We start from the raw sequence: 144,179 nt of genomic DNA on the forward strand, positions 1-144,179 counted from the left end.
TTTGCATGGGTACATTTTTCAAACAGCTTTGCTGATATATGATTCATTTAATAGATGACTGAATCACTAAGTGTACAAGATCACACAATGTTAATATATTCTCACGGCAATGCGTCAGTCAGCAGTCAAGTTTATTCTTTTCATTACCCCCCAAAGGGAATCTCTGTCTCTTTCTCTCCTGCCTGCTCCACTTCCTTTGTCCTAGCAATCCACTAATCTTTTTTGACTATAGATTTGCTTATTCTGCATATTTCATAGACATATAGTCATATGATTTGACTATTTGATCCTTTGGTTTCTTCCAGTTCGAAACTCTTCCGGGCTCAACCATCTCACAGTATATATTTGTGTTTCTTCCTTACTGCCATGCAGTACTCTGTTTCATCTCACTGTATTTGCCAATTGATGGACTTTTGTGATGTTCTCATCTTATTAGTAATAATAATGCCACTGTGAATTTTTGCATATAAGTTTTATCTGGGCATCTGTTTAATTTCTCTAAAACAAACACCTAGGAGTGAATCTGCCAGATAATATTGTAAACACATGTTTAACAATTTGAAAAACTGCCAAACTGTTTTCCAAGCGAGTTGTACCATTTTAAAATGACACTAGCAATATATGATCTTTCTGATTTTTCCTTTTCATCCACTTGCTGTTTTCTGTCTGATTATAGCAGTCCTCCTAGAGGTGAGGAGACACCTTGTCTCTGTTTACGTTCCATTTCTCTGGAGGCTGACAATGTGGATCATCTTTATGTGTGCTCATTAGCCATTTGCAAATTTCTTTGTAGTGGTGTCTATAGTTTATATATTCTGTGTCCAATTCTAGGTACTGTGTGGTCCTTTTAGTATTAGTCATTGTTCTGTTTTCCACATATGTCCTTTACAAGACATGTGTTCTCTCCCATTCTACTGTTTGCCTTTTCACCTCGCAACTAAGAGGGATTCTGGTGCCAGGTGGTGTCGGTGCCGGTGCACGACTTTAATCCCAGCTCTCAGGAGGCAGAGGCCAGCCTGGTCTACAGAGCAAGTTCCAGGACAGGCTCCAAAGCTACACAGAGAAACTCTGTCTTGAAAAAACAAACAAACAAACAAACAAAAATTAAAAAACAAACAAACGCCGGGCGTTGGTGGCGCACGCCTTTAATCCCAGCACTCGGGAGGCAGAGCCAGGCGGATCTCTGTGAGTTCGAGGCCAGCCTGGGCTACCAAGTGAGCTCCAGGAAAGACGCAAAGCTACACAGAGAAACCCTGTCTCGAAAAACCAAAAAAAAAAAAAAAAGAATAATTCTGAAGTGAAGAAAAGGTTCAGACAGTGTGTCACAACTTGTGAAGACAACAGTGTCAGATGTGACTCTTAAAGGCCTGGTCTGCCTTTAACTGTCTTGGCATTGGTAACTCCTTTTTGGTTTGTTTGGTCAACTGTCCCCTATCCAGTTTCACTTTATGTCATCTAGGGGGAACTGATTGTTTTATCCAAGATCCAAAGAGTGAGAAGCAGGATTGGCCTACTAGAACCTCTGCATTAGGTCAAGAAGGAAAAAAAAAAATCACAACACATGAGACAGAGGGAATAAAGAAATGATGGTTAGATATAAAGTTGGTGACTGTTAATTAGAATGTTAATGTCCTCCCTGTGACAAATACATGAGAGAAATCATGTAAAGGAGGGAAGGTTTATCCCTGCAGTTTTGTTGGTTGTTTTAACCATTGGATTATTTGTTCTTTTGCATCTGTTTGTGTTAAGGATTCTTAGCTCTCCTTTGTCCATCTATTCCTCTCATGAAATCAGCACATCTGTCTTACTCAGGCATGCAACAATGGCGGTGATTTCTGCTACTCTGCCAATGAGGGCCTAGTTTTTTTTATTTACTCTCCTAATGGAAGGAGAAATCCCAACAGCTTCCACTTGACTTTTCCTACCCCAGTGACCCTTAATCTACACATGAGAGACAATATGACTGATGACACATGCACTTTCTAAGTGTGCCTAACAATTATAAATTCTGGTGCTTGCTTCGGCAGCACATATACTAAAATTGGAACGATACAGAGAAGATTAGCATGGCCCCTGCGCAAGGATGACACGCAAATTCGTGAAGCGTTCCATATTTAAAAAAAAATAAATAAATTCTGGAACTTCTTGGGTGGGTCCAGGGCAGGTAACAAGTTTTGAGTTAATGATTGTGGTGATTGTATCCAGTCTAGAAAATTCTGCAGCCTCACCCCATCTTCTGGTTCTTAATACATTTCCTGACCCCTCTTCTGTAATGTTCCCCGAGACCTGTGGAGGTGGTGGTGGGGATAATAATGTCTTGTTTAGAGCTGGGCTCACAATTGTCATGGCTGCATCTTAGGCAGGCGTGAGTCTCTGTGTTCATCATCACTCATCGCAGAGAGAGGCTGCTGTGATTATAGCTGGGAACCTTATTGTTTATGGGTGTGAGCACAGACACGTGAAAGTGTCTGGTATTGCATAATTGCTGGTATGGCAATTTAGAGAACCATCAATAAGCTCTCCTTGTGGGACTACTGCCCAGGTCTAGGAAGTTAGGAGCTTACAGTACCTCAACATCCTCCCTCATCTCTGTGGAGGAGGGCTAGGGCTTTCTGATGGTTTTGGATGGGTGTAACCAATCCTTCTTCCCTCCATTTATGTCTAAATTAAAAATTCTTAGTATAAGTTAGTATAATAAAATGACTATTTTAAAACATTTTGAAGATTTTAAGCTTTTCATTCTACCTACTTATGAAAAACTATTATTAATCCTGTCAAATCATAACATCTATGTAAAATTGTTTTACATAGATCCAGACATATAATATTCCTAATTGAATTGAATAATCTGGATACTTCAACAGGATACCCAGTCTTAGAACATTACTTAGGAATTCTTGCCATTGAGGGGCAGTATTCAGATCAGCTATTAAAAACAAAAATCGGCCGGGCGGTGGTGGCGCACGCCTTTAATCCCAGCACTCGGGAGGCAGAGCCAGGCGGATCTCTGTGAGTTCGAGGCCAGCCTGGGCTACCAAGTGAGTTCCAGGAAAGGCACAAAGCTACACAAGAGAAACCCTGTCTCGAAAAAAACAAAACAAAACAAAACAAAACAAAACAAAAAAACAAAAAAAAACAAAAAAAAAAATCAACATCTTAATGAGCACATGGGCTGAAAAATGGCAGGTTTCCCTCAGGACAATAAATAAACAAGATTTAAGAAATGACTTCCAGCTAAGAATCATGTAGTTTGTAATACAGGCAATAGATCCAGATTCTCAAAATATGGATTCCTTCCATGCTCTATGCTTTATCAATATCAATATTAAAAAAGCCTGGGAAATCAACATGACAGTTTTCTGGAGAAGACAGTACATAATGACAGCTGAGCAGCATGTCCCCAGAAAACCTAAGTACACTGGAGGGCATCAGTAGAACCCAGCCAAATACTTTGTGGGAAAAATGACTTGGCACTACCGGGTGAGTGTAACTATATGGAAAATCAGGTTGTAAGGGTCTTTGCTGTGTTACTGGGCAATGTAGAAGACCATTAGGGTGCCTGTAGTTTCAGGAACAGCAATGTAACAATGTAACAAATTCAGCCACCCTACATGCCACTTTATTTAGCCATGAAAAGTGCTGAAAATGAGTTAGTGACATATAAATAACACAAGACATATATTAGAAAAATGGAAGGTGTATAAGCATGATTTCCAATCCATTGAGAGCATTCTATTGTGTAATTTAGAGATAGAAATTCAAACAATGAATGTGGAAGGTTTCTCAAAGTGTCCAAGGAACTACTTTTGTCTTAAGCCTTTTAGAACTTGTTTTAAACTTTTATTGCCATATATTTACTGTACAAAATAATGGGGTTAAGTTTATCCCCTTTTTCCCTTGACTTTTACAAAGCACATTACTCTGTTCTTTTTGCAGGTATGGAGGTTAGAAGACAACTTTTGGGAGTCAGTTCTCTCCTTCCCCATGTGGTCACAGGGATCTGATTTAATCATTAAACTAGGCAGTAAGCATCTTTACCAGGTGAGCCATTAGGACTGATTTTTAAACTATACACACATGGTACTGGGGAAATGGCTCAGCAACATACCTGCCACACTAGCATGAGGAGCTGCGTTCAGATCCCAGGACTCATTCAAAAGCCCCAGTTCAGCAGTGCATGCTGGCAATCCCGGCACCAGAGAGATAGAATCCCTGGGGCTTAATGGCCAACCAGTATCACTTAACTGGCAAGTTCAGTGAGAGACCCTGGCACCAAAAATAAAGGTAGAGTGTGATAGAGGATGACACCTCATGTTGACCTCTGGTCTCTTCACATACCTACATATAGTCACACACACACACACACTCAGACATGCACATAAGCAAACACACACTAATGCACACACTACGCACATACATACCACTTGGGAGGTGGGAAACAGGAGACAATAGTTTTATAATAAAAAAGCACCTCTCAAAGCAACTGAAGATGAATGCTGATAAAGAAACCAAACCATCTTTAATTTTAGGCAAAAGTATATGTGACAGTATTAATTTACAAAACTAAGTTTAGTCCTTTGCTGTAAACACTTTGACAGTTTTAGAAGTCCATCAGTTTTCCCATTGCCTTCCAGAATATCCACAGCACGCATCATCCTTCCACACCCTGCTGCTCGGATAGGACTTTTGGGGTCGATCTGTTCCGGATTCTTTTCCTTCTCCTCTTCTTTTCTGAAGCGGGCGACTTTGTGTCCTGTGCTTTCTTCTTCTTCTTCAAGCAGCTGAGAGGATTGGGTCCGCCCACCTTCTTTCTCCTCCTCCTCCGCTCAGGGTTCCTCACCAGGCCTTGCTCCTCCTTTAGCTGCTTGATACTCTGTTTCTCATGCACCGAGACCAGCTGGCCTGACTCCACCGCCTTCACGAAGGCCACTGTTCTGGGAGAAGGCTTGTCCAAGACTATAGTGTTCTGAATAATGAACATCAGGGGAATTCCGGGACTCTTCTTTACTTTCACAGATAAATTCTGATCCTATTAAAAAGAAAATGGATTTAGTTTCCCAATCCAGTTTACAAGAGTTTAAATAAAGCTATATGGAAAAAAAGAGACTGGATTTTTTTCTCTCAGATCAATATGTTTTATTAATCAAAGCTTATCTTATAATAGAAGACAAGAAACATAAAAACTATGTTAAAGAAAGGTAGGTAACAGCAGTCTGGGCTAGACTGGTCAATACTCAGGGGCCATGAACTATGAACTAATGTAAAAGTAAATGTATTAGGGAGTTTCTCGTTTCTATGCTAAAATATTCCCTCGAAACATCAACATGGGAAGAGGGTGAAGTGGAGCAGTGCACTGACTCAGAAATCGTTCTGAAAGTATAGTTGAGCAGATCGGCATGTGAGTGTTTTAATGTCAACCCCGACAGTCTCGCCTTTTGCCTCCCAGCCTTTAAATGCCTTCAACATTCCACGTGTTGCTGGTCTTTTTCTTTTAAGGTTTATTTCTTTTTATGTTTTTATGTTTAGCTGCGTGTACATCTGTGCACCTCATGCACGGCCTTGGCGGCCAAAAGAGGGTGCTGGGAATTGAACCCCAGGCCTCTAAAAGAGCAGCCAGTGCTCTTGACTACTGAGCCACCTCTCCAGCCCCCTGAAGCTGGTCTTAAAGGATATGACCATGACTTTTTGAGAAATAGTATGAATTCTAAACATGAACAACAGTTAGGAACACAGACTGCGGAGACTGTGCCCCACTCCTTCCCCACCTGAAGAAGCCTGCGGCCATCAGCACACTACTATAACAATTCCTTATCCTCCACAAGGAAACTTCTGGAAGAAGAAACTGCATGTACTTAAGCTTTTCTCCTTATATGTTCAAGTAACTGCTTTTATTGGTTCCATTTAGAAGTCTGCATTTTTAAAATCCAAACATGAAACGTGGATTATAGCTAAGTGATAGAATCCTTGTCTAACACATCACAATAAGCAAGTAAATAAAATTCCAACACTACATTATCTCTTCCACTTATTTTTTTTTTCTGATTATAAATATACACATGAAGCATACATAGAAATGGTTAGAACTACAGTTTTAAAAGTCACATTACCTGTGTTGCCACAAAATAATGATGAGGATTTCCCTCCTCCACCATGGACAGGAGACATTCTGATCCACTCACTGCACTCTTGAAATGACGACAATTTCGAACCTGGCATTTCTGTGCGATCAGTTTTGCTCCATATAATTCCTTCCCCAGTGTTTCTAACTCCTTTAACACACATCTGGTGGGGAAAAAAAGTCATGAGAAGCTCACCATCACAATGCATTCCTTTCGTTTATACAAAGCAAGCAGGAACACAATACTCAAGTTTTAAAAATGTAAAACTATACCACCAAAATTTGAATTTATAGTATGGTTGCCGTTTTCTTCTCAAATGAAGAATTGAAAAATACATACTCCAAGCGGAAAGAGTATCAATGCCAGAATATACTGAGCACTTGCGTGTACAGGAAGCAAGGAGAGTGCTCTTCACATATGTTATTGCTTAACGTCAAATGACTCCTGAAGCTAGGTGATAAATTGAATTAATTTCCAGCTTATCCTCAAATCTATACCTCTTACAGAGGTGCCAGAGAGTGAACCTTCCAGGTGCTTGCAGAGGACTCCAGGTTGCTGTCACAACTTCAAAATATGCTAACACAGAATCCAAAGCAACTTGTGTATCTTGTTTGAATCCTGATTTTTAAAAAGGTTCTTCATAATCGTAAGAGCCTGAGGAGTTGAGGACACCGGGAGAACACAGCCCACAGCATCAACAAATCAGGGCTCATAGGGGCTCACAGAGACTAAACAGCAGTCACAGAGCCTGCAAGGGTCTGCGCTAGGTCTGCACAGACATTACGGCTGTTAGCTTGGTGTTTTTGTGACATTCTAACAGTGGGAGTGGAGGTATCTCTAACTCATGGTATGCCTTTCCTCCTACTGGCTTGCCTCACCCAGCCCTGATATGAGGGTTTGTGCCTAGACTTAACTGTATCTTGTTATGCCGTGTTTGGTTCATAGACCTTGGAGGCCTGCTCTTTTCTGAAGGGAAACAGAGGAGGAGCAGATCTGGGGGACAGGGGTAGTTTAGGGAGAACTGGGAGGGAGGGGAAACTGCAGTTAGGATTATTATATGAGAGAAGAATAAAATGAAAACAGCTGACAAACAGCAAAGAATGAGAGGAGATGCTCTAACTCTAGAGTAAGAAGGTAGGGAAAAGATGGGGTCAACAAGAATGAGCATTCTGGTACGGGCACATGCTGGGTATTAATTTTTTTTTTTTAAAGATTTATTTATTATGTATAGTGTTGGGCCTGCAGGCCAGAAGAGGGCACCAGATCTCATTACAGATGGTTGTGAGCCACCATGTGGGTGCTGGGGATTGAACTCAGGACCTCTGGAAGAGCAGTCGGTGCTCTTAACCTCTGAGCCATCTCTCCAGCCCGGGTATTAATGTTTTGCTGCATCATTCTACTTTTGTGTTGTTTTAAAAATGTATAATAGCTAGCTGGTGGTGGCACAACCTTTCATCCCAGCACTTGGAAGGCAGAGGCAGATGGATCTCTAAGTTGGAGGCCAGCCTGGTCTACAGAGTAAGTTCTGGGATGGTCAGGGATACATAGAAAAACCCCATTCAGGAAAGAAAGAAAGGAATGAAAGAAAAGAAAAGAGAAAGAAAAAGATAGATAAAATGATTCCCAAAGTTAAGTTCTTCCTCTCCAGACAGGGTTTCTATGAGTGCTGGGATTAAAGGTGTGCACCACCACTGCCTGGCAATGTTTTTTTTTTTTTGAAACAGGCTCTTGCTCTGTATATAACCCAGGCTGGCTTCGAACTTATGGTAATCTTCCTGACTCAGCTTCCTGGAGTGTTCATATTACAAGTGTAACCTACCTTGACTGACTCAGAAGTTAAATTCTTTTTTTTTTTTTTTGAGAGGGTTTTTCTCTGAAACAGCCCTGGGTGTCCTAGAACTCACTCTGTAGACCAAGCTGGTGTCAGAACTCACAGAGATCCATCTAGCTCTGCCTTCTGAGTGCTGGGATTAAAGTTGTGTGCCGCTACCACCGCTGGGCACCACTAAATTTTTTTTTTTTTTTTTTTTTTTTTTTGGTTTTTCGAGACAGGGTTTCTCTGTGTAGCTTTGCGCCTGTCCTGGATCTCGCTCTGTAGGCCAGGCTGGCCTCGAACTCACAAAGATCTGCCTGGCTCTGCCTCCCGAGTGCTGGGATTAAAGGCGTGCGCCACCTTTTTATAAGAGTTGTTCATGGTCTAGTTTCAGTTCCCCTTTTCCTTACTTTCATGTCCCACAATATTAGATACAACCTCTTCTTCAGGCGTCAACCAACTGCATTTGTTCAAAAGTTCTCTCAAACGGCAGCGTCACCATTTCTATATATTCAGAACAGACTTTCCCTCCTCAGGTCAGAAGAAGCTTCAGGACTCAAACATCGACTCTACCAAACCTTTTTAAATGACACCCCCACCCTCCCGCTGGTTCCTGCTCCCACAGTGTTCTACCCTAAGTGTGTGCTCACTTACATGGAGTGAGGATGCACAGATGTGGGATGAAAACAACCATTGAGAGTTGACTTTATACACTTTACAGCCCATGAAGGCTGGGCCTTTGTCCTGCCCACTACGTGTCCTCAGAGTCTGGAACAGTGCTTGACATTTGGTTGGGACTTATAAATGGCTTTGGGCAAAGGTTTCAATCTCCAAACTTCTTTTCCTAGGAACTCACTGGCAGTAGGAAGGCTTGAAAACCTTCGGGTTAAACTTAAAGGTACCAACCACCATAGAAAGGGGGCGGGGGTGGGGTGGGGTGGGGAGGGTAGCTTTTGTATGCTGAAAAAGTCCTGAAAATGTCCTATGTACACTATACCTCATCTGACTTTACATCAACTTTTAAAAAGTTATTCCGCCGGGCGGCGGTGACGCACGCCTTTAATCCCAGCACTCGGGAGGCAGAGCCAGGCGGATCTTTGTGAGTTCGAGGCCAGCCTGGTCTACAGGTATGAGATCCAGGACAGGCTCCAAAACTACACGGAGAAACCCTGTCTCGAAACAAACAAACAACAAACAAAAAACAAAACAGCCGTTCTGATTTCCCCGGGAATAATGGGGAATATTCGCGGGGCACAGTACCACGCGCCTGACCTATCCGCCAGCGACCGTGGGCGGGAACAGACTTCTCCTGGGCACGCCCGCGACCCCGCCCCGCAAGCCCACCTCGTGGTGCACAGCTGGGTCTCCCCCATGAGGTAGCGGGGCAGCTGTTCCCGCAGCTGGATGCGACCCCGCAGCGCCGCCTGGCAGAAAGTGCCATCCAGAAGGATCTGGTAGGGCTCGCGGACTCCGAAGTTGTTACGGAAGAAGCCCAGGTGCTTCTTGGCGTGTTTCTGCCTGGTGATCTTCATGCCTGCTTAAGCCACCGGACCCGGGACCCGGCGGCGCCCAGCCTCGCTTCCGCACTCCTAGAAGCCCGTTTCCCCCCGGAAGCGAAGCGCCTTCGGCCCGGAAGCACACGCCCCGCCTCTCTGGCTTATGTCTCTCAGAGGAGCGCCCCCTCCCACCTCCCTGCGCCAGCCCTAAGGGGCGGGGCTTCCGCTGTGCCCCAAGCCCTTAAGAGAGAGCTCGCAAGTTTGCACAAGTTGGCTCGTTCGCGACCGTGAGCTGGAATGAAAGTGTTCTTGCTTTGTGTAGATTGTTGCCTGGCACTTAGGAAGTCTCTAAAACACTAGTAATAGGAAAATAACCAGTGATGACACCACTGACCCAGGCACCCTGTAATCTGCCCTTTATCGTGTATCACCCCCATACATGATTTTTTAATTTTCAAGTGAGGGAAGGGAGCCAGTGGTGGGCAGCCTTAACTTGGGAAGTTTTGCTGGCTGCTAGTCTTTAAGGAAGCAAAGCACTTTTGCTAAGGGCACGTGGTTCTTCAGCGTCTGGAAGTCACACTGCCTGACGTTCCCAGGCATTTTACCACATCCCTCTCGGAATCGACCCCTTCAAGGAGCCACGGGTCATGGAAAAATCTTACCCAACTGGAGGTCACAGTCTTGGTCCCCATAAACCTGTTCTGGAGAACCCAGTTAAAACAGCCAAATTAACAGTGGAAAGATTTGCTTAATGTGGCCAATTGGAGAACAGGGCCAAAGAGGGCCAGTGAGCACCACAATGCAGTCAATCTCTGAGATCCTGAAATGAAATTCAAGTTTACATAGGTAGCCATGGAGATGAATATCTACAGTGATTCTCAACCTTCCTAATGCTGTGACCCTTCAATACAGTTCCTCATGTTGTGACCCCCAACCATAAAATTATTTTCATTGCTACTTCATAACTATAATTTTACAACTTTTATGAATCTGATATGCAGGATATCTGATATGTGACCCCTGTGAAGGGTCATTAGACCCTCAGGAGTCAGCCAACAGGTTGAGAACCACCAAATTTTCACCAATCTCAGTTAACAGTAGGTTATTGCCCACTATTGACCCCTCATTTTCTGGGCTTTAGGCCAGTCTTGCAAGGTGTTCTAACAAGGTGTTAGGACTACAAAATCTCTTTCCCAGAAGACAAAGGTTCTGAGCTTTTTTCTTCTCCCAGCATGAGATTCCCCAGGGAAATTCCCATTTCTTGGGGTCAGTTGTTTCAATCCAGGGACACAAAAGAATATCTTATTTCTGTCAGGTCAGTTACAGAACCACTATTTGTATCTCCACATCGTAAAGTCCATCCTAAATGACTCAGTGTTTTAGAAAAATTCCCAGGTTTCGTTTCCCTGATGTCTGTTGAGTTGGAGGCCTAATCCTACCACTAACCTGGATCATTTGAGCTGGGGACTCTCCAGGACAGCTGTGCCTAGCTTCCTCTTCAAATCAATTGGAAGGTTGATTCAATTTTATAGATGTTTTTCTGTCCACAGTTTCTGACATATGAAAAATACATACTGGGTTAAAAATAGGAAGACACACACCTAATTTAAATAATTTCGAAGTTACTTAGTCAATTTGGTTAAATGAAGAAAATGAACCAGAAGTTTTCAAGTTTGATTAACCACATAAGGGTATCTATTTTAAGGTAAAATCATCAAAGAATGGAGAGTATGGATTTTGCATTTTTGTCTCTGCCTGGAATCTGTCCCAGATCTAGTTTTGGACAAAGTTTGAAAGAACTCTTTTTTAAATGACTTATAATGTGATTGAAATGTATTGCTTGCATTTGGCATTTTATTTCAGTTTATAGGTTTATGGAATTGGATCTAAGGTATTCTGAAAAGTTAGCCTTGACCTGAATCCCAACACTCCCTGAGAAGGCTGCTTTCACTTAACTGAAAATACAATTAGGAATTTGAAATCATGAGAAACTGTAGTAGGGTTGGATTTGTGGTTCGTAAGCATAATTGCTCACTATTTTCTACTTTAATCTTTCCTTTGTCCCTGAATGCACACTTCTTGTCCTGAATGTACTCTCATCACAAAGAAATATCACCCCAGACTCGTCATACAATAAAAGCTTTAAAAAGTAGGCTCACATCTTCAATCTACATCTAACTTCTAGACACCTTTTAGTTCTAAAAAGATGTGCAACACCAGAAAGGACTTGAATCATATTCTAGGGATGTTGTTGTTTTTAATTTACTGAACTACAGCATAGTCTTTTTCAAGTTCTGTGTTTGACTGCCAATTTGCACTATCCTTCTTACAAAGTACAAAAGCACTGTATAACAGTGAATATCAAGTTTGAGATCATTTTCTATTAATTTTTTTAAACATGATTCCTAGGTATGCAGAAAATGCCTTAGTGTGCTTGCTTAAGATAGCCATTTCTGGTTCAGACCTAGTTTTGCTAGAGAGAGATTCTACAGTAGCTTTAAGTTCTTAGACTCTTCCAGGGGGCACCTGAAATGTGGATAGTAGTGAATTTTATATAGACTGTCTTTTCCAATAGATACAGGCCTACGATAAACTTTAACTCATAAATCAGTCACAGTAGGGAACTATCAACAATAATAAGATTGAGCAGTTTAAAAAAAAACTTACGTGAAATTCTCTTGTCTACGTCTCTTTCAAAGATCTGACTTCTGGTTTCAACTTCTACCCACCTACTAAGTAACTAACAGGCTGGTAGTATAGATAGTATTCAGATAGAAAGGCACATTTGTTAGAAAAATTTCTCCGAGTCATTGCTATGCTCATTAGTGTTCCTGACTGACCTTTTGCAGTAAAACAGTACTGTTTATCCAATATGATATTTCCACTAGGCGGTCTACCTAAAACATTTTTGCCCAAATGCCAAATGGCCTAGTTTTAATGGCAAGTCAATATTTGGTTACAGCCAAGGCAGAAGCTAAATATTGCCATTATTCAATAAACTATTAGGGTATAAGTCTAAATTTTAAAAAAATGAATTAATTCTTTTAAAAAAATATTGTGATACCATTTTAAAAGCTACAGTAGTCTCTGAAAATATGATCTTACGGTGGAAAGCACAATAATACCCTAACATTGCTACCTGTTAGCTTTGTCTTGGGTTGCTGCACTGTGTACTTCCTGTGCCAGACATTTACATTCAGCTAAGGTGGGTGGAAAACCACTTTTCTTTACTTTTAAAATACTCTTTATATTCATTATTGTGTCTGGATCAAATATAATTTGTAAAGTGACGTTATCGTACGTGGTCTTGGAGGGTTTTTTTTCTTCATGAAAGTTTGATGAAGCCAAGGTGACAGGAGAATGATTTATTCTTGGAAGGTGTGACTAATACCCAAATAGGACTATTTCATGAAAGATTCATGGTCTAAATGGAATTAAATAGGTAAACATTAAGTTCAGTTCAGAAAGGTTATTCTGTTTCACTCATGAATGCTAGTGCGAGTATAATTTTATTTAATTTCATGGACATCAAGGGATGCATGTAACATATCTATTGTGATGTTATCTTCCTTGTATCCATATTTAAATATTTATAAACATTTGTTAACATGGCATTAACTCAACAAGAATATTACTTTCCTCCGAAATTATGCAGCTAACATTCTAAGTAAATATTTTAGGTAAATAAATTGCATTTTAGGACAAAGTTAGGTAAACTGCTACATAGTGAGGTCCTGTTAGGCTCTTCACTGGATAGAGAGATAGAGTTATACAGATATATTTTGTTCTGTAGGACAGAACCATGTGAACTCCCTGACTGTGAAATCTCCTACCTGTCTGAAGGTGTTATTAAGATTAAATATAAAGGTAACACATTAAAAATACTTTGAAGTTTCAAATTACAAAATCCCCCATGTCAATTATATAACAAATGGAACAATGAATACAAGATGTTAACACTTGTTGTGTGGCAGAATGTTTCCTGGGGAGACACAATGCACCTGTCTACTCACCCCAGATAGGGAACCCACAAGAGACCAAAGGACAGATACCACCAAACTTGGTGACCCAATGAGGTGTTTTTTTTCCTTTTGTTTTCGTTTTTTTGCAGTTACTTACAGGAATACAGGTGAGAGGTCACTTCCAGGGGCAGAAATGACTCAGAGACAGCTGTGTCACCGAAGCCCACTCCAGCGTGTGTGACAAGGCATGAAAGCTGGGGACCTGGAGCACGTCACACAGCCTGCAGGCATCTTAAACAGGTTGGAAAGTGTCCTTTCCTGGTGCCTCATTTGGTCTAAATTTCTTATCTGAGAGTCTTTTTTATAGCTGGACTCTGTTTGCTCTGGCAGGGAAGAATGGTGAATCTGGTCAGTTTCAGGGAGTTCTAGAAGCTACCACCACTACTGCTTGGTTGTTTAACCTCCCTGCCTAAGGAGCTCCCCTGCAGTGTAGACTGTTTTCATTCTTACTTCCAAACCGAGACTTCCAAGGATTAGTCATCAGATGACTCTTGTCTGATGACTATAAAATTAGACTAGAAAGTTTATTTGAACAAGATCATCCACGGTTGCTGCCCACTTGACTAAACTGAACAAAGTTCAGTTTTCCACTATGGTTTGGACTGTGCTTGCCATTGGAGTGTCCACAGAACTTTAATTGTACTCTATAAAGGTGTATGTATGGGGGAACTAGTAGAGAGGACCGAAAGGCTCAGCAGTAGCAACCATTTTCAGTTTTTTTCCTGGTAAAAATGAAGCAGCTGCAATAAGAAAAATGTTTTGCTTTGATGGAAACACGTTGCCATTTGAAGTTTAATTACATCATAACTGAACTGGGTTGCAAAGTTCACACTGTAAGGGAGCTATCATTTTAACCCACCAAAGTATTTTAGGGATTAATGAGCCCTTATGAAATTACTCTAGGTAAGCAAATATTAGTGCTGTTCCTTAAATGAGCTTAAAGATTCAAAGTTATCTCAGATTACAGCTTTAAAAGGGTTTTCTAACACCACTATTTATTTACGTAGAGCAAGATGTTGAAGACAACCTTTCACTTACAGTTCCATGTATATTTTTAAGCAGCAGGAGGACTTTGGGGTAGAAACTGAACTCCTGGAGGCAAGAAAATAAATGTGCTTTATTAGTCCAGTAGAATATTATTACAAAGTCTGGTAATTATAATTGAATTACACCACTATGAGGTATTAATTACATGATATTATACAAAATAAATTCACTCTTAGAATCTTTGAAATTTTCTCAGTGCTAGCTCAATTTGTTTTAATACTAGTCAGTAAGTAATAAATCAACACACTGGGAAAGAAAGGTCAAATGTCATTTTCGAAATTATTATTTTAGCACACTTATAGAAAATGGCCACATGCTGAGTCTCAGGGAAGTGAATATTGTTTTCTTTTTAATGGTTCTTGCTTAACCCCCCTATTGCTCTTTCTATAGCATTGAAAAACATCACTTAACTTTTCCAAGCTTACGCTCCTGTTACACATAGGACCAAAAAAAAAAAAAAAAAAAAAAAAAAAAAAAAAAAAAAAAGGTGTGTGGGTTCGACTGATACGCAGCAGAGTGAAGGGGAAACGTTTCCTGTGGTTTGAATATGAAGTGTTCCCATGGGCTGCGGTGACTACTTAGTCTGTGCAGGTGGTGTGGTTTTTGGAAGGCTCTGGAACCTCTAGATGATGCAGCTGAAGGAAATGGGTCATCAGTGGTGGGCTGTGAGGCTTTTTAGTCTGGCCTTGTCAACTTCTGTCCCACCGAGGTGTAAGGAGCTGAAGAATCCCAGACCATACTGCCACCGTCATGGAACTGTCTGTCACCCTGCCTTCTATGACAGGGTGAGCTGTGTTCTCTCAGACTATGAGTCAAAATCAGTTCTTCCTCCCTTCAGTTGCCTCATATTTTTAAAAAGCCAGAAACCTTTTGGAGGGACATTTATGCTTTTACGTTTCTAAAGATACTTTAAGGGGCTAGGATTGTGTGTTTTGTTGCTTCTCTCTCTCTCTCTCTCTCTCTCTCTCTCTCTCTCTCTCTCTCTCTCTCTCTTTCTTTCTTTCTTTTTTTTTTGAGCTAGAGTCTCACTGTGTAGCTTTGGCTGACCTGTAACTTGCTATGTAGATCAAGCTAGCCTTGAACTCACTGAGATCTTCCTGCCTCTGCCTCTTGAGCGATGGGACCAAAGGTGTGCACCATGGCACCCAGCTTCTTTCTTCCTCTGAAATTGACTATTTGAGGTATTTTGGAAAACTGACTGGTTTCTGGCCAACACAGTACCTTCTGACTTTGTTACTTTGTTCTCCCTGTCCTAGACTTAGCTCATGAATTATGATGGCCTTGTATTATTTTCTTGCGGAGGAGGGGTTAGCAGTTCTTAACCTTTCCTCCCATTTCCAAGAAGAGAGAGTTTCTGATAGTTCTTATGAGTAGTGTTGCAAGGCTGAGAAGCTACATCCTCCTGTACTCTTGTTACTTGTGACTCCCTGAGGGAATGGCTTAGCTAATGTTTCAGTAGATGAATAATCATTGCATAAAAAACGGGCCCTTTTCTAGGGAATAAATGAAGATTATAAACTTTTGCTTTTCCCCCTTTCACCTCAAAGAATAAACATTTAAAAAGCCAGAGAGCCAGACAGTGGTGACACTCGCCTTTAATTCCCTACTCGGGAGGCAGAGCCAGGTGGATCTCTGTGAGTTCGAGGCCAGCCTGGTCTACAGAGGGAGTACCAGGATAGGCTCCAAAGCTACATAGAGAAATCCTGTCTCGAAGAAAAAAAAAGCCAGACAAAAGATATTTGTGCCTTTCCCCTCCTACGGCACAATCTGCACAGTCAAGAAAATAATATAAACCCCAACATAAATCCTGTTAAACCCCCAACATAAATCCTGTTAAACATTTCATTGTTAGAAACATTGCTCCTTCACCTTAGGTTGTAATTGGTGGTACAGAACACACTCCGCCTGAGGACTGACATTCATGTCTCCTGGAGGGGTAAGAGATGGAGTGTGCGATCACAGTGTGCCCAGTTCCACCACACCAAGGTGGCCAGTTCCATCACACCAAGGTGGCCAGCTCCATCAAACCAAGGTGCCCAGCTCCATCACACCAAGGTGCCCAGTTCCATCACACCAAGGTGGCCAGCTCCATCACACCAAGGTGCCCAGCTCCATCACACCAAGGTGCCCAGCTCCATCACACCAAGGTGCCCAGCTCCATCACACCAAGGTGCCCAGCTCCATCACACCAAGGTGCCCAGTTCCATCACACCAAGGCAGGAGCACAGCTAAACAGGTGCTACAGAGGTTGGCCTGGAGCCCCAAGCAGAAACGTTCCCTATCTTTCTCGTTCTGCCCCATCACCAAAGGCTTTGCTTAGACGCAAGCCTGAGGGATGTTCCGAGTGACCTCACCCCTCTGAAAAGCAGTCACAACCAAATAGGAATAAAAACTTAGGTGAAAAGAAACTCCCTGAAGAGGCCTAACTTAACATTGGTGCAGCCATGACAGGCTGCAGACTCAAAACACTGGGACTAGGCCTCACCATTACAATAACCAGCAAGAGCCACAAACTGTACCCTGCAGGGGACCAATCAGAATTGAGACAAACAAGAAATAGATGGTCCAAAACATTAAGGACAGCTTATATCACTCGTGTATAAGTTGCCAATTTCCTTACAGCAGCGCCAACACCAATCCCTGTTTGAGGAGACTTCCGTTGCCCCACTCCTGCCCAATCAGGAGGTCAACCTCCATCAGAATCCGGAATTCCCCTAACCCCCATCCTTTACCCCTTAAAAACCCTGCCGTCACAGAGCTCAAGGCTCTCCTTGATCCAAGCGCTGTGTCGGAACAGACGGGAAGCCCAAGCTTGAAACCGCAATAAATGTTCTTTGCTTTTGCGTACGAACTCGGACTCCTGATGGTCTCTGGGGGACTCGTGACACTCCCCAGGGTTAAGTAGCGTGCTGTGATGTTGAAAGCGAAGTTTGGTCTGTCTTCAGTGTGTCTAGTCTCTGATTTTATTGGTTTGGAAGGGGTTTCAGTTAAGTCTTAGACAAAGAGGAGAAAGCAAGTAGCTCTTTATGGCTGGTGCAGACTGAATTCTGCAGCCTGGCGCTAACCAGGTTGTGCTTCCCTACTGGTTAGAGCGCTTCTGCAAAACCACTGGGACTATTTTTTTTGTCGTCGTTGTTGTTTTGATGGTGTTTGGTGTGGCTGTTCTGTTTTGTGTTTCGCTCTTTCACTCAGGTGAAAAGTCAGGCTGTCCCAGCTTCCTGTCCCCAGGCAGGAATCATACATCTACAGGAGTCCTGAACTGGGTTTGGAGGCTCTCAATCCTGTCCCCACTTCCTGCCTTCCCTTCTTACTTCCCCTCCCCCCATGCGTGTAATTAACTTTGAAATATTTCCAGCAAATAGAGAACTTAAAAAAACAAAAAAAAAACAACAACAACAAAAAAAAACATTGTTCTATGACGGAGAAAATGAAGAATGTAGAGGAGATATGGGTTGCATTTATGTTAACCAGTAATTGAGTACTGGCGAAGAAATCAGTGCCCGCTGCCTTCTAGGGGCATGGAAAATATAATGGAGCATGGTGCTCAACCATCTTTGGAGGATACTCAGTACTCCTGTGTAATTTATTATTTCCCTTCATCAGCATGTTTTAGGTGTATTTCTCCTTTCCCCTCTCCTTCCCTCCCTCCCTCCTTCCCTCCTTCCCTCCTTCCCTCTCTCCCTCCCCACCCCTTGGTTTTTGTTTTGTTGTTGTTTTGAGACAGGGTTTCTCTGTATAGTTTTGGTGCCTGTCCTGGATCTCACTCTGTAGACCAGGCTGGCCTCGAACTCACAGAGATCCTCCTGGCTCTGCCTCCGGAGTGCTGGGATTAAAGGCGTGCACCACCACCACCCGGCTACCCCTTGGTTTTGAAAGGGGTTTTTAGATTACTGATTTTAGATGTCTAATTTTTTAACCCAAACATTTAGCTGTAACTTCCCTCTCAGCAGTAATATAGCTATATTCTACAAATGTCAGTATCTTATATATCCTGTATTTACCAAGCACAGTGTTTGTGTGTGTGTGTGTGTGTGTTTAGGTCAGAGAGAAACCTCAGGTATTGTTCATCAGATGCTATTTGCCTTTTAAAAATAACTTTAAAGGATGTTCACTTATTTATTGTGTGAGTGTGTATGTCGGTGAGGAGAATGTAAATGCCATGATGCACATATGGAGGTCAGAGGACAACATGGACTTAGTTTTTTGATTGCATCATGTGGATTTGGGGCATTGAACCCAGGTGGTCAGGCTAGGGAGGCGCCTATGGATCGATCTCACAAGCCTCACCTTTTTTTTTTTTTTTTTCCTGAGACAGCATGTTTTACTGGCCTGGAACTGGGCATGTAGTCTAGTTTAGTCTGGCTTGTCCAGTAGGCCTCAATGAGCCTTCTGTCTGCCTCCCTAGTGTTAGGTTTACAAATACGCTCCACCGCACCCCACTTTTTATGTGAGTTTGGAGGATCAAGCACATGCCTTCACGCTTGCATAGCAAGTACTTCATGTGCTGAGCTGTCTTTGCAGCCCACCCCCATCCCCCACCCCTAAATACAGTGACAACGACTATTTCTTCTAATGTTTCCCTAGATACAGTGACTCTGCTAGATTCCTGCAACATTGAGGGTTATTTAAATATTTTGAAGCTTTTTTTTTTAGGTATTGTCTCATTGTGTAGGTCATCCTGACCTGCCTGGAGCTCCCCATCTTGCCTTAGAGTGCTGTATTTCAGGCTTGCACAAGTATACCCGATTCTGTTAGCATTTCATATTAATTACCTATGGCACTTTTTAACATATTTCGTTGTAAAGCTTATTTGTCCCTTCTCTATATTTTTGCTTTGTTTTTTTTTTTTTTTTTGAGACAGGGCTTCTCTGTGTAGCTTTTGGAGCCTATCCTGGAACTCGCTCAGTAGATCAGGCTGGCCTTGAACTCACAGAGATCCACCTGGCTCTGCCTCCCGAGTGCTGGGATTAAAGGCGTGCGCCACCACCGCCCGGCCCATTCTTGTGTCTTTTATTGGTTAAATTATTAAGGCCACTTCACGTAGTTAAAAGGGTGGTTTATTTTGTGGGGTAATTTACAAGTGAAGGGCTAGTTTACAGGGTCTGGAAAAGGCGTGGCGCAGTCTGGCAGTGTTCTCTGGAGAACTCTGCTTGGTCTACCTCGGAGCATTCCGGGTCTTCAGGGCCCTCTCTTGGCCCCGCCTTGTAGGCGTGACAGTTACCTCAATGGGGGTTGGAACTTCCAGATCAAAGCTGGAATGGCTACCCACTACAGTCTTTGGTACACGAAGGTACTCAGCAGGCTACCAAAAGAGAAATGAAAACACCAACCCAGCCACAAAACCTTTGATCCTTAATATTGTTCTGCCTGCAAATATGCCCAGGTAATTGTGGCACAAGGCTCATGGGAGTAGTCAACCAATGTCTGCTTTGATTTAAGGCCCACTCCATGAGATGAGACTCATACCCGACACTGCTTGGGTGACTAAGAACAGAGACTAGATAGCCCCGAGACCTAGGAGAAAACCAAATACTACCGGTCTTAAAAAAAAAAAAAATAGATGCCGGGTGGTGGTGCATGCCTTTAATCCCAGAACTTGGGAGGCAGAGGCAGGTGGATCTCTGTGAACTCGAGGCCAAGCTTTGTCTACAGAGTGAGTTCCAAGACAGCCAGGGCTGTTACACAGAGAAACTCTGTCTTGAAGAACCAAAACAAAGTAGAGATAAAATGACTCCTAATGATAGTCTACTATATCTCTATATCCATAGATCAGTGTCTTATTCAGTCATCACCAGAGAAGATTCCTCCTACAGCAGATGGGAACAAATACAGAGACCCACAACCACACACACACACACACACACACACACACACACACACACACACACACACACACACACAAACACACTGAGAGAGAGAGACAGAGAGACAGAGAGAGACAGAAACAGACAGAGACAGAGACAGACCTTGGAACACACAGCTCTAAATGGGATGTCTCTATCAAATCCCTCCCCCCAGAGCTCAGGGAACGCCACAGAAGAGGAGGCAGAAAGTAGATAAGAGTCACAGGTGCCGGGCGGTGGTGGCGCACGCCTTTAATCCCAGCACTCGGGAGGCAGAGCCAGGCGGATCTCTGTGAGTTTGAGGCCAGCCTGGGCTACCAAGTGAGTTCCAGGAAAGGCGCAAAGCTACACAGAGAAACCCTGTCTTGGAAAAAACAAACAAACAAACAAACAAAAAAAAAAACGAGTCACAGGGAATGGAGCCCACCGGGAGAATAAGTCTCTCTAAATCAACTGAGCCAAGCTCACAGAGCCTGAAGCAGCAGTCACAGGGCCTGTATGGGTCTGCATCAAGTCTACCATATATTACAGCTTTCAGTTTAGTATTTTCACAGGACTCCTTGTTGTATTTTAAAAATGGTGGGAAGGAGTCACACCATACAACATGTAGGAGGTTCATTGAGGGGAGGGGAGAGAAGGGGGCAGAGACCGATTCCTGGGGATGAGAATGAAGGAAGAGAAAGAGAGAGGAGAGAGAGACAGGAGGTCTCTACAAAGCCTGCCTTTTGTAAGGAAACATAGCAAATGCGCACAGGGGGTGCTCTTAGTGGCTGCAGCTGAGGATGAATCCTGTCAGGACCCTAGGACAGGCCAGTACAGATGCCTAAGTGCTGACACTCCTGAATGTGTGAAAGAGTCGGTCTCTGATTCCTATGCCTTCTCTTGGGCTCTTTTCCTTCTGTTGGTTTACTTTGTCCCACTTCAGTGTGATGGTTTTTGTTTTGTCTTTTTATATTATAGTTTATTTGGTTGTTATTTCATAGAAGCTTGCTCTTTTCTAATGAGAAACAGAAAAGGAGTGGATCAAGATGGGAGTGGATCAAGAAGTGAAAAGGAACTTGGAGGAGTTCGGGGAGGGGAAACTGTAATCAGGATATATTGTATGAGAAAGCAATCTGTTTTCAGTATAGAAGAGAAATAAAATTGAGTATATGATAGCAAACTGTGTCAATGTTCTTTCTTTAGGAATGTCTTGATGTCCTTTATGTTGCAAGGAATTTTTTTTTCTTCTAGTTGTAGGTTCCTGGGTTGCCAGTTTGTTTGTTTGTTTATTTTGGCTTTTTTGTTTTTGTTTTTCGAGACAGGGTTTCTCTGTGTAGTTTTGCCTGTCCTGGATCTCGCTCTGTAGCCCAGGCTGGCCTTGAACTCACAGAGATCTGCCTGCCTCTGCCTCCCGTAGTGCTGGAATCAAAGGTGTGCTCCACCACCGCCCAGCTTGAGATCCTTCTGTTTTTTAATGACAAGATGACTGATTTTGAACATTGATATTTGGGTACTTTGGTGCTGAACTCTGGGCCTCTACTTTGGCTGGCTTCTTCTAATACAGGTCTGGTAATGGAAGGGGAGATAGTTTGGGGGCTTCTCTACGACTTTGCTGAGAGGATACAGTCACACCATGTGTGAATACTGGGACGCCTTTCACCTTCTTGAGGATGGGAAGTTCCTTGTTACAGCTGGGGTGGTGGGAATTTCAGTGCTCCTTAAGTACTCAGCTATGTGGCCTGTATGAGTGAGAAAGGGTATCATGACTTCTGTTCATGGAGTCACATAAGGTGTGTTACCTTATCTCCTCTTGGCTATTTTCTTTCTTTCTTTCTTTCTTTCTTTCTTTCTTTCTTTCTTTCTTTCTTTCTTTCTTTCTTTCTTTCTTTCTTTCTTTCTTTCTGCTTTAAGATAATGTTTTATTCATTTATTTATTTATTTTATTAAGAAATTTTCTACTCACCCTATATACCACCCACAGATCCCACCTCCTCCCTCCTCCCACCCCTCAGCACTCCCTCCCAAGGCACCCCCAATCCCCACATCCTCCAAATCAACGTCTCCTATGGGAAATCAGCAGAGCTCAGTGTGCCAGACTGAGTGGGAAGTACATATTGGACATTGACATGGCAGCAAATAGGCAAATGGACACTCTGATGTGGATACTGGAGAGTTATATAAGGAATATAAATTTGGGATCCATCAGCATATATGTGATGTTTAAGATCACTGAGAATGGATGATATCAGTATGATAAGGAATAAATGTAAGGGAAAGTAAATTTTGAATGCTTGAACTGAGATTTTTTTTTAATGATTAGAGATTGAAGCAAGGTAGAGAAACCAACACTGACAAGCAAGGAGAGAAAGCTGAGCTATGGAATGAATGAATGAAGGAAGGGCCTTTGCCTCTAGGCTCTTTCTCTGTAGTCAGGGTGAGCCTACTGAATTACTGATTTTTTTTCTTTTCTTTCTTTCTTTTTTTTCTTTTGTTTTTTTTGAGACAGGGTTTCTCTTTGTAGCTTTGGTTCCTGTCCTGGATCTCACTCTGTAGACTAGGCTGGCCTCGAACTCACAGAGATCCACCTGCCTCTGCCTCCCGAGTGCTGGGTTGAAAGGCGTTGCGCCACCACCTCCCGGCTCTGAATTTTCTCATTTTTTTTTAAAATTATTTTTTCATTTCATTACTTTTGAATACTGCGTGAAGGAATACTTACTGCAAAAATAAGGAATAGGGAAAAAAATCACTTGAATGTAGAGAATTACTTAAAATGGCTTGTTTCAACTGATGCGGTAGTCTGCAGACTTCTTATGTATTTCAGAATTCATGTCGTAGGTCAGCATGATTTGTAGGGAGAGTTCTCTGACACACGACGCGCGTGCGCAGTTATTGGAGCTCCGCGGGAGGAGGAGAAACCCCGGGGGAGGCGTGGCTCTACCCGGGCGACTCTTCCAGACCCCGCCCCTTAGACCTGCCGACGACGTCACGAAGTTCGTCATTCCGCTTCCGGGGCCCCACGCTTCTCTTTCTTCCTGTCTGGCTGGGAACATGGCGTCGCGCAAGGAAGGCACCGGCTCCAGCGCCCCCTCCTCCGGCTCCGCGGGCGGCGCGGTGGGGAAGGGCAAAGGCAAAGGCGGCTCTGGAGACTCAGCCGTGAAGCAGGTGCAGATCGACGGCCTGGTGAGTGCGGCTCCTGGCCACAGGCCCACGCGGGCTCCAGGTCCCCGCCGGGCGCGCTTCCTGCCGCTTTCCCCGCGAGGAGGCTGACCGCGCTCTCCCCTCAGCATCCTTCTCCTTCATCTTCAGTTTCGCTCGAAGGACACCACGGCCGTCCCTGTTTTCTAACGAGAGAGCTGGGTGCTGAGCAGAGGGACGGGAACAGGGCTATGGGACAGATGTGCCTGGTCTTGGTTTGAGATGCTCAGGAGAGGGAGGAAGGGCTGGTTACAACCAGTTGACAGTTGTGCTGAGAAGGATTTAGGACCCTGTTCAGGGATCTAGGAAGGGGAGAGAGAGCGAAGGAAACGCCTTGGCTTCCCGGAGAGGCTTTTGACAAGGGCGTTCTCGGGACATTTGCTAGTTACCGTGCTTTTGAGCTGTAGTTCAGCACTTTCCCAGGCATTGCGGAGCTGGGGTAGATTCTCAGGCAGTGTTCAGTCTGAATAACAAAAAGCCGTAGAAAATAGTATGTTTCTGATTAAGGCTCATGAACTAGGGCATCGTTGGAAGCTTGGGATAAGGAAACGGACGGAACAGAAAAGACGAGAACCTAATTGATGTGGGTTTCTAAGCTTTAGGAGCGTTCCTCCTGCAGGGTGTGGCGGCACATGTCCTTACTCCCAGCACTGGTGAAGCACAGACAGACAAATCTCCACGAGTTTGAGGCCACCTGGGGCTAGGATCCACACCCCCTCAGAAAAAGAAAAACAAAAGAAAAAGGCATTCTCATTGCCTTTTTTCAAAAGCACACTTACCTCTCAAAGCACTTTTTTAGGTATTTTCTATTAGCTAAGACACTTGTTTTAAAATGCATGTGAAAATTGGGATTGCAGCTGGCAGTGTACTGTGTAAGTGGAAGTCATTAGTAATTTCACTTTGTTTAATATAGCACGATGTTTAAAGGCTTGGTCTTCTCAGTTCTGCCATCTGCCAACTCTATGGCCCTGAGAAAGTTAGCGTTTTTCAGCCTCACCTCATGTATTAAGATGGGAGTGAGAAGTAGTTATGTATTGGTGTATCGTTTAGATTATGTGAAAACGCTCTGTGTGGTGACCTGTTGTGAGCATGTGAAACTGTTAGTCGTGGTTATTGTTGACTTCAATATCTGAGTTTGAAAGATGCAGGGAAGAGCTTTGGAAAGCTTTATCCCTGCTCCGTTTAAATGTCGCTTGTGTGATACTTTGAAAAAGCAATGCTGTCTCTTTTGTTTAGCTGACAGTTTCAGCTTTCCATGGCTTTTTTGAAGCAGATACCTTCAGGAATAAATAATACATTTTCAAAGATTGCAGATTAGTTGGTAGGTGGACTTGAATTGTGGAAGTACCAGTTAATCACTTGGAAAATGTTTTAAACACTTGGAAAATGCTTTAAGTCTTCAGAACTTAATGTTTTACTGACTTTTCGTGTGTTTTGAAACCACTCTTTGAATCACTTGGTTTCTAGAGTTGTAAAAAGGCAACAGGTAGGTGTTATATAAATCTGTTTGGTGGATGTAACTACAAATAAATATTTTGGGACTTGGGCAGGGCATGGCGGTACACACTTGTAACCCCAGCACTTGGGAGGGTGCAGTGGGATGCTGGGGAGTTGTTTGTCAATCTGGGCTACATAGTGAGACTGTCAAAAAGAGAGAGTAAGACATACTTTTAGGGCAGTCTTGAAACTGTTGAGCTGTCTACCGTGGAACAGTGAGTGATACAGGCTCAGGCAACAGTGCCAGGGTGCCTTAAGAAATTTGAAGCAATAAGATTGCTGCAGGTGGAAACAGATGGGGCCATTTGAGTTCAACAAGCAGGCAGTGGGCCTAGGAAGATCAAGGAACTTGTTTGGGATTTCTGTATTCACGTACCACTGTTTTTTAATCTGGAAACTGACTAATGCCCTTCAGGAGATTGGATTAAAAATTTATAATTTACTATGAAGATATACTTTTCAGTGACAGATACTCATGTCTTCAATCAACAGGGCCTCTTTTAATTATCAGGTTTCCTGGCAAATCATACTGAGAATTAGAAGCTTATGAGTGACCCCAAATGAGTCATAAAAAGGAACACTCAGGTGGTTAAGGGTCTTTACTTGCTGAGCCATCGTGCTGGCCCTTAGTTCAAATCTTGATATCCCCTTTAGTGATATCTTAATTTTTTTCTCATTCACTTAATTTAAAAGTTCATGTTGTAGCTCCGTTCATTAGGTGATTTCAGTGAATTCAAGGCCCACCAAGGTGTAGTTTTGCTGCTTGTATTCTTGGTTTGTGTTCAGGTTTGTCTCCTGTTCTTCCCACACTTTGTCCAGAAGGGATGTTTCAGTTACCTGTGGCCAGTAAGCCATTTCCTGACTCGGTCCTGCAGTTTGTCTTCTGCCGGGAGCCATCCCCGGCGGCGGTGGACAGGTCTGCAGAGGATGTAAGGAGTCAGCCGGGAAAGGAAGTCAGCAAGGCCGTGGTGATCAGGAGAATCTTGCAACCTGGCTGATTAGCAGCCAGAGTGCTTCTTTATTTATACAGAATTTAGTAAGCAGAGATACATCTATTATGTTCTAAAACATAGATCATATCATTTTTGGTTTTGAACATGTGTTTCACTTCCTTTTGCTCATCTTTTAGTTATCATTAATAAATTATGACAGAACAGTTATCATTTCCAATCATTTCCCCTTAAGTTTTGACATCATTAATAAACAGAGTTATCATTCTTACTCATTAACCCCATAACCCAATTTTTTGAGAATCTAGAGGCATATGACAGCCTGTTCTCAGGCTGGTAGCTTTGGTTGCTTCAAGGACACTAGACTAAAACAAAATCTTCAAGCCACCCTGGGCATTTTGCCATGTCCCAAGCAGTGTATTATTAACTCTTTTTTTTTTTTTTTTTTTTGGTTTTTCGAGACAGGGTTTCTCTGTGTAGCTTTGCGCCTTTCCTGGAACTCACTTGGTAGCCCAGGCTGGCCTCGAACTCACAGAGATCCGCCTGCCTCTGCCTCCCGAGTGCTGGGATTAAAGGCGTGCGCCACCAACGCCCGGCATAAGACTTATTTTATCTTTTTTTTTTTTTTTTGGTTTTTCGAGACAGGGTTTCTCTGTGTAGCTTTGCGCCTTTCCTGGAGCTCACTTGGTAGCCCAGGCTGGCCTCGAACTCACAAAGATCCGCCTGCCTCTGCCTCCCAAGTGCTGGGATTAAAGGCGTGCGCCACCACCGCCCGGCGTATTATTAACTCTTAATGGTCAGAATGCCCAGGAAAAATCCTGAGGCCAAAGCTACTGCAGTTATTATTAAAATTCTGGCATAATACAATGTTCATATTTATATCTTTATAGAATTTGTCTATATGTCTAATCCTGGCATTCTGTTGTTCCTTGGTCATATGACATCATAGTGGCTCTGCATGAGCTAACTTTTCTAAGAGAGGGAGGACCTGATGACATCTCATTCTTTTTGGTTTTTCAAGACAGGGTTTCTCTATGTAGTTTTGGTGCCTATCCTGGATCTCACTCTACAGATCAGGCTGGCCTCGAACTCACAGAGATCCGCCTGGCTTTACCTCCCAAGTGCTGGGATTAAAGGCGTGCACCACCACTACCACCACCACCACCACCACCACCACCACCACCACCACCACCACCACCACCACCACCACCACCACCCGCTGACATCTCATTCTTTTATCATCTTTCCACTCCATACTTTGCTCATCAATATGTCTCTGTGTAGGGCAGAATTGTGTGCCATGTAGTTGTCTGAGTGTACAATGGGAAGAGGCTTGTAATCTGAACTGTGGCCAACTCCTCTAGCCCACTGAATCTTGTTGACCTTTTTGAGATTACTTTGTTTTAATTATCTTGTTCCTGTGTAAGTACAGGGACAGATGTTTCAAGAATGTCTCATAGCCTCATGAGGAGACCTCTGGCTTCTTTATGTGTCACAACCTCCAAGGCATAAGGAAGACTTTCAAGTAGATAAAGGATATTTCCCTAAGGTGGGGGTAGTATGTTCAGGACTTTCCTGGGGAAGCTTAGAAGCAGCATTCCTGGGAGAAGGCATAAATGATTCATAAGAAATTTCCCCTCAATCCAACATGAACAAATTGTACAAATATTAAAAGTGTCAAGTATGCAACAGGTGGAGATGAAAACCAAAGGTAGCATGGCAGCCATCATGAGGCTCAGTTTTGCTGATCTTTGTCAAGCAGCTGTGCTGGCTTTATGATTTCTGCCATTCCATCCAGATGTGGCTGCGCCAGTCTCCCTTTGTGTATGGTGTACCTCTTTACTTCCTTGTCATGTACAGTGTTGCCAAATGTGACTTAATAGAGTTATGCTTTTAATCTCTAGTTTAATTTGAATCTGTATACTTTAGTTGTGTTCTGTTCTAGATTCATTTAGTAAAATCTTGGGTTACCTATATTTTTGTTTGTTTCTTTGTTTTTTGAAAAAGGGTCTTTCTGTGTAGTTTTGACTATCCTAGAACTAACTATATAGACCAGGATGGCCTTGAACTCAGATCACTTGCCTTTGCCTCCCCACCACACCCAGCTATGGATTACCAATCCTTAGTGACATCTAGTTCTGCCGGATGCTGTTTGTGTTGATGAGCAAGGTAGACACTCTAATCCCACTACCATGACTATACCACACTATACCATGACTACCATAGGCATGGATGAACTCAGATATTTTCTTACTGATTATGTTTGCTTCTGGCACATTACTGGTGGCTACAGCCAGTTAATATTACCCTTAGGAATATAAGCTCTTGATCATATTGAAGGATAATTCATAAGAATGACATGGTATATTTCAAATATATTTCTATAATAAATATATTCTCATGGAATTTAGGTGCCTTGAGTAGTTTACCTCTCTGGTTGGCTTTTGCTGTTGAGTTTATCTGCCTCTTACCTCTTGGATTTCTAACTTCATTTTTGTGAATGAAAGACTATTTAAGGAATGAATCATTAGAATTATTTCTAACCTTCTAGGGTAAGTATATCTGAGTGAAGATTAAGAATGCAGTCTGGAGCTGGAGAGATGGCTCAGCAGTTAACAGTCGTGGCTGATCTTCAGAGGACCTGGGTTCAGTTCCTAGCACCCACATGGCAGCTCACCACTGTCTGTAATTGCAACTCCAGAAGTTCTAACACTGTCACACAGACACACATGCAAGCAGAAATACCAATGCACATTAAAAAAAAAATGCAGTCTGATATCTTGACTGCTTATATTTTTTTCTTTAGCAAAAAAAGATGCTAATTCCAGGAGCTGATAGGAATAATATCTGGAATATATGTGTGTGTGTACATATATACACACACATCCTTCTCCCATGATATGCATATGAAGCTGGTAGCTTTTCAAAGACATAACAGTAAATTATCCTAGAGCTTGAACTCAAATCGTATTTTGCCACCTTTCATTCTGTCTTCCATTACTATAGCTGCTTCATATGTTTTAAAGATTTCATTAGTGTCCCTTTTTATGAGCCAAGTGCTGTTAAAAGATTTGTGTGTAGGTGGTGTGGGTAAACTAGAGATCACCATTGGACGTCTTTCTCAATCATTCTCCACCTTAATATTTTTCTTTATTTTTAAAAATCTCATATGCATACAATGAGTGTGATCCTATCTACCTTCCTTTTCCCTTTTCAACTATCCTCTACTACTTCCAGCATGCCCTCCTTCCAACGTCTAAGTTAATGTTCGTTTGTTCTCTTCTGCTTTTTCTTCTTTCTTTCCCTCTTCCTCCTTTTATTTTTTTGGGTAATCCACTAAGTTCAGTTAATACTGCTATATGGGCATGGGTTTGGGGTCATTACTGGAGCTTTGGAATCCTACTAGTGGCCACCCTCAAAAAGGACTGACTTTCCCTTCCCCAGTGACTGTCCACTGCCAAGAGCTCCTTAGTGTGGGGTGGGAATGCCTATCCCATCTATGCCAGGCTTTTGGCTGGCTTGATCTTGTGCAGGTAACCTCAGCTTCTGTGTGTTCATGATTGTGATAGACACAAAATGTCCAGAAGAAATGTCTTGCAATATTCCATCCCATCCTTTGTCCCTTACTTTCTTTCCCCTTCCTCCTCTCTGATGACCCCAGAATCTCACTGGTAGTGGGGTTAGTATAGCTGTCCCATTTTAGAGCTGAACATTTATTCAGCCTTGAAGTCTCACACTTTGACCAGTTATGCATCTCTCTGTTGACCACTGTCTACTACAGAAAAGCACCAGTTACCAAGGTTGAGAGCAGCTCAGGTCTATGGGTATAAGCATAATTTTAATTGTTTTTTTGAGACAGGGTCTTATATCGCCCTTGGTTAGCCTGGAACTTGCTGTGTAGATCAGGCTGGCCTCTAACTCCTAGTAGTCCACCTGTCTCTGTCTCCTAATTGTTGGGATTAAAGGTGTATACCACCATTTCTGGCTGAGCATACATTTTTAGGGGGCAAGTTGACCATATCCGTTCAGCAAAGTGGCAAAAACAGGTTCTGCTTTAGGGTTTTGACCAGTATTACAGTATCAGGCATTAAATTTGTGCCTGTGGAGCAGGACTCTAATACACTCAGAAAGCAGTTAGCTACCCCATAAAAGTTATGCTACTGTCTTACTAGTAGGCATGCCTTGTCTGTCAGGTTGGTGCAGCATGTGGGGTGCAGTGCTGGATAAGACTGTTGGTGTCTTTTCCTCCCCCCAGCAGCTTGTCCACTTCATATTTCAAAATTAGGCCTCTGAAGTGGCCCTGGGACTTGCTGAAAGTTATGCTGACTGGCCTGGACTAGGATGTTAGACACCAACACCAAGCCTGGCTTTTTAGGTGAGGTCTGCGGAATTTAGGTTCTCCTCACTCAAAGGTTGTGTGGCAAAGCACTTTTCCAGGTGAGCTTTCTTCCCCAGCTCCTATGCTAAGTGTAGTCTACACATACTCCTTAACAGCGGTGTTTCCTCCCCATAAACCTATGGTAAATTGAGGATATTGGAAATAGAGTTGTGTTTCAGCCGAGAATGGTGGCACTCATCTAAAATCCCAGCATTTGGGGTGGAGGTAGAAGGGTCAGGAGTTCAAAGTCATTTCCAGGTACATAGCAATTTGTGACCAGGCGAGCTACATGAGATTCCACTGTCATCACTTACTCACTCTCTACTCCTCACACGTGGGAGTTGGGGCACCTGCTGCTAGCTAGTATTAGAAGTACTGTATTGCATGCCATTAATCCACAAGAAGACCAAAATTCACAATTACAGGTTCATTTTGACTGCTTTCACACCATGGTAAGGTCAACAGTTTTAAGGAGGACATTATAAAGGCCAGCTTTATGTGTTTATTGTATTAAGTAGATTTAGTACTCTCAGATAGAAATGACAGCTATCTTCATATAAACGAGGGAACTAAAACACAGATTATGGGCCTTGATATAAAGTGGGGAAATAATTCCTATTTAGAACAGTGGTTCTCAACATGTGGGTCACGACCCCTTTGGAGGTCAAATGATCCTTTCACAGAGGTCACCTAAGACCATTGGAAAACATAGATATTTATATTATGAGTTGTAACAGTAGCAAAATTATAGTTATGAAGTAGTAATAAATAATTTATGGTTGAGGGTCACCACAACTGTATTAAAGGGTCGCAGCATTAGGAAGATTGAGAACCACTGATTTAGAAATTATGTACAGAATAATGTGTTCCTTGTTCAGTTGTTAGAGAACAGTTTTCCAAAAATTTGGTCTCTTCTGTGTGAGATTGTTTTTGACTCTTCATGTGCCTTAGATAGTTCCGTAGAAGAATGCCTCTGATTTTAGCAGTTATATGAGATCTGAATATGTTTGCTTTTTCTGATGATGAAAGAGCAGAGTGCAGTGTAGCTCACATACCTATCTTACAGGTTTGATTTCTTTCACTAAAACTAAAAGGTCTGAAACAGATACTAACATATGCCAGAGTATTACAGTGGTAATTCAGCTTACATAGTCAGAATATGAAGCTTTTACCACTTGTGTTGGAATATCAGCTGCATACTTATTTAAAATTTCATTTTCTTCCCAGGTAAAGTATCATTAGTACTCACTGGATCCTGAGATTGTGTGAGGTTTGGTTTTGGACTTGCTGGGCCTTCTCTTATCTCCATCTACAACCTCTTTCATTATGTAATAGGCAGCTACTTACCTGTGACAGAACCCGTAAAATACAGTTTTTATGAAGAGAAGCTCTGTACATTCATTGTAAGAGAGTTGTGGAGAAATCACAAAGAAGAGAATTAATTTGGGTTAGCTCACACTCTTTAAATTTGGGTTATTGTTGTAGCATTTTTCGTATTTTTAAATAAATATGTAGAGTTGAAGTTAGTTAGCGGTGATTCATGTTTCTGATCTTGCTGAGCACGCTGCTCCATTGCTTTCCTCAGTGCTCACACAGTGCAGTTGAGTCTCCCACCTGCAGAGTGTTCCAGGCTATTTATTGGCTCCAGTGCCAAATGACTGTTACAGTTCTTAAAAAAAATCTTACTCTACTTTTAAAATTAAGTGTTCACATTAGTACACTTGCTGCATTAATGCAATTGATTTCTGTTTTTAGGATTCCACTCTGCCTAAATCACTCAAGTATGTAGCTGAAGTTTTTATGGTCCTGCCTGGGCCCTGCTTATAAAACAACCACAAAGAGGCTTAATATTAATTAAAACTGTTTGGCCATTAGCTAAGGCCTACTACTGACTAGCTCCTACACTCAAACTCAGCCCATTTCTGTTAATCTATAAGTCGCCACATGTTCCTTGGCTTTGCCTGTGTGCCATTACATGCTGCTCCCTGGACAGTGGGCTGGCGTCTCCTGGCTTAGCCTTCCTCTTCCCAGAATTCTCCTTGTCCTCTTATCCTGCCTACAATTCCTGACTGGCTACTGGCCAGTCAGCTTTTTATTAAACCAGTGTACAAAAGCATTATTCCACAGCACAAGCATGTGGACATCTTTGATGATTCCTAGAGGGTTTCCTTAGAATCTCTGAAGATCACTTCTTAGCTCTCTGAGTTATAACTGTACTGCCCATGTTTTCCTTTCTAGATCTCCTTTCCCATCTATTGCAAAAACCTTACACAAGTTGTCTTACAGGCTATTTTGTATAATTGGCTGTCACAGACAGTGCTGTTGAGTAAACTTTCTTATGTGATGACTGTAGCCCTAAAACTAAAAACCCTGTGGAAAAATCACCATTACATCCAGAGCAGACTCGCTTCACTGTGTGCAATTTAAATTTCTCTTTCCTTTTTGGAGAGAAGAAGACCCTCACTTCACATTCTATTCTACATGGGCATTACATACTCATCAGCTCATTCAGAAGTACTCCTTGAATAAGAAGATGAGCTTACTATAGTATATTCCCCCCTTCTTGAGACAGGGTCTCTCCTTGTAGCCTTGGCTATTCTGGAACTCTCTTTGTAGACTAGGCTGGGCCCAAACTCAGATCCCCCTTCCTCTGTCTCTTGAGTGCTGAGATTAAAGGCATGTTCCTCCATGCCTGGTTTATAGTATATTTTTATATGTTGGAAACAGAAGGTTTGTTAATCTGCATCCTCTTTGCACAGAGTAATTAATATGTGCACATAGAACACAGACCATGAGAAAAGTGTTCAGGTTAAGATACTGAACCACCTGTTTCCATCCATCCTTCCCAGGAAGCCATAATTAATTACTCTTTAATGTTCTCTACCTTTTCCCTGGGCCTACTTTAGTGAGTACTGAAGCATTTGATAATCTTAGTGCCCCCGAATTCCAGAACAGCCTTTTAAGTAAGTAGTGGTCATTGCACCTGAATGCACTGTAGTATTTTAAGGAATAGACATTTTTTTTTTTTTTTTTTTTTTCGAGACAGGGTTTCTCTGTGTAGCTTTGCGCCTTTCCTGGAACTCACTTGGTAGCCCAGGCTGGCCTCGAACTCACAGAGAACCGCCTGGCTCTGCCTCCCGAGTGCTGGGATTAAAGGCGTGCGCCACCACCGCCTGGCCAGGAATAGACATTTTATAACAGTTCTGGAATGTTATTTATTAATTTATTGCTTTGTATGAGAGAAGAAATAAATTTTGTTCTAGATAAGCTTTTCTGTCACTAATTTTACTTGAGAATAATTACCCTCCAGCTACACCTGGGAAAAATTACAGTTGTTACATGTGATACTGTAAAAACTTGTGAATTAAGCATTCATGTTCGTTAACGTAATTGTCTTGTATGCTTGAACATTTGGTTGTACCATTCATTGTGTTCTGTGTGACTAATTGTAGGACCAGAGAACTGTTGGTTAGTCTAGAATTTCTGGAAGTTGCCTTTCCATTCTTTTTCACAGTAATTAGGTGATTTAACTTTAAAAATGTGAACCATCAGTGAGCATTAGATCCCAGAGAATAATCCTGAAACATGTTCTTTCAAGATGAACTATTATAGAGGTGATATTGATGAGCTATAGTGGAGCATTGTAACCAATCCATATGTGTCGGGCACAATAACCACCCCCACCATTGGAGTGACTTAGGTTTCATTCACATCAAAACTTAACAGCAATGATTTAAATCCCATTTATTCTTTGACTCAGCCAGTTGTGAAATGGAACTCCTCTCCCACTTGAGCTGTAAAATGTGTTAAATTTAAGACTAATGCAGCTTTCTGCTTTTTGAATTTACATTTTGGCAATAACTACCTTATTTGTTCAGTGTTAGAAAAAATGGTCTAGGCTTAACTAAATAACAAAACGGCCAAGTTCACAGATCTGACAGTGAAAGAAGCCAGAATTAAATGAAAGTCTAGATACCGACTTTATAGAATATGCTAAAGGGAGATTTTGTGATATTACAGTTTCTTTGAGAATAAAATTCTTCTACAGTAATAGCTGTTCTTTGACAGAGATGTGAGAAGTTCAGGCAATAGGCTTTACCTCCCAGAAGCTGCAGAACCAGAGGAAAGCCAGCTAGGAATTATGCATCTTGCCTGAGCTCTTCAGCCTGCCAGTGCCCCATGCAGCATGGGCTCTCCTGCTTTGCTTTGAACTTTTAAGGAACATCTACCCCTCCTCTGTTTCTGTTCAGAAAGGGGAGGCCTCCCATGGGTATCAACAAAGCATGGCGTATCAAGGTACAGTAAGACTAAGCACCTCCCCTTGTCTTAAGGCTGGATGAGGTGATCCAGTATGAGGAATAGGGTCCCAAGAGCCAGCCAAAGTGTTAGGGACAGCCCCTGCTCCCATTGTTTGGAGTCCCACAAGTAGACCAAGCTACACAACTGACACAACTGTCATGTATATGAAGAGGGCCTACGTCGGTGTCATGCAGGCTCCATGGATGTTAGTTCAGACTCTGAATTCCTATGAGCAAGGTTAGTTGTTTCTTTGGGGTTTCTTGTGATATCCTTGACCCCTCTGGCTCACTTCAGCAGGATTCCCTGAGCTCTGGCCTAATGTTTGGCTCTGGGTCTCTGCATCTGCTTCCATCAGTTACTGACTGAATGAAGGCTCTCTGATGACAATTGGGATAGTCACCAGGTTCAGGTGATGCATCCACTATTGCTAAGGAGTCTTAGCTGGGGTCATCCTTATAGACTTGTAGGAGTTTTCCTTGTATCAGGTTTCTACCTGACTCTGAAATGCCTGCCCCCTTCCAATCATCTCTTTCAGTACTCTCCTCCTGCATTCACCCTTTCCCTCAAATTTCCATTGCCACCTGCCCCCAGTCCACCCAGGAGATCTCTTTTTATTTCTTCTTCCCAGGGAGATCCATGCATTTTTCCTTGTGGCCTTCTTATTACCTAGCCTCTGGGTCTGTGGATTGTAGCATAGTTATCCTTTGCAGCTAATATCCACTTTGGAGTGAGTACATACCACATTTATCTTTCTGGATCTGGGTTACCTCACTCTGGATGATTTTTTTTCCTAGTTCCACCCATTTGTCTTCAGATTTCCTGTTATTGTTTTAAACAGCTGAGCAATATACTCCATTGTGTATTAAGGAACTCTTAGAGTAGACATCATCATGATTTTTAAATAGGATAGTGTTCGTTCAAATGAGGATTGTATGTATATAACCAATACAGAATATTTTGAGTTAAGTAGCTTAACTCTCTTATTTTTTGAGATGATGTAATGAAGACCAGGCTAATTCCAACCAAGTTTGCTGTGTAGCAGAGGCTAGCCTTGCGCCCTCATCTCCCTGCCCCCACTTTTTAAGTGTTGGAATTATTGACCTGTGCCCATATTCCTGGCCTAGTTGTACTCTTAATTTTTTTTTTTTTTTTTTGAGACAGGGTTTCTCTGTGTAGCTTTGGTGCTTGTCCTGGATCTCGCTCTGTAGACCAGGCTGGCCTCGAACTCAAAGAGATCCCCTGTCTCTGCCTCCCGAGTGCTGGCATTAAAGGCGTACACCACCACCGCCCGGCTGCACTCCTAATTTTTAAATACAGATTTAAAAAAGAACCTTTGTTATAAGAACTTTCATAGACCACCTCCTCACCTGAGTAGTACTGCTTATATTGGGTGTCAGGTAGATGATATTTTTATTTTTTTGAGACAGGGTTTCTATGTGTAACAGAGCTCCACGTCTTGGAACTTACTTGCTTGTGTACCAGGCTGTCCTTAAACTCAGAGATCCGTCTGCCTTTGCCTCCTGAACACTAGCATTAAAGATGTGTGCCACCACACCCAGCAGGTAGATGGTTTTTAATTTACATTTTGTAATGGTTGAAAAGAAGCTCTGAGGAATGGAAACATTCTAGAGGGATAGTGTCAGTACGATCCAGATCCTCACATACTTTACTCAGCTACTATATGTTTGTTGGCTATATGGATGAGTAAGAATGGATGGGGATGGTGGGAGCTCTCACCCCCCCTTTTTTTCTTCCCGAGACAGGGTTTCTCTGTGTAGCTTTGCGCCTTTCCTAGAGCTCACTTGGTAGCCCAGGCTGGCCTTGAACTCACAGAGATCCACCTGGCTCTGCCTCCCGAGTGCTGGGATTAAAGGCGTGCGCCACCACCGCCCAGCTGGAGCTCTCACCTTCAAAGGAAAATCTCTGAGTTCAAGGTCAGCCTAGTCTACTCACCTGGAATGAGTTCCAGGACAGCCAGGGCTACACATAGAAACCCTGTCTTGAAAACGAAACAGAACAAAACACAAAAATAAACAAAAAATAGGTGGGCTGTGTATTGTGGGACAGCTATTTTAACATTGTAACATGTTTATTGAGTACCTAGTGGTGTGTGTGTGTGTGTGTGTGTGTGTGTGTGTGTGTGTGTGTGTGTGTGTGTGTGATAGGTAGTTAGGGTGGACTCTTTTTAATCCTTCAGCAGAACTCTCAAGTCACCATTACGAGGCAGTTGATGGAAGAGGGCACTTCAGATTCTGGAATGCTGAGCTTTCAGCTGGGTTTATTTATTGGAGGAATATGACAGTGTCTTATCTCTGTTTTAGAGAGCTTGGGATTTAAAGAAGGACCTTGCTGTGGAAGTAGATTTATTTTCACTCCTCCTAAGAGTACACTGTGCAGAATAGAATTAAGCTAAGGGAACAGTGGGAGTGACCTCAGTGGAAGGGAGTATATCTGTTAGGAGCAGTGGGGCTGGTGGAGAAGACCAAGGAGCTTGGTAACCACACACTTTGAAGTTGACACCTGTTGAGTTGAGCTTGCATTATTAATCTTGTGGAAGACTGTAGTTAAGTTCCCAGCACACGCGCGCGCGCGCACACACACACACACACACACACACACACACACACACACACACACACACACACACACATATTGGGTAGCTGTATGTAACTCCAGCTCGAGGGGACAAGGATGGATGTAGCTGGAGTTGTTTATGGAGAAGACTTTTATCTCAGAATCCTCCAACCAAAGTCAAGTGGAAAGTGGATAAAGTGTCATCTACTTATAGTGATTATCACAGGGACTACTGGTAAAGTAGCAGTACTCAGTGTGAGTGGTCTGTGAAGGCTGGTGTGTTGTGCGTGAGGTGAGCACTGGTAAAGTAACAGTACTCAGGTGTGGGTGCTCTGGGAAGACTGGTTTGTGAGGTGAGTACTAGGTTGAAGCTGAATGTTCAGGAACTTTTGTAGCAGTTTGATGCTGTGTAGTTGAAGTGTGCCATCCTTGGGCTTGTGCTTGTTCTGAAAATTTCACTCTTCTAGAGTAATATATCTCCCCCCTCCTTTTCCTAAGGTGTTGATATTAAACAGGGGGGATGTGTTCTTCAGAGGTAGCTAGAGATGAACTGTAATCAACTATTTTCATAGCCAGTTTAGTATGTAGCTTCTCTTCCTAATCAGTGTAATAATATTTAACACAACCACAACAAACAAGATACTGTGATCACTTTTTTGTTTGTTTGTTTTACTGTTAGCTATCTAAAAAGGTGAGTGAGTGACTCAGTGTTTGCTTACTCTAGGTGCACAGTACAGGTTGAGGCCTCAGCGCTCCCTATGAGCTCTACTCTATGAAGGCTACATACGATGGATGCTATAGTCTAAAAACTCCAAGCTACTCAGGCTTCAGTAGGTTCTTGTCAGGGACAGCCAGAAACCTGTTTTTCCTGGGGAATGTTCACTTTTTAGTAATTTTAGCTTATTTGCTAATCAGTTCTTTGCTGGTAACAGATTGACCCTTGGGCCATGTATGTGATAGGCAGGTGCTGCACTGCTATCTAGTACCCTGCCTGCTTTTGAATATTTATTATAGCACAGAGTTGAATCACTTGTCTGTGGACTTATAATTGGCACAAGTCAGACTTCCCTTAAACAGGCCATTCTGCTATTGAAAGCCAGTCTCTGTATTCCAGTTATATCTTTAGTAGTGGTGGTGTGTCCATGTGCATGTATCTGATAATATATGGGTGTTTGTGCATGTCTGGGAATAGATAGAATTGTAGAATAACCATATCAAAAAGTGATGCCCCGCACAAAAAACTATAGACAGCTAAGGAATGCTAAGAGTGGGAGAAATAGTCCTCCCCAGGGAAGACTTCCAACTTCCAAATGGTCCACCCTGAAAACATATATACAAGTAACATGCACACTCAACAGGTTGTATTTTTACGTATTTAGGAATCTGTCATCTATGGGGCGGGGTGTAGGGAGAGGTATATGGGAGAGTTTGAAGGGAGGGGAGGGAAGGGGGAAATGATTTAATTATCTAAAAAAAAAAGAAAATTTAAAAATAAGTTGGAATTTAGTCAACAGTTACTCTGCCTTCTAGTATTATGAGATTTTTCTTTTCTTTCTTTCTCCGCCCCCCCCCCCCGCCCCCCCCAGACAGGGTTTCTCTGTGTAACAGCTCAGGAACTCGATTTGTAGGCCAGCTGGCCTTGAACTCATAGAGATTCTCCCGCCTCTGCCTCTCAAGTGCTGGAATTAAAGGCATGCACCACCATGCCCAGCAGTTTTTTGTTTTTTCATTTTTTTAGGACTATATGGTGGTTTGAAAGAAAATAACCCCCATAGGCTCATAGGCAGTGTCACTATTAGGAAGTATGGCCTTCTTGGTGTAGGTGTTGGAGGAAGTGGGGATGGGCTTTGAGGTCTCAGATGCTCAAACCAGGTCCAGTGTGGCATTTCCTTCCTGCTGCCTGCAGATCTGGATGTAGAACTCTCAGCTCCTTCTCCAGCACCATGTCTGCCTCACACAGCCATGCTTCCTGCTATGACAGTAATGGACTAACTCTGACACTGTAAGCCAGCCCCAATTAAATGTTTTCCCTTATAAGAGTTGCTGTGGTCATGGTGTCTCTTCATAGCAATAGAAACCCTAACTAAGACAAATTACTTAATTATACTTTTATCTAGTTGATGTTTTATTAACAAACTTTTATTTACCGATATTATACTAACAAACAGAACTGGCTAGTTTGATGTCAATTTAACCCAAGCCAGAAGGAACCTCATTTGAGAAAATGTCTTTCCAGATTGGCCTATAGACATATCTGTAGGGCTTTTTGGGGAAAAAGGAAAAAAAAAAAAAAAAAAAAAAAGGTTTCTCTGTGTAGCTTTGGAGCCTTTCTTGGAACTCGTAGACCAGGCTGGCCTCGAATTCACAGAGATCTGTCTGCCTCTGCCTCCTGAGTGCTGGGATTAAAGGCATGCGCTACCACTGCCCAGAGGGCATTTTCTTGATTGATGATTGTGGAAGGACCCAGCTCAGTGTGGATATTGTATCTCCTGGGCAGGTGGTTGTGGATGGTATAATAAAACAGGCAGAGGAAGCTAATAACCATCACTCTCCCTGGCCTCTGCACCAGCCCCTGCCTCCAGGTTTCTGTCTTGACTTCCTGCGCTGACTTCCCCGGATGATGGGCTACAAGCTGTAAGGCAAAATAAATAAACCCTTTCTTTCCCAAGTGCCTTTGGTCATGGTCTTCATTACAGCAATAAAAATCTAGCAAAGACTCCCCAAAAGTGCTAAAGATATGCCATGTCCATCTTAGTCTGTGCAGTCTGCACTGTCTAGAAAGGAAATGATTCTGTTTTGTGAAGCTCCAAGCAACAAGTCTCAGTAATTGCTGTATTTTAAAAGCTTTCTCTTCACTTTTCATAGTTGATAGCTTTTGAATGGAAAAACAAACACATGCTTATTATAACTAATGAGACAAATTAATAAAGGGAAAAATATCTTAAGAGGGTTCTTTTCTTTTTTTTTTTTTTTTTTTTGGTTTTTCGAGACAGGGTTTCTCTGTGTAGCTTTGCGCCTTTCCTGGAGCTCATTTGGTAGCCCAGGCTGGCCTCGAACTCACAGAGATCCGCCTGGCTCTGCCTCCCGAGTGCTGGGATTAAAGGCGTGCGCCACCACCGCCCGGCTCTTAAGAGGGTTCTTATTCATCAAAAGACATAACTATATAACACATCACATAGTAGGTTTTTATATTTTAAACTTTCTGTTTTAGATGTCATGAGCATTCTCTTTTAGATGTCATGAGCATTCTCTTTTGGGTACTCAAAAGGATGTCTAATACCTTTTGGTGGTAAATTTTTTGTTTTGTAGTGGGCACAGTGTTTCTGGCAAGCTTACTCACCCTGGGTTCACACCCTCATCCCTTTTTACTTATTTATTGGTGCTATGAAATGAATTTGACACCCTTATCCTTTTTTATTGTGTCTCTGTCTGTCTGTGCTTGCTGGAAATTGAACTTGAGTCCTTACACGTGCTAGGTAAGCACTCTGCCACTAGGGTTTATTTCCAGACCTTTGCTTAATTTGACAGTTTCACTAAGTTGCTTAGGTTGGCCTCCAAATTGTGATCTTTCTGCTTCAGGTTCCTGAGGATTGTAGGCATTGAACTCCATCATCTCTAGATGTTTTTGTTGTCTTTAAATTAAATTTTCTGGGCCTGGAGAGATGGTTCAATGGTTAGGAGCACTAGCTGCTCCTGCAAAGGACCCAAATTTGGTTCCTAGCACCCACATGGCAGTTTACAAGTATCTGTAACTCCATTTCCAGGGGATTCAACAATCCTCTTCTGCCCTACACAGGCACCACACACACATGTTGTATACAGACATAGATACAGCAAATACTCACTACACGTACATTAAAAACCAAACAAACATGTATTTTATGAAAAGTGATGTTGACGTTTTATTTCAAGTGTCGCAAAGGTGTAGTTTCAGTGTCTTTTCACCCAGGTCTTCACTAGGCGATCACTTCATCAGCTCTCACTTGATAGTCTTTGCTGCATCCTCCTAGTGAAGTTTGCCTTCTTGTCCTTCATTACACCCTCCTCCTTTTCTTTATCATTTCACAAACTGTAATCACGGTCAGTTGTCTTTATTGTCATTAACATCTTAGCTATTGTTTTCAAAGTTTCCAGGGTCAAAGTTTTCATAATATATAAACTCATTTTGCCAGTTTTTTCTGTATTCTTTGATGAGTGTTCAGTAGGGGTTCAAGATGCTCAGTGATAAGTGATAGAGTAAAAGATTGAGTACAAAGGCAGACATGATAATCCACCTGCTTTTTACAAAGTAAGATGTTACAAAGACTTGAAAATGTAAAACAGTTTGATTCTTCTGTTCTGAATACAATATTTTTGAAAATTAACCTTTTTTCCAAAAATCTGAAATTGTCATTTTTGAATACCAAGTAAATATTTTTGTTTTGGAAAATAGTTATTTTTCATAAGAATGTAGCTTGTGTTGGTGCATAGTACATTCATTATTGTTAAGAGAAATAGTATCAGGATTTCTCAATTTTAGTTTCTGACTGAAATTATCAATACTGTAGTTTTGGGGGCCTTCAGTGAATTTTAAGAACTTCAAAATTTTAGAAGAGTAGTGGGTGTTTTAGGTCCTGAGTGTGTTCACTTCTTGTTCCCAGTTTCTGTTCCAGAGCTTCTACAACTTAGGACTTTGAATGCCAGGAATGGCTTTTGTTCATACTCAGCCCTTTGATTCCATAGGAGTTTATGTTAATGAGGATGAGGTTGGGCTCCATAAAGAGATTGGAGTGGTTGGGCTTAGTTCCACTGGCTTCTGGGAAGGAATTGAGTAAGCTGGAGATGAGTGTAGTCTACTAAAGATCACTAAAAATAGGATTAAAAAAATCTACTAAAGATGCAAGCCTTGCAGAGTGATAGGAATCTCAATAGTTAGAGACCCTGGGGGAGTGGTAGGCTTAGAGCATTGTCCATTTCTTTGTCTGAATATATTATTCTATGAAACCAGTAAATACTAAGTAATGTGTTTCCCTGAGTTCTGTAAGCGTGAAAGCAGGTGGTCAAACCTGAGAAGGGTATCGTGGGAATCCCTGATTTATAGTCTATTGGTCAGAAGGACCTGAAACCTGAAGTGCGGGTGGTGGTGTGGGACAGAGCTCTTAACTGTTGGGGTCTGGTACTAACTTCAGGTAGTGTCGAATTGCCTTAAAATCTGAGACACTCAGGTGGTGTCAGGAGAACTGAAAGATTTGTTTGGTATGGAAAATTCTTACATACTTGAGTAAGAGACTTGCTGTTCTAAAACTTGGAACCTCATGAAAGCATTAGACTTTATGCATTTGACTTCATTTTGTATTCCCAGTGTATGGGGGAGTGACAGGCTATAGAATTAAGTCAGTAAATATCTGAGCAAATGAATTATTGAAGGAACGAGACAAGTAGAAGGTAGCAGAAGCCTGGTAAATCTGTGCAGAAGATGCAAGCCTTCCTTAGGTAATGTTCTTAAAAGACGTTGATTTGCTAGAAAGCAGTTGATTGCCAAAACGCATTATCTCTATTTTGGTAAGATTTAAAGTTTTTCCTGTTTAAAAGGCCCTTCCCAATCCCTGTTTTTTTTTTTTTTTTTCCTTTTTCTTTCTTTTTTTGGTGAGACAAAGTCTTATGTAGCCCAGGCTGGACTCTGACTCTTTACGTAGGTGACCTGGAATTTCCAGTCTTCCACACCCTGCTGTAAAGCTTCTAATGTATTTACAGGGAAATCTTAGGGAATCAGAAAATTTTACCCATCTTATTAATGCTTTAAATTTAGACATTACTGATTGTTAGTGTAATAAATTACTTGACCATTATGGATTAGTATTTATTGAGACAGGGCCCTTCTGTGTAGTTCTGGCTGTCTTAGAACTCTATGTAGACCAGACTGGCCTTGAACTTATAAAAATCCATCTACCCTTGCCTTCCAAGTGTTGGAACTAAAGGCATGCACTGTAGCGGTAACGCCAGCATTACCGATACCCGTTTACCATGTCTGAGCGAAGGGCTGCGGATTAAAAAATAGAGACAAGAGACAGCGGGTCATTCGTACGATTGGATGTCGAATGCCGTTTATTGAAAGAGGGAAGAAACCTTAAATACGTACAGGCTTACAGCACAAATGGAGGAACCCCCGGAGGGCAGAAGTTCGCTGTCAATGGTCTACATTCCAGACCCAATGTTCTATATTCTTGCATCTAAGTAGTTAACGCCCAAAATGCAGGATACACAACAAGGAACTTCCCTTAAGCATTCAGAAGGGTGGATACCGGCAGGGAATCTGAATAGGGAGGACATCTGATCAAGGTCAAGCAAGCAAGGCCAGAGCCACTCCCAGTCGGGGGCCGGGGCCCATGGTGCCCACAGGTCCCCCCTTTTTATTAAATGAGCTTCTGACTTAGGTTGCGTGGGACCAGCAGACCACCTTACCCGTCATAGAGACACCTGCCCAGGCCACACAAGTGCTCTGTCTTAGGTTGATGGCAGCCCCCCAAGCATTACCCGTCTCTGAATACTCATTATCATACAGACCACGTGAGCTGTAGAGTGACTGCTGCCAAAGATCTCAAAGTGGCACTGGGCTTGCAATCTGCGACACAGAAAAGACCAACAGAAGTCCGAACCCACCCATAGCCAGGAGGCTAAAGGCAATTGAACCATTCCCTTCTTAAACGAGCCTTACTGTAAATAGGAGTCCTTGTAAGGTGGTATCCCATAAGCAAATGGAACTTGAGTTTTAATAATTTTTTACAACTTACAAAGCCAATTATAATGTATAAAAGTGGAATTAAATTTATCATGCCCAATAAGAAGAAAGATTAACTAACTGTGGTAGCTACTTTTGCTGCCAGGGTCTCCATTGTGCTAGCTGTAGTAACCAATTATGAAATAGCAATCCCAGAAACAATAGCAGCAGTGACCACCACTGCTATAACAGCAACAACGGCAACAGCGATGTCAGAGTCTCTTCTGGAGCGTGTGAGCATCATCTGTGTCTAGCTGCCATGGTCTACTGGCATGGACACGGCTCCAGGAACACGAACCACCAAGGCCCATTTTTCTTGATCCCAGCACTACTTAGGCTGGCAGGTCTGCAAGAGAACAACTAAGAAACAAAGAAAACAGAAAACAAAAACAGCAACAAGGAGTAGAACCAATGGCTTCAATAATGGCTACATTCAGGCTCACAAATTTTGAGGTATCTTCAAAAAGGCTAGATGAATTTCAGGAGGCAAATAAAGGTTGCACAGAGCCATTCCTGAAAAGTAGGTACTACACCAGCTTGAGGGGGTTTGCAAAATGAGAAAAAGGCTTAGCTGTCATGCTACTGTTAGCAAATGAAGTTTATTGACCTTCAGAGTTATCCTTAATCTCCAAGGTGTGATACATTCTCAACGTTTTTGAAAAAGTTACCATACATTACCTTCTGAAGAATCCAACCACATGGCTACAGTTCCTAGGCTTACAATAATGTTTGCCAAGGCTGGCTGTATTGGGCTCTCAATCCCCATTGGCATCAGAAGGGGAGAGTTTTTTACGAAGGCCCAATAGGTCTCTGCCATGTTGGGATTCAGCAGCAGCCACAGGGCGCACACAGCGTTCAGGAACCCAAAGAGGAATTTCATTGTCCTGAGGAAAGACACAAACAGATCCCCGGGCCCACACCAACACCGGATCGGGTCCCCTCCAAGTGCCAGTAGAAAGATCTTTCCATTGCACCAAAGGATGATTTGTAACAGGACCCCTCCAGTGCTTATCTGTAGCAGACACTCCAGCAGAATCCACCAATAAAAAATTTAAAATATATAAAACAAGGGAAAGAATAGAATGTGGAGAGGAAAGATGAGCCCCTAGCTCCCCCCTTTTTACTTTAGCAATATAAGTTTTTAAGGTACGATGGCAGCGTTCTACTATAGCCTGTCCTCAAGGATGCAAAGGAATGGTGAAGAAACAATCCCTCAAGTCAACCACAATTAAGTGCCAATGTTTAGGAATTGCCACAGGGGCAGGCAAGCCAGGCTGTGTTGCTCCCATGAGAAGCATGGTTTTATTTACAGCTCTAAGATCCTTGTAACAGCCTCATTTTCTTGATTTTTTTTTTAATAACAAATATAGGTGAGTTTCAAGGTGAAGTGGAAGGAATGATATGTCCAGCATCTAACTGCTCCTTAACCAATGTATACGCAGCCTCCAATTTTTCCTTAGCAAGGGGCCATTGCTCCACCCATACAGGGTCATCACTTTTTTAAGTGATTTTTATCGGTTGCATAATCGAAGGCTGCTGTGCAGTGACCTCTATAGAAAAGACCCTAATCCTCTAGTATCGCCAGGACCTCTAGTGACACAGTTTTTGTCTGCCACAGGTTGTGGGCCTCCTTGCAACATTTTCCCTAAGCCTTTGCCCGGGCAGTAGCCCTGACTCTTTAGCATGTTGTACAGGCTGTGTGTAGTAAGCACTGTTTTCATACCATTAAACACATCCCGTCCCCACAAGTTCACTGGAATGTCAGGTAGCACAAAGGGTTGAAAAGTTCCTGCATGACCTTCCTCATCCTTCCAATTTAAAAGTAGCCTGCTCTGTAATGGCATCTGAGCTGTGCCAATACCTTTTGGTTAGAGGTAGAATCTTTAAGGGGCCAATTGGGATCTCAGGATTCTTGTGAAATTATAGATATATCTAGCACCAGAATCCAATAATCTTCCAATCTCAATCCCATATAAATTTTTAATTTAGGCTGTTTATCATTGATAACTGTTTGTCAAAACACCTTTTTCCCTGTACTTTTAAAGCCTCTAGTTCTATATATCGGCGCCATTTTGAATTTAAAATATGAAAGCAATAATAATTGAGCAATTCTATCACCAGCTTTTGTTTCCATAGTCCTTTTTACATATGTCAATTATAAAAGCATTAAATACAATCTCTATAGGATTTGAAAAGGTAAACTTTAGGTAATACTCTTTAGTAGTATTTTTATAAAATCTTTAAAAGAGGATCCTTTCTTATAAATTTCAAGTAACACATTAGCACAAATAGCCAATTATTAACAATGTGGACCAAACAATTTACCTGTATTTTATTTACTGGAAAAATAATTTTGTAACCTCTTTATCAGTAAGAGATTATTATTTATGGGTTTATCTTAGCAACGTTATTTAATAAGCTAACAACCCAATCCATTTCAGGTGTTATATTTTTATAGAATTAAACCAAGAATTTCTAGAAAGCAACTTAAATTTTAGAGCCAAATTTTCAGTAATGATCAACAGACAAGAGCACACCAAATATATAGTTTAAAATTATGAATTCTGTTCCTTTAGTTTATCAACCATGAGGATCAAACATTCATCCAAACATTAAGACAATCAAAAGAACAGAACATCCTTTATTCACACAGCATTGACTTAGCATTCAATGTCCTGACCGAAACCATTTTTCACCAGAAGTTAGGCCCGGTTTAAACTTTTATTGTTAGTCCCTTCCCGGCCTCTGCTCGCTTGGCGAGAGCTGAGGCTGTATCTTAGCTTTGTTTTGCCCACTGCTCGGGCTCTATTGCCAGCACCTGCCTGGGCCGCATTCCATCACGGCTCTGCCTCCCACCGGCGCGTACCTGTCCGCCCGCTGCTTCGGGCTATCTCCTGTACGCCTTTGTCCGCCACAGCCGCTGGGTTCGCCCCGCACACACAAATTCACGTTTAAACTTCCTACTCCCATGAAGGGACTACCTAACAATGAGTTATTCCCACCATAAGGGAAAACAGAAAAACATTTCCCACGAAGGGATCCTAAATATTGAATTATTCCCATTCTGAGGGAAAATAAAAACATTTGAAACAAAATTAGCAAACAGACAGCAAAACTTCTAACCCCTGGGCTCGCTTGCTATTTAGCCAGCAACAATGAGGCCTACCTGCCGATTCTTTGTAATTCAGACGCTGCCGCTCTGCACTGGCAGGAAGAAAAAACTCAAGAGTTTTCAGCTATCCTGAAAACTCTACAACTGGAAAAAGTCTTTACATCCTCCATTACCACTGGGAAAAGGCTTCTCTCTTTCCTTCATCCTTTCTCTACAGGGCCCCAATCTTTAGGCCTAGTTTCAAAAATTTTTCCCCTTTTTACCGGGAAAATTCTTTTCTTTCTTAATTAAAACTTTTTCTCCCTTTTTTAACGGGAAATTTCATTTCCTTCCCTCCTCTCTATTGGGAAGATTTCCTTCTTTTTATTTAAAATCTTTAGCTGTCTTGCCCTTTCTTAATTTTGGTGCCTTCCTGCTTCAACAGTCCATTTAACTGACTGTGAGCTACCTGCACCCATTTCAATCCACTCTCACCTGTAAAATGCCGGCCGGCCTTCCAAGAGTGTCCGTCAGCTGGTCCTTCTTTCCCAGATCTCGGTAGGAACCTCCATTTGTAGCGGTAACGCCAGCATTACCGATACCCGTTTACCATGTCTGAGCGAAGGGCTGCGGATTAAAAAATAGAGACAAGAGACAGCGGGTCATTCGTACGATTGGATGTCGAATGCCGTTTATTGAAAGAGGGAAGAAACCTTAAATACGTACAGGCTTACAGCACAAATGGAGGAACCCCCGGAGGGCAGAAGTTCGCTGTCAATGGTCTACATTCCAGACCCAATGTTCTATATTCTTGCATCTAAGTAGTTAACGCCCAAAATGCAGGATACACAACAAGGAACTTCCCTTAAGCATTCAGAAGGTGGATACCGGCAGGGAATCTGAATAGGGAGGACATCTGATCAAGGTCAAGCAAGCAAGGCCAGAGCCACTCCCAGTCGGGGGCCGGGGCCCATGGTGCCCACAATGCACCACCACTGCCCGGCTTGTTTTAAACCTATTGAAAAATATTTTTTATACAATTTATTTGACTATGTTTTCCTGTTTCCCAGTCCCCAGATTTTTGCTGCCTTCCTACCCACCCCCATTTGTTCTCTTTTTGAAAGAAAACAAAAACAACAAAACCAATAAAAAAAAAGACAAACTCCAAAACATAAAAATAGAAAAATAAACAAGCAAAAGACCAATAAGACAGAAAAAGCCCAAACAAAGTAAAATGAGAACAAAGCTACCAGAGTACCATTGTGTTGCTTTTGTGTTGGCCAGCCACACCTGAAAACTAGTCTTGCACTGAAGTGTGGCAGGAGACTAAGTTGAGAAAACTGACGTTTTTCCCTTTGCCAGCGGATGTCTATTGCAGATTGCTTCTTGGTTAGGGAGTGAGAGTCCATGTCCATTTCCCCCTTTTAGTGCTGGGACCCATCTGGCTGGAACCGGTACAGACTTTGTGTGCTGCCCCAGTCTCTGAGTTCATATGTATATCATCCTGTTGTGCGGAAGACACTGCTTCCTTGGAGTCAACCATCACTGCTGGCTCTTAAAATGTTTCTACTTCCTCTTCTGCATAGATCCCTGAACTTTGAGGGCTCCCTCTACCTTTTGAGAATACTACTATCTTAAGTTAAATCATTTATTGCTTTTAGACTTTGAACCAAAGTTAGGTTGTATTTGTTTTGTTTTCCTTTTTAAAGCTAGACATGTTAAACAATCCTCTTATGTTCCTTAGAAATTAGATAATAGCCTGTTTTGCTATTTCACAGTGTGCATTAATGATCTAGAAAAATGTTCATTGTAGGGTTGCCCGAGCATACATGGCATCTTTTAATATTTTGCTGGTAGGATTCCTTGCCCTACTTTATGTCATGCAAACCTCAGAAATCTCCAAGATGGTTCTGGAGACAACTCATTATTCAGAGAACAACACTGAGACATAGCGTGCAGGGCAAATTCAGTAGGTTAAGCACTCAGACAGACCCAGAATGTGATGATGTTTCAAAGTAGAGAAGACTGTTTTATATTATTTCTCTAGTTTTCTTCTATCCTGAGGAGATAGAGTTTATAGGGACAGAATTTATAGCAGAATGTCCACTACCCTGATTTATAAGATCCTAATCAGCACTGGTTCTGGAGTCTTGGGTTAGGTCAGAGCCCTGAGACTTACTGGACTACAGGAAAATGTTTGTGGTTCTCTTCCCTCTTGCTTCTGTACTGTAATGCTTTTCCAGGTTGAGCTGGTCTTCCTTATTAGAGGTGGTATTTGCTTTTACAAATAAAATATTCACATGAATGAAATATTCAAAAATAAAAAGATTTCTAAGGTTTGCATGACATAAAGTAAGGCAAGGAATTCTGTCTTCACTTTTTTAGAAACTATGAGAAGTCTTAGAAGAAAGAAAGCTTATGGCATTGCAATCTTTTGAGCAGTTAAACCAGCAAGATAAATACAAAGGAAAGCCAGGTTATATTCATTACAAATTAGAATAGGACTAGAGAGGTGACTTAGTTGCTAAGAGCACTTACTTCTCTTGCAGAAGACTGAGTTTGGTTCCCAGCACCCAGGCCAGGTGGCTCACAACGACTTGTAACTTCCACTTTAGGAGATTCAGTGACTTCTGGCTTTCACAGGCTCTTCATATTCTCGAGCACATACCTACACATAGACACGTTCACTAACACATAATTTAAATAATAATTAAGAATAAATTAAGTTTTAAGATACTAGAGTCAAGTAGGGTGATATAATCCCCTGGAGAATCTAAAATGCAAAACACCCCAAACAGTATACACATTTTGCTCAGACCAATTAACTGAATTCAGAGAGTAGGACTGGGCATAAGTTTATCTTAGGGCTCCTCCCTAGATGCCTCTTGGGGGCATTTATTTATGCTGCAAACCTCTGTCAGGTCATTTGTTAAGCTGAGAACAAGTGATGTAAGGCTCTAGAGTATATGGAGACATTTGTTTCTGTGGATATTGCTCTGTGTGCTGTGAATGTGTTACTTGGATTGGTTAATAAAGTGCTGATTGGCCAGTATCCAGGCAGGGAGTATAGGCGGGATAAGCAGAGAAGAGAATTCTGGGAAGAGGAAGGCTGAGTCAGGAGTTGCCAGCCATACACAGAGGAAGTAAGATGTGAAGGCAGAACTGAGAAAAGGTACCAAGCCACATGGCTAAACATAAATAAGAATTATAGGTTAATTTAAGATGTAAGATGTAGCTAGCAAGAAGCCTGAGCCATTAGGCCATACAGCTCTAATTAATATAAGCCTCTGTGTGTTTATTTGGGCCTGGGAGGGACTGGAGAAAACTTCAGCTACAATTTGTGACACATTAAAGCCAAAATATATTATGGGAATATGTTTTTGTTTTGGAGAAGTAGTAAACCTTCATCTGCTTTTGAAAGTAAGAACAGGGAGCCTGACATCACTAAACAGGATTAATGAACTATGTCATCACTGGTCTGTGGAAACAAACATGGTGGTTGGTGGGAAAGAAAGTAAGTAAACAGGTGAGCATGGACAGGTGAGGATTGTTGTGGGTGGACATGCCCAATTTTTCACTTGTAAGACTGGTGAGTAAAGACTAAAAGTTGCCTTGCATTCTTGGAGCAGCTGGGCACCTTTTGGCTTTCAGTGACCAGGGCACAATTTGATCATCACCATTCTTTCACAGACTTTTGCTGCCTGACCTTGTAGTTGTCTTTCATGCATGAACCTCTTAGTGTGTAGCCATAGTTACAGGAACACCACCTAGAGATGCTGACACTGCATCATAACTGTCTAGCCTCTGTTAGAAACATGTTTAGCACACCTAACTTTCTCAGTTACTGTAAAGTAACTTAATTTGCCAAAGTTTACCAGAATATAATCACTTCATGTCAGCTTACCCATTTCATTAGAGAAGACAAGAAAATAGTATAATTGGCTTTATAAAAAAGATGGCTGTAAGGATTGAATTAAGTCATTCATTGCATGTTAGACATTGAACAGAGGGTAGAGTGTATCATGAATGATTGATAATGTTTTTAATGTATTCCTTGAGCAAACTACATTTGGAGTATCTTTCATATGCCAGTGTCTGTGTTAGTTAGCTGTTGAAGATGTGCTGCTGAGTAAAACAGCCCTTCATTTGATGAGAGGCCTTAAGAGGGAATAATACAATAAGCAGAATGTTGATACTTCCAGATGCTACACACCTATACAAGTTTTAAACACATGTATATGACAGATTCGTTATGTAGAATTACAAAAATATTCTCCAGTTTGTTCTAGTCAGGAATTTTTTTTTCTTTTGTTCAAATAAATAATTAGGGGGTTTAGAGAGGGTCAGTGGTTAAAAGGGCTTATTTATCTTGCAACAGACCCAGGTTTGGTTCCCAACACCTACAGAGTGGCTCACAGCTACTTCCTAAGTCCAGTTGTGGGGACCTGATGCCCTCTACGGTCTTTGTGGGTTCATACACACATGTGGTACACTTAAAGTCAGTCTCTCTCTCTCTCTCTCTCTCTCTCTCTCTCTCTCTCTCTCTCTCTCTCTCTCTCTCTCACACACACACACACACACACACAAATGAATAAATATTAAAATATAATTTACAGAGAGAACAAAGTATGGAATTGGGATGAAATATTACAGGACAGAAGTACACATTCCAGAGATGAGTGTAGGTTTCTCAAGAAAAAACAACAACAACACTTTTTCTCTTTTCATTGCGTTTTCTCTATTGGTTTGCTGTCCTAATTTTAAGTTTGTGAAGAATTTCCACAGTAATACTTGAATAAAAGATTTGTTAGTTTAATATTCTTTTTTGGTTTTTCGAGACAGGGTTTCTCTGTGTAGCTTTGCGCCTTTCCTGGGACTCACTTGGTAGTCCAGGCTGGCCTCGAACTCACAGAGATCCACCTGGCTCTGCCTCCCGAGTGCTGGGATTAAAGGCGTGCGCCACCACTGCCCGGCTTAGTTTAATATTCTTATGGTTTAGGTACAAAGTATTTTTCCTATGCCTCTGTGTTGAAAGTTGAATTGTCCCCTAATGGGCTTTGGGAGTGATTGGGTCATGATGGTTCTAAACTTAGTTCTCTTTTGGAGTCCTGCTTTGATGGTGGTGTTGGGAAGAAATGGAGACTTCTGTGGTGGGGTTTGGCTGGAGGAATTGGTATTTGGGGGCCTGTTTGGAGGGGTTGTAGTTGTCCTTGAGCCTTTCTTATCTCTGTTTACTGCTATGAAGACATTAGCTCAGGCAACTCCAATATGCTCTCTTCCATGATGCTGTGCCTCATTCTCTGAAACATGGGCTGAACCCCTGAAACTGTGAGCCAAAGTAATCTTTCTTTCTTTGAAGTCGTTTGTCAGGCAGCTTGCCACAGCAACACAAAACGAACATTGTATACAGGTGTATTACTTCACATTGCTGTGACAAACACCAAACACCAGAGAAAACTAACTTAGAGGAGGAAGTTTTGCTTTAGTTCGTGGTTTCATGCGCCGTGTGTTTGAGTAGAGCACCATTGTGTTGGCAGAAGTGGATGAAATGGGAGCCTGTTCTCGTGAAGGTGGGGAAACACTCAAAGGAAGGGGCTTGGGACCAGGTATAAATTTCAAAACCATGCCTCTAGGGACATATATCCTCCAGTTAGGTCCAACCTCCTCGAGTTTCCAGAACCTCCAGAACTATTATCACCAAACACAGGAGTCTGGGGGCCATTCATGTTCATACCATAGCAGTAGGAAAGCAGGAAGATCGTACAATTTCAAATGATGAGTGAAAGTGCTTGGGTTTGGTAAGGATGTGGTTTTGATTTATTTTTGAATGCTTTATTTCATCAGATTGAAATGGCAAGATCATCCATGTATTACTTTGGTGATAGTTTTTCTTGATGATTTTTTATTTTGGCTATATATATATATATACATATATATATATATATAATGCTATAGATAATTTATTCTTAAATTTGAAATTTTGTTTATTGAAATGAACACTAGTGATTCCCAGGCTTATCTTTCCATGTAAGTCTAATGCTTTAGTACCTGGTAATCCTTTGCTGTTTGACAGGTACTCCTTCTGAGTGCTTTTCCAGAGATATGAATGTATTGAACTCAGTCCTCAGCTGAGGTTTTAAGCTCTCTCTGTAATTACTTATTTATTTATCTGCTGAATTTATTTAATCATAATAATAATCATACCTCTATTTATTTCCCATCTCTTTTGGGTTGAATGGTTAAGTGTCCTTGATCTCTATAAGAAACCAAGTGCAGTGGTTCTGGAACACTGGAAAGAATATGAGGTATTCTTTTCTATGTTTCAACTGCAACTGCTTGTTTATGTACTTTAATAGACTTCTTTTGCCTTCTTTATGAGAGGAAATAAGGTCATTCTGACCTGGCTTCTTTGTGAAAATATACTGGATTCTAATTATTAACATTCACCTTTTGCATATGTAGATACTAACTTTTAAGGAATCGGTTGTAACTTTCTTCTAAAACTCTACATTAAGCTCACAGGTCTTCTGATATCTACTTTCTTTGTTTTAACAAAGGCTTAGTGATCTCATTAATAGGGTTAAGTATCCAGAAACCTCATGTGAGCCTTAATATTTATGTAAGGTTAAAGGAAATGGTTTGCAAGACAAAATTTGTTGCGTTCTAATATGTAGTTTTGTGGTTATGGAAACTTGCTGGTGATTTTTTTTTTCTTAGAAATAAGTAAATCATAAACTAGTATGGATGGCTTTGAAGTTATCTTTCTTATTTTCTTTTAGGTAGTATTAAAGATAATCAAACATTATCAAGAAGAAGGACAAGGAACTGAGGTTGTTCAGGGAGTGCTCCTGGGTCTGGTTGTGGAAGATCGACTAGAGATTACCAACTGTTTCCCCTTCCCCCAGCACACAGAAGATGATGCTGACTTTGATGAAGGTAAGTGTATGGTCTGCCGTCAGTTATGTCTTTACAGAATATACAAGTAATGTTAATGAATTTTCCAATGTAACTGTTGATTACATGCTATTGGGAGTTTTTTTGGTTGACCTCAATCTCACTTGGTTTTTGAGTTTCTAGGACAAATTGCATGTCCTGTGCAGTCAGAATTTGAGTAATGAAATTCATTACTTTGCCCTGTTTGGCATCCTATGTCTTCTGTTTTGAAGTGTTTAAGAAGAGATAAGTATTACTAGCTGCTTTAGGAAGATCATCAGACACAAACTCTAACATCCTTAAAGATTTCTCTTTTCAAATCTAATTTTCACTCTTAGGACACAGCTTATATATGATTCTTTAAAATTAAAAATGGTTGCATATAGCATATGGCCGATTTTATTATCATAACTTTTTTTTTAATGTACCACAGGCATGTGAAATATATCAATGTTGTTAGTAGATCTCTAGAAGTTTCTCATACAAGTGACTCTATTGATGGGTGGTGGTGGCTCATGCCTTTAATTCCAGCATTCAGGAGGCAGAGGATCTCTGCGAGTTAGAGGCCAGCCTGGTTTATAGAGCAAATTCCAGGATAGCCAAAGCTACACAGAGAAACCCTGTGTCCCCCCCCCCCCCCCCGAAATCCACATATCTATTCCATGTCTCTCACCTCTGACAACCACTGTTCTGTATTGCTTTCTCTTTGACTGCCTTTTAGATAATCTGTTGGGGAATATTATTTTAAGATGTGTTACTTTTGTTTGCATTTGTTTAACTCTGTGAAGCTCTGATACTTTGCTTGTCTAAAACACCCGATGGTCTAATAAAGAACTGAATGGCCAATAGCAGGGCAGGAGAAAGGATAGGTGGGGCTGGCAAGCAGAGAGAATAAATAGGAAAAATCTGGGAGGAAGGATTAGTAGCCAGAAAAGTAGGAGACTATCAGGGGCCAGCTACACAGCAAGCCATGGAGTAAGAACTAATGAAAGGTATACAGAAATAGAGAAAGGTAAAAGCCCAAAGACAAAAGCTAGACGGAATAATTTAAGGAAAGCTGGCAAGAAACAAGCCAAGCTAAGGCCATACATTTATAAGTAAGAATAAGCCTCTGTGAATGATTTATTTGGGAGCAAGGTGGCGGATGCCCCCAAAGAGAAAAGAAAAGAAAAAAACAACCAACAACTATAATTGACAAATTGAATCATGCAGACTTTGAGGCAGTGTCTTTAAGTTTCATCCATGTTGTAACATATAACAGACTTTCTTAAGACTTTATTTAAAAGATCTTCTATATGTCTATCTGTCTGTCTCTATGTATGTCTGTATATGAGTGCGGCTGTGTTGGATCCTCTGGAGCTGGGGTGATAGATGGTTGAGTCACCTGATGTGGGTTTTGGAAACCAAACTCCAGTTCTGAGTCATTTCTCCAACCAAGAATATCTTTTATTTATTCCTTAACAACTTGATGTATGTATTCAGTGTATCTTGATCATACCTATTTCCAAATCCCATTCCACCTCTCTTCCAGTGCCCCAAAACATCACTACCCCATCTTTACCTTCATTGATACTTATTATTTTGTTTACTTTTTTTTTTTTTGGATGACCCGCTGAGTCCAGTTAATGCTCCCAGCTGGAAAGTTGAGGATCTTGTCTTGATCTTGTTCAGGTAACCATAACTGCAGTGAGTTCATGAGTGCAATGCCAATATCACGTCAAGAAGACGGCATTTCACAGACTCCAGCTCCTAGGTTCTTTCTGCCTCCTCCTACATGACATTTTCTCTACCTTGTGTATGTGTATGGGGTTTGCTTTAGATGTCCCATTTAGGGCTGAACACTGTTAGCACTTTCTGTTAGCACTTCACCAGTTATGAGCATCTGCATCGCTGCCCACTGCAGAAAGGCTTTTCTGGCCAAGGTTGAGAGTAACACTAATCTGTGGGTATAGACAAATATTTAGAGGACAGTCTGACGGCATGTCCAGTTAGCAACAGTAGTAGGCTCCCACCTGTAGCCTCGAGCTTTTGACCAGCTTTGTAGAACTAGCCATGAATTCCCTTCTTTGGAGCAGGCCTCAGATCCAGTCATGAAGTTGTTTCTCCCATAGCTTTCATGCCACCGTTGCACCTGCAGGCACACCTTGCCCATCAGGTTGGTATTGTAGAATCTGGGGTCCAGCCCTGGGTAATGATGTGTTTCCTCTCCGTGGCCTGCATGGTACCTTCTTGATGAACATTGATGCTGCACCACGTCTCATATCTATCCACCCCTGTTTTCTATTAGGGATTGGTTCTAGAACCCTTCCTTAAATATAAAATTCTTTGTATGTTTAATTCCTTTTCTGCCAAACAGTATAGTATTTACATGCAACCTATGAACATCCTTCTAAGAACTTGAAATCATTGCTTTACTCATTTGCCTAATATGTGAGTAATTGTTAATAGTTTATTACTGAGTGAATAATGAAGAGAAAAATGTCTGTAAATGTTGAATACAGACACAAATTCTTTCCCACATACTTTTGATCTGAAATTGGTTGAATCCCTACTCGTGGATTCTGTAGATACGGAAGGCATATTCTTCTTGATGGTTTGAATAGCTTTTGGAGAAATTTTAAGGTTGGATTTTCTTTTTCTTTCTAATTTGCAAAATTCTTTGTAGTTATTAATCCCTCACTGGATAATCATCTGAAAAATATATTCTGTTCTGTGGGCTGCCTTTCCATTCTGTTGATTTCTCCCCTTTACTCTGTCATTGGAAAATTTGATGTAATCTTGTGTAACTTTTGTTGCCTGTGCATTTAGTTGCATTGAAGAAATTTGACGAACTTAATGTGAAACTTTTTTCCTGTTTCTTCTAGGAGTTTTATCGTTTTAAATAATAAACAGGTATTTATATAATTTAGTTAACTTTTGTGTGTATGTAAAGTAAGGGTCCAGATATCCTAGCCTTGGAGAAGAGATTCTTCCTTTTCCATTGAGTGGTCCTGACATCACTGTTGATAAGTTGACCATATATAATGCTTGACTTACAGACTATCTTTTCTGTTATTCTGGTTCAAATGTCTGTCCTTGTACTTTAATCCCACTGAACGAGAATGAAGATCATTACCAAATTCTTTGGTCAAATTATACAAGCTTTATTTTCTGTCAGTAGGGCTACCTCCCTAAAGCAGGGTTTGAGAAAATAGCTTTGAACATAGGAGACAGTGGGGTTTATATAGTCCAAAAACTGCAAGAGTAAGTTTCCAAGTGTTGGGGGAGATTTCCAGTGCCATTTTGGTTACATAGGAACTTCGCTGAACATTTGAAAATATGTTGACAGAACATCTTATCAGGGTGGAGGTTAGGGTATAGGGTGTGGGACATGTCAAATTCCAGAAAAGACCTGGTCAAATTCAAGTTTTTATAGAAAATAGGAATGAATTTATTTTGACCTTGTAATAGATGGCTTCTACTCTTAAGATGGAGTCAGGTTGGTCCATCAATACAAGAACATACCTTAGGATACTTAGCTTTGTCATGCCTTTTTTGGTTTTGTTTTGAGATAGTCTTACTGTGTAGTTCTTAGCTGTCATGGAGTCCTTTGGACCAGGCTATCCTGAAACACACAGAGTTCCTTCTACCTCTGCTTTCCTTATGCTGGGATTAAAGGTGTGAACCACCACGCCCACCTGCAATACAGCTTTGCATTCAGAAAGTGTGAGATTTTCAGTTTGTTTTTCTCTAAGACTGTGCCAGTATTTAGTGTTCTTGGAAATTCTGTGCATATTTAGACTTTTTTTTTAAAAGATTGATTTATTTATGTATTTTATGTATATGAGTGTCCTGTCTAAATGTATGTTTGCAGGCCAGAAGAGGGCATCAGATCCCCTTATAGATGGTTGTGAGCCACCATGTGGTTGCTGGGAATTGAACTCAGGGAGTAGCCAATGCTCCCTGCTGAGCCATCTCTCCAGCCTGCATTTCTTAGACTTATTAAAATGTTTATAAAATATTAAAATTTTGATAGGGATTACATTGAGTATGTAGGTTTCTGTGGGTAGTGATGACAAGTCTTGTGTCTTCTCGGTTACATTTATTTCTAAATATTATATTTATGATGCTGTAAATTTGGTAGTTTTCTTCTCATGTGTTTCTTTTAAATACAACTTCTCCTCCTCCTCCTCCCTCTTCTTCTTTTGAGACATGGTTTCTCTGTGTAGCCTTGGCTGTCGTAGAACTAGCTCTATAGATCAGAGAGCCTTAAACTCACAGAGATCTGCCTGCCTCTACCTCCTGAGTGCTGGGATTAAAGGCATGCATCACTACTGCTGGCTAAATGTAACTTAAAAAATATTTATTATTGCCAGAGGCATATGTGGCCCAGCATGTATGTGTAGGTTAGAGGTCAGTTTGGCCTTTCTATCCCTCAATTTTGGAGATTCATCTCAGGTTGTTAGGCTTGCATGCTAAGCATTTTCTTTACTGTGCTATCTTATTGGTCCCTTAATAAAATGTCACTATTTTATTTAGCCTCGTAGAGAAGCAAGTTGAACATATTATAAATGTAAAGTATATCCTTGCAGAGTCTGATTTCATGGTATTGTCATTCATCTGAGAATAGTTTCCATTAACTTAATATCTCTGGAAAATTGTGTACCTTTTGTTTCAGACACCTGACTGCTTGCTTGTGTGTCATTTTGTAAAGTTCTGTACAGAATGCAATTTTTTTCTGTTTTAAATAGGCCTGTTTTCATCTGGATTACTGTAAACTTAAACCTTTGATAGGATTAATGTTGGGATTTGTGTGTAGTCTCTTACAGCAGTATCGGTAGAGATCAGTTTCTCTATTCAGCATATCTGGAGATGCTTACTTGTAATTGAATATTCACTATTTCAGGACTAGGGGACAAGCAGTTGTCGATACAGTTGTTTTCTCTTACAATTGAAGAGCTTTAGAGGTTTACTGAACCAGTGTGGTTGGTGAAAGTAGAAACCATCTCAGAATATATAATGCAGTTACCTGGTGTTGTTGGGTAGTTATTATTTTTTTAAATAAAATTCTTTAGAATATAAAGAAATAATCTTTAGTCCAATTATGTTACATAAAGTGTTACATAATAATTTTAGAACATGATCATTGGAAGTTAACATGAGTTTGAGATAATTAACGAGTTAGCATGTACTTTAAGAAGCTTGTTTAAGGTTTTAACAGCTTCAAGATAAGAAACTTTACTTAGCATTTAGTAATACTAGTAATTTTTAAATCCTGGTTATTATATCCTGTTCAACACAGGACATAATTTTTATCAGCCTATTTTCTACATTAGAAAACTGAAGTGTGTGTCAGAGATTAAAATATATTGAATGTAAAACACTGTGATTTCATATCTGAAATCTTTATATATATAAAACAAGTTTAAATCTCTTGGTTTACCTTTAAGAACTAATGAGGGGCTGGGAATGTGTCTCAGTCTGTAAAGCTCCTGCCACGCAAGCATTGAGGACCCAGGTTAGTTCCCCAGCACTCACGTAAAAGTGTGGCTCTGTGGTGCATGTCTGTAACCCCAGTCACAGGGCAGGGACATGGAGTAGAGGAAGGAAGTCCCTGCACTGCACTATCAGCCAGCGAAGCTGAGTTGATGAACTCCAGGTTCAATGTGAGACTCCTCAAAGTATAAGGCAGAGAGTATTGGTGAAGACACCTGCCATTGACCTCTGGTCTCAATGTGTGGGCAAACATGCATACAACACAGACACATACAAAGAACTAATGAGATTCACCACTTTCAGTATACATATGAGAGTGTAACATAACACTCTTCATTTCTTCATAGCCTTAGGTGTAAGCTTGAATTTTAGGCCCAGTTACCCAAACCCATTTTTTCTCTTAATCATCTTCAGAATGTGGTCACCATTAGATTTTTTTTTTTTTGTCAGACAAATAAAACAAAATTTCTCACTTTGTTTGGGTATCTTAGAATATTCCTAGATGTGGGTTATTTTGTGTCATGGTAAAGGCTACTTGTTTTACTCACAGGTTTTCCATTATTCAATGCCCTCTTAAGTCAGTATTTATTAAGGGACAGGTCTGTTCTTCTGCCACCCACTTTATGAAACTGAAATACCATGTACTTCATAGTTATGGTAATTATGTAATTTGGGTTTCATAAGAACTTTTTGTAGGAATATGGACTTGGTTTTTTGTTTTGGTGCCTCCTGTAAAGTGAAGAATTTTAATCTGGTACAAATAAAATACTAGTAAACATTTAAACTGGGTTGACAAACTGATTGTGTGCCTGCTGTTGTAAATAAGACTTATCGGAAGACCGTCCCATTTGTTTCTGTATCTGTGGCTATATTCCTGCTACAGTTGTTACAGTAATCATATGGGTCTTTAGCCTAAAATACTTAGGTTTTGGCTCTTTGAAAAATTTTGACTGGTAATAGAACTTTCTTATTCCTTATTCTCTTCATCTTGTTTCGATAAAAAGTAAGGTAATAGTTCCTCTGTTTATTTTAAGTATGTGATTGGTGGTGTTTGTTCAATGCTTATTTCTCCTGGATGTCCCACATACTGTTACCCAAGTTTAGAATGGATTGTGAACACCAAAATGAACATTCTAATGCTGCTGGATTGATTTCACTGGCAACCCTGGGAAGTATCACAGTAGATAGTTTTTGCTCTAATTTTAGTGCCTTTTCTTTTAAAGAAAAAAAGGCACACTGAGTTGTTGATGTTTAGGAGAACTAACTGTAGATAATAGGGTAGCAGTGTTCATAGGTATCAACTTGTGACTGCATTGTAAAAGGTACTGCTGTTCATTCTGGAGCTCCTGTGATAATAAATAACCTATGAGCCATTTTCTATCAGATTCTATGATGCCTTTTGTTTAGCAGATGTTGATTGCTCATTTAGTGACTTCGAGAAGCATGGTGAAGTTTCCTTAGAAAAAAACTTTGTCTAGTGTTTTCTTGGATTGTGTTACTGGACAGTGTAAAACCTAGGAATGTGTCTCTTGTTTCTGTTATTCACAGGTTGTTTTTGTTTTTGTTTTGTTTTGTTTTTTAATTCAACATAGGTAACTCTTTGAGTGGTCCAAATTTTGTTAAGCTTATATTAGAGAATTTGCTTTTTGATGAAAGTGAGGTAACTAACTCATTAGAGAATATTTGCTTTTTAAAAATGTGAGTAAAAAAACCCTCAAGTTAAAATTCCCATTAGGGGGCACTATTATCAAGCTTAGAACTAGAGACTAATTTGTTTTCTCAGACATACAACCCGAGGCTTGCTAACAGCAAAAAATATTTTCATCTGATAAGATTCAGATCCTTTTTATACAACTGAATTCCTTAAATATGTTATAAAGTGCACTGAATTAAACACAGATTCAATAACTCACTGTCTTGTTTTTCAGCAGACTAAATCATTTTAATATTGCAGGTGTTATAAAAATCTTACCTTCTGCATGAGAGCCAAATTCATAATTTTTATATTTGGAGCAGACAAAGTGTTCATTTTGCTGGCCTCAGGTTAGTCACGGAGTGGTCACTGACCTCCCAAATCGGTCTCCTTACTACACTGTGTGTAGTTGGCAGATACTGCAAAGATAGCAAGTCTACGTGATGCTCAGACCCCTAGTTTCTTTGGGTAATTTTTGTTGTGGCAAAATTGTTTTCTTTTAGTTCAGTGTTAATTTAAAATTGTTCTGCAGAATTAGGTAAAACAAAACAAAACAAAACAAAATTCAAATAGAAAGTGCCGGGACTTAAAAAAAAAAGCCTAGTGAAAATAGGGTGCTTTCAGAGTAGCTTTTCGCAGTCGAGGTGCTGTTTGTATCACCGGGTTTCGGGAGAGTGAAGTCTGTGTTTCGAGATTTGCAGTGCTCTGTGTAAGAATCCGAGTGTGATGGTGGAGACAGTCTTGGCTTAGTTACTTGTTGCCTGGTCTCCTTCCTTCCCTTCCTTAGGTTGCCCAAAGCACAACCGGAGCCAGAACTGCTCGAAACCTAGAGGGAGGGCTCCTCCTTCAGTCTGTGTTGTCTCAGAATTTAGAGTGTGCTCAGGGGAGCACGGTCCGTAATTTTCAGACAGATGGAGACATTTTGTGGAAAGACGGGCTGTTTGCTCATTATTTTGTTGATTTGCCTATCTGTAGTTAGTAATCACTATGGTCTTTTCAGGAGTTCATTCTAAAAAGAAATCTGCTTATTTTGTTAATTTTCTTTCTTTCTTTCTTTCTTTCTTTCTTTCTTTCTTTCTTTCTTTCTTTCTTTCTTTCTTTCTTTCTTTCTTTCTTTCTTTCTTTCTTTCTTTCTCTCTCTCTCTCTCTCTCTCTCTCTCTCTCTCTCTCTCTCTCTCTCAAAAACAAAGAACCTTTCTTGGTAAAATTAGGCAATTCTTTCCTTGATAGAAATATTAGACACTTTGAAGCTTGTTGGAAAGATGGGGACATTTAGTGACTTCAGATCTTTAAGTGCAAGTGTGATTAAATGCTTCATATATTTCAGGGGGAAAAAGATTGCCCACAGTAATTTCTTTCAGCATGTATGTGGAAATGACATTGTACAGATAGTGAAATAAGATAGAAAGACAGCAAATCCTGTTACAGCCGAGAAAGGTTTTAAGTAGGAGAGACAAGTGTGTAAATACGAAAGTTTGAAGTGTACTTGATACATCTGGAAAGAGGTGGAGAAAATGGTAGAAGGATCAGATGTCAGTGTGGTTTCTTGTTTGGGGTGACCTCACAGGAGTGAAGCTTGAATTTATAGGTAGATGTCAGTTGCAATTTTAAGTAATTGTTAAGGAAGGTAATATATTCTTAGTGTATTCTAATTATCCACATTTGTGGGACATAATAAGCGCAGGCATTTAGTCAGAGAAAGTTATATTCCTTGACAGTACTTCGGAGAGTCTGCGCCTGTAGTGCATAGTGCGAGAAAGTTGTGCTGGCGAGTGGCCGTGCCAGTGTCAAGTTTGTGACCGTTTTAGTCCATGGTACAGATAGCTCTGTTTAACATACTTAGTGAAGTCTTTAGCACTATTGAGTAAATATTCAATGACGAGTTCATTTTCACCGTGTATATAGGCAGCAGACCATGGAACTATATACTGAATTGTAATTCTGGTTTTTGTTTTTGTTTTTGCTATTCATGATAGTGTTTGAAATGTTAAATCTTAAATATTTAATGATTTTCTGGTAACTGTTTAGATTAATGCCCTACCAAATTGTTTTGATCATTCAGACAAGTTGTTTGTGAGTTAGACTTTAAATGATGTGTTTTGTTTTTTGGTTCATTAAGGTGATCAGAAAATGAGAAAATCTAAATGTGAAACTGAAATCTCAGTATATTCAGGTCTCTCTCTCTCTCTCTCTCTCTCTCTCTCTCTCTCTCTCTCTCTCTCTCTCTTGAGTTTTTCAAGAATAACTAAAAGTGTGGGCAAAATCTGGCTTCATTTTAAAACTTTCGAAAATGTCATTGTGCTTATTTCATGTTTTAAATTTCACTTTTAAAAAATGAGTTGAGAAACATCAGTGTGAGGAAGGATGCGCTATTGAAAACGTGGTCCACGTGAAAGGCTTTTCTGCTTAAAGAAACTGAAAGCGCTTTACCCTGTCCTCCAGCGGTCCCCAAAGCGTAAGTGCTATGGTTTGGAAAGAAGCCAAGGAAAACCTGTTTGAATTTTGTGCAGACTTAAAGTAATACTGTAAGATTTGAAAATTACAGGTGGATATAGTACTTAAATAGTATTTAAAATTCCTAAGTTTCCCAAGTCTAAAAAACATAATCCTTAAATTACCGTTCCCAGTGGTTTAAATTTTAATTAAATAAAACCTGTTTTACTTTTGACCCACAACAACTCTAGGTAAAGATAGTTGAATTATTGCTAAACTTCAAGCTGATATCCATTAAGAATGAACTATTTAATACTAATTAAAACGTCAAAAAGCCACAATTAGGGTATGTAAGCAAAGGTCCTTGTTACTCTGTTTTTTCTATAAACCGTTTGCTAAGAAGCAAGTTTAAGCTCGCTCCCTATTTTGCCCAGAAGTGTTGGCTAATTTCAGTCTTCCAATTAAATATATTACCTAATCTGTGAATTTTATGTAGTGTTAGGTTAACTATAATTAGATTTGATTTGTTTGATTCTGATGTTGCATATTCCAGAGCTATCTCAATCAAGAACATAAAATGTTTGTAAATTAACCTTTCTCTGCTGAAATTTTTATAGGTCTGCATACCCTGTCTACTTGAGACTGTGCTGAGTAAGCTTTGCAGACCTTACCATTTCCAACATAAGTATTATTTATTGCCTTTTAAAAACTGGAAACTTTGACTTGGTACTTTTCATCTACTTTCCGATATAGTGAAGCACAGAAGCAATGTTTGTTTTGACCTAGTATCATAGTATAGATTTATACACCTGGATCACCTCCTGGCCATACCCTGTGCACATTTACTGTTGTTTCTTCTAACATCTAGCCTTCAGACATCTTTTAATATGCAGGCAGCCTCTGCTTGAATAGGGAGTGGATTGTGTGTTTGTTTCAGCAGTCTTTGAAGAAATATGTCCACATTATTTCTATTTTACAGAACTAGATCGGTGGTGATGCTGTATGCATGTTTGATAGCAGGTAACTACTTAGAGCCAGCAACCGTGACAGTAGGAGTCTGGCTGCAGAGCCTCGTTGGGACTCGGGGGTTTGTGACCTGCCATTAGCCTGAGCAGGCTGCAAGGATGACAGCAGTAGCAGCAGCAGCAGCAGCTGGACCTCTGCCTGTTGTCCTTAGGCTTGACAGCTTCCAAGATCCGTTTATATTCCCATCCCTCCCCCATCTCATGAAATTGATTGATAATTGAATGAAAACTGTATGCCTGCCATTTTTGATGGCTCCAACTTACCACATCTCTACTATGGATTTTTTGAGGAAGGGGAAGGCTGGAAGAGTATTATTTAAGGAACTTAGCTGTTCTAAGTGGCACATTAGGCTTGAAGCACGAGGAAGCCTAATAGATGATGTTAGTAAATAAGTGGGAGAATGAGTTGGGGAGAATGGAAAATATATCTGCAAAGCTCTACATCAATTCTGTGGTTTAAAATGATTCTCTATATAACAATAATTCTTGAAAATATTAAAATTGGATCATCCTTGCACTGTATTACTAGACATATTTTACTTCTTCTTTTAGCCTCATTTAGTAACAACTCCCAATGCTTTAAATGTATTTTGTGTGTTTTTATTGTTGCTTGTTTCTTGAGACAACGCCATATGTAGCTTAGGCTGACCTGGAAATCTTAATGTAGCCAAGGATCTCCTCAAACACGTCATCTTCCTGTCTCTACTTCCTAGAGATGCTAGGATTACAAACAGGAGATGTAGTACCAGCTGACTTAGTTTTCTAAGTGTATTACTAAAGTTCCTGGTGTTATGAATTATTTCTCCTTAACATTTTATAATTTGGTTTATCTTCTATCAACAGCTCAACTCAGTCCCCCCCCCCCCAATGTTGCTAAAACAGAACATTAGGAAGATTCAATACTAGAGCAAGGTGAAGAATTAGCTGAAGAATAGTAAAGTGATGCCTTGACACTTACTAGTCTTTTTCCTGTGGTGGTGAAATAAGAAAAGGAATTGTATAGGTAGGGCATGGCCTACTCAGATCTTAGTGAATCTCTGGGTGCTTCCTACTGCTTTAGCAGATACTGGATGCTCATGGCAGTGAGACTGATACTGTTTTCTCAGAGTCTAGCTTTGTGTCTCTTTTCAGATTTTCTTCTACAGAACATTGATTAGAAAAAAATACTAGTAAATTATGGGAACTGCACACATATATTATTATAGTTTTCACTTGGGAAAATTTCTCAGAGACATACATTTCCATCGCCAACCTTTGAAGGGCATGAAAGGAAGGAAGCAGACTGAGCTTCTCAGTAGTTCTGGCTATCTGGTACCGTTCTAGGTTTGCCACCAACTGTCATTTTTCCTTCAGCTAGTTTTCAGATCTGTAAGATAGGTCATTATGGGAACTTTCCTGAATCTTTAGCAAATAGGAAATTGAGGAAATGGAAGCACAAGGTTAAATAAGTAGTGGTGGAAGCCCTGGATAACATGCCTTTGCACCGAGATCCAATTTAGGAGAGGTGGGGTGAGCCTGCTGGTTTGTCAGAATTATTGTCTGTGAGTGATGCAGACCCTGAAGTTGGCTTGTGGGCATGATGTGTTCACTTGAAGCACTGCTTGGTGGTATCATTTACTGTTATTCTTGCCACAGCTGGAGCCAAATGGTTGTTGAATTTAACTGAGATCTCAGAAAATGTAAGTTTGTGTATGTGTGCCATAGACATTAAAAATCCAGGGCAGCTCTAAGATTCACATTATCCATAAATTAGTGGTGGCTGAATCAAGTCAGCTCAGGCATTCTAAACACAGTTGCTTGAAAGTCAGCATATCCTCTAGTATTTGCTACACAGATCGGAGAAACTAATGAAAGTATAGGTTGAGCTGAGTAGGGCAAGTTCTTATTAAATGCCACGGACTGCATTTCCAAATAGCTTGAATAGATGGTTTTACTTAATGTAAGTTGGTGGCTGACTGATGGCACAGGCTTTCTAGAATACATTGCTTTGCAGATGACTTAAACAGACAGTACTGATAAAGCCTGTCATGTGAATTTCCTTCTTTACTGAGTACACAGTATGGTTAAGTGATATGTTGTGCAATGCTTCCAATCTGCTGCTTCTGCCATCTGGGCAAACAGAATGAAAGAGAAGAAAGCACGGGAAGGAAATGGATCCCTCAGCTGTAAGGAATCTGTGTGAACACTGGGTGCCACTCGTGGCACACTGAGCTGTGGCAACTGTCTTTGTAACCATCGAAGTCGCTGTGTGTAAAATGGAGGTCTGTAACTTGAACAAGCTCTCACAATCCCTTTTGGATGTCCTGGAACTTGTGGTTGAGACAGACTAGTCCAGCACCTGAAACATTCACAGCCAGACAAAAAGGCCATCAGCTCATTATTTCACTATTCTTCAGCCAGTCCTTCACCCTGTTCTGGTACGGAATCTTCCTAATGATTTGTTCTTACCAGTGTTTTAGCGGGTGGGGTTGAGCTGGTGAAAGAAGACAGATAAAAAGATTTCTTCCTTTTTAAAACACAGTCTTTCTGCTGCTCCAGTCTTTGGCACAGATGCTGAGGTAGATGTAATAACCACTGACACTTTAGCTTTAGTGAAATCTTTTTGGATCCAATTATGCTCTAAAGCAAATTTCCCAAGACATTTAAGATCCCCTTTAAAAGGCAGCAGGACCTACAGATGGGAAAATTGCTTCAACCCTTACAAGTTATACCAATGGGGAACTTTATGAATGATGTGGTTGTATTTGGAGTAAGCCGACACTTTTGTTAGTGGAGACATCTCTTATTTTAATCTTGAGGATTGTAAGGCAAGTTTTTGTGCTTATGTTTGCTTTTCATGCTGCAGCTTCTTGTTATTATCATAAAATGTGTGAGCCCTTACTAAACTGTACTAACCATGGTCATCTGGAACCTTCTTAGCAATTAACATAACCTTGAATAGATGGCTAATAGTACAAAGCCACTGTGGTTTCTGAGGCTTACCAACTATGCTCCAGTTCTGAAACATTCAAAATGAGACCCACTCTGTCTTTTTTACCTTTTTTGCAAAAAGAGTTATCTTATCAGAAAACATGGTAACTTAAGCAGATCCATAAATGAGAGGAATTAATAACAGAAAGTTGTTGTTGACACCAGGAAGTAGGTTAAATAGTGCAGTGTGGTAATAAGGACCATATATGATAAGGCCAAGCCACCTGGGTTTTATTAGGCTGCTTGATACTTTGATCACAGTATTATTTCAAGGCATGTCTATTTAAATTGCTAAGGTTTCTTGTCATCTTGTGATTTAGACCACAATTTCTTTCATTGCAAAGAGGTTTTTTTTTATTTTTTTTTGAAAGAAAGATTCTGGCCAAGCCAGAATTTGGAGGAGGTGCAAGTTCAACAGCTAGAAGAACCTTAGAACAAGAAAACCATTACACAAAGACTTGAAAGCCCCTGACTATCAGCTTCATCTAACCTCTGCAGTTTCTGCTTAGACGATAATTACACTTCATATGGTAGGGATGCTGAAGGGTGACTGGATAACTCAATTAATTACTGTTTGATATAAATATATGCATTTAAAACACGTAGCTCATGTTTTAAGAAGATACTGCTGCTCTCAGCTTTCCCTCCCAACTGTTAAGTGGTTTTGATGAACATCTTCAAGAACTTATGGAATGATTTTTAACTGCTTCAGCCATAATGACTGAATTATACTAATCACAGAACTTAATTTGCTTGATAAATTGTCTTGCTTTGCCTTTGAACCTGAAATCTTTAAACTTCAGTTAGCTTAATGTCAGTAAATGAAATTTTTACTCATCAAAACCATCAGAATTTCCTTCCACTAATTTTCTTTATCATAAAAATAGTCTTTTCACTAATATTTAATGGTTTCTTTGTTACATGTTAAAGCAAATGCTTTAGCTTGGAAAAACATTCTGAGTAGTGAAAGGAGGACGGGAAAAATTTAATAATTTAAGACACTATATTATTAGCATAGTAGTAATGAAAGGCATTCAGCAATGTTCTAACATTTCTATGTAATACACTTTGTACATTTATTCACATTCTCACTAATTATCATTGTTTTGATATTTGAGTACTCTGTTATAACTGCTATAATTTTACCTCTAAGTTTCAATTTCCCCATGTAACTTAAGCTGGCTTAAAAACATTTAAGAATATAAATCTTTGATTTGCTCTTGGTAGTAAAAGGAATATGTGGAATTGACATCCAGTATTACTTTTATTTTCTTTGACCAGAAAGAGGAGGAAAAATTAAAAATAGGTAAAACACTTGAATATTGGAAAGATTGCTTACCAAGAGCTATGATATTCTTGTTATTGAAAGTAGGGCTGTATTTTAACTTGTCATATAGAGCTTGTAGAATCCAGAAAGATGAACTTGAACAGAAGATGGAGGCATAGATTAGAAACATATATGTGATACAAGCATAGAAGGAGAAGATCTGTCCGTTGAAGCAGAGATTTACTTGTGTAATAGACTGAACATAAAAGGTAGAGTCAGGCTCTAGAAGATTTGAAAATGAAATAGAGTCTGGAAGTAGTAGTCAGCCTGTATCCTGTAGCATAGGTGTGATAGTGTGAAACCAGCGTTTTGTGGCTTACAGAGGAAAATCAGAAGGAACAGGAGAGCTTGAGTGAAATAGCTAATAATCATAAGTGAGTACTAGAGAGATGGAAGAACAGATAAGGTGGAGCTAGAGGCTTATTATCAAATAACTCCAGTGTCTGACATGTTCCAGAAGAATTAAATTTTAATTCATTATCCCCTCCTTTTAAAAATATTTCATAAAAAACACCCATGATAATGGTACATGTTAAAGAGCAGATGGGTGATGTAAATGAAAGCAATTTGCAACAGGCCAGGGGATTCGTATATTTAGTAATAACAATATCTCTACTGAAATGAAGTATTTAGTGGTTTTAAATTCAGTAATTGTAGAAAATTGTTTAGGGCATTTAAAATATATAGAGACTGTGGAATAGTCAAGTGTGGTGCAGGTGTGAGCTCATACTTTTAAGGCTAGCTTCTAGAAAGATGATTATTAAGCTTCAAACAGATCAGACCTACTAAAAAATAGAAAGAGGATGCTATTTCTCAGTTATGCCATCTCAGATACACTTTTAGCAACTTGTTGACCTGATTGATTTGTTTAATGGGTATTTACTAGTGCCATCTATCTTTGGACCTTTACTATGTTAAGAGACTCCACAGTCAAGTGGAACAGAAAACACTAGACTGTAAAATAATGACAGTGTGTTAAGTGGAAGAGCCGAACAAATGTACTTGTGGACAGTGACCCTTCTGAGAAAGGCACAGCCAGATGATAGCCGAGGGATGAAAAGAACTTGGCCAGCAGTGGTGGCTGCTGCCTGTAATTCCAGCACTTGGGTGGCTGATGCAGGAGGATCACCGTAAGTTCTAGGTTATGAGTACCAGGGCAGCCTGGGCTACAGAGTCAGATCCTATATGAACAGATAGACAGACAGGCAAAGCTATTGTTCAGAGCCAAGAGGAGAGGAAGAACAAGTGCAGAGACCCTGCACTGGGCTACTGTCGATTAGCCTTTTTGGCTGGGAAGCAAGGTACTGTTATTCAGAACCCCAGAGGATGATCATGCTTTCTGTAATTCCATGACTCACCTAAGACTTTTACCTTCTGCTCTTGCCATTTGTCATTTGAAATGTTTATGGAAACCCAGGGTGGGAATTCGATTTATTGGTGATGGTATTTATTCTAAGAAAGCTTACTGGCTACTTAGATAACCTTCACAAGCCAGAATATCTGGAGTCTATTTTTTTTTTTTTTTTTTTTTTTTTTTTTGGTTTTTTGGTTTTTTCGAGACAGGGTTTCTCTGTGTAGCTTTGCGCCTTTCCTGGAGCTCACTTGGTAGCCCAGGCTGGCCTCGAACTCACAGAGATCCGCCTGGCTCTGCCTCCCAAGTGCTGGGATTAAAGGCGTGCGCCACCACGCCCGGCTCTGGAGTCTATTTTTTAAATGTGCTTAAATAATAATAATCTTACACCAAACTCCAGATACACATGCAAATTTCACATTTTTAACCAATACCCTTTGCCTTTCTGGGACTTGAATGTAGGGTACACATTTTATTTAGTTGTCTTTTTTTTTTGTTTGTTTGTTTTGGTTTTTCGAGACAGGGTTTCTCTGTGTAGCTTTGCGCCTTTCCTGGAACTCACTTGGTAGCCCAGGCTGGCCTCGAACTCACAGAGATCCGCCTGCCTCTGCCTCCCGAGTGCTGGGATTAAAGGCGTGCGCCACCACCGCCCGGCTCTTTTTTTTTTTTTTTTTTTTTTTAATTCTCTTTGGTTTCTTACTGTCTATATTTTCTGTTTAACAATCTGGGCAGCCTTGAGGAGTCTGATTAAGTTTTTATGATCTGTCTCTCGTTTTAAATTTTTGAATATTTCTTTATAATCATACTAGAGTTACAGGGTTTTGTTTTGATACAGTGTCTCACAGAGTCTGACTGTGTTGCCCTGGTTGGTCTGGACCTCTCTATGTAGACTAAGCTGGGCTCAAATTTGTAGAGATCCACTTGGCTCTACCACTCCAGTGCTAGGATTAGAAGCTTTGGCCACCACACCCATGGAATAATACCCCTCTATTCATTCAGGAGAGGAACATCATACTACATAGTATCACTGAGGATGCTAGCCTTGTTCTTTGTGGTTTAAGATCTCATCTAATGTCTGAGTCACAGACTATCTTAGAAATCTCTGTAACCTAGGAAAACATTGGGATATGAATTCTTCAATCAAGAAATCGGAAGTTTATTTTTTGCATGTAATATTTTAGGTAGCTTTTCTTGCACTGCTTATTGCTAATATCGAATATTGATAATGAATATCTTTTTTTTTTTTTTTTTTTGGGTTTTTCGAGACAGGGTTTCTCTGTGTAGCTTTGCGCCTTTCCTGGAACTCACTTGGTAGCTCAGGCTGGCCTCAAACTCACAAAGATCTGCCTGCCTCTGCCTCCCGAGTGCTGGGATTAAAGGCGTGCGCCACCATCACCCGGCTGATAATGAATATCTTTGCCTTATGTATCTTCATACAAATGGAAGTTTTATTTATGCACTGTCACATCTTGGTCATAATGTTATGTAAATTTCTATAGGTGGCATAGGATGTATCTTTGACACAGTTTGAATTAGATGTTGGAGAATATTCATTGTATTTAGTCAATCAACACATAAGCATTGGTAACATTTCTGAAAGTGTTACTGGTTATAATTGGTTCCTGCTGCAAAGTATCATTTATACCAGGAAACTCTATAGACATAATTTGAGATAAACAGTTTGGGTCACTGACATGAACTATCAATGTGAGAGCTGTATAAGAACATTCAATTACAAGATTATTTAAATAATACTTGAAATGTTTTCCTTATAAAAGCTCTTATAATGGGGTTGTTTTCTCATGGGTAATTGAAACTTTTCAGCCTGATGTCTTTCAGTTAAAAAATAAGAAGGAAATACTAAAGCTTTAGAATCACTCTTTTGATTTCCCTTTAATGCAGCTTTTCTTCAACATCTGTTTGGTTATTGGTCCCAGGGATCTCCTCACATGTGTTAAATAATCCTACTCTTTGAGTATGGAACAAACTAGCAGCCATGTTCATTAAGAGCAACACCAACACTATTAACTTATTTTTTTATTACTGTTAGGAACTAGCTATAAATAATAAACCTTCCCCCCTATCTTTTAAATTGGGGTAGAGCATTGAAAAGTAAAAGACCTGACCATAGAGGTTAGCTTGGAAGGTAGTTATCTTTGTAGTCTTGTTCATTACCATTAATGTATTGATAATGCTAACATTCTAAGCATAGTGGTAATCATTACCACTTTCTGAGTGTTTGATATCAATCAAAAATTCTGTTGAGCTTAGCAAGCATCTGTTTAATCCACAAGATTTATATGAAACTTGGTTCATGTTATTTCAGTCCATTGTAGAGTAAGATTTTAAATAGGAAAAGTTAAGTAACAAACATGGCAGAAGGCAGTACATGTTGACCCTTGATTCGAAATGCTTAGGGCCAGAGTACTCTGGATCTTGGTGTGTGTTTTGTTTTGTGAATATTTGCATGGATATTACAGATTGAACATCCCTACTCCAAAAATCAAAATCTGAAATTCTTAAAGCATTTTGAGTACTGTTAAGACACTCTGATTGGTAGTGTTTGACCTGCATGCTCTGGAGACCTGGGCTTGATCCCTAGATTTGAGCTGGGTCTTGAAGACAGATACTTCCTGTTCTTAACTTACTCTGTCAGCTGTCCTGAAGCACACGTTTACCATACAAATGCAAAGTCTACCTTGTTCTTAGATAGTGATCACTTCCCACCCACCCCAATGAACTCCTGCTTCTATTTCAGGACTCAGTTTAGATTCTGTCCCCAGACCCCACACGCATAGCCCCAAGACAAGCCCTAGCTGCATCCTCTCACAGATCGCCATCTTATCCCACAGTGCTGCTTATCAGATTACATATTCTGAAACTGGATTTGCAGAGGTTGCCAAGATAGTGTACTCCTGGCATAGCCTTTTGTTAACTTTTCTTAAATGTCTTATCTTTTCCCACATGGAGACACTCTATTTCTGACATCCCTTGTTTTGGGGTGGGGATGTTGGAGACAGCATCTCACTGTATAGCGCAGGCTGGCCTTGAACTTGATATTCCTGCCTGAATCTCCAAGAGTGCTGGAGTTACAGGTAGAAATGATTCCATAGTCATGGCCACATCTAAAGATCCATAGAGGGTCATGTTCTTGTAATGACCATTTATCACTGGGCCCCAGAGGTCATGGTCAGCAAGTTAACAGCTCATGAGCCCATTCAACTAAGAAATTGCTGGTGTATTATGAGAAACTAAACTATAGGTTGTAATTAGATTTCTCCAGGTTTTCTCCCTCAGGTTTTCTCTGTCCTTTATCTGTTCCAGGGTCCAGTCTAGGATACTGTGCTACATTTAGTCTTTATAACTCTTATGTTCTTTAGTTTGTGCATTTTCTTTCTTTGCCTGAACTGGACACATTTTTTTTTTTTTTTAAATCAGTTATTTTGTGTGTCTGCCAGTTTGGGTATATCTGTTTTCTCATGGTTGTATTGATTTGGTTTGGTGGAGAAAGTGGTGAAGTCCGTTTCCCCATTGCTCCCATCCCGGGCAGTGCTTCCTAGCACACATTGACAGTCATGGCCGTTTGGTCATGCGGTTTTGTCTGTGACTGTTAGGTTTCTCTACTGAACAGTTAGTGTTTTTCTCTTCCCATACTTATCTAAATGCGGCTTGCACTCAGGACGGGGTTTAAATTCCATGTCTCTGTGGGAGGAATATCAAAGACCTACAGATACATGAAAAGCGCTCCATAATTAATAAACATTATGAGGACTGTCAGATCCTATCTTTTCAGTTATTACTCACTTCTGCTAGACCAGGTTCTCATTGAACTCATGGGCTGACACTTATTTATAGCTTCCCCTGTGTGTAGAACAGTAGAATGAACTACATGCTAAATAAAATACCTGTTGAGTTGAAAGGGGGAGAGTGTAAATTCCATACATGCAAAGGTAGTGGAATTTGGCATACAGGAAGGTAATAGGTAGATGTTGATTTTTCCATCTGATATGAATGTATTCCAACAGCTTCCTTTGTTTTAAATTTATTTGAAATTAAGCAGTTTTTTTTAAAAAATTCTCTAATTTTAACATTTTTTTCAGTTTTGAAGGACAACTGATTAAAGCTTTTTGACAATATGAGTAGGCCAGAAGTCTTAGGATTAAAGATAGTTAGTTGGTTGAGTCTTTTGAGTATACCCTACATTTTAGAAGGGTGGATCCATTTTGGGAAAGCTTATGATTGGTCGGTAAATTAGCAGTGATAGAACTCCCCCCCCCCCCAAAGGTGTTTAAAAGTTCCAGTGCTGTGTTTAACCTGACATTTGCAATGTAAATGGACTCTCTGAACCTCAGGCACACTAAATTTAACTTCTGCAGTCCATGCCAGCTTTCTTATGGATGCCGTCTGGCTTCTTTTCAAGCTGCACAGATCTCTGGCTTTCTGTCTTCCTCTTTTGGAAAAGCCTGTTGGTTGACCCACTAGGAACAGAAACAGTAAACTAAGTAGCTACGAAAACATTGAACTTTTCCTTACAAGCATGACTGGGCCTGGGCATGGTGAAGCACACGTTTAAAACACCAGCACTTGGTGGGCAGAGCCAGGTGAATCTTTGAGTTTGAGGCCAGCTTAGTCTACAGAGCCAATCCCAGGGCTACATGGTTTTAAACAAAACAGAACAGAACAGAGTGCATGAAAACTGCAAGAAATTGGTAAGTGGCTGTAATCCTTTGTTTCAGCAGCCATGGCTGCCACCCTGGGAAGGTCTTCTTTTTCTATCTGTTTTCCTTCCTTGGTGGTTAAACTGCTGTTAACTCTGGAGCTAGAGTCATTATCAATGGCCACTGAAGACTGGTCAAGATATTGTCTTCTGTTTCATTGTTTCCATTTAATTATCCATTGTTGGGATTAAAGGTTTTTGTGAGTTGGAGGCCAGCCTGGTCTACAAAGTGAGTTCCAGGACAGCTTTACACAGAGAAACCCTGTCTCAAAAAAAAAAAAAAAACAAAAAAACAAAAAAACAACCCAAAACATAAACAAACAAATAAGTAATTAGCTAGCTAGCTGCTGGAATGCTGGGAATGGTAGTACTCACCTATAGTTGCAGCACTCAGGAGTCAGAGACAGATCTTTGTGAGTTGGAGGCCAGCCTGATCTACTTAATAAGTTGTAGTACAGCCAAAGCTATACCCCCCCCCAACAAAAACAACCCGCAATGACTGCTGTACAGAGAGAGATTTGAGGTGAGAGTTCAATGTACAGAGTTTAGTGTTTTACTGACAAGTTATTGAAAAATTGACCATGAGTGAAAATGGAAATGAATTTCATCAAGTAAATAACCCTATATATAATTCATAAAATATCAAAGTGCTGTGAATTAAGAATGGTTAACTGGGTCAGTAGTGAAGAGCACTAGAATTCAAGAATTCAAGCACCTGAGGACTTTGTGGGCTAGGCTTCTGAAGATTGGAAAATTCTGAATAAGATGTATATGGTTTACTTCCTTGAATAATAAATGTGTCAAATTTGTATCAGTTTGACATTATAAAAATTGCTATTATAATTACTTAGCACAGGAAATCATAGCTTCCTAGTTCACTAAGGTGCATTTAACTGTGATCTTAGTTTGATGAAGATAATGCTGTTTATCCTTTGGGTGGTCCTGGGGATTAAGAAATTGAACTGTCATCTGAGTTTCATGATAATACTGTCTGTCCTTTGGGTTGTTCTGGGGATTAGGAAATAAATAACACAAGTAAACCATAGAGGCAATGAGTGGTGTGTGCTCCCCCCCCCCCCAAACAAAGGAACTAGACATATGTGCCTGGAGGTATTTGAACTATACAGACTCTATCTTCCACCAGAGCATAATTTAACTTAATCAGTGGAGATTATACTTACCAAATTTCAGGCTCAAGACTTGCTGAGTAGATTAATTTGCATTGTATAATTCAGAACTAATCAGAGCAAGTTGAGATTTAGAAGGTTTTTAAACAAGATAATATTTTTTAGGAACAAGTAAAGGTTTTGGCCCCAAGGGAAGGAACATAATCCATTAACCAATTTAGTGTGATGAAGACAGGCAGGTCTAGAGGATTCTTGGTGAAGGTGAGTATAATATCATGCCTCAGGAATTTCACATCTTTACAGTGGTTTGGAGTATAGAGACAGCTGCTTCAGTGTAGACTAGGCTGTGATCATCCACAATTGCAATTTATTTTTGTTAATTTTATTAATTGTGTGTGCACGCAAGCAGGTGTACAAATGTGTCGTGGTGCATGTGTGGAGGTCAGAGGACAACTTTCAGGAATTGCTTCTCCTACCATGGGTTTGGAGATTGAATTTATGTCATCAGGCTTGCTTGGAAAGTGCTTTAACTTCCTGAGCCATCTCACTGCCCTTTATCTTATTTTAGTAATTTCAGTTTAATCCCCGAATTTGACTGGTGAAAGGAGTGGGTTTCCTTTGTTTTTCTTCCTTGGGTAGTGGAGGTAGAAGAACTGGAGGAGAATCCGTGGTGACTAACACTACCTAGAAGCCAAGGGGCTCAAAGTAGCAGTGCTGTTCAGTACCCTAGAGGTACTCTATGCTAAAGAGTCCTGTATTTAACTGAGTTCTGAAATATCATTATACCACCTAGGGGAAAAGCTATGGAATTAGTATCTGTGCACATTGGCCGCTCATTTCCACAGGCATGCCATGATGTATGCACACCACACACAAACACACCACACAGGTGTCCTCAGAGAGATGCTGAGGGGAGTTCATTTAGCATTTGAAAGAAGTCTATCAGAAACAAAGCTGGTGGCACCTTAGTGCCACAGGACACTGACAGTCCTGAAGGGGTGAGTGGGCCTGTTGCCTCTCTGCATAAATCACACACACACACACACACACACACACACACACACACACACACACACACACACACACACACACACTGAATACCTCAGTGCATTTTAATATATACATATAACTTAACCTTATTTTACTTTAACCTGTATTGTTAATGTCATCATGGTATTTACTAAGTTACTCTTTAGTATCTGTTTTCAACACTGACTTTCTAGGTGTTGGTTGAACTTCATTATTTTGAGCCTTAGTCTCAGAAGGAGGGTTTTCAAAGATGAAACATTTTATGATAAACATACATCTGTAAATTTCTCTTTTGCATGACAGTGAGATTTATCATTCTGGTTTTCAGATTGGAATTTCAGTGAAGTTTTAGTGAATTAGCCACACAGGCTGCTCTGTTCAGCATTCAGTGTCCACTTGTAATCCAGCAGTAATGTTTTTGTTCAACATTATGTATGTGGTGCCATTTGAAAGTGTTGAAAACATTTCTGGGGGATGGGGGAAACGGTCCTAAGAAGGAGCACTCCCCAATCTGGGGAAGCTGTTCTGCTAACCCTGTACATTACAATTATGAATAGTCAATTATTAAACCTTTTTAACATAAAAATGACTAAAGGATTAAAAATACAGTTTTCTCCAAATTAAGCTTTATGGTTTTGATTTTACTTTATCTGTTTTTAATTATGTATCATAATCAAATTGAGTCTTTTAATGTCCTTAGATATTACTCCATCAGTGTCACAGACCATCCTAAAATCTTAGTGCTCACGAGATAACATTTTTGCTTAATTGTGTGTTTTCTGGACACAAACTCTGAGTATTTAAAGATTTAAATCTTAAGAAATCTTCTCTACAAAATTATTTGGACATATAGATCATCTTTATTTTGTACTCGAGCAGAAAGAGTTATATAGAATAATTTTATTGCTATAAAGTTAACTTAAACTTTATGCTCGATTGAAGAATTGGATTTTTATGAAGAAGATAAATTCCCAATAGGTTATAAAGACCAGTTGACAGCCTGATGTTCTCTTAGTATCTCAAAGCTGGTATTAAACTCTGCTGCCAACCAAGAATTAAAATCCACTTGCTTCAGAGGTACATTTATTTAGGACTGATTAGGATTGTAGTCTGGGGGAAGCTCACATTGTCACAGTGTGCATCATGGTTTTAAAGAATGGTGGTGATGAAAGTGTAAAACCCTTAGGTGTGTGGTGGTCCTTGCATCTTTACCCCTGGGAGTTGGCAGACAGAGTCAAGCTGTCTTAGAAGGAGAGAAGGTTGGGTCTTGACTGCTTTGGTCTCGAGGTATGTGGAAGTGTGGGTTGGAACTGGTTAAGGAAAGCTAGAATTGAGTGCAGCTCAGTTGGGAAGGGCCATGTCCATGTTTACCAGTGTGCAAGCCATTCAGTTCCATGTGGCTGAAGACTAGCTGGCTGTGCAGCAGCCTCCTGCACTCTAGAACCACTGTGATTTTCTTCCTTGACACTGGTGGTTTAGCTTAGAGAGTGAACTCACTAGGTATAATTATATGAACACAGTGTTTTAAGTCAATGTTCAGTGCCATAGTCTGAGATGTAAATATAATGAAGCAATGAGAAAGGAGTTTCCTTTTTCAAAGGACAGATTGTACTTTTCCTGATTGATTCTTAAGTGTTCTATGGAATCCTGTTTTAATTAAGTCTTAGTCACTTACTCTGCCAAAACACTCCAGGTGTGCTAAGTTCTAGTTAAGTTAGGCTTTAAAACAATATTTACTTCTTTTACTTAATAGGCTAGGTGGTCTTTTCATTGTATCAAAATATTTAATTGATCTTTAGCATTTTGTTGCTTTTTCTTTAGTATAATCAAGGTTGTGAAAATATGTGCTGTTAGTAATTTTTTCATTCAAAGGACTCTTGGGGAAGTGTTTAATGTATAGGTGAATGGTTCTTTTCTCATAATTTCATTTTTTTCATGATACTGGAATTGTGTTAAACTTTTATTGAATTTAGGGAGTTTGTATATCATATACCTGATATTCCTTTATCTGTGGAAGATACATGCCAAATCCCTTATAAATATCTGTAACCATGCTTAATACTGAATATATGTGTACACACACACACACACACACACACACACACAATGTCCGTCCCTGTGCTGAACGAGGCACAGTGAGAGATGAACAATCAACAGTAGAGTAGAGCAGCTATCACTATGTACTGCTAACAGTGATAGTCATTTGGTAACTGAGAAGGCTGAAGGTCTTGATTCTGTAGATAATGATGTAATGATTCAGGCCTTTAATGCTGTGCTGTTAGTGAACTCAGACAAATCATGTTACTGAGTTTTTAAATATTTTCTTTAGCCTTATTTCTAAAAATACTTACTATAGTTGTTCAGTGAAAGGATAAAATCTTTATATGCATTCAGCTCATAGATATGCTTATTTAATTTAGAATTATATATAGGCATTTAAAAATAAAATTTATTGTACTATATTCTTTCTAAGCAGCTATGTGCATTTTACAACACATTCTCCTATTTTAATGCAGCTGACCCATTCAAAATAAGCTTTCAGGGATGAGTACAGCCAGAGTCAGTCCATCTTGGACACATCCAAAAGCAGCTCTGTTACTCTTCAACTTTGCCCTGTCCATCTCCTGGCCTTCTGTCCTCTCTCCCCGAGTCACCATTAAGGTACTCTCTCCTGCCATAAATGTTCATTTTGTATGAATGTAACCATGTAGTTGTGGTCGTTCCTGATTGGTTTCTTTCACTTGGCATATTTTCAGAATTCTTTCCTGCTATAGCACGTATCAGTACTTGACTGTTTTTTAATGCTTTATTTTCTGTGTAATTAACTGATAATGATTATACTCATGGTGTTGTGCAGTAGTGATTTCTATTAACTTTCTAATCATTCCAAACAGAAACTCTTTGCTTACTAAAACATAACTTCTCATTCCCCTTTCCTTCTCTGATAACCTCAAGTCTAATTTCTCTTGCTGTGAATTTGCTTTTATTTTATGTAGGAGTATTCATACAGCATTTGTTCTAGTATGTCTTGCTTCTTTGATTAAGCATAACATTTTCAAGGTTTGTCCAAATGGCAGCTTCTCAAAATAACTCAAACAGCACTCAAAGATGCCTTATTAGGACCAGGTAGAATTTATTTATGTGCATATGTTATCTTTTGTTTATTCATCACGTTGGGCATTTGGTTGTTGCGAGCAATCAGCTGTAAGCATTTGTTAGTATAAAGTTGTGTGGATATTATGCCTTCATTTCTCTTCAGTGTATTCCTAGGATAAAATGGCTGGGTTACATGGTAAGTAAGTACATGTAATTAAGGAACTGCCAGGTTGTCTCCCAAAGCAACTATACCATTTATACATTGTCATTAGTTTTGAGATCTTTGCATCACTTAAAAATATCCTGTTTAAAAGCATTTTTATTGCAAAAGATATTTGCAGGAGAAGCACATAAAACCAATGCAGAGCTTGGAGAATAATTAGAAAGCACACATCTCCATAACCACTACTTTGGTCAAGAAATAGAACATGATAGTACCACAGACTCTCCCCTCGAGTGTTCCTGCTTGATCACAATCTCCTTGTTTTCCCATTAGGACTAACCTGTACTTTGCCGTCTGTGGCATCTTGTTTTTTTCAGTTGTGCCAGCTGTGTTTACATGCATTATGAATTTGTCTGCTTCTGAATTTTATAAATGTATATCTTTTCTGTCTTGCCTCTTTTCCTCAGCATTAACATTTGTTAGGTTCATCCTCTCTGGCTCATTCATTTTCATTGCTATATCATTTGATATGAATATATCATGCTTTATATTTCCATTCTCTCCTCAGAATACAGCTGGGTTGTTCCCACTTTTTATGTGGAGTTTCCAGATTTTTAAAAAGTACTGCATGTCGAGGCATTGGTATGGTAAAATTGTCTCATGTAGTTGGTAGTTTTACAACAGCCTTTGCCTTAGTTACGAGTGCCTGTCGGGTGGTTAGCGTGTCTGTTGCTCTGTGAGTGCATTCTGTGGAACATTCTTCACTCTAGCTTGTGGTCGTTTCGTTAAGTAGTTGCTTGTTGTGAAACTTTTGAACTCTTCCATTGAATTGCTTCAGTTTTTCTCAGTCATATGAAAAATATATAGATTAAAATGAAGGAACTATGAGATAAGTTGGGCTATTAAATATGGCATTTGTTAGTTTATTTTTTCTTCGCTTTCTGTTGTTACTTTGTTTTTTGGAGAAAGCCCACATTATAGGGAGCATGTGAAGTTGTGGAGTTTCTTCCAGTTTTCGTGATGCTCTTTAGCCTTTCTGAATTGCCTCACCAGTTGGTGCTGTCTTTTCTTGCGCAGTTTTCTTGTGCAAGTTTCTTCCTTTTTGACTTATCCCCCATTCCACTGCAGTGTCTAAAGCAGGTATCTGAGAGTTTGCATTAAAAGAAACAATTGTGTAATTAGAGTCCCAGTCGGTCTCTCTGGTCCTCGGCCCTTTGAGATGCGGTTCAGAGCCAGCTGCCCTGCCTTACTTCTTGTTTTTTGCCATGGACATTATATAATCTGAGATTGTTAGAGATGCTTAAAGTCTGTATTTATGCCCCATGCCTTTGCAGAAGACTCAGTGATATCCTCTAGGAAAGACTTTGATGCCGCTCTGACTTTTTCTGCCTGGCTTACTTACCCACCCTTCAAAGTCTAGCACAGGCAACATTTTCTGAGAAGCATTTATCAATGCCTTCATTTCTGTGATTCCTTTTGCATTGTTTTGGCGTGTATATTAGTTGATTATCTTTTCACCTTGCACTTTTTTATGTGTGTGGCTACTTGAGGGCAAGAAGGCTGGCTGTTAGCTTTTATTGTAGTGTCTGAAGGGGTAGATACTCAGGAAATGCTGGCTTGAATAATCTAGAAACTATAAAGTGACTTTTTTTTCCTCCCTAAATCTGTCACTGTACAGACCAGGCTGTCTTGAACTCAGATCCTCCAAGGCCTGTGCCACTATATCCAAGCTTAGAGTAACTTTAGATTTTATTTTACACTCTCATATTGTTCTTGTAAAGGATGATATTCTCCTATTTGGTCACCTGTCTTTTTTACTTTTCAAGATATGTAGACTGTGTTATCCTTGCTGAGAGCCAGGTTATTTATAAAACCACCAAGATAAGCCATGTTCACTCTATGTAACCAAGAATGATCTTGAACTCAAGATCCTCTTGACACAACCTCCTAAGTGCTCTTATTACAGCAACATAGTTTCCGGGTTGCTCGAGTACAAACCCAGAACCTCATGCTTGCTAGTGAGGAAGAATGCCAGCTGAGCCACATCCTGACCCCAACTTTCATGATTTAGGACATAATATTTGATTTCAGAAGCTGAATTCTAAAATATGCTTCATAAGTTTGTATAGACTAAGGCTTTGTGGGTTTTTTTTTTTTTAAAGCTGGTTGTTCATCCTAGTAGTAGAAGGGTAGTAGTCATTAATCAATCCCTGTGTTCAGTGGTGAGTTACTCTCTTTTCTACTGTCAGTGAAGCTTGCTATGTTGAAATGAAATGCAAGGTAATTCCGTGTCTTTCTCCTGAGCACACTAATGGAAGTGGCTGATGGCATGAGGTGATGGAAACAGCATTCTGAGTAGTTTCTGGTCTGCACTTGGTTTCTGTTACTCTAGGAGACTGCTTGGTCCTTCACAGCTGTCAGGAAATCGAAGTGGGTTTCTCTCCCACTGTGCAGACCATTCCTTGTTAGGGAACCTTTCATGGCACAGTTGGGGCTCTTAAAAGTGTCAGATCTGTAAGGCAATTTATACTGCAGCAAGCATAGACTTTTTTTCTTGTTGCTGTTTATGGCACAAAATAGAAAGCTGGGGGTAAATGGAGAAGGGCTGCTGAGCGTGGCTGGCCTCTTGTGAGTTAGTAATACCATCTCATCTGAACTTTCTCAGTTTCCCTCACTGTTTTGTTGTTTGTTTGTTTTTTCCATCCCAGATTCTTTTATTGGTAAGTTTCAGAAAAACAAAAAGAGGAAAAATAGTTTGAGTCACAGACAAGAAATAAAGAAATAGCATACATCCTGTCTTGAGGCTCGGCTGATCCTCATGAAGGAGGGTATAGTCAGCAGCCGTGGAGGAGCAGCAGTCTGTTGAACTCCCACGAGCTTTGAAGGAGTTTATAGGACTGTTGCTCCTACTCCACTGCAAGCCCCAGTTGTTAGCACATTGCCAAGAAAAAAAAGTGCTCCGTGGAACATGCTTCCTCATACATTTTTATCCTACAGTATACTTTTTCTGTTTTCCATGGAGGCTGCAGCTCTTTTGCTGGATCCTAACCTCAGCAGCAGATGTGGTCCTAAGGCGGGTGACATACTTCACCAGATGCTCTACTTCTTCAGGCTCTTTTCTGATCAGTGCTTATCACACACTATTGAGAACCCAAAATTTCAAGGCTGCTCTAAACAGATAGGAGGAAATGGTGTGATTTGCCTTATAGTAAAAAAAGTGCTGCAGCCACATCTTGTGAATTATCTTCCTGACATATCCATATTCTGCATGAAAGAGTGTGGGAAAATCTTTTTCAGGAAGTGTCCCCAGTAAATGTGTGACAAAGTATGACTTACATATCCTTCTCAAAAAGAGGTAACTATTTCTTGTTAATTTAACAATTTAAAACATTTTGTAATTGAGCAAATTTTGAATTTGCTTAATCATAGCATCTGCAGGATAGTGATTTATAAACACTGTAAAGTGCTGTGTTGCTTCCATGCTATGCACATTCTCCAGTGTATGTTTACAGTTCAAAGGAATTATTTTCTTATCTGTTTCCTTCAGTCTTTGAATTTTAGCACTGATCATAATTCTGAGTCTGGAAAACATTGCACATATTCCAAATTTCTCTGTTTTTTCTTCCATCAGGAAGAGCATAGCAATTTTATTAAGGACTGTGCCTTATATAAACAGCTATGTAGCTAAGAAGAAATGCAGAAAGAAGTGCATTACTTTATTAAGTATGATAGGAAAGGATAACTGCAGGTCATCTTCAAGTTCCTCCTAGAACTTGCTTTAAAATTGTGCTTCTTGTAAGTCTCTATTTTAGAGGAAGGGTCAGCAGAAACAGCTTGCTTGTGGATGTATTATAGATGGTTGACTCTGTTCCTCCTATTTTCAATCAAATACTTTTTGGAAAATGCCCTTGTCTATGGAACTTTCCATGTGGTGAGAACTTGATCTCATTCCTGCCTTGTTTCATCTTGGTCCTCTCAAGTGGTTGTACTACAACAGTTTCTCTTTGGAATGAAATATAAGACAGAGATGACAAGATGACTGAGCTGGTAGAAGGTGCTTGCCATGTAAACCTGGAGACCTTAGTTTGATTCCTGGAGCCCATGAATGGAGAGAGCCAAGTACATGAGTTACCGTCATAGTACCATGGATAGATACTATGATGCGTGGACCCTGTTTCTGACACTTATACACTTGTGCACCCACAAAAAATAAAATTAAAATTAAAACTCACAGTACAAAGGGAACCCCACCTTTCTACCCCTCCCTCCCTCCCTCCCTCCCTCCCTCCCTCCCTCCCTCCCTCCCTCCCTCCCTCCCTCTTTTATAGTCAAATGAAGAGCTTTGGATTTGTGTTGATCCTTTCTAGAAGTTGAAATTGTTCACTTATACTGAGTAGCTCTTTATCTTTTCTTTTGAAAAAATGAGGACAGTTAACTGCTTCCTAGTCCTGGATCTGTTTGGAGGATCTACTATCTTCTTTCTAAACTAAATAAATGTAGATCATTCTGTGTCTATAAAAAGCACATAATTAAGGAAGCATTGAACATCTCTAACTTGTCTTGGTTTTAGAAATCAACTATGTGATTAGACATTTAGAATTTAGAAGAGTGACATCTTCATGATGAACAGAGATGCTGTTTTCACTTTGCCAGCTTGTAATGTTTTCTAATCCTTTCTATGAATATTACCATTTCATGGAAATTATGGTTTAATAAAATTAACTGATGTCATTCATCCCATATACACATACAGTCAAGGTAGAGAAAATTAAATTCAAGTTGTTGTAGGACTAAACACCTACCTTCCACAGTGTTGAACCCTAACCTTCAATGCGATGGTCGTTTGGAAGGTCATTAGTGTTTGATGAGATTGTGAGGGGGAGCTGTGGTCATAAAGCATACTTAGAAGAATGGACATCAGGCAGTTTTCTGACTTGTAGAACATGGTAAGAAGGCCACCTTCCATTAGCCAGAAGAGTCCTACACCAGATCTTCATGTTTTGATCTTGAACTTTCCAGGATCCAGAACTGTGAGAAAATAAACACCTATTGTTTAAGCCACTTGATCTATGATATTTTGTTATCTATTAATAGCCCAAGAAGAGTGCAAGTAAAGTCCATAGTGGAAGTAAATAGTAATGCAGTCAGCTATGCTATATTATACTATAGAAATAAATTTGTTGTATGAAAACATTGTTACAATGGAAAGTCATTCTGCTCAGTGTGTGGGATATGGCTTTATTTACCATTGTTCCTGATAGCACAGATGTTTGTTGAAAGTTTTGTTTTATGAAGCCATCTGTAAAGCGTTAGTGTAGGTGGTAGGTACCCTAGATGTTTTGATCTTTCACATTTGTGTAACTTTAATTGATTTTCTCTGGACTAGCACTGAATGTACTAGTCATAATTTAGTGTCAGATGATTATCTTCTAAGCAGAGTTCTCTAGGAAAAACTCCATGGGTTGCAACTGTAGCAAACCATGTAATACAGCACTTCACTGTGTATATTCTCTTGATTGGGGTGCTGGATAGAAGTAAGGGGTATTACTCTAGATACCCTTAAAACTCATTTTACTTTTGTGTGAAATGTAGATTTTTTGGTAAGAGCAGAGCAAACAGTAATTTCTACTTATGTGTTGTGAATCTTTCATCTGGAGGTGAGAAGTTCTTACGTGATATTACATAAGCAAACTTACATAATATTCTCTAATGTGTGGGAAAGTAAGGCGAGATGTTTGGAGAGAAAGAAATGATAGTTACAGCACAAGCAAGTTAACTTACTTTTCATTGCATCAAATAAGGTAGTGTCTCTTACATGATGCTTTTGTGCAGTATGTGCATGGGTGTGGTATGTAGATGTGTAGAGTCCGGAAGCTGAGATTGGATGGCTTTTTACTCTTTCTCCAGTTTAGGTTTTGAGCTGTAGTGAGCTTCAGGGATCTGCCTGTCTCCCCAGCACTGGGATTACATACATTCACCACAGTGCTCTGCTTTTGACATGGGTGATTGGGACCAGGATTTGGATCCTCGTGGTTACACATCAAGTCCCTTATAGACTGAGTCACCTCCCACCCTCCTAAAATTATTCTTGTGATCTCTGTCTTGACTTGATTGCCAGTGTTTGTTTACCCAGTACATGTTGCCAGTACTTTCTTTTCCTCAACCTTCAACTGATACCAATTTGACTTTGCTAGTGTAGCATGGCTGTATCCTCCCTGTGATGGACAGTTCTGTAGTGCGTGGACTTATTTTTATGCTTTTTGATCTAAACCTAGCCTTTGACATTCTGAATTTCTCTCTGCAGAGTCATCTGCTAAAGATGCCCAGGGACGTCTGGTTTACCTCTTGAACTGACTCTGTTTTGCATCTCTCTTGCTCTTCTTTCCCTAGCTTATCTGTTCCTTTAAACTTCAACACGACTAGAGAATGTACTGTAGTTAAACTTTGAGTCCTTGCTATGTTTTTCATTTTTAGATGACTTTTGAATGATACAATTATTAGAAAATATTTTAGGGAATTTAGAGGAAAAAAACCTATGTCTTATCTTAAATTGCTTTAATGTATTTAACACATATGATTATTTTGTCTGTCTGTATGTCTGTGTACCATATGCATACCTGGTGTCCATGGAGGCTAGAAGAGGGCATTGGGCCCCCTAGGATTGGAGTTACAGATGGTTGTGAGCCACCATGTGAGTGCTGGGAGGTGAACGTAGATCCTCTGAAAGAGCAGTTACTGTTCTTAACCGATGAGCCATCTTTCCAGACCATGTCTTATAATCTTGAATATAATAGTTATTAGTTTGGTATATTTCATCTAAGCTTTCAAAATGTTTTACATTTTACATGTTTTGTATTTTGTGTATGTTTTCAATAAATCACACATTGTTCTATAAATGAAATCTTCATTACCATCAGTATTGCAGTGGTACTATAAACTCTTAAAGATATGCATATATTACAGTTTACTGACACTTTATCATTACACATTAATTTATTGTATTTGTATGTGGGGGTATTCATATGGATGTGTGCACATACATGCAAATGTATGTGGAGGCCAAGCATTGGTGTTGGGCGACTTCTTGGATCTTTCTCTACCTTATTTTTTGAAATGTATCTCTCACTGCACCTAGAGCTCACTGGTTTGTTTAAGCTGCCTAGCTAATTAGGGTTACAGGCATGTATTACCACACTATCCTGCCTGTTTTTTATGCTACCACTCCTAACTTTCTACTTTGGTGCTAGAGGTCTGAACTCGTTTGTACAGTGGGCACTTTATGAACAAAGACATTCCCTCAGACTTCGAGTTTGTGTTTGTTTTTATTGTAAACATTGTTAGTTTTATGTAGGTTTAAAACAAGGCCTTGCTTTAGTAGGACTGCCTCTGTCCATACAGGCAACATTTTTCACAACTGGATACAAAGCAGAGACCAGCAAATTGTGGGGAGCTCAGCCCGAGTGGACACATCTACATCACAGCTCTTTCTTGCAACCGTGGCTCAGGGAACACAGCGGAAGAGAAAGAAAGATTTCTGTCCCAGAAAGATTGCTAAGAGGCGGAACACCAGGACGTCTGCTGGGAAACAGTCTCCTAGAAATGGGCACATTAATATAGGGCAGGGATTTCACAGGGTCCTACCCCTAGACAAAAAACTATAGGCAAGTGATGACTGCCAGGAGAAGGAGAATTAGCCTCTCCCAGAGATGAGCCCCTTTATTGGTTGTTCAATGCAGAGTGGTCCGCCTTGAAGCCTTATCCATACAACAAAAACACTCAGTGGATTGTGTGTATGTGTGTTGTTTATAATTTGAGCATACACGTACATATATGTGTGTTCATGTAAAAATATAGTCAAACAACTTGTGAGCAGGGCAGCTTAGGAGGGGTTTAAGGGACAGTAGCTGGAATAGCTGGGAGAGCCGTGGCGGGAGGAAAGGGATGGGAGGACCCACACACACACACACACCAAAAAAAAAAAAAAGGGAAAAATCTCTTTGATTAAGGCCTCACTCTGTAGTCCAGTCTGGCCTTGAACTTGCAGTAATTAATCTTGTCCCATCTTCCCAAGTGTTGGCATTGTAGTTGTGCTGCAACATGCCCAGTTCATATGGTCAGTTTTAATGACCATGTACATATAGTTTTCTTTCCCCTAGAGTTTGAATTATAACTTTATTCCTATCAAAGGACTCAGTCACTGGACATAAACATTATTACACTATATTGAAAATAACTTAGTCTTGACAGTTCAGAAAGTCTAGCCTTGAGTTATAGCTGTCAGGTTCTTATTGTATGGGCAATTTATTCTTGAGTCAATTGGAAAAACAAATATCTGCCTTATATAGGAAATTTGAGAAATGTCTGATTGATTGAGTGAAGTACAGGCACATAATAAATGGAACCTTTGTTTAATGCCAACACCTTTCCTTTAGGCTTGTTTCTCTCAGTATGTGGGAGTTCCATTTAACTGTGCACATATCATTTACCATACAGAATTACTTCAGTGGATAAGTGCTGAACTTCGGACATTAGGACAGAAAAATATATCGAGACCCAGGCATTCTAGAACGTATGTCCTATTGCAATTAAACTGCATTTTAATTGCCATTTGAGTGGTCCCTCCTCCCCTCCCACATTGCATACTTTTTGGATAAGAATTATACTGTTTTAGTTTAACTTCTATTGTAGATGATGCTGGTGATAGGTGATGCTAATTGAGTAAGTCCAATGGGTCAATATTCTGGACTTAAACATATCTGAAACCTTAATTTTTCCACAGTGTGCTTTTCTGAAGAAGAAAAAAAAAATAGGTAAAAATGGCTTTCTAATGCCTGTTCATCTGTTCTAAATCTAGAAAATTTCAAATATAGTTCATACTGATATTTGTGAAAGCTTGTCATCACAGTATTTTAGATTGCATTCAGGAATTTTTCCTCTTTCCTTCATACCCTTAATCACTGAATAAATTTATAAATGTTATTGTTATTATTGGGTACCATAAGAACAGCTACTCCAGAATTTATCTGTATCCTTTTAGCAAGGAGTTAGTAAAGAATCTGCTGTTTCTGGTGATCACCTACCTAGTTTTAAGGACATAGTAGTGTAAAGGCAAAGCAGCAGAGCGTATTGTGAGACAACTTTCCCAAGGCACATGGTCCACAGGCTGGAGAAGTGGGGTCCTTTCCAGAGAGAAGGAACTTTGCAAGCAAAGACACGAAAGATGAGCAGCTAGCCTTCCTCTTGCCTGTGTGTACATTAGCACTGCCATGTTTGTTCAGGCTTGTGGTCTACTGACTGTCGTGCTTTATCTGGTTAGTCTATAGCACTGCACTAGGAGACGAGATTAAAAAGACTGCTTCTACTTCCATGTTTCATTGTCTTCACCTTTTTTTTATTCTGTTGTTGTGTTCATAGGTAGGCCCATCTCAAAAATGTATCACAGTAGATCATTTAGGTATGAAACAGTGACATTATTGGCTCAAAATAATATGACAATTGATGCAACTCTGGTGCTTAAATTAGTATTTCCAGGACAAACTGAGGCTTGCTTTCCATGAGAGATTAGGCAGTTTGGAAACATTATTGATGGTACAACCTGAAAAGTGTGTTCAGCTCCTACCTACCTCTACCTCAGAAAAATTATCCAAACAAAATGTTATCATTGCCCATGTTGTGAAACCTTGTTCAAAAATGGCTATGGATCTGCAGCTGCTGAGAATGAGAATATATTTGTGTGACTGCAATTCAGAAAGAGAAGTGTGGACAGAAATGATAATGGCACATTTTTTAAGATAGGTTTTATTGACTCATTTAGTCATTTGCTCTTCCCCCAGAGCTTTTGTCTAGGTGGAAAACATTGTTAAGTTGTGGCATAGTTCCATCAAAATGTTTGTATGATTTAAAAGTAAGTTGTGGTAACATTTGACATTTGTAAATCAAGCAAGTTTTTCTTACATTTTCTGAAAAATTATTCTCTCAATGATGAGTCTTCTCGCTAGAGATAAGTAGTCTCTTCTGAATGAACAACATTAAGAACAGACTCCTGCACAAACAAGTTGTGCTATGGCAAAGAACATTTGAAATTGCTTACAGAATTAATGAAAAATAGGTTTGGGGATAAAGCAGAATAGCCACGTTGTTTCCTTCACAAATTAGTGATTGAATAGTATTGCCAAATATGCAAAAAGCATTTACTAGCAAATACATGGAAACTCATGCACACACGCATGCATGCATGCATGCATGCACCAAGGCCCACAGCTAGGTCTAACACATGTGCTGTTTCCATGCGTAGTAGTTCTTGTTCTCATGGTGCAAAACCTGTGATTCTCAAGAAGAGTTTTTATTATGTTAATGGGAGGTATGGCCTATGGCTGGAAAGAAGTCAGTGAGAACCAGTGCTGAGGGTGCAGTTGTGTTTCAGAAGGGGCATGCCACCACGGTGTACCCGCATACTACTTCTTTTTACAAGGAACGGCTTTGGAACATTTCTGATAGTCAGCCTCGTAGTGCTCAGACAAAAACACCTGGCATAGCTTGAAAGGAGGGAAGGTTTATGTTGACTAATGGATTCAGAGGTCTCAGCCACAGTAACTTGACCCATTGTTTCTAGGTGGGGAGGCAGAACATCATTATGCGGGAGGGATAGGACAGAGCAAAGTTGTTTATTTCCTGGCATTGGGAAGCATAGACAGACCGTGTAATTTCTAGTGTCGGTACCTACTTCCCTCAGCTGTACCCCACCTATTCACTACCTCTCAGTGACTCCCTATGAATCTGGCAAGGGAGTAAGACATTGATTAGATCCAAGTTCTTGAGATCTAGTTGTTTTGCCGATGGTGATCAGCTGAAAACCAAGGGTTTGGCACCTAAACCTCTTGGGAAGTTCTTTGTGTCTGGATTATGACAGCCTTTACTCCCTGCTTGTCTTACAGTTACATCTGTTGGCCTTTCCATGTCATCCTCAGTAGAGTTTTAGACTCAATGAAATAACATCATGCTTTCTATTTTATTCATTGTAGAAGGAAATACTGAAAACAATACATTTCAATTTTTGGTCTCTAAGTGTTCTTTTTTACAATGTGCTTGACCTCACTTTTCCAGATTGGTTGTGAGAAGATTACAGAGTTCTATTTTACCCTATGTTTATGACACACTTAATGCCAGTAAAGCACCCCCGCATTCTTTTAAAGAAGGTTGTATGCTGTAGCTAAACATACAGTGCTTGAGTAAGTGTTTCCACTTGGAGTAATCCGTGGTAATTTTTACTTACAGAGGATAAAGTTGATGAGATTGCTTACATTTTTTAAATGTCTAAATTCTGCAGTAGGGTGGAAGTAGCTCCCACAGATTAATTAAGTCAAGGATCGATCTAATCTACATATTTTCCCTAATTAAAATATGAATTTCTACTTTTATCCTGCTCCTTAGACAACCAATGTGAAATCATCATGATTCTCTATTTAATAATCTACTGTCCCCCAGCAGTGGCCAGTGATCTCTGTTGGTGGATGCCCCTCTTAATCTGAGTAAAGAGCTTTACAAGCAACCACCATTACTTATGTAATCCAAATTGAAGTGACAACTCAAGAAATTCAGTTTTCATGAGTGTCCATTAAAGGTCTACAGAGGATGAAAGCTCGAGAAATGCTAATTCTTTGTCTGGAAGGAGATTAAGCCCGGAGACAATTATTGATATCTGTATGGTTGGTTGGTTGCTTCAGATATTCATTCTCATTCATTCTCTCTCCCTCTCCAATTCTGATTCCCAAATATAAGGGGTAAGCATAGGAGTACCTCACTGCCTGAGTGGTGTAGTCCTTTGGTGGGAAAAGATACCTGTCTTTTTAAGAGGAGGCTGCTTTGAAACTATATCCTGTATCCTGCACTGCTTCTCTGCAACTGGCACATCTGCGCGATGCAATTTGGATTAACTGCCCACCGTGTGACTGTGGGGAGAAATACTCTGCTGAATGGTTAATTGTGCTTACTTGTGTGTGTATTTATGGTTTTCGGCTTATTCCTGTCGTACCAAACTGAATTCCTTTTTTAACATAGAGCAGGAACACAGAGCAGAGAGCTCCTTGGTCTGGTTTGTAGCTTTCAACGCATTCCTCCAGTCATTTTCTTGCCTCTCAGTAGCGTTTGCTTCCCAGCATACTGTGACCAAAGTGGCTTTCCATAGAAAAGTATCTTTATGAGCTTTAGACTATAAGGACAACTCATCAGACAGGTCTCACTAATGATTTTTAGAGTCTCTGAAAGAACACTGCTGGTTAAGATCAGTGGGTCTTTGAGAATGATGTTTGGTTGTGAGACTGCATGGGTGTCCTCTAAAAGTATATTCATGGCAGCCGAAAAAGAACACAGTTTTGTGAGAGGACTGCTCTCCAAAGTTGTGCCTGTGCATCTTTGCCACACGTGGGTGGACCCCAGCCTCAGCACTCTGGGCCTGTACAATCCCCTAGTGTCCCAGCTCTGGTCTCAGCACTTGCCAGGAGGGGTGGGTGTGTACTTCCTGTCTACCATGGGAGGTACTCACCTGGACTGTGGGATAGTTGAGTGGAGGCTCCATTCAGCTTGCCCCAATGTTTATTTACTTCCTGTTCTTGGGCGGAGGAAGAGAGTTGTGTTCTGGGAGGCTCCGCTGACAGCTGGTGTTTTCTCTGAGCCTCTGGCCTGTTTTTCTTGTCTTCCCTACAGGCATCTCTTTGGTGGTGAGGCCAGTGCTGATCTGTGCTACTCCACAGCTGTCCCTAACTGAACTGAGTACTGCCTCACACCTAGGCTCCACTCTGCTTCCTGTCCCCACAGAGGACAGGCCTTCCTGAGAACCATGTCTACTCAGCCTTGTTCTTAGCGCCTAATAACCTCTTTTGGATCTTAAGCCCCTGAGAATTTGGTGAGAGCTTTAGGCCCTCTGTCACAGAAGTCATATGTACATGACTCAGAGAATTACCCTAAGATCCCAGACCAAGGATTCCTGGGTTTGGGACTGTCTCCTAAAACAGTATCTGAACAGGAAACGAAACATGGTATTAAAAGGAAGCCATGCACTGCAGCTTTCAGATTTATGGTGAGTTGCTCCAAAAGATCTCTGTTTGACCATTTGTTTCAGCATGAAGTTCTGTGTTCCTTATCCTATAAAATGTTTGGATGAAGCAAAATGTGCAGGGAAGGACGTGGAGACAGAGTAGTGGGGCATGTGCCTATCAGCATTCATCTTATTTAATGAACCCATGGAAATTATTTTCTCTTTCCGTAGTTTCTTTGATAGTAGTACTATCACTTTCCAGTTTTGCCAGCTCCTCTTTCATTAGGCTGCATTTGAGGCTACCTTCAAAAATTGTTGATCTGGAACTCGCTCTATAGACCTGGCTGGCCTCAAACCCAGAGATCCACCTGCCTCTGCCTCCTTCCTGAGTGCTGGGATTACAGGTGTGAGCTACCCCAGCATATTTAGTGTTCTTAAAACTGCCTTTAAAATAGAAATCCTAATGTTTGAGGGAAAACTGAACTTACCTTTAGACAGTTAAGGTTGCAGTAATGGACCAGCTCCTTCAGCAAAACCTGGTGCATTCTAAAGTTGTATGCTGTGTCTAGTTGAATTAGTACTTTGGTTGGTCAGTATTCCCAAGCAGCCCCTGCCGAGGTCTCTGAGTGGGCTGCCCAGACATTAGTGTGCTAGTACCACTGCCCTTCCCCGACCAGTGGTTTTGTTTTAGTCACCTCTTGGGGCCAGAGCTTTATTCCTGCTTTCCTTCCTTCCTTCCTCCCCCCCCACCCCTGTCTCTTTCTTTCAAGACTTAAAATGGAATCGGGAGATAGAAACTTGTGTAGTACAATGTAATTATCTTGTTACTTGCACAGTAATAAGAGAACACTCAAGATTACCTGTTTCTGAAATCTAATTTCTGTAGCTTGTCTCTCTCTTTATTGAATCTGTTCTTTATTGTATGGAATATAATTAGCTTATAGTTTTAATATCTAGAAGTATTTTTCCTTGTGTAATCTTTCTCATTGTAGATTGTTTTTTGGTCACATTCATATCTACACATATGAGTTTAGTTTTATGAGATGAATGTTAGTGAAGTCATGCTTTGTGTTTTGTGGTCATTAGCTTTTTTCTTTTTAAATAAACATTCAGTATGTTTGACACTGATGTGTCCTACTCTGTTTTTGTTTGTTTGTTTGTTTGTTTGTTTTGTTTTCAGAGTTAGAGTTTGAAATTGATGTACAGGTCAATATAGGATGAAACCTTTGATTCATTTTGACAACCTTTTTTTTTTTTTTACTTCTTTATTGATTCTTTGGGAATTTCACATCATGTACCCCAATTCTCCCCATTTCCCTGTTCCCCCACATCTTCCCCTCATCCCTGCAGCACCCTTCCACAAAAGAAAACTAAAAAAAAACCACAACACAAAGCAAACAAACAAACAAAAACTTCTTCACTTCTTTCCTGCCTCTCCAACACCTCGTCATTTGTCCTGGTGGCATTGGGAATTGAGGTGTGTCACACACTATACCCTTTTGTCCAATCATCTTTCCTAGCAAATGTTCATTGCAATGAGTCATTGATCTGGTTCACAGCCTCTGGTTTCTGACACACCATCATCACTGGATTCTCACAGGAACTCCTCTGTGATATCCCGTAGCTGCTCCAAGTTGTGGAGATCCTGAAGATATTGTTCCACAGGACTTGTCCCTTCAGGAGCTCCAGCAGGTCCTAGATGGGGTAGATGTTAGGGTGGCCCAACCCAAGGCCCAGCTATGGGTCTGGGTGGTAGCTGAGCTAGTCAGCCTGTGCCTCTGGGGCTGCTTGCCTCTCGGGCAAGAGGGTGGAGACAGCTCCCCTACAACTATGCCTTCAGGGTTGGTTCACCTTCACCTGTGGTGAGGGGTCGGGCCAGCTCTTGCTGTAATGTCCAGTGAGAGGCAAGGCCAGCTTTCCCTGGGCCCAGTGAAGGGATGGCCTGGCTTAGCATGGCCTTCTCATTTTATCTGTCATGGTTCCCATAGTCCCCCTCCCTCAGCCCCCATGTGACATGAGCCACAGACCCCGCTGCAGCTGGACCACGGACCCAGACATGGCCCTCTGCAGTAGCCTGGGCCCGGATAACATCATGCCCCCCTCCCCCGGTGGGGGGCGGGCAGCACAGGCCACCCGGACCTGTATGGCCCCCAGACTCCAACAAGACCACAAGTTGTGGCCCAGATTCTAGACCTCCGTGTCTAGACACTTAGTGGTGTCCTGGGACACAGACTTCAATACCGACCCCAGCTGCAGCTGGACCACGGACCAGACATGGCCCCAGGTAGCAGCTCAGCTGGCCAAGTGGACATCCTGGCTCCAGCTGGAAGCCCCAGCCCTTAGATTGGGATGGCTCTGGCAGTAGCATGGCCCCCAGTATAACAGCAAGACCACAGATTATGGCACATACCCCAGGCTCCATGTGACCTTTGGTGGCAGCATGGGCCACGGACTTCAACACAGACCTCCGCTGTGGTAGGACCATGGTTTTTGGCATCAGCCCGGGTCTTGACAGACATTTTTTCCCCTCATGTTTATCCCTTACCCACAGTATACACTATTTTTGTTGTTTTGAAAAGTACTCATGATCCTATTCTCTCATTACACATTAAAAAAAATCCAAAGTGTGTTTTTTTTTTTTTCCCCTGCCAGAGTAAATGTCCATTCCTTTTGTTGTTGTTGTGTGTTTTTTCAAGACAGAGTTTTTCTGTAGCTCTGGCTGTTCTGGAACTTGCTCTGTAGATCAGACTGGCCTCAAACTCACAGAGATCCACTTGCCTCTGCCTTCTGAGTGCTGGGATTAAAGGCATGTGCCACCACTGCCCAGCCCAAAACGTTCGTTTCTTAAAACTGTGTATGATAGTTTTCATTGAAGCCTCAAGTGTATTTAGGGCTAGGTTCTTGTCTACTTGGAGTTATATTTTTTTTTCTCTCCTGTTGGACAATGTAAATGATGATATTTCCCTTCTTGTTTTGATAGCTGGAATACCAAGAGCCCAGAGTTCTCCATGGTCTGACTGCCTCTGTTGACTTCTAGTTTCTGCCTTCTCTTTGCCAATTCAGACTTTTCCTGTCCTGATATTACTGATTATTGTATAGAATTTAGCATAAGCTACTTCAGGTCCTTTGTAGATTTGGGGCAGAACATGAACACACAAACAATTTTCTGATAATTCTTACCTTTTAAGTATTTCATCAACATTTTTTTCAACATTCCATTCCTTTAGAATATTTTTGTAGCACCTAGTTTTATAACCACACTAAGGTATTACCTTGTAGATGGCTATATATATGAAAGAGATGCTACCTGCCTTACGAAACATTTTTTGTCCACACCCATTTGGTCTGTTTTCATATACCATGCTAGACCATTTTGTAATAGTTTTTCATGGAGTGAAGAATCCGTGTTCCTGATCCTGTGCAGGTATATTAACTTTGTACACAAATGTTAAGTGACATGCAATTAACTTGGCAGTGTTTTAGTATTTTCTTAGTGAATACGTTTTCATAACCTTAAAGAAATACAATTTATTGACTGTATTTTGTCTGATTAAAAAGACATTGTGTGTTATGGATGAAGATGTGATTTTCTTTTACTTCTGTTTCATGGACAACTCCTTAAATACACCTACATCCCCCTCAAAAAATTTTCAGACATTGTCAAAGGCCCCAAATAGTTTTAAAAGATAAACTAGAGTCACCCTCCTACCTTCCTTGTCCCCTGCCTGACATTTAAAAGAAATTATTTGGACAAAATTCATACTCAGTTTAAGGAATATATCTAGCCACGCAGGACAAAGACAGTATTTTGTCACTTCTTTTAAAGAGGACAGAGCAGTTTTTAGGTAAAGAAGAACTTATATTAAACACTTTATTGTGAAAAATTGAATCATTACCAAAATTCATAAGCTGTCACAGGAGTGGCATTAATAACAGATGTGTTAATTGAAACAAGGGATGAATACATGGTACAGACGGGTGAAGAGACTATGGAACTTTTGAGAAATCTGTGTATTCCATAATTCTCTCCACCCAAAGTAGGCTGTATTTAATTCTTTTTTTTTCAAATGCACATTCTGTTTGCTTAAATCTACATCTGCTACTAGCTTTGAACATTGCCTGGAACGTATGTGCGGCTTGGCAGAAAGTCTCAATATGAAAAGGAAAAGCACAGAATGAAGTTTGTCTTGCTAAACACTCACAGCCTGTGAGTGCTCCTTGGCATCCCTCAGTGCTGCAGGGAAGAGGCTTGTAATTGTTTCTTCAGAGTCCGCTCTGGGCCGCAGTGCCTGAACGGGTAGGGGACTTGTATGCCTTGCACTTTGACAAGATGACAGTGTTTGCTGAAATCATTAGTTTGTTTCAGGGCCGTTGTGTGGTGGGTTTGCTTTTAAAGCCACTTGCATCCTCCGATGGAGTTTCATTCTGTGCTGTGAAGTGTGTGCTCCAGTGCTGTACCTGTCTCCCTACGTGAGCTGCGCCAGTGTTTAATGACAACTCAATCTTGACCCAAGCTTCAAAATAATGTAGTGTCTTGGGAGTCTGATGCACATTTACTTTGGCACCTAAAAGTCTTTGGTAGCAGTCTCACCACTTAACTTCTTATGGGTAATGCCCTGTTGAAAGTTACCTTGAGCACGAGAAACCATGGTGATTCCTCATTGTAGCTTCTGGTATTGTCTGTTGCACTTGGAGTCAGATGTCATTTACTCCCCATTCCCAGCAAGCTCTATGAATGAGTGGCTGCCTAGGGTTTAGAATCAGAGTCTAAAGGCATGTTGAACTCCGAGGTGTGGTAGACGGCTGTTCTAACAGCATTTCCACAATTGTGATTAGCTCCTTACAGTTATTTGGAGTTAGAGAATGTGCGGGCCAATGATCAGTAAGGGCTGGTTTCTTTTCTCATGTCTAGATGTACCTACCCTTTCCCATCCAGGCTCTCCTTGTGTATTTTTTTAAATACATCTTTAACTTGTGTTTATTTTATATAATATTGTCATTAAGAGAGTAGGCCTTTAAATTCGGGTTATTTTGGCCTTCAAGAGTTGCCTACTAATCACAGCTCTGTACAACTTCTTCCCAATCTGTTGGACAGACCTCTAATTTTTATTTCAATTGTGCTACAGCTTTATTTATGATATTTAGGTAATTTCAGCATCGTCACCTGTTTCTGTTCAGCAGTGAGGAGCTGTTTCACAAGGGTCTCAGTGGGTAGGGGTGCTTCCCACCAAGCTCGATGACCTGAGTTCAGTCCCCAGGACCTGAATGGTGGAGGAAGAGAGCCAGCTCCTTGACTTCTACATGCACACATATACACAATAAACAGTTCTGAAAAACGATCTAAAAGATATGTCACTTAACATGAGAGTGAGGAGTTGAAGGCGAAGGGGGATGGTTAATAATTCTAGAGTGACAGTCCTCTACTGTAGGCCATGTGGTAGGCTGCCAGAGTAACTCCAGTTACAGCAGTTCAGTATAAGATGACACTTTATTTTCAGGGTTCTCTGATTGAAAAACAAAAGAAAGCACTGGGAATGTGTTTTTTTTTTTTTTTTTTTTTTTGTTGTTGTTGTTGTTGTTGTTTTTAAGAGTAGTTACTGGGCAGTCTGCCTTGGGGCACTTGTAGCCCTGGGCATTTGAGTTCTATCGACTCTTTCAGAAAAGGTGTGCCTAGAAAAGGGAAGATGAGCGTATTGGTGCCAGCCCTGAAGCAGCTATGAGTGTTGCCAGCAGGTTCTCTGTTGCTCAAGAACGCCTGGAGAGTTAAGACAGTGGTAGAGGTTGAAGGGATTTGTGAAGCGTCAACCCATATAACAGTAAGCCGCCTCATAGTATGACACCACCTCCCTTGTATCCGTGTGTAGGCTTTATATTAGTAATCTGACACAGCATATATTCACTGCTTGCCGCTTCTTTTCAGTTGGTTAGGTACTTGCTTTACTTTTAAAAAGTTAATTACATTTTATTTATTGTGTGGAAGAGCTAGGAGTGTATGAGTGTGCATCTATGAAGATCAGAGGACCACTTCAGGGAGGCCATTGGTTCTCTCCTTTCACCCAGGCATAGAACTCAGGTGCCATCAGGCTTGGCAGCAGGTGCCCTTAGCTGCTGAGCCAATGCTCCAGTCTGAGTGTTTGTTTCTTAAGCTAGGAATATTTTAAAGGTTCTTCCCCAGACTTCTTGTAACGAAATTCTAAGCCCTTCTGTTGAACATTATCATCAATTTAAAAGTAGTCCCTCTTCCGAAGGATTTTCCCTTGCCATTTTTCCTTGGAAAATTCCCAGGAACCCCGAGCCATTAATTCAGAAGTGAATCCCATTGGATGACTGCTTCTACTGCTTCTATTAAGTAGAAAATTTTTCACCCAAGATGGAAGTGCCTGGCCTTGGGCCAGCCTTGAGAGTTGGCAGCTTATTGTTTCACTGGTCTGCATTAGTGCAGCAATGGTGAGTTAGGGCTGTTTATTAAGGGCCCCCTTTCCTCTCCTTTTCTTTCCTTTGGACCTGGCTTTCTTCTGCTGTGAGCCACTCTCTACATAGGAATGGCTAGATGTAAGGTAGAATTCAGTCATGTTTCCCAGAGCCGTGGGCTCTAACTTGGCCTCCTCCACATACCCTGAGGCTCCTCTGTTTATCTGTGCTCACTTGATCTGCCCACTGCTGATGGCCTAGCACACACAGCCACTAAAGCAGTGGTGTTAACCTAGCAAGCAAAATCCCAAATGGCCATTCTTGTTATTAACAGTGTAAAACTTACTGCAATGGTCAGATCACCACTTGGTGATTGATTTCCAGCTACTGTGTCATCTTAACTGAGTTGACTGATGGTGACTGCTGGGAGTGTTGCTTTGGTCTTGAGAATTTAGTGGTGCTGTCTACTGTTTACTTCTACTTAGTTTTAGCAACAAGCTTTTTGAAAATTTGGGTCGGGGGAAGAAAAACTAAGTGGGGAGATAAGGACCACATGTCTCTGTCAACATGAGAACAAGGACAGTCCTTAAATGTCTGTAGTTATACTGGGTTCCCATGACTGTTTGTGAGCTCTGTATGGTTCCTTAGCTTGCACATGGTAAAAACATCATTTTCTAAGTTGAATCCAAGTGACCTCTCTCAGACAGCAAGCACATGCTTTGGATTGGGCCTCTGCCTCGGTGTGGTGATAAATTGTGTACCCTAATAAAATTTGCCTGAAGATCACAGAACAGAAAAAAAAACTACTAGATTAAATATAGAGGTCAGACAGTAGTGCCACACACCTTTAATCCTAGCACTCAGGAGGCAGAGATTCGTATGGATCTCTTGAGTTCGAAGCCATTCTGGACTACATGAGATTGACTCAGTGTAGGAGAGAAACAGAGTCAGGCAATGGTGGCACACACCTTTAATCCCAATACTTGGAATGCACACACACCTTTAATGGCTGGGTGGAGAAAGGTGTATAAGACATGAAGAGACAAGAACTAGAAGCCTTTTTGGCTGAGGAAGCTCATTTGGCTAGAGAGGCCTGTCTGCTGAGGTCTTTCAGACTTGAGTCCTAGAGGTAAGAGGTGGCTTGTTCCTTTGTCCCTCTGATCTTCAGATAAATTTTATTAGGTACACAATATATCAGCATACCTCGGCTTCACGGTAGAGCAACCTCACGTTTGGAGACTAAACTTTAGTCTTTCTGTTACACTGCCATAGACCTTTTAAAATGGCAATGCATGTGTTTACTTTGTGACTTGTTTTTGAGATGGGGACTCCCTTTGTACCTGACTGCTCTTCCAGAGGACCTGGGATCAATTCCCATCACCCACATGGTGACTTAAAACTGTAACTCCAGTTCTAGGGGATACCCTCACACAGCAGCTATTCATGCAAGCAAAACACCAATACATGTAAAATAAAAATAAATAATTTTAAAAAAAGAATTCTGAATTCTTAAAACTGAATCATGAGCAAAATCAGGATAGATAATGAACTAACACTTTATACAGAATGGGCCAGGCACAGATTTTGTTGTATAATGTGAAATTCCAGTACACTGGGATGTTTTGTTTGTTCTCACAGTTTCGGGATTTCTGTGCAGGTCTCCAGCTTGCCTGGAGATCGGGATGGCCTTCAACACATAGCAGTCGATCCTCTTGTCTCTGCTTTTCTGTGTTGGGACTGCAGGCATGCACCACTGTATCTGGCCCACTTTGGAATTTCTAAAAGCAGTTTTCTTCATTCACTTGTCTTTGCTCTTAGCCCCTTCTTCCTTTTTATCCTCATTTAAGGTAGTTAGGTGATTTGTGAAGGAGTTTGTGTAACCTTCCAGAATCTTAGTCATTCTCTGTGGTGGAGAAGAGGAACATTGTTCCCTTGGGGCTGTCTCTCTGACTCTTCTAGTGTAGAGAAGGGTTTCATCTTTCTTGGTCTCATTGGAGGTCCTTTTGTGTAGGGAATTGGGGGAGGGGGAGCTGGACATTGGAGTTTTGCTACTGATCTTGGAATCTTTTTTAAACTCTGAGGTATTATGAAAATGCTTTTGTAAAATCAATTTTATCCAAGCTATTTGAGGGGAGTCTTAGCAGGCTTATGGACTGCTGTTCCCTCCCCCCAAAAAATGCATTTTGATTTAAGTCATAATGCATGCTTGCTTTAGCTAATAGACAAGTCGTTGTTTATAATTAACATATCCAATGAACAATGTGGAGCTCTAGCATTTTGACTGGGATAAATTCTCAGATGTCTTTAGAAATGAAAAAAACTAAAGATCAGAAACAGCAAGATCCCTACAAGGAACTACTGTTCCAAGTTGGTAGATGGCACTAAGACTCAGCTACTCACTAGCAAATGTGTGGTAGATGCTAACCCTCTTATGCTGAGGCTCAGTCACTCACTGAGACAGGTTTTTCAAGTACTGGTGGTTTTTTTGTTTGTTTGTTTATTTTTTAATGTTATTTGTTCTGTCAATTATTTGATAAATCTTCCATCTCCTCTTCACTTCATTTTAAAACAATCTAGCAAATTTCATTTTAGCTCCCATTTTACTGATAGTATTAAATTGTTTATATGTAAGTTAAATTTGTTTAACATTCATCAAATAAGTTTACATTAACTTAAGAGTATCATACCTAGAGGCCAAAGGAATGATTTGGGTTGTTGAGGGAGAATCTGTTAAGTTTGCTAAAAGGAGTGGGATAGTGGGAGGGGTGTCTCTTACATCACAGAAGGAGATGGTACTAAGACAAAAGTACTTGGTAGAAGATTATTGATTGAGTTGTGGCTTTGCTAATTTACTTTTTAGATTAATTAGGTAGGTATTGAACTGAGGACCTTCCATGTTCTAGGAAGGCACTCTAGCCTGGTTGTGGGGTTTTTAACTGTAGTTTAGAATGTAACATGGGTTATAGGGCTTTGTTTTCACATGTTATTTATAAAATTGCAAAAAGATACAGAATTTATAAAACTGTATAACATATTAGTATCACCCTCTTTGCCACACCCTTTACATACATACATACATATATACATACATAGTATAGATGGATGTTTTGAGTTTATGTATGTATATGTACCACCTGCGTGCCTGGTGCCCACAGGCAGAAGAGGGCATCAGATCCATGGAACTGGAGTTATGGTGATTGTAATTCACCATGTGGGTGCTGGGAACTATATATAGGTCCTCTGCAGGAGTAACAAGTTCTCTAAACTGCTGAGCCATTTTTTCAGCTTGCCACCATACCCTTTAAAAAAATAAAGGACAAAAGAAGTAATAAGCCAGAGGATAATGAATTGAATGAACTCACTTTGTAGAGAGTTGTTTGTTTTCGTGTGCATTTTTATAGCAGTACAGTATCCACCTCTTGCAATTTTACTGGGGAAATGAAATTTGGTACTTCTAAAGTGATAGGAGCACTCTGTTTGGGTCTTTTCTGTAGACAGATTTTAAGTAGGTGAAGGGTTTTAAATGATCTTCTACTCCTTGACATAAAATCTATAATTTTTATAATTATATAATAACAGATGTTGAAAAACATTGTGATCTGGGTCTTGTTTGCTTTTGAAACCATAGTGCTATGACCAGAAGAATAGTGGTAATACAGTTTTTGGTAAAACTTGATGAAGTTTTGAAAATAAAGTCAGGTTCAAGGTTAAGCAGTTATGGCTCCTCTCTGCAGCCATGCATTCATTCTTCATTATAGAAATAGCTTGGATAGTGTGTTAACTATAAAACTTTCCCCTTTGTTTTATATTTGGTGTGCATTGTTAGGCTGTAGTGTTTATTTTTATTTATATGTGTGTGTATGTTTGTATGTATGTGTATATGCACCTGTAGAGCCAAGAGGTATCTAGTCCTTCCTAGAGGTGGAGTTAAAAGCAGTTGCTCAGATGTGGATGCTGAGGAACTAAAGAGAACTAAACTCAGTTCTCTTAACCTTTGAGCCATTTCTTCAGCTCTATATTGCCTTTTAACGTCATTTATTACTTTATGAATTTGTATCTCTTTTTCTAGTAATACTACTTTAAATGACTTTGTGTGTGTGTGTGTGTGTGTACACTCTAGTCATTAATTCAGCAAAAGGAAAAGTCATCAGACCTTTTTGTTGTATACATGGTTATTAAAATACAGCCAGTCTAATAAAAAAAATCATCCATTAACATAAATGAATGCAAAGAGAAGAAAAGAAAATGCCTTTTTCAAGATAAGTGTATACAGTAGGGGGCACTAGATGAAGGCCAAAATGAATTCTTATGTTGAAGCAGCTATAGCCTGTGTCTGGTTCATTTGCAAGTGGTGTGGTAATTGTTTCCCCTTAGTTTTCTTGATGGATTTAGTTCTTAGTTCCAAAAGCTACATGTAAAAAGACAATAACTAGTCTCGTCATTAATCCAGATGAAACTATTACAGTCTAATAATTGTACACCTTTTCTTATGCATCTATTATTTTAGAGTTGTAGAAAAGAGAATTATGGACTACAATGAATAATTCCTTGTTTAGAACAAGACATTAACTTTGTGTTTCTAATGCTGCCTTTTGTATAAAATGTGATTTGTTCAATAAAAAAAGGACTTTATTCTTTTTATGTGTGAATGAAAAAAGGCTTGTTTTTAATGTTAGTGTCATTAAATGCTTGTTTTGTTTGTTTGTTTTTTCCTTTTTCTAATTCCTCCCTGCTACATCATGTAGTCCAGTATCAGATGGAGATGATGCGCAGCCTTCGCCATGTGAACATCGATCACCTCCATGTGGGTTGGTATCAGTCCACTTATTACGGCTCGTTTGTTACCCGTGCACTTCTGGATTCTCAATTCAGTTACCAGCACGCCATTGAAGAATCGGTCGTTCTCATTTACGGTTAGTAGGAGGCTCTTTATTATTCTTTTCCTCCCTTAATATTATTACTACTATTTTTGCTTTCTGTCTTTCTGCCTGTTGGAGCAGCCTTGGCAGGCCTTCTCAAGTAAATATCAGCCCCGTTCTGCAGCAGCCTCCGCAGCAGCTACGTCTAGACAGGGTTTCCTTCTTTCTGTTTATTTTTCTTGCTATCAGAGCCCTGATGTGTACGTTTTGGAATGCTGGAGTAGCTGCTTCATTTTTTCCCTCTTCTCCCTCCCTCCTTGCAGGGGCTGGTGGAATGAGACCAGATGTCTAACAAACCCCAATTGCTGGCCTGTCTGGTTCTGTACGTGACTGACCAATCATAATACAGTGTGCCAAGTTTTCCTTTTCTCTTTTTTCTTTTTTTTTTTACCTCTGACAGCAGCGTACAAAACCTGGACTGTTTCTTAGCACAAAGATTTTTTTCTTTTTGGCCTATTTAATGGTGTTTCCTCAAGCTCTCCAGACCAGATGTTCTGTGCTGTATCAGAACCGTAGGCAATTTAACAGCTTTATAGCCTCCCCCTTCCCAAACACTCACAGTTTGCCATATCTGGCAGACTTGCATATAGTTTCCAGCTGAGAAGTAAATGTAACGTCCTGAGTATCTGTCAGAAAAAATACTAATGAATACGATCAATCTTAGGAGCTGCCCTGAAATTGTTTCAGTGTGTTAGCAATTGGATTACAGAGAGAACAAGTTGTTAAAGTGCACTTATATTGGCTGGAAACATTGCATCATCAGACCTTGATGAATTTTCCACTTGCTTCAATCTATTTTGGTTTTCATTTTATCACCTATTGCTAAAAGTTTCACTGTGTTGAATTTCAGACAACATGAATGTTAACACAGGTTTTAGGCAAGCGTTGGCACACCAGAGCCGTTATCATGCAGCAAGTGCTAAGCTCCCTTCCTTGTGGAGTGTTTAAGCAGTCAGTTTTGACAGAATTCGTTTCTCTAAAACTGAAACGACACTTTGGGATAGTGCTTTGACGTGGTGGTTTTGTTTTTACAGTCTGCTTTAACAAAGAACTGTGAACAGCACTCACTGGGGTGATACGCTTTGTTCCCAGGGCTATTTGTTTTCACTTGATTGACTGAAGGCCTATAGAAGTGTACACAGAGATTTTCTATGCTTACTGTTCATGAGTACTTTTCTACTATTTACGCAAGATCTATAGAACATAGCATATATTTAATTTTCAACAAGTGTACTGGTTTTAGTTGAGGAATGGATTTGAAGATATCCTACCTAGATTTTGACTCTTAGTTTTTGTTTTAAGGAGGAAGCCATTCTGGTTTTAATCAGCTTCAAATTATGTCCTGATTATTTATTTTGGTCTTCATATTTCAAAGCTTGTGTGATTAGTAACAGTGTGCCCAGAACTAGTACTGTATGAGCACTAGTAGTGACAAACTTCTCAGTAATATCTTTCTCTTTTTCTTTTTTGAGATCCCATAAAAACTGCCCAAGGGTCTCTCTCACTGAAGGCATACAGACTGACTCCTAAACTGATGGAAGTTTGTAAAGAGAAGGACTTTTCTCCTGAAGCGTAAGTGTTCCAGGCCTATGAGGAGTGCAGAAAAGGACTGTGTATTTCTTCAAGGAGTTCAGTTTGCCATATGTATTGAGTCCTTGGTCGGCTATGGTAACAAACGCCATTGCCGTGTGGATGAACAATTCCCTGCATGGTGCAAGTGCCACTTGATTCTCCCTCTCCATGTGTGAACTGATCTGTGTGGAAAGTCTCAGCTGCGGTATCACCTGGTGAATTCAGCTAGTGGGAATTAATTAGCCACCATACTTGAAGCATTTTATACGAGGTAGAATAAAGGGGGTGAGAAGAGTGGTTAGTCACCATCAGAGTGCAAGCTGTAGCCTGCTTCTGCACCACATGGCCTCTTTCACGAGGACGTGGAATAGATCTAAACATTTCAAGGATTCAGAGAAAAAAAAGGGCATATTGGAAATTTAAGGGATAACCGGTAAACATCACATTACCTGTTCTGTGATTTGACTTTGTGGCATGAGAATATATACATTTAAAAAACATTTAGAATTCTTCTGTTACTGTGAAGTTTTTTTTTTTTTTTTTTTTTTTTTAACATCTTATGAAACCTCATGCTGAACCGTTCATCTCTAGTTTTCCAATTGGCTCCTAAAAAAAAAATGGCATGTGTCGATCTTTCCAAGACAAGCTGACTCGGGACCAGTTGTGAATGTGGAGTTGCAGCTGACCTAGGAGAAGGGTTCTTCTAGGAGAAGACCTAGGAGAAGTCTGCTGTGTTCTGACTTGGGGTGGAGTCTCCTGTGACTCTTCTCTTGACACTAACCTTTCTGAGCTTAGAGAGCATGGCCCTTTTCTAGCGCCTTAATGTAGATTATCTCACAACTCACAGTGACATATCAGTGTCACTGAAATGTAAGAATTCCTGATTACAGCCGATGAGTAGTTTCTTTGCCGAGTACCTAATTTAGGGCTTGTAGCTCAGATTCAAATCATTTTCAAAGTTACTCAAATCACTGGACCTAGGTTTGGCAATCACTTCCCACCCCAAAGCTTTTAAAACAACTAATGAATTAAAGACTGTGGAGAGTGCTTGTAATTAGGTAAAATGTAAGAAATACTTAATTTAGCGTTCAGTTCTGACCACCAGCCTCAAGTATTTTTAACATGCTTCACAGATTGAAAAAGGCAACCATCACCTTTGAGCACATGTTTGAGGAAGTGCCGATTGTAATTAAAAATTCACATCTGATCAATGTCCTAATGTGGGAGCTTGAGAAGAAGTCAGCCGTAGCAGATAAACATGAATTGCTCAGTCTTGCTAGCAGGTAAGTGACCCTTCCTAAGGAGAGTCCCCCATCCAGCTTTTTTTAAAAAAAAAAAAAAAAAAAAAAAAAAAAAAAAAAAAAAGTTTTGCAAACAGTTCTTTTGCGTAGACTTTCCTTGTGAAACAAGGGAAACACTTGGAAGGTTAAAACACTTGGAGGTTACTAAGACACGAGTGGCAGTGTGTAGTTTTGTGTGGCCCCATTCAGACCCCCGTTAAAACCATAGGTGATCCCTGATGTAGGAGCCCCGGCTGCCTTCTTACATTGTCATTTGGACTCTGGTAGGGAGGGGTTGCTGATTTCAGTTTGACACTGTTTACTGTACCAGATCCCAAGAGACGTAGATTGCTCTCCGAGTCTTGAATGATGCTCAGGAGCAGAGGAAGGTGCTTCAGCTTACCGCGGTTGCCCTTGTTCAGATGGAGACTTCCTAAGTAATAAATGTTCAGCTAGTAGAGTATGTGACCGAAATTAGCATTGCTGAGCCTGACCCTGGCTTTTGCTCTTTGCAATGTCTTCTAGTGGAACTGTTTTAGCCATCGAATTGGCAGGAAAACATTTTTATTTTGCTGTAATACTGATTGAGATGTCCCGGAACAAATTGTTGTCTTTCTGAAATTACTGTTTACCTCCCTAGCGCCCCAAAGTCTTGCTTGTTTTGTTTTTTAAATTTTTCAGTCATGGGGATTGAGTGCAGGACCTCACACATGCTGGGCAAGTGACTGTTGTTGAGCGACTGCTTGAGTCCCCAGCCTCCTCTTAGTAGAAGTGTTAGTAAATTCAAACAGCTTCTCTGGAAATGCCCTTTAGACTCTAGAGATTTTCCTCTGTGGTAGAAGGAGGCCTCGTAGACTTAGAATGTAAAAAGAAGACACAGAGTAGATAGTTGACTGAAAGTTTCCCCTCAGCACTTAAGTGTCTGGCTGTAGCTTAGGTACTAAGAATTCTGCCTCAGACTTCTAGATGCTGGGTTTATAGGTTTATGCCGCCATACCTGACTCAGGTGTACTTTCTTAACCAGTCAGTCTGGAGTAGAACTTCAATTATTTATCAGATTTGTGGTTGTCATTCAATAGGAACTTGTAAGAGAAATGAAAAGCTTTGTAATTATGAGAGGAACAAAGGACTGGACACCAGTTCTCTGTGTTCTGCAAGCATAGCACTGTAATTCAGGTAACATCCGCCACCACATCAATCCATCACAAAGGCCACTGTAAAGGCCTTGAAGAGCAATAAGATGGAAACTGATGGTAACCAGAATGCTAACTGATACAGCCAGCTTTCAAGGAACCAAAGAGTGTACTATTCACTTGCAAAGCTACTTTTAGAACAGTCCTTAGGTATGTCTGGGAAGACCAGGTTTTTCTATTGTTTTTACAGAGGTACTTGGTACACCTGTGTTTAAAGAATCACGCTAAGGACCCTCTTTAAAAGCACGTGAGGTTACAGTTTGATGTATTAGTATCCAGCTGTACAGCTCCCCTCTTCCCCTCTCCCCTGGCTTTCTACATTGAGCATACAAAAGAGCACAGCCTCTGTGCAGCTGACAGGTCACCAGTGAGCCCAGCCCGCCTGTAACTGCTGTTTGTTCCAGCAGCAGGTGTAGTAGCCGAGGATATTATCCTTGTTTGCTCCATCACCAACAGTCTCCAAGTACTGTTTTGTTAGGGTTTCTCCTCTGTATTGTTGTAACTTTGAAAGAGAGGGCCCTGCTTTCCCTGAGAAATTGTTTAAAGGGTAATTAGTGTTCTGGGGTGGAGTGGGGGGATGGGTGGGTGGTGGGGTGGGAAATGATGCCTGTCCTGTGAACTGATATGTAGAACCAAGTGATAACTCTGCCTTAAAATACCAGAATGTGCATTTTGTACATCCTCATATTCTGACAGTAGTAGTATAACATGGTGATACTTGGATATGTGCCTCTTCTTCTTTTTTTTTTTTTTAAAGAAACCTAATTAGAAGCTTTTGTTACACAGTTCCTTCTTTAGATACTAGGTTTATTTTCTCTTCCATGACCCATATGTGGGTATCAATTCTTTTATTTACAGTTAGTTTGTTTTTTCACACATTCCTGAAATGTACAGTTCCTTTTGTTTGGAGTCTTAGTCCTTTACATTTTACTAGATGGGCATTCTAAATCAGTCTTTGTTAGTTCTGATATTTGTAGAGCACAGGCCTTGAGCTTTTAGACAGTAAACTGGGGGTGAGCGTCCTATATTAAGGATAATAAGCATGAACTGATGCTGTGGTGAGAGCCGACTTCACACTGTCTTGGTTCACATCTGTTTAAGCTGTCTATTTTCAGTTCTTTGTTTCCTTGGCAATAAAAGACAGAGCTGTATTGTAGAAGCTCCTCACAGGAACTCCCTGTTTCTGTACAGTGGCTAAAGCAATACTGAAAAGATTGCCTCAGAAAATTGCTCCTGGTGATGGGACTGATTTTCTGTGAATGGTATCTGGAATCGGTATGAATTGTTAATTGCTACTGCCTATACACTGTGTGTCTTTTTGAGTGTTTCTAACTGGTTGTGTTTCTGAAGACCACTGTTATAGTATACATGTCACAGTATCTTTGAAGTCTGCATATCTGTAGTTATATCAGTCTTTTTTTGACTGTAATTGCATATACTATACTTCTTAGCATGATTTAACAGTCAAAAGACAGTGCAAAGGAAGATTTAGGAATTTGTGAGGGTGGTTCTTCTTTCTCCTCTTCCTCTTCTTTTTCCTCTTCCTCTTCATTGTCATGTAAGAGAGAGAAAGAGAGAGGAGAGAGAAGAGAGAGAGAGAGAGAGAGAGAGAGAGAGAGAGAGAGAGAGAGAGAGAGAGAGAGAGAGCGCATGCTCAAGTGCTCATGGGTGCCAGAGTTGTCAGGTGCCCCTGGAACTTGAGACACAGGTGGTTATGTGCCATCCTACATTGGTGCTGGGAACTGAACTTGAGTCCTGTTCAAGAAGAGCACATACTCTTAACCAGTGAGTACCTCTCCAGCCCCAGAAAGGCCTATTGTATTTTCGTTGCTAAATTAAATTGCTAAAACAAGTGTAGCCGGCCTCCTTCTCTGCATGTGTCAGTACCTCTCCTGCTCTCTGTGTCATCTCCCTGCTGTGGGAGTGGGTGTGTTCTTCCCTGTCCTCTGTGCTTAAAACCAGCCACGTGAATGGTATTTCTTATACTTGACATAGTTCTGTTCTTTCACTGTTCAAATGCTTGGCCCACAGGCGACTCTATCCTGCCCCAACTTTTATGACCTCACTGAGTTGAGGGACTCTAAGTGTCCATCTCCAGCCTAGATTTTCATTTCATATCATTCCTAGTTTACAATCATTGCCAGGCTTTTCCAGTTGTAGAAAGAATAACCTTGACTTGATGCTGTTATTCTCCAACTTTCCACCCCTTCCTTGTTTTGTGTTTAAAGTTCTTGATAGGGTTTTCTGTCACTGTCTCTATCTTCTCATTTCCTGACATCCCCACACTACAATGTTCCATCCATTGTGTGTTGTTGGAGCTTGTGGTGGTTTGAATGTAGTTGGCCCCCATAAGCTCAAAGGGAGTGGCACTATTAGGAGGCGTGGCTTTGTTGGAGTAGCTATGGCCTTGTTAGAGGAACTGTGTCACAGTGGGGGTGGGCTTTGAGGTTTCCAAAATCAGGATACCGCCCAGTATCTCAGTTGACTTCCTGTTGCCTGCAAGATGTAGCAGTCTCAGCTCCAGCACATCTGCCCGTGGGGCTGCCATGCTCCCCGTCATGATGATAATGGACTGAACCTCTGAAACTAAGCGAGCCACCCTAGTTAAATGTTTTCTTTATAGGAGTTGCTGTGGTCATGGTGTCTCTTCACAGCAAGAAAAACCCCAAGACAGAGCTCTCACCAGAGTTTTAAAACCTTGCTTGTCATGTGTCCCTGGATGCCGTCCCTTGGCACTGAGTACTGTTGGCTAATTCATGGGACTCTTCCTTCAGGATCCATTAATTTAGTAAGGGTTACTTTTTACTCACAGACAACTCTTTTGCTCATCCCTCTCCCCAATGTCAGTGGTAGTCTGGATCTGTCTTTCCGCCCACATACATTGAGAGGTGAGTTCATCTTCATTCCATGAACTTTTGCTACTTTAAGCCAAAACTTCATTGTTTTTCCTTGACTTATTTTGATCTTAAAACTTTCTGCTTTTTTTTCTCATTTGTTTCAATTTGTTCTTATCCTACTTTTGACCCTTTCCTCTTTCAAAATAGATATCAGATACCTTGCTCAATGCAGACAGGTTGCTCATATTGCTCCTTTCAAGTCTTTGCTGGGTCACATTGTCTTTAGACTGGAGCCCAAGACTGCAAAGGTCTGTAGTGTGACTCCTGCCTGCCTCTGCACTGCCATAATGCGCATGTCCCCAGTTCTGAGTGTATTCTGGTCTACGGAGCTATTCACCGTTCCTTACATGCATCCTCTTTTTCACACTGGTATCCCACCACACTGCTTTTGCCCAGTATCTGTAGTATGCGTTCCACTCTCCTTGCCTGCCTGCCACCATCTCCTTTTCAAAAACCCAAAATTCAGTTGTCAGATAATCTGGGAGGGTCTCACTTTATCCTACCAAACCATCTTTTCTAAGCATCTGTTGTACATCTGTTGCAGCACTTAACCACGCTTACGTGCTTATCTCTTTACTTTCTTCTTGGTGCCGTGTGTTAAGTGCAGTAATATCTTACAGATGAATCCTTACTGTCTAAGGGAGTGACTGGCAGTGAAAGTATGGCCTCAGTACTTGTTGAAAGAATGAGTGTGAGATGCAGTATTGTTAAATTAATTGTAAGTTATTTGGGAAGCAATGTGACTAATCAGTGGGTCTGGACATTTGGTTAGCTACTAGGGGAAAAATCACTCTCATTCCTCATCTTGCACCATATGCCCAAACACTTGAGTCTGGGTGGACTAAAATCAAACTATTAAGAAATTAGAAAACAACAACAAATACCCAAATTCTCAGAAAAGAAATGCTTTTCAAGTTAAAAAGTGGTTCAAAAATATCAATGGAATACTGTAAATGTGAATTAAGTATCAGTATTAAAGTAGCACTTGAAGCTAGGTATGGTGGCACATGCCTAAAATGCCAGCACTAGGGAGATAGGGGCAGGAAGATGGAGGAGGTTGGTTCAAGGTTAGCCTCAGTGACAGCAAGTATGAGGCCAGTTTGGGCTCCATGATACCCTGTGGGAAAAAAAAGAAAAGAGGAGGGGAGGAGAGAGGAAGGGGAGAAGATAGAAAGAGCTTAAGCAAGTGGAGTTACTGAGTCAAGGTTGTCTAGAAACTGCTTGACTGGGATTAAAAAGTAGATTTATACACACACACACACACACACACACACACACACACACGCCTCACTCTATTATAATACCATTTAAAAAAGAACCCAAACCTTCTGATTTCCTGGTTACATACAGATGGAATCCATAATTTACTTAGATTTCCATTGATTTGGTCCCAAGCTCCCAGTCTGTTTCTTCCTCAGCCAGTTGTCTGCTCCAACCAGGAACCGAGCCACTAGTGCCCTGCTCCTCTGTAATACCATATGTGTAAAGGCAGCAGTTCTGCTCCCTTTGCTACATGCTCTCTGCTGCTGTGCCTGCTCAGGCTAAGGGCATTTTCCCTGGAATGGCACATCTCTATTTGTGGTTCTGTTCGTGTTTTGGTTTTCTCAAGACATGATTTCTCTGTGTAGCCCTGGCTGTCATGGAAATCGCTCTGTAGACCTGGTTGGCTACAGAGATCTCTACAGACTCAGAGATCCCCTACCTCTGCCTCCCACGTGCTGGGATTAAAGGCATGTGCCACCATCACACCTGGCTTCAGTGTTTTTAAAATAGACATAATTTCATCATGCTAACTGTTTTAAAGGAAGCAGGTTAGTCTTTAGTTGGCTAGGGTGCTTTCAAATTTTAGCTGAGAAGATTGATTCACACAAACCACGTGACTGGGTTAGAAGGGAGGTTCGATGCCCCTGGGCTCCTTGGGTGGTTTTTGTTTTTAAAATCAAATGGATTTTAAAATACCTATTTCTTGCCTGTCTCGGGCCTTCATCACTTGTACTTATCTTTTCTCTGGAATGTTTTTTGGCATAGCTAACTCCTAATCCTCTGTTTTCAACCTGTCATCTCCTCAGAGACATTCTGACATATATCTAAAGCGTCTCCTCAGCTCTCCATAGTTATAGGTCCAGTGAAGATGGAGATCGTGTATGTCTGATTCATTTCTGTCTCCCTGTTTCCTAAGGCTGAGACCGCCATGTAATAAACTTCAGCAAATGTCTGTCTGTTTGAAGTTAGTGAACGGGAGTCCTGGTTGTCAGCCAGCTGCTGTTGGGATATGTGTGTCTATCAGTCGTCCGGGCCTCTTTGAAGCAGCAGATGCTTGCATGCAGCAGTGGTGTATATTGTGGTCATTCTGTCAATTGTTATCATCCCTTTATAAGAAGATGTTAGCAACTGAACTGCATTAGAAGTTTCTGGAAAGACAAGAGAGTATAAAACACTACCTAGTAGAATTCTAGGAATGGCGAGAGACAAAGATATCTTCATCTGCTATGCAGAGTAAATGCTGGTGTTACCTTAGAACCTGCTAGATAAGAACTGCAGTTTGAGGGGCTGTAATTGTTTACATGGTTTTTTTTTGGTGGGGGGGTGACTGCTCATTTAAAGTCCTAGGGGCTTAAGGTTTTAAGGAAAAAGTTCAGGAGTAGAGAATTTAAATTAAACTTGGCTTTTTACAAATGCCCATTATAGATGTCTCACTAGATATGCTGAACAGTTCCTGGCCCCCATCCCTGTGCTTTGACAGGAAGAAACAGAGCTGGCGCAGACACTCCTGGGGTTATGCTTGAGCTTGACTAGGAAGCTTAGTAACAAGCTCTCACTGTTGGCTACTCTTGCTTCTCCATAAGTATGGGCTCATTCCTTTAACAAAAGGCAGGTTCAGTTAACATCTCAGAACTGTTCAGAGCACATGCAAAGCAATAGCCTGAAGAATGACATGCCAATTTATTTTGCTTTTCAGCAATCATTTGGGGAAGAATCTCCAGTTGCTGATGGACCGGGTAGATGAAATGAGCCAGGACATAATCAAATATAACACGTATATGAGGAATACCAGTAAACAGCAGCAGCAAAAACATCAGGTGGGTATGGAGAATTCAGCAGTCATCCATCTTTAGGTGCAAATGCTTCAGGAGTCTCCTTCAGAATGGTTGGGAAAGTGTTGGCTGCTAACCTAATGACTCTCATATTTTGAAAGAATAGTCTTTATATAGTCTTATTTATTTACACCTTGTACTTAAAAATACCTGGATTATGGAGAGCAGGTCTATTTGGCTCAGAGTGTAATGCCAAGGTTATGCAAATAGGTGATACATTATTGAGAAAATCAGAGGCAGAAGAGAGCCACAGTGTCACAGCTCATTTCTTCACTAACTGTAATTGGTTTGGTAGTGGCTCATTGCGGCATACTTAGCAATCTTCAGTTCATTTAAAAACTGAGCAATTGTGATTAAGAGCAAGTAATTTTGATAGGAAATAATAGACCAACTGCTGTGGAATAGATAGTATAGTACAGATAAAACCCTAGGATTACCCAAATATTCTCAGGCACATACATAGTCTTTTGTGCATTTAACCTTTTCTTTATTCGTGTTACCTGATGGCCACATGGGTTTTATAGTGTCTTGTAATACTGTTTTTATTACTGTAAAATGTTCTTAGCCCTTGATTCATAGATAAGTTGACTTCAGAATGTTTATCTGTGAAAATGGTATTTAAATATGACCGCTCTGCTAAAATGTACTATATACTAAGTGTTGTTAAACAAACTATGCTAAGCACAGCTAAGTAGTTCCAAGAGTATTGTATTTAAGAAAAAAAACCTTAGCATCAGTTCACATATATAGTGAATTTAAAATACATGGTTTTGCCGCATTTGAATGGAGAAAACATATATAAATCTGTAAAGTGTTCTTTTAAATTGAACATGCAGCAGATAGTGTCTGATGAATTGTGGGAGACAGCATGGGAACCTGGATTGGTTTCTTTTTCTTGAGTGTTTTTCAGTAGGGAAAGGACTCACATGGGGTATCAAATTCAGTAACAGTCGTATGTGTACTTTTTATTGTTTTAGAGTATTGAAATCTAACATTGATGTTTATGCTTAGTGACACTGTTCAGAATCCCTTTTAGATTTGTCTCAGCATCCTTTATCTTGTATGATGAGATCTTTGCAAAGCAAGTTATGCTTCATTAGAACCGTTGTTAGCACTGGTTTTCAAAGGGATCCAAGGGCTTAGACCATATATTAGCCCAGGGCGGTGTCTCATTACTTGACCGTACAATTTGCTAACTGTGACAAGCCGCCTAAGAGCACTCTTTCATTGTAATTGGCATATGATTTATTGTTAGTCAGTGTCTTTGAGTGTATCACTGCCACTTTTTCAGACAGGCATCAAGAAGTTTGTATGTTGGGAAGTATTCTGTGAGCTGGTATAAGCTAAGGCACAGGTGAGCAGTAAGAACACTGGAGTAACCAGAAAAGCAACGGTAGTCACGTCATCGGAATTACATGACGGTATTCTTAGTGTTGATAGTAGTTTGGGTCAGTGGAGTAGTGTGATACTTCATTGTTAATGCTGAGATGGATCACCTACCCCTTTGTCCAAAGTGTGAACCCGTCACTGGTGAATCATGACCCGAGGCCCTCTGTGGCCAAGCCTGTCCTGAAGCAGTAGTAGAAGACTCTTAGAGCACACAGTGAAACTTGAGTTGATGAAAAATGAGATGTCTTTATTGCTGCCCTCTTGAGCTTCACAGAAGTCAGTTACCAAGTATTGTCATTTATGGAAACTTTGGAATTCAGAGCTGCCAGGTGTGTGTGTGTGTGTGTGTGTGTGTGTCTGTGTGTGTCTGTGTCTGTGTGTCTGTGTGTGTGTTTGTGTGCGTGAGGTCTTTGTTTTCTTGATTAAGAAAAATAATCAAATCATTTTCTCTTTGATTTTAGTATCAGCAGCGTCGCCAACAGGAGAATATGCAGCGCCAGAGTCGAGGGGAGCCCCCTCTTCCTGAGGAGGACCTCTCCAAACTCTTCAAGCCCCACCAGGCCCCTGCCAGGATGGATTCGCTGCTCATTGCAGGTATCACTGGCCATGGGGACACATGTGGCTTCTTGTCTTCTTCAGGGATCAGTATGTAATAAAAAAGTCCCAAACAGCATTGTGAGTCATAAAAGCTAGTGTCTTATAAATGGTTAAAAAATTGAATTTGTGTCTAGCACCTGCAGTTTCTGTGGCTAAGAACTTGTAGCCCCTTTGTGTTAATCCTCCTGGCTGCTGAGGAGAGCCTGTGCTATTTCTCAGATGTCTTAACATAATGTGGGTCTGATCTGAATGGTCAGCTGTTGATGGACAGCTAATAGATAGCGGCTTATGGCTGATGATTATTAGAAAGTACTGTTTTTTGATTAGGCCACTAAGAGTGGAAGATATATTCATTGCAAAAGACATTCTTTATCTCTTGTGGAAAATATCATTAGGTTCTTTCTTCATTGAATTCTTGGTTTAAAACAAAATACAAGTGGTTCTGTTTTCAACATTCTAGGTCATTTTGCAGTTTGTTGAACATTAATTATGATTTCTCTTTCTCAAATATGCAGGCCAGATTAACACTTACTGCCAGAACATCAAGGAGTTCACTGCCCAGAACTTAGGCAAACTCTTTATGGCCCAGGCTCTTCAGGAATACAATAACTAAGAAAAGGAAGTTTTCAGAAAAGAAGTGGAGTCGAAGAAGACCGCTGAGACTTCCCCAGAGTGACTCTTGGAACAATGTTTCTGTCCTGCAAGTGGAGAGGGATTCTCCAATGCCATTGCTGCAGTGTTTTTCTAGCCAGCAATAAAACCTTGATTGATTGTGCACCGGCCTTTGGGTTTTATTTTGTGTTGATGTCTTTATTTCCGAAAAAGATGAAAGAAGTCTTGACCAGAGGCTTCACACGCTCAGACTCCAGGTACTCAGCTCACATTCAGTGCATGCTCCTGTGGCATTTCACTGCTGTCCGTTTGTCCATCTCATCTCACACACACACACACACACACACACACACACACACACACACACACACACACACACACAGACTTCACTGCCCTTCCTGGGCAACTTTTTATCCTCTGCTCTGGAGGTCTGTAGGCACTTTGTGTGCTTGTACAGGTGTCCTCCTTTTTCTTCAAGTGGTGGGTATCTGTTTCCATAATGAGAAAAGGAATTTTAAAAAGTAATTTATGAGATGATCTTATTTTCTATTAAAATGAAACTCATCTTTTGTATATTTGGTTAGGACTTCATATTTATCCTCCTATACCACAAAGTTTTATATTATCACTGAGTATTAAACATGGAGGAAGAAAACTTAGAATAGTAGTGTATTGGAAAAAGCATATTTGAATAATTTTATACACAGAGCACGGTGACACCCACCTGTGAATTATCTTGGTACTCAGGAGACTGAGGCAGGAAACTCATGAGTATAGTGGCTACACATTTGAAAGATTATTGAAGATTCCACATTTGTGTAACCCCAGAATTAGCCGGATATGAAGAGATTAGTCATCTGTGTGAGTATTGGTAATCTAGACAGTCTGTACTGGGTATGAAGTTGTCAGTTGAGGTTTACCTTTAAAAGCTTAGGACCTTGAACATTCTAGAGACAAATCAAGTATTTGATTTTGTATGTCACTATTTGCCTAGGACAAATTCCTAAAAATGGGCCTGCTGGCCAAGAGGTTTGTAAATTTTAACTATATATCCAAATTTCTTCAAATAGGGTTCTGCTGGGGATGCAGCTTCCATGTAGATAACTTGCCTAGCATGTGGGAGGCCCTGGGTTCAGTCCTTAGTGCAGAGGTTGAGGAAGTGCGGGGTGTTCTGCATGTTGGCCTTTTGTGCCCCTGATGATCCCTGGTTCAAGACATTTGAGGGGAAAAGACACTGGGTGCTCTTGGTTTGTTTCCCTGTATTCTATTTGCCTGGACATGGAATTTTATTGCCAGTAGACAGCCACTCCTGGAGTGTCAAAGAAAAATGGAGACCTGTCAGCTCAGACATGCCCTTAATTACTGCTCTTTTAATGATGTGAGGTGACCTTACTAGTATTGACCCTGTGTTTTCTAGAGGTGTGATCTTTATACCCTATGTTTAGATTCCACTAACTCAGTAAAACTGAATGCATGCTTAGAAGGTTTCAGTAGTTTCTTACTTAAGAATTATTGTGAGAAAAACTTTAGGAAAGTAAGGCTATCACAGTATGTAGTGTTGGGAATAGCTTCAGACTAGAACTCAGTTTCAGTATTACATTGAGATGTTTTTGGAGACCAATGCATGCCATTCATAAATATTTGTGGTTTCTTTAACTTGAAAGGCAAAAGGCTCAAGATCTAACAGTCATTCATTTACGTAAAACCAGAGAAGCGGGAAAATCTAGTATGTTGATCTGATGGAAAATTGAATATTAAGCACTAAGGAATTAAAATATATTTTACATTTACCCCATAATCATTGGTAATGCTTAAATACCAGAGAGAGCTACAATATCTTTGAGCAACTTAAAATACCTTTTTCATAAAAATACAGAGGGGCTGGAGAGGTGCTTAGTGGGCAGGAGTAGGTGTGGTGCATGTATCATCTGTAACCCCAGTGCTGTGGGGGTGTGGAGGCAGGAGCATCACCTGGCTCAGTGATCGGCAGTTGAATGTGAGACACGGTCTCAAAGGAGGAAGGCAAAGAGTTAAAAATTCAGGACAACCTGGTGGCACGTGCACATGTGCATAGGCACTGGTCTCCCATACACAAGATTGATATTTGCACAAATTACATGTCTTTGTACATCCAAAAACTGGCATATTTGTGAATATAATATAATGACCATGTCAAGTAAACCATGTTATCTATCACCTCCAATAGTTGATAGCCTGAGAACAGTTAGGATCTACTCTGCAACTGGGGAATGTATCATGTTTCAGTGCTTAGCAAAATCTACCAAGTTTCATAACATCTCAAAATGTTCCTTGTATCCAGCTTTGGTCATCATCTCCCTATGCTGTGCCACCCCCATCCCCAGACTTCGTAGCCTTCATTACTTCTGCTTCCAGGAGCTTGTTTCAGCTACAGATATTAAGAGCACATAGCATTTGATCTGTGTTTGGCCTGTGTGGCTTAGTGCAATTTATGCTCTGGTGTTCTATCCATGTTACAAATGACAACATTTCTTCCTGTTTAGGGCCATATAGTATTCATTGAGCATATTTTTTCATAGTGTTTCTGTCTACTCATCCATTGGTGTCCACTTAGATTAATTCCATAAATGGGCTATTGTGATGGACATGGGTGGGTGAGCATCATTGATTCCAAATCTTTAGGATTTGCATCCAGAAATAAGATTGTTACATTCTTTATTTTAATATTAATGTAAATGTTTAAAAGATGGTCCATTTTTTAAAGCTAAGAAATTGAAATGTTATTATGATAATAGATTTTAGTATGATTTCCCATGTATGGTATTGGAATAATTTCCTACCTTCTAAAATGTTACCACATTGTTCATGTTGTGGTTTTTGTGTTCTTAGAAAACTTGTGTCAGCTTCATTTGCTGGCACTGAACTCTGGCATAGCGATAATCAAATGTTACAAGTTATGTATTTTAGTTGTAAGTCCTGTCTTTATAGTAAACAACTCATTTAATGTAATAAACCATAGCCCATTTCCTTTTCCTTTACACTGAACATTTTTCCCCTATGAAAGGTCTAACTTCTGATCCTTATTGTTTTTCATGTAACAAATATTTACCAAGTATCTACTACATGTCAAATACTTAATATATTAGAAAGAAAAGAAAACACCGATTCTGTCCCTGAGCTTGGTCTGGGAGCCAGTAGAGTTCCTTGTAAAAATCCCAAGAGAGCTGAGTGAGGTAACCCAAACCCAGAAAGACAGTCATGGTATGTACTCACTCATAAGTGGATTCTAGATATAAAATAAAGAACAATCAGACCACAACCCATAGAACCATGGAGGCTATATATATAGCATGGAGGTCCCTAGGACGACTGAGGCTTATAATAAATTTCGGTTTTAGTCAATTATTGAAAAAAAATAGCCAAATGAATGGAAACATGAACTATGAACCAAAGGCTGAGGGGCCCCCAGCTGGATCAGGCCCTCTGAATAGGTGAGACAGTTGATTGGCTTGATCAGTTTGGGAGGCAACTAGGCAGTGGAACCAGGTCCTGGGCTCATTGCATGAGTTGGCTGTTTGAAACCTGGAGCTTATGCAGGGACACTTGGCTCAGTCTGGGAGGAAGGGACTGGACCTGCCTGGACTGAGTCTACCAGGTTGATCGCAGTCCTCGGGGGAGGATTTGCCCTGGAGGAGGTGGGAATGGGGGGTGGGCTGAGGGTAAGGGAAGGGGGGTGGGAGGGGGGAGAATAGGGGAACCCATGGCTGATATGTCGAACTGAATGGTATTGTAAAATAAAATTAAATAATTAAAAAAAATAAATAAATTCTTTAGGAAAAAAAAATCCCAAGAGAGGAAGATGGGTGGCCTTGGTTCCTCGGAGAGTGTGTGCTTCAGGCCATCTTCTCGATGGAGCTGTACAAAAGGGATGATGCACACTGGCATGGAATAGGGGCAGATGTACATCCGAGACTGTCATGTTCACAATACAGCAGGAAAAGCAATGGCGGGCTGCAGTGTAGACAGGCATTAGAGCCCATTTACTGGGCAGGGACTCATATCTGGTGTATGTGCTTTTTTGATTCATTGGGTATGAGATTGGCTCAAACTTCTGGAGATACTGAGTGAGGAGGATGGAGAACCTAGGAATATGTTTGTTGGAATAAACTATTACAGCGTTTCCTATTGAGACTTTACACAAATGGACACTCCCTATGATGCATCTTAATCTTGGCTCCATAGCTGCTGGTAGAACCCAGATTGGTCGCACAGAAGCCTTAAGAGTAATTTCAGGGATGTGTCCATGGATGCAGGGATAGTTCAGGAGCTTGCATACCCAGTTTGGAAATTGTTTTAAGTACTGTCCTATTGTGAAGACACACCATGACCAAGGCAACATATAAAAGAAACCATTTAATTGGATGCTTTCTTACAGTTTCAGGTTAGTCCATTATGGTGGGAAATGTGGCAGCGCTGGAGCAGTAGCTGAGAGCTTACATCTTACCTTCAAGATGGAAAGATGGGGAAGCGGAGATTGGGTCTGATGTGGGCTTTGAAACCTCAAAGACCACCCCCAATGACACTTCTTCCAACAAGCCGTACCTCCTGATCCTTCTGAAAAGTCCACCACTTGGAATCAAACATTCAAATATATGAACCTGTGGGGGCCATTCTGACTCAAACCACCACAGAGAGTCTGGGCCATTCCAAAGAGTCTGATCTATCACAGACATTTATTTCTGAGTACCTCAAATGCTTTGTTAATAAGCCTTCACTTCAGTTGTCATGTGATCAGCTCATTACAACCTCGGGTGATTGTATGGGATTACATGTTAAAGTCAATTGCATTTCTTACAAGTTAGCCATTCTCTTTTCTATCTCTTCATTGGATTAATGGCCAGCAGTCTGTCAAAGATTGAATAGTCTCAGTCTTAAAGCAGTAGTCACTGCCTGGCACCATCCATACAGTTAAGGAACAAAGGATGGGGTGCTGAACGTGTCTTACTCAAAATCCTTTTCCTTGTTTTCAGATACGTGAGTTTTCCTGTGTGTTACCCAGCCCCATAAGAATTCTAATTCTCCAAGGAGGGTCTGTGAAGCAAAGATGAGTTCCTCTTTCAGTTCACAGGTTACTGTTTCTACATTGAACATTAGAAGAGCACAGCTTCTTCAATAGTGCAGAATGGTGCATATCCAAATGTCCTAATCTAAAGGTGATTGCAGGAGAAAAACACAGTTTCCGGCATTTCTGCCAACCTCAAAACATAAACTCGGGAGTCACTGTGTTTCTTTCAGTAATATTTGCTTCATAGGCTCTCCACAGCACAGCCATTCCATCATCTTCCGCTTTCCCTTGTGGACACTGAGGCAAGAGTTTGTTTAACTTTCAGCCGTGTTTACTGTCTGGCAGTAAGTGACCCTTGCCTTCTCGTCTCCCTCGGACTGCAGTCTCCTGGCCGCGTCTTACTTTGGATTGGAAAGGATTCCGATTTTGCCAAACAACCCTGGGTCATCTTTCCTCACCTTCCTCACTTTTGTTTATCTTCTCACTTGGCTCTCCCTGGCCCAACTCATTCCTAACTTCAATCTGCCTGATTCTTCCATTTTGATTCTTGCCCTTCTCCACGTAGAGATTTTAAAATCATGTGTATGTGTGCACCTACACACACACACACACACCCTTTAAAAATAGTCACAAAGAGCTTAATTTGTTCCTTGATCTAACCATGCATCTCAGAATGTCATAATTTCCCCATCAGGCAGGCAAGTGTCCCAATAACCTCATCTGGATCACAATGGTGAGGGGCTATCTTTCTCTGTGAGGCGTGCGGCTCCCATTATTACTAATGAAAGGTCTTCATGTGCATTAAGGGGAAACTGGGCCTCTAATGAGATACGGAGAAGAATTGCAGCTGATGACTTCCACTTCTAGCCCACTGCACTATAACAGAAGTGCACTCTCCGGAGGCAATGGGCCAAAGAAATACAGCATGCATGTGCTGCCTCCATCAAATATCTGTTCTAATGGGAGGGTTTGCTTTGACTTGTAGTCTATGATGCTTCATACACCCTGAGGGGAGTCTTCTGGAGGCAGAAGAGCCAAGTTTGGAGAAGACAGTTCAGAGACTGATGACACTGTATTTGAGATAGCTTTAGGTGCAGTTCCCTTTGTATAGTATTGCTTTACAATTTACAAAGTACTTGTTATTATATTTTTTCCTGTTCAGATACATCGGGAAGCAAATGCCCTTGGTACAGAGAATAGCGAGGGAATGAGCTGCCGGCCCTGCTCAGGGGTGATGGAACCAAACTTGAAGCAGATTGTGATGTGCCCCCCTCAGATTGGTGCACCCGGACTGGAGATGACAGGGTCTTTCTGGCTCACCCTAACAGTTGGCTTTCTGTTTCCCTTTTGAAGCTGTCCTTGGATTTGTGTCCTTGGATTTCACACACACACACACACACACACACACACACACACACACACACACACACACAAAAAAAAAAAAAAAAAAAAAGCTTTTGAGTCTTCTTAATAACTTTTCCCCCATCAGCGACTGAGTTGGTTTCTTTACTCTCAATCACAAAAAACAACATCCTTATTGTTGTTCCAAGACTTACATGCTGTTAAGTAGGCTCCAACAGATTTGGGAAGAGGAGGTCTTAAGAGTGAATGTGATAATCAAATGAGGTGTCAGGAGACCTGCTCCAGTCTTGGCCAGCACTAACACCCATTCAGAGGCAAAAATGGGTCCCCAGAGCTCTGGTGAGGGACCTGCAACATCCTAGGTCCCTCGCCCTTTCAGACGAGCTTGTGGTAGAGCATATCTCTAAGTCCAAATGTTGTCCCTTCCCGACTGAGCTTTTGTGTTTGCAAGTTTCCTTCTGCTGCATCCTGGACTGGGAACACAAATGCTGCACACTCAAAGAGGAACGAGAACTTAGATGGAACTGCAAACTCCATCTCCCCATCACCTTGACTGTTCCAGCTGGGAAGTGACTGGGAGAGGTGCGCTCTGACTGCTTTGCTGGAGACTGGAGCTATAAACAGGTGGCAGAGCATGCTAAATTTGGTCAGAGATGAAAACATTTCAAGCAAACAGAAGTCAGCTATATTCTCTTGACAGTGAAGTATTTCTTCAGAGATGCAGATGTCAGTTTTAGTGAAGTACGAGTCAGCTTTGGGGAGAAAACACTTGGAGGTATTTGTGTGTATTTAACAGCAGTTGCTTCTCAGGGAGCCCTGGGTAGCTGAAGCCCCTTTGCCCTGGCTCCTAAGGTCAGGTGATTTGTGCAGAGACCCTTCCCTAACACAGAGGAGAGAAAGTGGCATGATTTGTTAGCAACAAAGACATTTGCATTTGTGATACGCCTGTCATTCTGTTCATTCTTCTGTGAATTCACAAATGTACAGCAATTCAGAACTCATCCGGGGTAGAAGAAGGAGAAAGAGAAGGTGTTGATTTGGCATGCTAATGAAGCCCTGATGTGGCAAATCTCCGATGACAATCTTCTGTCTTGTGCTGACGGACTGGAGCAATTTGGGGGGCTCTGCCCTGAAGTGCTTAGAGGCTGATAAGGCAACTCCCGCATGAGTACCGAATATAATAATTGTGAGCAGTAATTCATCAGCAAAAAGAATTCAGAGAGGAGCTTCCCTGTCAGCTGAGCATCTTGGGCTCTCATGGCTTAGCAGTCTTGACTTCCCCACACAGAGCATCGGCGCAGGTACAAAGTAGACTTCCACTTTCGAGAATGGTGTCATCATCTTCAGCTCTGTGCCACACTTGGAACACTTTGGGTGCTCATTCAGCAAACGCGTGGATCAGACCCAGCTCGGTGCTGGGGGTGGCAGGGATGCTGGTGTGTTAAGGGGCTTACCAAAAAAATGGCTCTCAAAGTACTGCCCCGTGAGCATCATCTGCAAGCCTGTGAGGGCATCGAGTTTTCTGGCTTCAGCCTAGACTCATTGGATCAGGAGCATCCCGGGGGTGTTAGGGGTGGTGGTGGCCCTGGCCACCCTCCTTGTGGCTGGATGGAGTTTGCCCTGGAATCTGACCATGTCGCTTCCTGGGAAGGTTTCCTCACCCCCCCCCCCCACCTTTAGGTTGCCAGATGATATCAGGAGGACTTTACATAATAACTTACCGACTCACTGGAACCTCTAGAGGCTGAAAGGGGTGACTATGTCAGGCCTTGGAGGAGGAGGGACAGAGATGGGAGGGGTGGACAGAGGAGAAGGAGGCTGGAAGGATCTCATGGCCTGAGAGCCTTCCAGTTGCAAGGCAGTAGCTTTCACAGTACTATCTGTATTGGCCGTGTAGCACCTGAGTCAAAAAAGGACAGCATGTGACAACCATGCACGGAGAAAATCCCCAGAGATCTTAGCTGTGCATGGGGTGGGAAAGAAAGCGGAGCGATCTATTCCCTTCCCTCATTCTTAGCTCCCCCAAATTAGGGTCAAGACGTCAGATAAAAGGTGACAACAAAGATTGGAAAATGTGCAAGAGGTTTGTAGCAAAAACAAACAACAACAACAACAACAAAATGGAATTTGCGAACACAGACTTGCACCTTATAATGAGAGGGCCAGTGATGTGGCTCAGAGGGTAAAGGTGATTGCTGCCAAACCTGACAACCTGAGGTTGATCCGTGGGACTCACAGGGTGGAAGGAGAGACCTGGCACCAGCTTGTGGAGACTCACATATCAGTCTCTCTCTCTTTCCTCCCCCCCTCCACCTCTCTCTCTCTCTCTCTCTCTCTCTCTCTCTCTCTCTCTCTCTCTCTCTCTCTCTCCTCTCTCTCTTCCCACCTCTGTCTCTCTCTGTAATAAAAATTCTTTTTAAAAGAAAAAAAGACATGTTCATGTTGACAAAAAAAAAAAAACCATACTTTTCTCAATTTTGATATTCCACCAGAATTATACAGGATTTTTTTTTTTGTATCTGAAATGTCTCCAAAATATTGGAGTCTTCTGAGGGATTTCTTGTGGAGTTAAGTACTATCAATAGAGTACTGTACCAAGGACACAAACCTGCATAGCTTCTGGCTATGAATCAAGCCCCCCAGGCGCAGGGAATGGACTTATCCTCTTTCTCCCTGCCAGGGTCCCCCTCGACTTTTCCATTCCTACTTCTTGCGGTGCCTTCTGATAATGATCTTTCTTAAAAAGAGCATATAGGAGTTTAGATTTCATTTGTTACAGCTTGCGTCTGAGGCTCTGGGAAGATGAGAAGTAACTGAAGAGAACAGTAGCAGCTGCTTAGCCAGTTGTTTCAAAATATGGCAATAAAACCTTCAACTGGAAATTCGCTATTTTTGTGTGGGGATGTCTGTCATTGGCTGTGACCAGTTTTGAACCCGCTTACCAAGTAAATGCTTTAGGCGAGGCACTGGAAAATGCTTACGACAGGTCAAGACCTTATTCCTAAAGAAAGTGCTATAAACAGAGCCCAGATAAACTTTACATATATAAAAAATTGTTCTTCCCTTTGAAAAGGACAGGGGTGGATGCTAATTATAAACCAGGTTGTTTAATTGACTTGGACTAGAAGGCAGCCTCAGTTTTCCGAACCACTGTTGGAAAAAAAACCAAAAAAACAAAAAAACTCTGCAACTGATTTGGCACCTAAATTCAAAGGACACATACTTGGAGGAAGAGGGTCAGTTTTGATGGAAATGCAGTTTATTTGCAGCACAGAATTTTGAGGCGTGGGATGGGTAAAGTGTAAAGTAACATCCCTCACCACACTAGGCTAGCGCTTCATTATTCCTGTAAATGGAATTAGCCCACAGCAACAGCGTGGACAATACAGGTTATTTCAGTGAAAATGGGGTTTCATTTGCCTGTGGAGCGAGGCACGGGGTGTCTTTAATTGGGCATGCCCCAGTGCATTTGCGACGACGGTATTCAGGGAGGCAGGGGATGGCTGGAGCCCTGGAGCCTGATGGCAGCACCCCAGTGCTGTGGGCTGTTTGATGGGAAGGAGGGGGGAGTCCTTCAGCAGTTCTGAAAAGCAGGGGCTGCTTTTGTTCACTATGCCTGAGCGCTACTTTGTAGGGATAGGTGGGAACTTGCCTGGCCAAACACGTTTTCAGTACTAGTAGGAGATGGCAGTGATCTTTAATAGCAGGAGACAGTGATCTTTACTTTAAAATCAGCAAGATTTCCTCCATAAAGTGAAGTGTGATCTATTAAGAGAGGCAGCACGGTAAGGTGGGTGACCCTAGACCAGTGGTTCTCAACCTGCGAGTTGCGACCCCCCCCACCAAAAACCTCTATCACCCCCCAAATTTACATTACGATGCCTAACAGTAGCAAAACTGCAGTTGTGAAGTAGTGACGGAAATAATTTTATGGTTGGGAGGTCCCCACAACATGAGGAACTGCATTAAAGGGTTGCAGCAGTGAGAACCACAGACCTAGAGACGTACTGCTGGTCTGGACCTGAGCGCTTTCACTTTGAAACTGTTTGCTGCAGGCCACAGCCCCTCCCTGCTCTCTCCTTAGCTGCGGTTCTCCAACTCCGAGATTATCCCATTAGCTTGATTTTCAAGAAACCGTCATACTGGATCTATCAGAAGATGGCACTTGCACTTGCTTGGGGCCAGTCCCCTTATCACGTCGTATATGAACGTGTGCAGTAACATAGGCCTTATAGGATGAAATTACATTAGAGCATTCATTAGAGGGTCGGCTGTGTGGACTGTGTGACCGAGACATCACAGAACCTGGTGGCTAGCAGAAGTTCCCAGGGCTGGCTGACCCGAGATTCTCAGGAAAGGGGCCAGGGATTGGTCAGCTTTTCTCTGGAAGGGGCCAGACACTGCTTTAGACTGTGTGAGCCATATGCTCAGGCCAGCAGCTGCTCAGCTCTGAGTCAGTCAGAAGGCCACTGTAGACAGTATAGAAATGACCGGTGCGGCTGTGCTTCCGAGAAATGTCAGTTACAGACTCAAGAGCTGGCTCAGAGCTGGGGTGGGCCTGCTGGAGTTTTCTGGCCCTAGCTGAAGGTAAAGGGATGCAGTGAGTGTGAACATAGGTTAACTGAGAGTTTGGAGACCCCCCTCACTTGAGTTCCAATTCTGGCACTGACCATATCAAGAGAACTTCTTTGAAGCATAATTAACTGGTTTGCCGGGTGATTTAGCATAAACTCATGAAAGAGCATAGAGAAAGATGCATTTAGGAAGCATATGTAAATCTATAGTTTTTATCTATGGAGATTATTACTTTTTATAGCAGGAATTACTACCGTGATGGTCCTTGGGAATATGATCATAAATATGGCCACTTCCCCCCTGTCTGTACAGAGCCTACAGTCTTCTGGGGCCGTTTCCTTTTGGAAAATTGTTGTATGATTGAAATGAAAAGTGGTTCCGTGGCTCTGCAAACACTGCTCCCTGCCCTTCTCTTCCTGAGTACCGTAAAGGATGGTAAAAGCAATCTAGGGGAGCGAAGAACTTGACTTGGTGTCCGTGACAGCCAAGGGCTCAGCGCCCTGTGAGGCTGTGGCTTTCTGTGGAAGAATCCGCCAGGATGTTGATGCAGCAGGCTGCTTCCAGCAGCAGCTGTTTCCGGCACCTGGTTAACGAATCCAGGAAAGGCCGGTGCTCATTAAGATTCCCTAGTCCCAGAGCTGCGTTTTATGGGTGGGGAAACTGAGGTACCGCAAGGGTTATGGGATTGGCTGGGCTCACAGCCTGCTGGAAGCTAAAGACGGGATTCAGGCCAGCACAGCCGGTGGGCCCTAGGAACTGGACCAAAGCCTCTCTCCCGGGATGCCTTCGTCTCAAGGGCAGCTGAGACTTCTCAGAACCACGACTCCAATTAAGCTTAAGACCGCTTCAGAAGACTGGAGGTCCTGCTGCAGGAGTGTGTGTGTGTGTGTGTGTGTGTGTGTGTGTGTAGTGTGGTGTGCTGCTTTGACAAATGAGGGCCTCCAATCGGGAAAACAGATGCCTCTTTCGGACCAGAACACTTAAGAACTTGGCAGCCTCAGAGCTGAGAGCTGGAGGCTGCAGTGTATGGACAGTCACTGTGTCACTCCCTGCAGGAGCAGGTTAGGACTGTCGCTTAGGGGCACACGGCACCCTTGTCTCTGTAGAGAACTGTCCTGGAACCGAGACGGACTCTCGCCTTGATAGCTGTGGTTCTCCACTTGTCTGAGGTTTCAGAGTTGGAACAAACACTCCATGGCCCTTGTCAGCCTAGGGCAGTGGTGGCCACCTGGAGTGAAAGGTGTGCTGCCTCCTCCCAAAATAGCAGGGAGCTGGGTGTAGGCGTGTTCGGTACAGTCTGAATCAGCTTACTTGTTATGGTTTTGTGTTCTGCAAATTCAACTCCTTTTTTGTTTTGCTCCCTGTAGCTGAAGTTTTCTCTGGTCCTGCCCAGCCCCACGGACCCTGCAGCCACTTGTAAAATAATCACTCAGAAGCTTATGTTAATTAAAATTGCTCGGCCATTAGCTCAGGCTTACGACTGACTAGCTCTTACACTTAAACTCAGCCCATTTCTGTTAATCTATATGTTGCTACGTGTTCAGTGGCTTTACCTGTGTGCCGTTACATGCTGCTCCCTGGACGGTGCCTGGATGGTGCGCTGGCATCTCCTCCTGACTCAGTCTTCCTCTCCTAGAATTCTCCTACTTATCCTCCCTATATTTCCTGTCTTGCTACTGGCCAATCAGCCTTTTATTTATCAACCAATCAGAGCAACACATATGCACAGCTTGCAGAACATCCCACAGCAGTTCCCATCTATCCAGAGTCAGGCCTCACTGATGTTTCATAGTTACCCATGATAAATAGTAAGTTTAAAAAATTTGTTGGGAAACTAGGTGATTTTAATGTTTATTGAAGTAGAATATAAAAAAGGAGCGGAGCAGGGGGATAGGCCCAGCTTAGAGTAGACAACCATGAACATAATCACAGTGATAAGATTGTAGCATGAACCTTAGAGAGTATTATTAATAAAATCAAACCGGGGGCCAGTTATTGGGGTGAAATGCTGGATGGTCAGAGAGACAGAACAAGCCACAGCTAACCTCACCTGGCCAACTTCTCAGGTGATCTTGTTTCCTCAGACTGGAAGCCTCTGTGTCCTCATATCCGAATGGCTCTCAGCTGAACTGTGCTGCTGGAAGCCTGAAAGCTTAACCAGGCAAATGCTTCTAGTTTCTGTTTTCTACGCCTTATATACCTTTCTGCTTTCTACCACCACTCCCTGGGATTAAAGGCTCGCTTTCTGGGATGTCATCATGCCTGGCCATTTCCAATGTGGCCTTGAACTTACAGAGATCCAGAGGGATTTCTACCTCTGGAGTGCTAGGATTAAAGGTGTGAGTGTCACCATTTTCTAGCCTTTATATCTAGTGGCTGTTCTGTCTCTGACCCCAGATAAGTTTATTAGGGTGCACAATATTTTGGGGAACACAATACCACCACATAAGATGAAGGCTAAGAATAATCAAATGGGGGCCGGAGAGATGGCTCAGAGGTTAAGAGCACTGGCTGCTCTTCCAGAGGTCCCGAGTTCAATTCCCAGCACCCACATGGTGGCTCACAACCATCCGTAATGAGATCTGATGCCCTCTTCTGGTGTTCAGACATACATGCAGACAGAACACTGCATACATAATAAATAAATAAATCTTAAAAAAAAAAAAAGAATCAAATGGAACATTGGAGGACTGAAGGCCAGCTGTCCTCAGAAATGGCGGTGGGCGGACAAGGGGGCTCTGCACAGCTCCAGAAGCCAGCTGATCAGAGTTTGCTAGAGTGTTAAGGAAAGGATAAATGTGGATCTTATGTCCCGCAAAAATGTCATAGGTGTTTTGTGGTGACAGGTGATGAAAAATCTAGTTAGCTGGAGCCTCCTCTGCTCCAGATCGGAGAATTCTCACTGTGCACTAACCACATTGGCTTCCTTCTGTGGAGGCAGGGTGACAGGGATAGAATTTATATTTGCACTCAGTAGTTGTTGGTTTGTTTGTTTTGAGACAATGTTTCTCTGCTTAGCCCTGACTGCTGTGGCACTCACTATGTAAATCTGGGTGGCCCTCAAAAAAAAAACAAGGGATGTGGGTGGAGGGTAGTGGGCAAAGCCCACTGATGGTCATGTGACAGTCCCTGTGAAGGAGATTAGTCCAGAAGGAGAGGTGGAGAGGAGAGTCTTGGTCTGCAGCCCAGATCTTAGGAAGTTGTGGCAGATGAGGAGGGAGCCCCTAAAGCAAGCAGCCTGTCAGTGCCCACAAGGGCCTGTCTTGACTGTTGTTCTGAGGGGCTGGGAAGCACCTGGGGGGGGGGGCACTGCCTTGCATAGACACTATGGGTTCAGAGGCCAGCAGGCTACGGCAGCTCTTTCCATAGCAGGGGACCAACACAGCACATGTTTGAAGGCTGCCATGTTGCTTACCTCGAGCTCATGGCCTTGAGGGGAGACAGGCGTTCAGTAATAACAGTGGTGTTCACGGGTGTGCAGTGTCACCAAGAAGGAGAGGAGGTCATGTCACCGAACAGTGCTACAGGGGACCTATTGCTGGGAAAGGTCAGAGGCGCGTCCCTGGAGAGGTCTGAACGGCACACTGGCCTCCAGAGAGACAGGAGGAATATATGACAGAGAGGATGGAAGGCTGGGGCTAAGGGATGAGCCAGAGAAGAAACGGAGTGAGGGAAGGAGCTGGGGGTGGGGGGAAGAGGAAGAGGAGGAGCAGAAGAGAAAGTGGGAGAGGGAAGGAGAGAGGAGAGAGAGAGAGAGTGGGAGGGAAGAAGGGGGGAGGGCTCTGTTCCCTGGCTTGCTTTCTCCTTTCTTATTCCATCTAAGACTGGTACTAATCATACCTCAATTAATCTAATCTAGAAAACTCAGAGACATGCCCAGAGGTTTGTTTCCATGGTCATTCTAAATCCCATCAAGATTAAGCATCACAGTATGTAACCAACTGTCCTAGGATTTCTGGGGTTTCCTACAACTCATTTTCCCTGGTGCCGCTCTTTCTGGGGGTGGGTACCAAGCTCATGATAGAACACCAGTGCCCACATTCACTCCTCAGCACCACAAACAAAAATAAAAATTGGGTGAGAGACACAGCTCAGTGTAGAGCATTTGCCTAGCATTTACAAAGCCTCAGGTTCAATTCCAGTATTGTAAAAGCAACAACAACAACAACAACAACAACAACAAAAAACCAAAAAGCTACAGCAAAAGAAAAAAAAAAGTTGGTTTTTTTTTTCTTGACCCCAAAAGCATACATTCTAAGGCAGTGGCTCTCAACCTTTCTAACTGACTTTTTAATACAAATCCTCAAGTTGTGGTGACCCTTAACCATAAAATTACTTTTGTTGCTACTTCATAACTATAATTTTTGATACTGTTATGAGTCCTAATGTAAATACCTGATATGCAGCCCCTGTGAAAAGGCTGTTCGACCCCAAAGGGTTTGTGACCCACAGGTTGAGAACAACTGTGCTAAGGAAATCCAACTGAGACCTTTTACATAAAACTCAAAGTCATTAAGACTTGCTCCTGCCTGGCGGTAGTGGTGCACGCCTTTAATCCCAGCACTCGGGAGGCAGAGCCAGGCAGATCTCTGTGAGTTCGAGGCCAGCCTGGGCTACCAAGGAAGTTCCAGGAAAGGTGCAAAGCTATACAGAGAAACCCTGTCTTGAAAAACCAAATAAACAAACAAAAAAACAAAAAAGACTTGCTCCTGCTCCAGCACTTGGGAGGCAGAGGCAGGAGGATCTCTGTGAGTTCAAAGCCGGCCTGGTCTACAGAGTGAGTTCCAGGACAGCCAGGATTGTCATACAGAGAAACCTTGTCTTGGAAAAACATAACAAAACAAAAACAAACACAAACAAACAAACAAACAGATACTTGTGTCTTGAACCACCTGTGACCCAACCAAGAGTCCTGACACTGGGCTGTCAGGCACCATTGTGTTGAGAGAGTACAGGGGGGAAGGTGGAAGAGAGGGAGAGAGAGGCAGAATGGTTCCCGGGCAGGGGAGAGAGGTGGATTTGGAGAGGTGAAGGTGGTGATGTGAATGGCCAGCTGGTCACCCGAGTCCAGGGAGATGTCTGGGCCTGGGCTATGACCAAGGGCCAGGTCTTGGTCTGAGGCCTGGAGCAGCTGAGCTGACATGTGTTGATGTCTGTGGTTCCTATCACTGCTGGGGGCTGTGCAGGGGTATGTGGTCTGGGCTGCCACCTAGGGCCGCATTGGTGTCCGAGGGCCACGCTGCCATGGGGGCCATGCCAATCTGGGTGGCCTGAACAGCCACCCGGAGTCATGGTGACATCCTGGCCCTGGCTACTGCCAAGGACCATGTCTGGGTCCGTGGGTCCTGCTGCAGCTGGGGTCTGTGTTGATGTCCCTGGCCCATGTTGTTACCAGGGGCTGGCCATGCAGATGCGCAGGGTCTGGGCTACAACCTGTGACAGTGTTGGTGTCCGAGGGCTGTGCCACTGCCAGGTCCAGGCTGATTTGGGTGGCCAGTGCTGTCAACTAGGGTGATGGTATCATCTGAACCAAGGCTGAGGCAAGGGCCATGTCTGGGTCCATGGCCCTGCCATAGCAGGGGTCTATGTTGATGTCTGTGGCTCCCAAGACCATCAAAGACCATGCCAGTGCTGGGTTTCTGGGCTGCTACCTAAGGCTACATTGGTGTCCTGGGGCCATGTTGGTGTTCTGAGGGCCATCCATGCCGCTGTGGGGCCATGCCAATCTAGATGGTCTGTGCCACCACCTGGGACTCTGGCGACATCCAGACCCAGGTTGTTGCCTAGGACCATGTCTGGGTCTGTGGCCCTATAGCAGCCAGGGTCTGAGTTGATGTCTGGGGCTCTTGTTGCCACCGAGGGTCATGTGATGACTGTGGCCTGGTTCGCCGCCTCAGACCATGCCAGTGCCCAAGGACCATGCCTCGCCTGGGGCCATGCTGATCTGGGTAGCCTGTGCTGTCACCTGGAACCATTGAGACATCTAGGCACCAGCTGTTACCTAGGGCCATATCTAGATCCGTGGCCTTGCAGAGGCCAGGGACTGGGGTGGTTTCCATGGTTTCTATTGCCACTGAGGGCTTTGCAGATGTCTGGGGTCTGATCAACCGCCTCGACCATGTTGGTGCTCCGGGGGCCATGATGCTGCTGGGACTGTGCTGATCTGGTGTGTAACAGCTGGTGCCTGTGTAACCTTGGGGGTCAAGGCCACTAGGGGATGGGGATCTGGGGGGTGGGGTGGGGTGTGGGGTGTTGACTGGTTTCAAATGGTCAGGTTACCAGGACATTTGTTATCTGCACTCCGTATATTTACCAGGGCCATTGGCTCTCTCTCAGCTCCCTGCAGTTAACTCCTGGCTCCGGGAATCCAGCTATGCTCTGTGTTTTGAGATGTAGGGAATAAGGTCAGGGCTGGGAGCAGGAGAAAGGGAAGCGATGAGTATCTGGGTCCTGGCACGAGGCAGCCAGACAGCAGGAGAGAAAGTACCCAAGTATAAAGGGGGGGTGGGGGTGGGAGTGGGCACGGGTGGGGGGCGCTGACAGACAAGACAGGCTCACTGACAATTCGTAAGAGCATGAGGCCCCAGGGAGAAAGATAAGAGTTGGGAGAATATTATGCAATCTTAGACACACGGCAGAGGCCTCTGCATCTGTCATCTTAGATGTTGCCCACTGTGTGTCTGTCACAGCACTGTCATTGATGACCCCAGCTCTGTGGCCCGCCATACATGACTTCTTGTCTCATGCCCACTGTGAGGTCTTCATTCCATGAAGACACACCGAGATTGCGCAATGTTTGCTTTTAGGAGTCTGACTTTTTCCTCATTTAACGTCATGTCACCCAGGTTCATCCATGTTGTAAATGGCAGGAATTTTTATTTCTGAGGCTGAGTCAATTCTAGTTCATCTCTGTCTTCGCTGTCTCTGTCCTCTGTTCCCTGTTCACTTGAACCATCCAGGGCAAGGATCTAATGACTCAAAGCAGAGAAGAACGAAGGATGTAGCCTCCTTTTGTGTACAGGTTTAATTCGTCCCGGTTTGGGGACATACCTACTGGAAGAAGACTTAAGCTGCTGTTAGACTGTGACTGAAGTCTCCCGGTGCAGGACCAACTATGTTCAAGTTAAAACCTTCCTTTTTGATTAGACAGGAAAGGGGAAGTGCTGTGTGATGTCTTTCTGTGAATGTGTTGCTCTGATTGGTCGACAAATAAAGCTGTTTGGCCTAGGGCAAGTCAGGTCATAGCTAGGGCAGAAATTGAAGAGAGAGACAGGAAAGAGAGAGGCAGAGGGGAGAGAGACACCAGCACCACCAGGAGAAGCAAGACGTGAAAGTGCCGGTAAGCCACAGTCACGTGGCAACTTATAGATAAATAGAAATGGGTCAAGTTAGAAGAGCTAGCTAGCAAGAAGCCTGCCATAGGCCATGCAATTGGTAATTAATATTAAGCCTCTGTGTGTTTACTTGGGACCAAGCAGCTGTGGGACATGGATGGGAGAGATTCGTCTTGACAGCGGGACCAGACAGGACTGGAGAAAACTTTCGACTATATCCTGGCCCAAGCAGTGTGGTTATACAACAAAGATGCATTTAAAATGAACCTGGTGAGGGTTTCTAAGAATGGTTCCACAAAATGTTGCCCCTGAGACTGCCTTATAAGTTCCATATGAAGAGAGCTGTCAGAGCCACGGTTCTTCATTCTTTCTTCTATCGCGTCCTTTGTCATGTGGTTCCGTGTTTCAATCATCATGAACTAGGCTGCACATTCTCTTCCTGGGCTGGCCTGCAAGCTTGTCTTTGATCATTAGCATGAAGCAGAAGTGGTTCTGTGCCAGTCTAGGCCTGCGTCTCAACAGTTCTTGCGTGTGTCAACCTGCTGTCCTAGAACATTACAGGACTGCCACAGACCCAGCCAGGACCAGCTGCCACTGAGATGCCACCACCAAAGCCATCCTAGACCAGCCAGATCCCTGCCCACCTGGCAGGTCACCGCAGACCTGACAGCTAGCTGGGCAGAGAACAGAAGAGCTAACTGTGTGAGCCTGGCTCAAACCGCAGAAGCACAGAATCCAGCGTCGACTAAACGGCTGTTACTTTAAAACTTCACCATGGGGGTTATTTATTATGTATCACTAGCTTGCTGATAGTCAAGAAAACAAAGGCTTTTATGGAAAAATAAATATGGAAACTGCTAGGTTACACAAAGAGACTATCTTTGCTGTAACGCTGCACAGTCTTCTGATACTAACCTGCACTGAGAACATCCAGGAGGGACTCAGCAAGGCATGCTGTGCTCGCAAATGTGTGTTCTGTGGGAACGCTGCCTCCCCACCTTTTTCATGGATCAGGCTGTAAAGAAAAAAGCTATGTTTTCGGTTGCACAAGGGGTTTTAAGGCATTCTGACTTAGTCACCAGTATTTAAAAATCAAAAAGCCGTGCTGGGCTGGGCATAGTACAGTACATCTTTAATCCCTTGGGACACATGGGCAAGCAGGTTTTTTGGTAGAAGCCCAACCTGGTCTATAGAAACTGTCTCAAAAACAAACAAACAAGCAAACCAATCAACCAACAAATAAACCAACACCCTCAAGACCAAAAACCAAACAAAAAAGAAGATCAAGATTTAAAAATGAAAGGCAAACATTTCTTAAAACTGAATTTTGGTTTTTGGTCCAGTGTACCACAACACATAGCTTTCACTATGTGTTTTCACACAGCTAGAATCTAGTTTCCAAACCATTATAGCTTGTTCTTATTTGTCCCCACACTGCCTCCCCTTTCCTTTCTCCCTACAAATAATCCCTCCTTAGGCTTTCATGTTACACATATTCTATTACCTTCATATTCTTCCTCTCCCTTCCTTCCAGACCTTTATCTCCTCTTACAGTGTCCTTCTACTCTATACTTACACACACACATATACATTCACATATATATTCACACGCATATGCATTCACACAGTACATATATACATTCACATACACATACATTCACACACATACATTCATACACATATGCATTCATACTCACATACAAACATATACATTCATACACATATATACATACATTCACCTACATACATTCACACACATATACATTCACACATATAGAAACATTCACACACATATATATTCATACACATATACATTCACACACACATACATTCATACACATTCACACACATATACATTCACACATATAGAAACATTCACACACATATATATTCATACACATATACATTCACACACACATACATTCATACACATACATACACACATACATACACACCTATATTCACACAATACATACATACATATTCACACACATATACATTCATACAGTATACATATACATTCACACAATACACAAACATTCACACACATACGAATCCAGATTGACATGCCAGACGACATGTGACGTTTGTCTTTTTTGAGTCTAGGTTGTAGTTAGAGTTTTCCTGCCTGGTCCACAGTCAGAACAAATCTTTGTCACCCGCCAGTTCCACAGCTGCTCAGACCCAACCAAGTAAACACAGAGACTTATATTGCTTCAAACTGTATGGCCGTGGCAGGCTTCTTGCTAACTGTTCTTATAGCTTAAATTAATCCATTTCCATAAATCTATACCTTGCCATGCGGCTCGTAGCTTACCGGCGTCTTCACATGCTGCTGGTCATGGCGGCGGCTGGCTGTGTCTCTCTGCCTCAGCCTTCCACTTCCCAGCATTCTCCTCTCTCCTTGTCCCACCTACTTCCTGCCTGGCCACTGGCCAATCAGTGTTTTATTTATTGACCAATCAGAGCAACAGATTTGACATACAGACCATCCCACAGCACTTCCCCTTTTCTTTTTTTTAAAAAGGAAGGTTTTAACTTTTACACATCGCAAAGCCAGCTTGGTATATTTGGGAATTTGGGCGTAGCTTCTCTTACTACTTCCTGCTGGAGGGTGGCGCTGTATCTTATGGGGGCACAAAGAAAATTTTAGGATTATGGAGTAGTCCATGAGGCTGTATCATCTGAGCCAGTTGCCTTGAAACGATTCTGGATGTTGGATCATCTGGGCCATGGTGTCATCAGAGACCTTTCAGGTGGTCTTGGCTGGTCAAACCTGATGTATCTTAATTTGGAACAAATCCATAGCCTCTGGCTTTCTGTGGAAACAAAAGCAGAGCCTCTTTTCCAAAGCAACATATCCTTATAGCCAAATTTTGAAGTCAAGATACCTTTAAAATACACATTTTGGCATAACTCAACAGCTTTTGCAATCAAATGTTTTTCTTCAGTTACGAATATCAAAGAGAATATAATCCAGATTCTCTGTGTGGTAGCCATCTTTACATGGCTTATTTTTTATATTATTTTTTATATTGAGCCTATTGCTTTAAACTGCAGCCTTTTAAGCCTGCTGACTCCTCCCACTTCAGCTTCCCAACATGGCGGTGGTACATTTTCCGCCAGCTTTGGGAGCCATCAATTCTCAGAAATAGTGGGTCTATGCTTCTTATCAAAGCAGAGTGTAGCCCAGAAACCTCTTTTTGTTTTGTACTAGCAAAGGCTAAATCCACCACGCAGCTTAATGTGCCACTTGCAGAGGCCTCATTCCTACCATACTGCAGGTCAAGTGCACACGCCAGGAACCCGCCAGTAACTCAAACCGGCAGCTGCTGCTCATTTGAGAGAGACAATTAGGAAGCTGTTTTTAGTTGTTTTAGAATCTTTTCTCAGGTTTTAGGTGGAAACTCTTGCCAACTCGTTGGGTGCCATTTGTAGATGTATCCTACCGTCTTATTAAATAAGAAACACAGAAACAATGTAAAAGAGAAAGCCGAAAGGTCAGAGCTCAGAGCTAAAATCTCACCCTTCCTGCTGCGGTGTCCCAGTTTCTCGAAAAAGAGCTATTTCCTTGTCTGTCAGTTGTTTCCAAGTCATTCTGCCTTCTCATTGGTTGTAAACCCAAACACGTGACTGCCTCGTCACTGTCTGTATGTCCAGCCCTCTAGGTCTTAAAGGCGTATGTCTCCAATGCTGGCTGTATCCCTGAACACACAGAGATCTATGGGATTAAAGGCGTGTGCCACAACCGCCATGCTCTTTCTATGGCTCTAATAGCTCTGACCCCCAGGCAACTTTATTTATTAACATACAATCAAAATCACATTTCAGTACAATTAGAATACTACCACACTAGGTTATTTTGTTTAACACACTGTTCTCCATCTTCATCTATTTTCCGGGAAATATCACAATTTCATTCTTCTTTACAGCTGAATAAAACTCAGCGTGTGTATTTACACCACATTTTATCCATGTGTCTGTTGACGGCCATCTAAGCTGGTTCCAATCCTTGCTGTTGTGAATAGTGCAGCAGCTGTAAACTCGGAGGTGCAAGTATCTTGGTGGGATATGACGTAGCGTCCTTAGTGGATGCACCCAGGAGTGGCAAAGCTTGGTCGTATGGTGGTTGTATCGGCTGTGTTAGTTTACATTCTTAGCACCAGTGTTAGGAGCATCCTTTCTCCACATCCTTGCCAGCACTTGTCACTATCAAGAGACGCACGATTCCTTTACTCAGGTCAAAGCCACAGTGTAGGTTGGAGGAATGCGCTGTGAAGCATTGCCGGAAGTTTCTCCAGTCCAGTCCATCCAGTCCAACCCCGAGGTCCGGATGAATCTCTCCCACCCAAGGTCCCCCAGCTGCTTATAAAATAATTACTCAGAGGCTTAATATTAATTGCAAATTGTATGGCCTATGGCTCAGGCTCTTTTTAACTAGCTCTTATAACTTAACCCAGCCCATTTCTTTTTTTTTTTTTTTTTTGGTTTTTTTGAGACAGGGTTTCTCTGTGTAGCTTTGCGCCTTTCCTGGAGCTCACTTGGTAGCCCAGGCTGGCCTCGAACTCACAGAGATCCGCCTGGCTCTGCCTCCCGAGTGCTGGGATTAAAGGCGTGCGTCACCAACGCCCGGCATAGCCCAGCCCATTTCTATTAATCTATGTTTTGCCTTGTGGTTTTGTGGCATTACCCGGTCTATTACATCTTGCTTCCTGCTGGCGGGGGCTCGCAGCCTCCCCTGACTCTGCCCTTCTTCTTTCTGTATCCCTGCTTGGATTTCCTGCCTGCCTCTAAGCTGCCTTGCCATAGGCCAAAGTAGCTTATTTATTAGCCAATGGGAGCAACACATGTTCACAGCATACAGAAAGACATCCCCCAGCAGTGAAGATTGACAATAGGCCACGTCAGTGAGAGTCTTCAGTGGCGTCATTGGTTTTCTTGATGACTGCCATGCTGACCGGGGTGAGATGAAATCTCTGTGTCACTTTAATGTGCATATCTCTGATACAGAAGCCCTGTACTAGGTCTGCATTCTTCAGAGGCAGGGACATTTCTGTTGTGCACTCTACTGTATCCCTAGTGGTGACTAATGGGTGCAAAAAAGTTGCTGCTGTGAAAAACAAGGCTGTGAACAAGGTTAAACGAAATGGATGAACTTGCTGTCTGGGATGAGACTGTGTCCTACAGGACAGCCCGAGAGGTGTTTACATACCCCAAATGAAGCAAAGTTCAGGTTGCTAAGTGATTCCTAGTCTTGCCTTCTCACAAGTGTGGTAGATCACTTACCTCATATGTGAGGCCTGGGTTCTGTGTCCAGCAGCAAACACACACACACACACACACACACACACACACACACACACTCACACAGGCACAAAACACACACAGACACACTCACACAGGCACATACACATGTGCACACAGACACACACAGGCACACACACACACTCACACACAAAACATACAACACACAAAAACATGGGGATTTTCAAGGATTTCATTGAGGTCTAACTGGCAAGACAAACACCAAATCAACACACCTGGGAGCTGTACGCAAAGAACAGCACTGGTTTCCATGGCTTTCCCTAAGGGCAGGCCTTGACCTTAGTAACTTTGTGCAGTAACACACTTTTTCTTACAACAGCCTGGACTTGGCTAGGACCTGGCTAGTCCTGTATTCACTACAGAGGATTTTTACCTGCTTTGCCCTGCTCATCAACATGTAATACCAGGGACTTTGAAAGATGAAGTGGTGAGGGCGGGTGAGATGGCTCTAAGCCCGATGCCCTCAGTTCCATCTACGGGATCCATGTGGTGAAAAGAAACACCCAACCCCCTTAGGTTGTCCTCTGATCTCTACCTGCATGCCATGGCACGTGTCTCTCCACCACCATGCACAATTTTAAAAAAAGTTGCCGTGATGAGAAGTCAACTAACTTTCTGATAGTTACCTACCTGGTAAGTCACCCCTTTGGGTTCAGGTCAGGAATCCTGAGTGAGCAGCAGGAGGCCTCACCCACCCCAGCCTTCACCCTAGATCAGCCTCAGTGTCCCAGCAGGGGTCAGGGCTGCACTTGGAGAGAAGGACTCTGACAGATGCACAGTGCAAGTCCCCAGGAGAAAAGAAAGGAGAAACAACAGACCAAAGGGATTAAGGCTGAGAGGTGTTGGATCGTGGTACCAGCAGCTGCGTGGGGTTGGTGACCTGGCAGCCTGTGGCAGAGATAACTGGTGAATTTGCAGAGCTGGTTGGCTGTGGATTCCTCCAAAAGTCTTATCTGAACTGAATCATGGAACAGCTGCCCGAATGGGCAGCAGGTGCCTGGGTGGTCAGTCAGTGCAAAATGGGGGTGGGGCGTGGGAGGGACTGCAGGTGAATAGTCGTGCCTGGGAGGACAACCTTGAAACAAGAAGCCAAGTCCTATGAGGGGCGTAGGTTAGCTTTTCATACTGAATAGAGCTCCACAATTCACTCCATTTTGCCCTTTGGTAGATGAATCCCACATAGTAGATGCTCATACTGGGCGCATGTTTGTCAGTTTTATGATGACTCCCAAAGCCACAGGTTCTCAATGAAGTCTGGAGCTACCCTGACATTGTCACATTTATGGAAAGCAAGTGCAGGCTTGCTTATCTCTTGGTGTTTGTCAGACTGTTCATGTGCTTCTGTTGCCTGACAAAGTGTCCTGGTATTCATGGGACAACAGTGCGAACAGAAATGCCTGCTACCATCCTGTACCGTAACATGAATTGATAAACTGTCGTCATAATAATAATAATAATAATAATAATAATAATACAAAAACCCAGAGCCAGATATTGGGGTGAAAGCTGAAAGATCAGAACAAGTCACAGCCAAACTCACCTCGCCAACTCCTCAGTCAATCCTGTTCCCACGAATCCTCAGACTGAAAGCCTCTGAGTCCTCACCCCTGAGTTGAACTGCTGCTTAGTTCCTGTCTCCTCACGTCTTAGATACGGTTCTCTAACCAGCCACGTCACATCCTGGGATTAAAGGCTGTGTGCTTCCCAAGCAAAGGCGTGAGATCTCAAGTGCTGGGATTAAAGGCATGTGCCCCCAGCTCTGGCTCTGGTTCTGATGTGGCCTTGGACTCACAGAGATCCAGAGGGATCGCTGCCTCCCAAGTGATAGGATTAAGGGTGTGTGCCACCACTGTTTGGCTTCTATGTCTAACCTAGTGGGTGGCTCTGTCCTCTGATCCCCAGAGAAGCTTATTAGGGTACACAATATATCACCACATTTAGGGTACACAATTTATCACCACACTGCACCATCCTCGTAATGCTGTTGTTGAAGGTTGTCTCCAAACGCCAGCTGGATGGATGCTGTCTCCTGGAGGCTGCAGTACCTCCAGTTTTTCTGAGTGACCTTGATGAAGGTTCTTTGTCCAGCTCTTCATTACACATTGGGCATAATGAATAGTATGTAGGGATGTTGTGAGGATGCAGTTATATCGTGTTCAAATTCCGGGGCAGAGCTAGGTACCTACTTAACTCTCAAAAACACCTTAGCCCTCTCCACCTCTTGTATCTGTTCTCCTATTCATCTTTTCCTTTCCTTCTCTCACCTCATCTTCTTCCTCCATATCCTCTTTATCTTTCTTTCCTCTTTTCTTTCTACTCCCATTTGTAGATGTAATTCTAAACGGTCTTATTAAATAAGAAACATAGAGCCAGATAAAGAGTTAAAAGCCCAGAGATTGAGCAGTAGCCAAAAGCTAAGACCACCTTATCTTACCACTCGCTGCTGTCCTTCCCCTGAGAGAGAGACCTTCTTCCTGTGTCCTGTCTTTTTATTGCCTTTCTGTTCTGCCTTCTCATTGGTTCTAAACCCAACCACATGACTTCCTCATTACTGCCTGTCTATACAGACCTCCAGGTCTTTATGGTTGGTACTAAGATTAAAGGTTTGAGTCACCGCTTGGCTGTGTCCTTGAACACACAGACTCTGCCTGACATGTGATGGATTAAAGGCATATGCTACCACTACCAGACTTCTACTTAATGGCTTGCTCTTAGCTCTGATCCCCAGACAACTTTATTAACATACAAATAAAATCACATTTCAGCACAAATAAAATATTACCACCCATTCTCCTGATTATGAATACCATTTCAAATTGTTTTTAGAGAGCATTTGCTCAACATTGCTCTAGTGTCTATCCTAATTTTTGCAATTCTAGGCACGACACCTATCAGTCAGGTTTCAGCAAAGAGGGATAACATTTCACATTTAGATAAAGAGAAGGGTCCAGGGGCTGAAGAGATGGCCCAGCAGTTGAGAGCACTGACTGCTCTTCTGGAGGATTCAAGTTCAATTTCCAGCACCCACATGGAGCTCACACCTGTCTGTAACTCCAGTTCCAGGGCTTCTGACACCCTCACACAGATGTACTTGGAAGCAGAACACCAATGAGCATAACATAAAAATAAATTATAAAAA

General features: G+C 41.5%; 2 protein-coding genes and 1 non-coding gene across 3 annotated transcripts; 2 read left to right on the forward strand and 1 right to left on the reverse strand.

Annotated features, from left to right (window-relative positions):
- Positions 1-2,011: 2,011 nt before the first annotated feature.
- Positions 2,012-2,118, forward strand: LOC121824565 (U6 spliceosomal RNA). The gene has a single exon (XR_006066497.1). It is a non-coding gene; the product is annotated as a U6 spliceosomal RNA (small nuclear RNA).
- Positions 2,119-4,494: 2,376 nt separating this feature from the next.
- Positions 4,495-9,552, reverse strand: Utp23 (UTP23 small subunit processome component). Its single transcript, XM_006982399.4, has 3 exons — positions 9,277-9,552; positions 6,108-6,282; positions 4,495-5,029 (listed from the first exon to the last, which is right to left on the reverse strand). Exons 1-3 carry the CDS (start codon positions 9,462-9,464, stop codon positions 4,652-4,654), a joined length of 741 nt encoding a protein of 246 aa, XP_006982461.1. The 5' UTR covers positions 9,465-9,552; the 3' UTR covers positions 4,495-4,651.
- Positions 9,553-23,335: 13,783 nt separating this feature from the next.
- On the forward strand, positions 23,336-117,563 carry Eif3h (eukaryotic translation initiation factor 3 subunit H). The gene is made up of 8 exons (XM_076555780.1): positions 23,336-23,502; positions 53,843-53,999; positions 104,592-104,759; positions 106,238-106,337; positions 107,471-107,620; positions 114,667-114,787; positions 116,653-116,785; positions 117,304-117,563. The coding sequence occupies exons 1-8, from the start codon at positions 23,371-23,373 to the stop codon at positions 117,399-117,401; spliced, it is 1,059 nt and encodes a 352-aa protein (XP_076411895.1). The 5' UTR covers positions 23,336-23,370; the 3' UTR covers positions 117,402-117,563.
- The last annotated feature ends 26,616 nt before the right edge of the window (positions 117,564-144,179 follow it).

The sequence above is a fragment of the Peromyscus maniculatus genome, chromosome 20, assembly GCF_049852395.1.
Source record: "Peromyscus maniculatus bairdii isolate BWxNUB_F1_BW_parent chromosome 20, HU_Pman_BW_mat_3.1, whole genome shotgun sequence".
Taxonomy (NCBI): Eukaryota; Metazoa; Chordata; class Mammalia; order Rodentia; family Cricetidae; genus Peromyscus; species Peromyscus maniculatus.

Excerpts from the sequence above, each read along its gene's own strand:
- Utp23 (XM_006982399.4), bottom strand. The coding sequence starts at position 9,464 with ATGAAGATCACCAGGCAGAAACACGCCAAGAAGCACCTGGGCTTCTTC. Across the intron at positions 6,283-9,276 it reads ACCCAGCTGTGCACCACGAG|ATGTGTGTTAAAGGAGTTAG; the intron begins GTGGGCTTGCGG and ends TTTCCCCACCAG. Across the intron at positions 5,030-6,107 it reads ATTATTTTGTGGCAACACAG|GATCAGAATTTATCTGTGAA; the intron begins GTAATGTGACTT and ends TCTTTTTAATAG.
- Eif3h (XM_076555780.1), top strand. The coding sequence starts at position 23,371 with ATGGCGTCGCGCAAGGAAGGCACCGGCTCCAGCGCCCCCTCCTCCGGC. Across the intron at positions 106,338-107,470 it reads AAGGACTTTTCTCCTGAAGC|ATTGAAAAAGGCAACCATCA; the intron begins GTAAGTGTTCCA and ends CATGCTTCACAG. Across the intron at positions 116,786-117,303 it reads GGATTCGCTGCTCATTGCAG|GCCAGATTAACACTTACTGC; the intron begins GTATCACTGGCC and ends TCAAATATGCAG.